The following is a 144179-nucleotide window of genomic DNA, read 5'->3' on the forward strand; positions in this document are numbered from 1 at the left end:
CGTGAGAACAAAGTCTCTTATGCAGACTTTCTCCCGGCTTCTTGCATGGTGTTTTTAATTGGATTTCTGCTTTGTTGCCATAGAAATATTCTCCTAATAGAAGAGAGGAAGTGGAGATATAGACATTCTGCTGAGATATTGGTTTCATCATATTTGAGTTGGAAAGTACTTAAGAGCATAGAGCCGTAACTTTTTATGGGTGAGAATCCATGATGGTGTAACTTGGACAAGAACCTGGGTCTTCTGCCATCGTGTCCATGCGGGCGAAGAGGCAACTGGGCAGGGGATGGCAGGGGTCCTTCTTGCTTGAGTTCCAGGGTCTTGCTAGTTTTCATTGCTCACCTGCCTTTAGTTTATGTCCATGTGGCCTCTCATGGGAAGGCCACTCTGTCCTGGTAGACTGAGTTTCTAATCAGCAAAAAGCTCTGGATCCACTCATATTTCCCAGAGTTTTTCTGCTGTCCTGCTGACACTTTATATAAATGAGGCCTAAGAAACTACTGAATATAAATTCCTTATTGATATCACTTGCCCTCGAGGTCCATAGGAATGGGGTGCTGTCTCAGGCTGTCTAAGGCTAGATCTGAACAAAGATATGGTGATAGGCTGTGCTGCTGGACCCTCCACAGTCAAATGGGATTTCCACCTAGTTTTTAGAATCAGGCAGATGAGTTCAAATCTTGTGTTTACCAGTTATTAGCTTTGTGACCTTGGGGAAGAAACTGTACTTCTTTGTGTCCAATTTTCTTTGTCTGTAAGTAAGTTCAGTAAATATTTTAAGGTTTTTTTTTTATAGAATTGAATGAGCTAATTCCCTCATTTATACCTAAAATACTGATCATGTGGTTCTATGTTGGTGCCTTGGTAGTTGATTACTAAGGAACTCGGCAGTGAGAATGTGGGTGGTGGACCCCTGGAACATAGAGCTTTTATTCCAGGATATGCTAGAAAAAGAATGGATGTGCAGTGGATTTTTAGTAAATATCCATACCTTTCCTAATCCACATTGATTGTTTATATATCTTTACACTAATATATGAACAATTTTTTATTGCAATTTAAATATCTTTTTAGTATTTAAAATATGCAGCTATAACAAAAATACATGAAATAAATAGATTTGACTTTTATTTTCTTTTCAATAAGTAAAACAAATAAAATAGAAAAGAAAAAAAGTTTTGAAGGAGTAGAAATAATTTTATTTCCATGGAATCAATTCCCTATGTTAGGTTTTTTGGTTGTGTTGCTAAACAGCATATAAAATTTATAGGTTGTGACGTATTGGAAATGAGGAAACAGTGGAGACATACTACCTCCAATGAAGTCATTTAGTTACCACGTCAAAGCTAGTTCTGCTTCCTGAATGACAGGCCAGTAAATCAGGAGATGAGGTGTTAGAGCAAGGAATAGTGACTTTATTTGAAAAGCTGGCAGACCCAGAAGATGGCATACTGATATCCTGGAGAACCCTCTTCCCCAAGTCAGAATTCAGTCTCCTTTTTTACTAAAAAGGGGCGGGGGTGTGGTTGGTTGTTGCAAACTTCTTGCTGTACGAATTGATTTCCTTGGAATCCTTTGTTCTTGCAGCTGTCCATGTGGGTCAAATCACGGTGACCCTTTAAAACCTCCAAAAAAAAAAACAACAGGTTATTCTCTATTTTGCAACTTGCCATCTCTACATAAGTGTAGAAGAGCTAACATCCTTAAAGATCAGAGCCCGCAGAATAGGCCCTCCTGGATATTTCAGGCTAAAGGCAACTTTGTTTTACAAAAGGTGCAGAGCTAGCATGTCTGAGCCTAGAAAACAGGGCACAGGTTTAAAGCCAAAGGAACACATCTAACATGAAGTCAAATTTTTTCTTTTCTATTACAATCCCTTTTTCCACCTCATAAATAATTTTAGTAAGGAACATGAACAATTTTTAATTTTTCTTCTCAATAATGGATAAATGAGCCAACTACATTTTTGTGAGCAGGGATGCTGTGCGTGCCTTGGGGTCACAGCAAACTCTTGTTGGGGGTGGTCGACCCTGCAAAATGTCTGATGCCCTGTGAGTGTTGGTTAGGGTCTCCCTAACCTGGGGCTCTCTTCAAGAACCAGCATATGGGCATTGACCTCTGGAGACCTCTTTTTCAGCTGCAGGAAATTTTTTCAGATACTGTGATTGAAAAATCACTCCAACTGGTGATAAGTAGGGAATAAAGGAAGAGGAAAAGGGCTTGGATTAAGTAGAAGAGAAGAACAGAAGATTAGGGAGCCTAGGGGCTTGGAAGCGGGGCTTCGGGAGAGAGACGAGCAGATGTGGGGTGGTGCCCGGCTCTGGAACCAGCTCCTGCACCTGTCCGTGCGCCCAAGCCACACAATTTAATTGGCCCAGGACGCTATCCTGTCTGGATGTCACCCTGGGCAGAACCTTGAGAATCGAAGGTAAGGGGTGGGCAGCACTCAACTAGGGGTCACTGAAGGCTTTAGTCAAGTCCACAGTGCCTTTTATAGTCATGTGTCTTCACTTGCCCTTTATCTTAGGATCTGAGAAGCAGGAGCAAGGAACTCAGGGAGAGATCCAGGAAGACATCTGACTCTGTTAAGAGACGACAGTCACAGCGACACGGGGAGCGAAGACACGTGCAGCAAAGCAAAATGACTTCACAACGATTGCATCAGAGCTGCAGGTGTGAGAGAGCCTAAGCCTGTCTCAGAGTGCAGGGGACAAGTGGAAAGGAATGGTAAAATTTCCACTGACAATTGAAATTTTGTTAAATAGCCTGCTACTCTTAATTGTATCACTTCATTGTATGTAGGTGTATTTCTGTGAGCATTTATAGGTTCACACATCCCCACCAGCACCTCTTGCCCCCATTGGGGATGGGCTTTCTCAAGCACAGTGCACCTCATGCTTGGGTGGGCCATGCTGCGTGTCCTCGCCTGGGGCCGGGTTGCTGCAGGGCACTGAGTCCCCGAGGCACGGGCTGTGAGACACGACAGGAACATCTCAGCTCATGACTGAGGGCCTCCGTTTCCCCCTGCAGTGTAAGAATGCCGGTGACTCAGTTAGAAGCATGCTTCGAAGCTGTCCGTGTCCTTGCCACCCAGAAGCAGAGCCTGGGGGCTACAGAATTTCTCCAGAATGCAGTTTACATTCACCTTGACAAGTGAGTTATGTCCTTTTACAAGTGGAGGAATTGCTGCCGTTTCCCTGGAACTTACTCACCACTAGTGTATATGATTTTCCTTTGCTAGGATTCAGTATAGCCTGCTAAAAATTCTGGAGGCAGATCTTGAAACCCTGATGAAGAGGATTATTTATTTTATTTCTTTATATGATAGTATTTTACTTTCAAAATTCAGAGTTTTCAGTTCATTGAGGAATTTTTTCGGGGGTTGGAGAATCAACGTTTCTCTTACCATCTTTGTGACCTGTTGCTATATGCCTCTCACCTGTCTTCTGTCACTTATGAGGCAGTTCCATTTGTGACCCTGTGCGGGTTGTTCATGTTAAAAAATATAAATTCTGTAAAACTACATTCCCTTTTACTCCGAAGACATTCCACAAGTACTACTTAAATCTGGGTGTGGTTTTTAGAAGACAGAATCATTAGAACATGTACTTGCAGGTTGCTAGTGCAAAATCCCCAAATCAATAGTCTAGCTCAACATCTAAAATCTTTCTAATCTACCTTGGATTTGTATGGATAAGTGAAGCAGTTTGCTAAGAAATCAAGACCAGGTTTAGAATACAGGCTGGTGTAGCTCAGCAGGTCCTCCCATGCTGATGCTCTGCCAGAGGGTGGGGCCAAGGGGAGAGGGCGTGTCCTGCCCTCCCTGAGCTGACAGTTTGATGGCAAAGACCTTCACCAGGTGAAGAACTGGGAATTTCTTCTAAGAAAAGTGGGTTTGAAAAGAGTCCTAAAAGCGCGGGAGTGACACAATCCCATTTGTCTCAAGTAGGGGAGAGTGGCTGTAGGGCCAATTGGGAGACTCGTGAGTCCAGGAGTGCAGTGTTGGTGGCTTCCACTTGAGCGGTGGGACGGTCAGTGTGTTAAAGCGAACAGATTGAAGACATGTTTCGATGGTAAAAAGGAAAGGATGAATGCTGTCTGTGAAGTTAGAATGGAGTAAGGCCCAGGTTTCTGGGTGGATTAATGAGGTATATGATAGTCCTGCTGTGCTGTGATGAGGGAAACCTGCAGAGGGAGTTCTGGGGAAAATCTGATGAGTTCAGCTGTGGGTAAATGAAAGGCTGTTAGATGTGTGGACATGGAGCTCTGGTGAGAGCCAGTAGTGAGTAGGGGGAGGGGAGAGAGTCTTTCAAATCATTTTGTCTTGTGAACATACAAATAAGGATGAGCAATGACACACTTAACACCTCCATATTCTGGATTTAAAACCCAGTAACATTTTGCATTATTGACTGCAGAGGTTCTTAATTTTTTTAAGAGAAATAAAATAAATAGAAACAAAATAGTGGAGTTAATCAACATCTTAGATTTGATGTGTGTCCTTGTGTATATTTTGATACCTCATCTGTTTATAACTATAATCTACAAAAAGTTAACTTGCTTAGCATAAGAGTTAAACAGAGGGACGTGACACACACTGTTAGGGGTGGAAGCTGATCACCTTGGGCAAATTATGTCACCTCTCTGTGCCTTAGTTGCATCTTCTGTGACTGCCCCTGGGCCCCTTATCACAGCTGATTTCCTAGACTTGATGTTGGGAGGGAGGCTGCTGAAGGGATTAAGAAGTGGCAACTGCTAGGGATACTGAAGAGTGAGACAAAAGCAGATTAAAGCCTATAAACTTAGTACAAATACCCTCAAAAGAGAAAGAACCTTGCAGTGTTTTGAGCCACTTAGCGTAAGGAAAACAAAATCACATGGACCCAATTCTCTTGAACATTTGAGTATTGTGGGTGGGAGGGTGTCATCAAAAAAGTGTCAAGAAAAGGCCTTTTGGTTTCCCTTGACGTTTCCAGTAAGGGTGAGTAGCATAAGCAAAACCCCTCCCGGTTCACAGTGGAATGTCCTTTTTGTGCAAAACTGACCAAAGGTTGGAAAACACTCTTCAGCGGTGCTGGCAAATGAAGAGACTTCTGGATTGGGTGGGGCACTTGCTGTGACTTCCAGGTGACCTGCTGGCTGGGGACTGTTAGGCGGGCAGTAGGTTTGCAGGGAGACACGGGTATAATCCCTGGCTCTGAGGCTGCTAGTCTGATTAGTCCCCTGGGTACATGCAGTCCTAATGGGGCAGCCCGGGATGTGGCCTGGGACACCTGCAATGCTGAGGGCGAAAAGAGGGCTTCCCTGATGGGGTGTCCATGCAGAGAGTGGAAACGTCCTCCTGCAGGTGAGGAAGAGCCTCTGAGCAGGGGGAAGGATGCACAGGCAAGACCAGCATGAGCACGGAGTGTTTGGGAAGCCAGAAGTCATACAGTGGCCCGAGCAGCCTTGTTCCTGAGAGACTGGAGGTAAAAGATGCTGAAAAGGCAGGCTAGGTTCAGACCCTGTGGTGTTTTATGAGTGACAGGAAAGGACTGGTCAGGCAGGCATGAGAGAACCCTGTGGGCATCCCAGCTGGGGCGTCACGCCGGAGGGAGGAGCAGAGTTATAGACTTTCCCACTTATTAGCTGTGTGACTTTGAGCAAGATCACCCCAGTTCTCTCTATATATATCTTCAACTGTAAAGTGACACAGTGACAAGCTCGTGTCATCAGAAGGCTTAGTTTAGCTCTGATCCTCTGTGTCCAGTCCTGTCAGTGCTGCCCTGTGAGGTTCTGTAGCGGCTGCTCTTACCCTGAGATGGGAGGGCGTAGAGGGACATTGTAGCACCCGAGGGCAGGATGGGTTTGCTTTAAAAGCAGACATGTTGCCGCCTGCAGCTGCAGACCTGCAGGGAGCTTGGTTGATGGTCGTGGAGAGAACTTTGGAGTCCTTAGCGTCGTCTTAAGACTTGTTTTCACTTAGGGACCAGATATGCCTTTGCAGATTAATGTTGAATATTTGGGCTTCTGGCAAAGCTGTTTTCAGAGATGGGTATATACGTAACATATCATATAAAATAAAATGATTTTCTTAACGTGTGGGACTTTGCAGCTGTTGGGAACATCTCTGTTGCCCTGGTCTCCACAGAGGACACTAGGTGTCAGCAGAGCGTGCGGGAGGGCAGGCAACCCACAGTGCTTTTGCCGGCTGTTCTCCCCAGTAGGGCAGTCTGCTGAGTTGACTCTTCTCTGAGTTTGGTTACCAGATGAGCAGACAGCAAAGTAATGAGTTCTGGTGGGACTGTATAATGACAGGAAGAAAGAGGAACCAGTAATTTTTCAGGACTAGAACACGCTTTTGTTTCCTGATCCAGTGTATTCCATTACAGAAGTGATGAGTTGTGTCTATTCTGGGACTTGATTGAAATAAACGTTCAGCCTAAAATTAAGAGTTGTGTTTCATTTGGCGGGAGGACTCGAGCCGGGATGACAGCCTCTCAGATCACTCTGAGGAACTGCTCCCAAGAGGTATGGGAAGAGCTAGGATATACAGGAGCTTTACAACAAAGACCAGGTAGTTGGAACAATAAAAGATTACTTGTTATCTAAAGAAAGCCAGGTATCTCAAGTTCAAGAATTTAGTGGTTTTCTATGTATGGGGGGAAGGAAACATTTGGACTCACTGAATTCATACTTTAACAAGCACCTAGCTATCTAGGGCAAGTATCCTGTCCTTTCTTATTCTGAGTCTGCTCAGAGGGCACCAATATGAGTGGCTGAGAGGCTGGGTTTCAGGCATGTACTCGCTGGGGTGTGGCAGCGGCTGCTGATGGCTTGGCTTCAGGATTCTTTGTTTACTGACGTGGTTGCAGTATTTTCTTTCACATTGTAGTACTTTCATTCACAGTGCTCCCCCTTGGTCCTAAATTTGACCAATATTTTGAGAGAGGTTTCATGACCAATTTTGTCCCACGGTGCTAGGATGGCTCATTCCTACTTCTGGTGAAGTATCTTCTGAGCTGCCATTCAAGGTGTTAGTTTTTTATCAGACCCTATTGATACTAAAAGTTCTCTGGATCGCCTGTCTTACTAGTCTATTATGATCCAGGAATTGTTTACCCTTCGTTGCTCATTACCATAACTAGAATCGCACTATTACAATTATTTTATACAGGGTTATAAATTTTATCTATTCCTTCAAGATGTTTAGCCATCATCAATCTTGTAGGCCTAGTTACACATTGGGAAATGTAACAGACAACAATTTTATTATATAGACAGGATATAAGTAATTCAGATAGTAACGTTTATAAAGTCATGAGTAAGAATTTAATAGTCGAGAAGTTATATTTTTGGGTTAAAATTTTCCTTGTGTTCCTGATTGAGTTTGAGTGATCTTATGAGAAATTTCATATTTATGGTCAGGGTCAGAGCAGGTATTAATTGGCCAGGTGAAGTCTCCCACCTTGTAAGATCAACAGTGGCCTAAACAGAACTATTATTTTTTTTAGAGTAACGTTTCTGAGGGCTATCTAGTTAGAGCCTTGGAGTAGGGAAACCCACCAAGGTAACACAGAAGTACTAGACATAGGTAATTTACCATAAACTTAACAGTTGGAGTAGTTCATAATCAAAGGTAGGAGAAATTATCAAAGTAATTGGCATACAGGCCTGGTTCGGTGTCTTGGGTCTGCAGTCTTCTTCAGATGTTGTCTTCTTCTCATCCTGACCTGGTAGATTTTTCTCCATTTCGGCATTGTTTTAAGATGAGCAGTGCTCTATAGGCCAGTGCACTGCAGGGGCTGTTTCTGATAGGAAATGAATCTGAAAGTCCGTTTCCTTCAGCTTTGGTGTGTATGGTCTTGTTAAGAGTACCTGATAAAGGGTCCTTCCATTCAGGTTGGAGACAGTTCTTTAAGTCATGCCTGTTCCAGTATTTATAATACCCTGGCTGCTGGTCATGGGGCATTGGAACTTTACCAAGGATAGATTACTGAGCCTCAGAAACAAACCTAGAGTATTCTTTTCATAATTCAATTAACCTTTACAGCAATGTGACATAACAGCAAGGAATGATCTGGGAAATGTCTAAGTAAATATAGACCTCAATCAACAAAACTAGAATTTAATATCCACTAAAATATAATCTTTTTTCTCTCTAAAGTTACCCTCAGTTTTCTCAAATATAGTCAAGTCAAGATTAATTTATTTACAAGCTAAGTCTGATTATTTGATTATATAGGCTTTTTTTAAATTGGCTGTGTTGGAACTTTTAATTAGGAGTCTCAGTGTAGAATGTTAATAAGGTTTTCTTAGGCCCGGAATGCCTCGTCAAGGGCTTGTCATGGATTTCTGCCTTACACATTTAGGTAAATTCTTTTCTCTTTAAAATCCTTAAAATACTTTGAGATTGCTATATCTGTTAGGAGATGATCTTCCTCATTTGTCTGATAGACCCACTTGGGACCTTAGAGATTTTAGTCTCTTGAGGGATCAGATAGAGAGAAAAGATAACTGTTCCAAGTCTGCTTACATAGGTATAACTTATCAAATTTCTGTGAATCATAACTAGCTTAAGGAGAAGAGTTTCTTTATGTCTGGGAAACAGGTTAAAAGCCAGTAATATGTCAGACAAAATCAAAAATTATAACCGTATTCACCAGTTTACTCAGTCCCATCTAACTAATTCTTTTACTCAGAGTTTTCATTAGACCTTTAAAATTTCTTACCCAGTTTAGTTCAGTGCTATAGTTCGAAATTTATTTGAAATCAATAAATCTCCTTGAAGAGAAAGCAATTTGCAAAATCATCAGAAGGAAACAATTAACTGTATATAAATGACAAGTGATTTAAAAGCATGGTTAAACAACGTCACACTATAATCGATAAAGAAAGCTGGTCACTATAACTAGAATTATGACTGGTAACATTTCAGATATACCAGAATTTTAGGGAATCCATATAATTTATAGAATATCTATATTAATAATATTTTCTCATACAATATAACCTAGGAAGATCTATTATTCATTTGACAATACCATGTTATTTAGCATGCCAAATGAAACTTACTACTTTAAAATCTCTCTTTGGGATGTTTCAGGGGCCCTCTGTAGCATCCCAAACTTAACTGGAGATTAAAAGAACTTTAATTAGAAATTGATATTTGGGGATCTTGTTAAAGGTTTTCAGAACACTAGGTCAGATAAACATATAGATCACTGTAAAGTAGTTCTTTTTCATTAACAAGAAAATACGTTAAAGTAAAAGCAGAACAGGTCAGTTATGTGGTATAAGAAGCTTTACAATTTGTTACTGAAAGTGGATTAACATTTTTAGAAAATTTTGTCATCTTAACAGAGAGAAAACCAAATCTATTGTTGTACCAGATTACTTCTAAGATTCATTTACTTTGCCCAAGTTGATTCTAAACTTAGACAATTCCGACAACGTACAAAACTCTTTCCTCAGGGTTCCTCTTCCACAAGCGTTCCACAGCTTTCTATACTCACATTAGTGTGTCCTTTATTTTCTCTTCCATTCAGAAGTAACCAGCTTCAGAAGAAAGTCACTATTTTTTATTAACAAAATATAATTACATTCATATATCTTCCTTTACACATTTATCTTACTTTCCTAGGATACTGAGATTATACCCTTAATAATAGAGATTATTTCAGGGTAGCACCAACCATTTATTAATATTTCTAAACACCTTATTTTCTCTGTAAGGGTAAGTTAAATGTTAAATAATTCATATTTCAATCTTATTTTATCTGAAAGTGTCATAGCTATTTAATAAAATCCTATCATTTAACTTAATTTAGCACAACTCTAGAATTTAAAGATACCAAACATTTAGAGAGTATCTTAACCATACATTTTAAAAATATATTTTAAAAATTTACCCAAAGCTCTCATCTCATTTGCATTTAATTTACTTAAAATTTTACTACACCACATTACTATTTTTTTTCTTGACAATTCTGCAACAGATATAACAGGATCTTATTTGACTTTCATTAAAACTAGGTACAGTAAAGGTATTGTACTTAATATTGATGACTTTAAAGATGTCTATATTAATTAGAACATACTTAAACTAAACAATACCAAGTGTTATCTTAATATTGAATATTTTCCAGTTCACGTGATGCTGAAAGTCAATTTGGTCAGTTTTTATTTTAAAAATACTTAATTTGTAAGCTCTTATTTTTTTTACGTCAATTAAGCAGAGATCTTTGACTTTGATTTTTTTTTCAGCTGTAGAAATATCTCACATCTATAATGTGTATGCAGGCTTATAAACAGACAAAAGCTAGAGATCTCATAGGTTCACTTTAAAACTTACTTATAAGATAGGTATAATAATAGTTGGAGTAAGCTGAATTTGCTTGCTCAAATCACTAAGGCTTACTATTTATGAAACCGACATTTAAGATTTCTTGACAAATGCTGAAGGACGCGTCAGAGTTATGAGTTCTAAAATGCCAAAAATTTCTTCGCCTTAAGTATTATCTCGTTGAGCTAATTAGGCTCAGTCCTAGGTCACTGTTTGCTGTATTTATATTTCTGATCTGCAAGACAAAGACAGAAGCTTCCAGTTCCCCAGAGAACTGCTCTGTCACGCAGGTCTAATTGTATCTCCTTAATTGGCTTTTTTGTATCAGTGAGAAGAGCTGTAAACAAAGAATTCCATGTTTTAAAACTTCAAGATTTACTTTAGCATGTCTTCCAAAGCTTGCATAAGGTATTTAGTGAGGTCTCTTTTCCTTGAGTTATAAGTTAAACCCAGGGTAAACCTCTTATTTTATTGTCTATTAGCCACTGAATATTAGTTTTTAATTTTACGTTATATTGGAAGGCTCACGAAACTCTATTGGTTTCCTTTACTTTGTTCAATTATTATTTTCTAAGGGACAGATATGTGCCCAGCCTTACAATACCAAGAAGGGGAAGCGTTTTTCCATTGAAATATATCTATCCCACAATATAATTAAGCAAAAGTTTTATATAAAGCCCATTTAATATACCAATTTTACAAACTTTTATCTCAATTTTATTAAATCTTGTACAATTAATTTTTATATTTATTAGGTTTAATCAGTAATTCCTATTTCTAGAAGGAGTGTCAGAAGCTTTATTTTTTTTTTTTTTTTGTGCATTGTATCTAATTATATAGAAAAGTCTCTGGGATTCCCAAGTTTCAGCCAAAGAGCTTAGGCCCTTCTCAATTTTCAATTTGATTAATAGGTCTGTTGTCCCAATCATTGATCAAGTATTTCAGTCTATAAATATGTATTTTTTTAGCTCTATAAATACATATATTTTAAACTGTGCTAAAGCGGACTTGTTTGAACTTTAATGTTGGGGGGCAGTAGGTGATCTCTTTGGCCCTTTTTTTTTTACTTTACATAGTGTAGTATCAAAACCTTGTATCTAAATCCAAAAATGTTCATTTTATTTATCTCATTCAAAATAACCATATAAAAATATTTATCCATTTGGGATAAGCCCCTTATCTTTTTTTTTTTTTTTTTTGACATTTTTACAATCCTTTATCCAGTTATTCAGCATAATTAACATTAATTATTCTAAGTATTTATTAGCATCTCTAAAACCATTGATTGGAAAGGAAAAACACAAATGTAGGTTTTCAAACCAGTTTTTTTTTTTAACTAATTTCTTAGGTTAACCATTAGATATATTTTTCTACCTTTAAACTTGATTTTAATAGGTACCAATAAAATGGCTGTTTATAATGAGAGCTCTTTCAACTTTCACCAATTTAAAAGTTTTCCCAAATTAAAGGATCCATCATATGGCCATCAATTTATATATATATATATATAGTGATTTTAAACCAATAAGATGAAGAGGCTTTTCCACATGAGAGTGGGGGTGTTGCTTAAATAAAATTCAAAAGTTTACTTTCCAAAAGCTAAAAGCCTTTGTGGTCCAGGCTGATGCAACAACGGTTAAGATGGCAAAATATATGAAAATTGGTACAATCAAAGGATTTTTGAGAATCCCAATTTATTTGCGTGGCCACAATATGTACACAATACTTGTACCTTTTGTATGACAGAGTCCAAGGTGTCGTTTAAAAAAAAAGAAACACATATATACATACATACACACACATAAAACACCCAGAGAAAGATAAAACATTTACATTTCAAGAAGACACGAAGAGAAATCCAAGTTCCCCCTAAATGAGATTTTGTTCTTATAAGTTCAGAATTCCAAAAAATATTTTATCAGGCCTGGTTAGTTACTTTCAGGGTGAGTTTTTTTTTCTAATTCCTAATTAATATTGTAAGTTTTGTACGTATATAAACCTGGCTAGTGTATTAGTTGGAGGCTGGCAATCTGTCATTACTTTTTCTTTTCTGTTCTGTGTTTTTATTTTTTTTTGAAAGTTCTATTTCCCATTGTAAGTTCGGGTTCTCAGAATAAAATTGCTGGTAAGATTTCCCGCAGGGACAACACTATGGCATGAAGTCTTTGCCTCTACCATCCCTGAAAGTTTCTCCGTCACCCAAGAAAGCTGTTACCAGCCAGGAGGAGGGTCCCATTTTTGGAGTTGAAAGGTTCCTCATAAGAGTTTTACTTTTATTCCGAAAAATTCAATGGAGGTAACCAAATCGAAGACAACATTAGACCAGCCTCTTACCTAAACACTTAGTCCTGAAACCAGTGTCTTTCAACTGGGACCCACTCAGGACGTTTTCACTGGGTGAGTATTTTCCTGGTATGTTTCCACCAGCCCCACTTCAGACGTCTCCTCAAGGTGGGTGTTTCCTGTTATCTTTCAACCAGGCCCCACCCAGTATGTCTCCACTGGGTGGGTTATTCCCCCCCAGTATCTTTCAACTGGAGGGCCAGGTACCTGGATACACCACCAAATAAAACTCAGGATCATCAACCAATATGGGAGATCCGAGAACCAGGAGAGACTCACCCAAATTCACCTGGATTCCCCAAGGAGGCAGATGGGCACAAAGTGCCAATGCTGGTACCAAGGCTCCGGTAACTCGGAGAGTTCAGCTGGAGAGAAGTCTGCTCTGGGTCCCTTCCTGGTGTCCAAAACTTTTGACTGAAATACATGTGCAGCCTAAAAGTTAAGAGTTCTGTTTATTTGGCGGGAGGACTCGAGCCTGGATGACAGCCTCTCAGATCGCTCGGAGGGACTGTTCCCAAGAGGTTGAGGAGGAGCTAGGCTATATAGGAGCTTTACAACAAAGACAAGGTTGTTGGAACAATAAAAGATTGCTTGTTATCTAAAGAAAGCCAGGTATCTCAAGTTCAAGAATTTAGTGCTTTTCCATGTATGGGAGGAAGCAAACATTTTGACTCATGAATTCATTCTTTAGACAAGCACCTAGCTATCTAGGGCAAGTATCCTGTCCTTTCTTATTCTGAGTCTGCTCAGAGGGCACCAATATGAGTGGCTGAGAGGCTGGGCTGCAGGCCTGTCCTCGCTGGGGTGTGACAGTGGCTGCTGATGGCTTGGTTTCAGCATTCTTTGTTTACTGACATGGTTGCAGTATTTTCATTCACACTGTAGTATTTTCGGTCACAGAATGATTATGGATAATCTGCAAACTTGGAAAGCAGCCGAGATGGAATTACTTCAGGTACCTTCTAATTTAATAAGCCGTGTGCAAACATAAACATGGAGGAAGCATACAAAAGGATTTGGTGGTGTAGGGAAGGTGTTCTGCACATTACAGGAGAAGGCAGAATTCCTTTTCTTTGTGGGCAGGGACCTAAGCCCACCTTTCTTTTCTGTAGTGGTTTCTGAGAACAGTTTATGGTAATTAATGAACATTGAGAAACGGTGGAAAACATTGCATTCAAGAGCTGGCCAGCTGCAAACTTGTGTATTGGACAGGTGGATTTCATAGGCAAGTGGTCAAGTGGATGGGAGAGAGATGGAGCCCAGGCCTGGGCCCAGATTCAGGTTTAAATCCCCATTTCCTCACCATGGGGCCTTGGACTAGAATGTAACCTCTCCTAACCTGTTGGTGAATCTGTGAAATGGGCATGATAATATTGGTTTCTACCTGGGATTGTTGTAAGTTGTAAAGAGTATTATAGCACACATGAAGCACTTAACACACTGGCACTTAGCAGCGTTCACTGTGTGTGGACGTTCCGCTTCGCGTGTGTCAGAGCCGTAAAGGCAGCATTTGTCTGTTGAGGATGCACTGGTAGCCCCTTGAATAGGTTGTGAATTTGGTGATTTCCTTTTATCTTGGTAAATCTGTGTGCCATGGGCAGTTATTTTCATGGACAGATGAGGAATCTCAGGGTAAAGAAGACTGTGTAATTTGCCCAAAGTCAGAACATAATTTTGGGTGCAGGGGCCTCAGTTCAGCATGGGCCCCTGGGCCTTCTGCCCTCTCCTTTCAGCACCTGAGCCAGATGTGTGCTCGGCTGTCTCCCAGCCCAGAATATCCAGCAGGGAGCAAGACATACCTGGCCCTGTGCTGCTTGAGCAAAACTCCGGGGTGGAGGCAGTTACAAAAAGGATAAACATAAAAACAGATGACTGCAAACTGTGATCAGCTCTGAGAAGGAAAGGAACAGGCCTCGCCGTGCAGCCCTGGGAGCTTACCCGTCGGGGCTGCTCTGGGGGCGTTCATCTCAGCTAAACAAGCTCTGCTGCTGCACCAAGGCAGGAAGGCAGGGCACGTGTGACCAGGTAGACTGGGCCTCGTTAGTCATACTCATTCCCCATTAAGCGGCAGCTGTCATGGGCACTTACCTAGTAAACAGATGTTGGCCATAATCATCACGCACTTTGCTTGGTAGTTTTATTGGCCCCACCTTTGAGATGAGGTCATTGAAGCTGGGGAGTTTGCTGCATGACCGTGATCACCTTGGAAATACCCCCACTGGTCTTTCAACCTAGACTGGTGTGGCTGTCATGCCCCAGCCCTGTGAATGGCATCGTGTAGCTTCTCCCAACTGGCCCAAATGACTGATATTGATTTTCTTAATTTGTAGGGAATGGTATGTGACAGTAGGAGAAAAAGGTAGTAAGGAATTGTTTGGAAAACTAGAAAAAAATTCAATTCTTCCCAAGCTGGTGGAGCGTAAGCTCTGTCACACACTCCACTCACTGCCTGTCACCTCCTCCCTGCTACTCCGTGTTCAGAAGCCACTCTGAGCCTTTGAAGAACATTTTGCCTCATGACACTGTAGACTAGGACCTTCGACCTCTCTGTCCCTGGTTAACAGTCTATTCAAAGCCATTTAAATTTTATGCAGGCTCCTCCACTCAGATGTAAGAATAGCCTCTTTAAACTTCTTGATGCAGCTCCTTAATGAGGATCTTGTGAAGGAAACCTAGTCAAAACCTGGGATGTATGCACATAGTGACCGTAAACTCAGCACTTTGTGAAGTTCAGAATCAGATGGGTGGGAGACTCAGGAAAGGCTGTTTAATGTAGAAAGGGGAAAGTGAAAGGACGCAAACATCTCGGTCCCAGCCAGCAAGGCACCTGCGTTCAAGATGGTGGGTGGGGAGTGCAGAGTTGTCACAAAGAAAGAAGTGGTGGGATGGGAGGGAGGACAGTTAGGTACTTTACTGGGGAGGGAAATAGTGGGCTGAACATTTCCTGGTTGAACAAGAGGACTGTGACATGATGTGCTTGTATTTTGGAGAGAAGGGTTTTGTGGGGACAGGCCTAGGGAGAACGCTTTGTGGCTGGGGATTCAGCACAACAAAGAAACATAGAGAACCGGGCAGACCCCAGGGCCCCTGCTGGGGGAGAGGCTGCCCACCAATTCGAGCCCTTGGGGCTGCTTCTGTCCCTTAGCCGGGGCCTTAGAGCTCCCTTCACAACCCAGTCCTGTTGATACAAGAAAAAATAAGTGGGGCATGAGAAGGGCTGTGTCCCAGGCTTTGGTTGAGCCACTTGGATGTGCCCTGCCAGATGTGGGTACTTGGCTTCATGCAGGAAAGTATTCAAGCGCAAGCCACTGTTGAGTAAAGGTAGATTTATTCAGAGAGATTCATTGAAAGGCAAGAGAAATTCCACGATGTGTGGGGGTTTCATGCTCAGATTAAAAGTAGGTACACACTCCACCGTGTGTGGGCCTTCTCTGAAGCGGGAGAGAGAGGTGTGACCCCTAGGCGGTGCTGTGTTGCTTGTATTCATGGGCTTGGTGGTTTCATATGCTAATAAGTAGAAGGACCAGCCTAAGGGCAAGGGGCTGGAATTCACATGGAGTTGGCCATTTCCCACCCTTTGACCTTTTTTGGCTAGCCTTGGGACTGCCATGGTGCCTGGGGGTGTGTTATTCACCATGTTACTATTACAATGGGTGTGTAATGAAGCTCAAGATCTGCTAGAACTTAAATCTCTTCATCCTGAGCCTCAAGGCCTATTGGGGGTTGAATCCTTCACCATTTTGATGTTAATTGTTGTGGCCTTCCTTGAATGGCTGTGCTCTGCCACCTTCCATCCTGTCTCACTGTGATGACACAGAGAGAACAAAGGCCCGGCCCTGGCTGTGCTCCTGCATTTAACAGGGGGAGGGGTGGGGTAGGCTGAGGATGACTCTGGGTGGTGAGAAGGATGTTTCAGATTTTCCCACGTGGGACATGGGGACCTGCCAGCTGCCACCGCAGATTTATCTCACGGGCATTATCGCTTGTGTCACTCATTTGTTTCTATTTTTCTTTTTTTTTTTAAGTATTTAATCTAAATTTATTATCAGGTTTTTTAGGAAACAAATTTCTCTTTTTATTTTCTTTGGGGCTCTTTTGGGGGGGGTAGGTAATTAGGTGTATTTATCTGTTAGTGGAGGCCCTGGGGCTTGAACCCAGACCCTGTGTATGCTATACACACGCTCTAACACTGAGCTCTACAACCCGCCCCTTCATCTTTTTCTTTTTGCTTTAGCTGCCAAAAATCTTACAGCTGAATTTCTAGTCGGCCTTTAACACTTACCCTGACTTCATGGCATCCATTTTTATGACTTTACCTCCCCCTGGCTTCATTTAAGTATTGAATCTCCATTTTCTTTTCACTCTCACTTTTGTCTTTTTGTTGTTATGGTTGTTAAGCTGTGTTTAAAAAATTGTTTAAATTCTCTCTTAGCAGGAGACTGAAAGTAAATAAATATGTAAATAAACATCACACTTAAATGCTTTTATACATTCTAAGCTGTTTAGTAGTTACCTAAAAACTGGACTGATATTAAAGTTATAACATTTTTACATTATTTTTTAATTTTTTCTAGAGGTATAGCTGATTTACAATATGATATGTTTCAGGTGTACAATAGTTGCTCCATTTATAGTTATTGTAAAACATTGACTGTATTGCCTATGTTGTAAGATACATCCCTCTAGCGTGTTTACGTTACATGTAGCAGCTTGTATAAGAAAGTTGGGTAACACAGAGTCTGGGGCATTGCTGTGTCTGACTCAGGTTCCAGGTCACCCTGCCTGTCAGACCCCAGGCCCTCACACCTGTCTGCAGGGCAGCGAGTGGAGGCAGCTCTCATCAGCGCTGGTACCAACCTCTGAGTGGCAGTTACAGCAGTGACTGTCTGTGGACGTGCAAAGTGTTGTTCCAGGAGATTTACATGCATTTCTTCATTTATTATTTAAAGCCATCCTGTGACGGATCGTTTTATGTTTTTAATGAATAATACACTTTATTTTTAGTTTAATAGACTTCAAACTTCCGGAAAATTTACAGGAGTAGTACAATGAACACTTAGATACACTTCACCTAAAAGGGCAGTATTTGTCCTTTTGTGTCTGGCTTATTTCAGCATACTTTTTTAAGGTTCATCCATGCTGTAGCCTGAAACAGTAATTTATTCTTTTGGTTTAATAATATCTTTTTTCTTTTTTTTTTTTTTTTTGGTCTATTTAAAAATAGTTTCATTGAAGTCTAGTCAGTTTCTAATGTTGCATCAGTTTCTTGTTTACAGCACAACACTTCAGTTATATAGGAATATGCATGTATTCATTTTCATATTCTTTTTCAACATAAGTTACTATAAGATAATAAACATATTTCCCTGTACTATACAGTATAAACTTGCTGTTTATTCTATACATAATCAGTATCTGCAAACCTTGAACTCGCAAGTTATCCCTTCCCACACCGTCTCCACTCTGGTAACCATAGTTTGGTTTCTATGTCTCTGTGTCTGTTTCTGCTCTGTAGATAAGTTTCTCTTTCTTTGTTTTATTTTTTTTTTTTAAGATTCCACATATGAGCGATCTCATATGGTATTTTTCTTTCTCTTTCTGGCTTACTTCTCTTAGAATGACATTCTCCAGGTCCATTCATGTTACTGCAAATGGCATTATTTTATTATTTTTTATGCCTGAGTAGTAGTCTATGGTATAAATATACTGCAACCTCTTTATCCAGTCATCTGTCAGTGGACATTTAGGTTGTTTCCATGTCTTGGCTATTGTAAATAGTGCTGCTGTGAACATTTGGGGGAAGATGTCTTTTTGAATTAGGGTTACTTCTGGATATATGCCCAGGAGTGGGATTGCTGGGTCATAGGGGAAGTCAATTTTTTGTCTTTTGGTGAATCTCCATACAGTTTTCCACAATGGCTCCACCAAACTGCATTCCCAGCACAGTGTAGGACGGTTCCATTTTCTCCACAGCCTCTCCAGCATTTATTGTTTGTGAACTTCTGAATGATGGCTATTCTGACGGGTGTGAGGTGATACTTGATTGTAGTTTTGATTTGCATTTCTCTGATAATGATATTGAGCATTTTTTCATGTGCCTATTGGCCATTTGTATGTTTTCATTGGAGAAAAGTTTCTTTAGCACTTCTGCCCATTTTTGGATTGAATTGTTTATTTTTCTTTCTTATCAAGTGTAAAAGCTGTTTATATATTCTGGGAATTAACCCCTTGACAGTCTCATTTATTGTAAATATTTTCTCCCATTCCATAGGTTGTCTTTTTGTTTTGCTTACTGTTTCCTTTGCTGTGAAAAAGCTTGTAAGTTTAATTAGACCCCACTTGTATATTTTTGCTTGTATTTCTATTGCTTGAGTAGACTGCTCTAGGAGAACATTGCTGAGATGCATGTCAGATGTTTTGCCTACGTTTCCTTCTAAGAGGTTTGTAGTGTCTTGTCTACATGTTTAAGTCTTTAAGCCATTTTGAATTTATTTTTGTGTGTGCTGTGAGGGAGTAGTCTAACTTCATTGATTTACATGCAGCTGTCCAGTTTTCCCTACACCATTTTCTGAAGGGGCTGTCTTTACTCCATTGTATGTTCTCACCTCCTTTGTCAAAGATTCAATGACCAAAAGTTTTTGGGACTATTTTTGATAATTTTTTTACCCATTCATTGATGGATGGACATTGTTTGTAACTTTTGGCTACTCTGAATGATACTGCCATGAATATTGATGTGCAAATTTTTGTGAGAATATGTTTTCATTCTGTTGGCTGTACAGTTGGCCCGCCATATCTGTAGTTTCCACTTCATGGATCCAGATGGCTGGTTGTAAAGGGACTTGAACATCCTTGGATTATGGAATCCAGGGTGGTGGGTTCCTGAAACCAATCCCCCGAAGATACTGAGGGATGACCCTATATGTAGGAATAGAATTTCTGAGCCGTATGATAACACTAAACTTTTGAGGAAACACCAGGCTTTTCCAAAGAAGCTGCACCATTGCCCCTTTCCAATGGCTGCATATTGAGGGTTCCCATTCCTCTGCCTCCTGACCGACACTTGTTATTGTCCGTGTTTTGATTATAACCATCCTAGTGGGTGTAAAATGCGATCTCATTTTGATTTTGATTTGACTAGTGATGCTGAGCATCTTTTCATATGCTTATTGGCCATTTGTGTATCTATTTAATTCCTTGGTAAATTTAAAAATTGGGTCGATTTTCTTTGTATTGGTCAGCTGTAAGCATTTGTTTTATATCCTGGATACTAGTTTCTTATTAGATATATGCTTTGCAAATTTTTTCTACTATTCTGCAGATTGTCATTCCACTTTACTTTTTTTAAACATTAAGACAGTTTCTTTATAGGGGAGGTAATTGATTTATTCATTTATTTATTTATTTATTTATTTTTTGCCAAGCATGCACTCTATCACTTGAGCTACCCACTTCCCCTTTCATTTCACTTTCTTGATGATGTCTTTTGTAACAAGTGGTTTTAATTTTGATGAAGTCCAGTTTATCTGGTTTTTTTTTTATCACTTCTGCTATTGGTATTGTATCTAGGAAACCATAACCTATCCTAGGACCACAACGATTTATACTATGTCTTCTTTTAGAAAGTTTATAGGTTTAGATTTTACGTTTCTGTCTGTGATCCATTTTCAATTAACTTTTATTTGTTATATACAATAGGGGGTTTCAGATTCTAAATTCATTCTTTTGCCTGCAGATACCCAGCTTTCCCTGCACCATTTGTTGAATAGACTATTCTTTCAATGGAGTGTTGTTGGCGCCCTTGTTGAAAACTGACTGTAAATGTAAGTTTCCCCCCTGGAATTTTTACCGTGTCTCATAGATTTATGTATCCAAACTTACGACAGTACCATAATGACTTCAGTACTATAGATTTGTAGTAACATTTAAAGTGAGTCCTCCCACTTTGCTCTGCTTCTTCAAGATTGCTTTGGCTGTCCTGAGCCCCTTGCACTTCCATATGAATTTTGGGATCAGTTTTTCAATTTTTGCAAAGAAGTCAGCTGGAATTTTGATAGCGATTCCACTGAATTTGTAGATCACTTTGGGGAGTCTTAGCATTTTTAACAATATTGTCTACTATTCCATGAACATGGGATGTCTTCCATATATGTAGATCTTCTAAAATTTTTTCAGTGATACTTCAAATTGTTCAATGTACAAATCTTGTAAATTTTTGTTAAATGTATCTCCCATTTTATTTTTAATGCTGTTGTAAATGGAAAGGCTGAGCTTCTTAAGGGTGGGACTATATATCAATTTGTTTATTTCTAGGATTCCTACACATCAAATACCCTAGGTTTATATTTGCATCATAAATCTATCCACAACTCTTCCCTCCACTGTGTTATAAAAAACCAAGACCCAGGTTAAACTACCTCAACACCTATGTGGAAGTGAGAAATGAGACCCTTGGGTGGGGCTTTGTGCAGATGATACTGAGAACTTATTTTGGATGGCTTCATCTTAATTTCTTTTAAACAATCCTTTCAGTGTATATAGTCAGATACATTAAGAACATGCCCTTTTGATGTACAGAGGAGCTAAGACTATCATTTTCAAATAATTTCTAGTGAGAATGTTGTACTTGAAACCTAATTTGTATCTATCTTTGAAGATTTATGTTTCAGAAGCTTTGACTAAAGAACACCTGTCTTTATTCAATAACGACAACTAAATGCTCAAACAACATGTAAGAGTTTGAGCTGTAACTGAAGGCAGCGCTTACCTCTCTCAATACACTTGTTCTGATCTGCTCAAAGGGGTTCGTCCAACTGTTTGTCAGTAGTCTGTTGGACAAAGCCATAAAACATTGATTTAAGGTTGCTGGAATGCAACATATTCTTATTAATACTAAGTAAGTCCATATTGAGTGCTTACTGTATGTTGGGAATTGTCCCTCAGAGTCACATTAATTTTATTTCTCTGAAAGCCTTACATATTTCCTTGCTATTCCCACTTTACAGATAAGGAGACTGAGGATTAAGTCTTCTCTCTTTTTGGGGGAACTCATTATCAATGACTGGAAGTTGTAAGGGAAAACATATTGATTCATCCTGAGAAAACATTTTTCTGAGAGTCAGCATTGAAGAGGGTGACCACTGAAGAGGGTGATCATTGTTCGAGTGAGACGAGCCCCGTGTTGTACGGAGTCAGCATCCCAGTCCTGGACACGGCACTGTGCTGTGTGGTGGGTGAGGCGGCGTGGCCGTGCAGGGAATGAGGGTGCCAGGCCTTTGGGCTGTGCTCAGGCCTGGTGAAGCTTTCTCTGAAGAGCAGTGGACCGTCATTGACAGATTTTAAGTAGGGGAGTGGGGTGCTCTCTTAGATCACTTTTGTGTTTGTAGAATGCTTGCAAACATTCAGTAGGCTCGGCAGAAAGTGATGTGATGAATCAGAGTAGGGTGGCTGCGAGGTGTAGCAGTGTTCAATTTTCAAGTGGTTTTCTGTCCCATGTTTGTGGCTTAGTAGACGTGTCACTTTGGATGACGCACTCAAGGAAGTGAAACAATTTATCTAATCAATTGAAGCAGTGATGTACCCAATTCCCAGGACTGTTGTGGAGATCCAGTGAGATAACATTCGCACAGTGTGCAGCATGGTCCCCAGCCCAGAGTCAGTGCTGAGGGAGTGCCTGTGAGTACCTGGTAGGTCAGGTGTGGGTGGTGGGGCTCGGTGACTGAGGAAATCTGAGCCCTGAAGGAGGGGTCCAGTCACATCTGTGAGTGATGGGCCTGAGCTGGGAGGGGCAGAGAGACCTTCCCTCCCAACCAGGGGCCCTGGGCAGGACGGCTATGGGAGGAGCACCATGAAGTCAGCTCTTTGCAGGTGGAGTTGGAGTTGCCCTTGAGACATCTAAGTGCAGTGTCACGAGCTCACAGAGGAGGTCTGGGCCCGGGCTGTGCATTTTCCTATAATCTCAATCCCTGAGGACGCCGAGGTATTGATCACTGAACTTGAAGACATACTTTACAGGACAAGTGAATAGTAGTATCATCTCTGTCATCAAAGCTCACGTCTCTTTATTCATCACCCACTTTGTTAATTGGATACTTACAGGGCGGTTCTTCACCGCCCTCCCCTAGGCTCAGGCTCCACAGTAAAGAGCTGGTGAGCCTCCCTCTTTTCCAGAAGAAGACACATTTAGCTGATAGTCTTCTATACCTCGCCAGACTTAGAATTTTAATTTGTTGTTTTAATTCTATTATCTGTTGGTCATCTCCTGACAGGAGAGACGTTTTACCTCATGGTCATGTTTCAATTAGCTGTTACTGAGAATTGCTGATCTGATCCATAGTGTATGTATTATATTAACTTTGTAGAGTACTTATCATTTTTCTTTCTTTGCCCTTAAATTTTGTTTGCCCCTTCAAGTTTCTATCCTATTTTGGGCCTAATTTTTTTTAATTAAAAAATGTGTGTTAGTAGTTAAGAAAACAAAAGCAGAGAAACAATGCACATGATACCTAAATTTAGAAAATATCTATTGTGTTTTCTGTCTCGGCAATGGAGGGTTCTAGAAACTCGTGAAAACGTTCATTACACAAGTTCCTTAAAATGCTGATTAAGAAATAAATCCTTCCTTCCTCATCTTTCATGCTGCACAGCTAATTTTCAAGAAAGTGAGGGGAAATCCTCAGAATCCAAGTCATACCAGAAAGCAGGGATTCTGGGGATACGCGAGCCTTAGAAGCCCTGGGGTGCCGGTTGGCTCCTGAACTGAGTGTTAGTTGCCCTGGCAGGAGGGCGGGATGTGAGCCCCAGGCCTCTCACACTGGGAGTTGGAAGGCTCATCCTATGTAAGGCCAAGCACATCCTGAGAATCCTGTTTAATAAAGGGTGAATTAGAAAGAAAGAAAAATATCAGTTCTCAAGGCAAGAAATTAAGGAAAGTCAATTTTTGGGGAAGCAGGGAAAAATAACAAATCCAAAGTAAGGATTTAGTTTAAAGCTGTTCTGGCATGAGAGTGACCACAATCTCCTGGCAGAAAATCACAGATCCTCCCGGAATGAGAAGTTGTGTTTTGAATGAATCAGTGAACAGCCATTCCGAAAAAGGCCTCCTGAGTCTTCTGGATCAAGGTACTAGACCCAAACAGCTCTCTTCCAAGGTCTCATTTAAATAACCAGAAAGGTTTTAAAGGAAAGAAGCCATAATCATAGTTCTATTTAGTGACATTAGTATATGCTAGGAATTCAGAGGTGACTATGGAGTTGTCTCCTCTTTTATGGACCTTACTTTTTGTTTGACATATTTTGGGAGCTGGGTGGAGGGAGGTTTTAGTCTGTTGCAATTAGCTAGGAAAGGAAATTAAGAAAGCAGTGAAGGGTGGGTGACATTTTTAGCTGAGGACAGTCCTGTTCAGTTGGCTTTTAATTGCAGGCTCGATGAGTTTTCACTGGAGGGAATTGATCTTACAGAAGATGGACTTAACTCAGGCCTCTTCAGAATGGACAAATGAACCTGGAGAAAGACAGTCAAATCTGTGCAGACATTGAAGTTCACGTGAATGTGCTGTATCCCTGAGCCAAAGATCGGACAAGTAGGCAGCACTTCTTGAGGACAGAGGAGTGGTTTTTAAGGTTCTCCAAGAATGAATCCCAGGGAACTGGGATGGCCAGTTGTCAAACTGTGACTTTGCTCTTTGGACGGTGTGCCCACCAAAGGTATTTTCCGTTTATTAGTTTTCATTTCTCTTAAATACATCTCAGGTGATGAGGACGTGGGCACAAGCATTGGACGCCATGTCGAGGTGACTTTGGATACCTGCCTAGAAGCGCGGGCACAGCTGCGGCTGCGTCATACATCTTGCCGCTCACCCCGTTGGCCGGCTCCGTGATCACGGCAGGGTGGTTCCTTGATGACCTGTCCGTCTCCTTTGTGACATTGTAACCCACCAAAGACCGGAGCGTATTAGCTTGGCTTTGTTCTTTTCCATCCTTCTCTTTGAATGGACTGATAGTGGACCCAGTTATGTTAGCAGATGTTTTACAAGTAGGGCTCTCAGAACAAACCTTGTAATCCCCGCTCTGTGATCTAGAGAAGAAAGTTACATTCTTTCCAAATTGTTTTGATGCACTTATGTGGGAAAATGGTGTACGTTTGAATATGTATTTCCTCTCTGAATCATCATGGCTAGAGATGAATGTGGGCAGACATGGAATGTGTTTTCTGTATTTGAACTGTATGGTCCCCTAAATTCTCCCCAGCTTTTTAAAGTCATCACTGGAGTGCTACCTCCAGAGTGTCCCAAAGCATCCACCACTGCCTGTTCTTCAGACACTGTGAGTTTCCAAGTTGGAGAAGGCTGCTAGCTGATGAGGCATTCTCTGGCACATCTCTGGCTGGCTGATGTGGGCTTAGCACCCAAGATTTGGCAGACAGTAACTAACCACGATCACTTCCATTTCTGGGACACTCATGAAGGATTTTAGACGTATGCTAGTGGCATACGTTATTTTCAATTAGTTTTCCCAACAATCATAATTAGATTTTTTCACCTGTATTAATAAGTAAACTGTCAAAGCGAGTGATGTGCAGACTTTGGACTGGAACACGGGTCTTTCTGATCCCTGTCTCTGTTCCCTCCCCGGCCTATCCTTCCAGATGGCCAGGAGACTCTTCCTCAGTCTTGAGTTTCCTGCTGATATTACCACTCTCTTTGTTTCTAGGAGAGGAAAACAAGTCTAAACTTACTTTCCAATTGAAAATGGAATGGAGAGTTAACGTTGGAAGCCGGGAGAGTCTGTCCTGTGATGAAGTGGTCTCCGAGCCACTTCCACTGAGATGTCACGTCACTGTCTGGGCCCCTTGCACAGCCTGTGCACAGGTGACAGCACAGATGTGCCGAGCAGTCCTCCCGGACAGGGCAGTGGGTTGGAAATGAGTTTGGGGATTTGGTTTCATTTCATAGGTTTCTGAGGGCCTTGGCCTGGCACTTCGAGTGGGACCATTCCCTGTCCCACATACTCGTGCTCTGGGCCCGTGCAGACCTGACGTGGCCTCAGCCTGAGGCTCAGGGCCCGTGGTGAAGTGGAGAATTTTAGTCCAGGGTCTGTGGAGGCTCTGACAATTCTGCGTCGTGGGACATTGTCCAGGATGATAATAATTCCTCCCCGAGTTTCAGATTTCCTTGCCTGTGAGATGGGGTAGTAATAGTTTCTGAGATTATTGTAATGATTCAGTAAGGGGCGCAGCGTGTGCTGGCAGGTAGCTGGTGCTTAAGGAGCAGAAATCGCAGTCACTCTGTCAGCCTCTCACTGTGTGCTCTGTGCTTTGAGAAGATGTGTGTTTGGTGAAAGTCCTGCCCAAATACTAGGGTCTAGATGAAACGTTGTTCCTTTACTTTCCCTTTCTTTTGCTCCTTCCTTTCTCTGGGTCTCATGTGTAGGGAGCAGATTCCTCTGTTTCAGGGAATACAGGCCTTTCTAGGAAAAGGACAGGATGAACGTGGATAGGTGGGGCCGGAGGGGGTCTGGAGCATCTGCACAGTGCTGCTTCCCTGCATTTCTGCATCCGGTCCCATCAGTGCACGAAGTCAGCCTTCCTCATCCTTCCTGTGTCATCAGGTCTCTGTTTTATGGGAAAACCCTTTTTACGTGTCTTTTTTCACTTACATGTTTCGTTCAGATGCTTGTTGCTTTTCTCCCTGTGCTTCAGCGTTCCTAGGAGAGAATTCAGCAGTGCAGCATCCTCTCCGAGCTCTATGAGTTGATCGGCTTCCACTGCAAGTCCGTCTTCTTCAAGTGGGTGGCCCCCGTGCAGCGCGTGGCCCCCGGCATCCCGGAGCCTGGCGGGAAGGCCTGCTACCGACTCCTTCTGCAGACGCTTCCTGGCTACAGTCTGTCACTGATTCTGCAGGACTTCAACAAAGGTTTTGGAACTAAAACATTGCTTCAGTCCGATTAACCATGACTTGTTTGGGCCCTGCTCTCCTGTCTCATCAGGGTGAATTGTGATTCGTGTAGAGCAGGACACAGCAGACTTTTTTCTGTCAAGGGATTGGGAGTCAATATTTCAGGATCTGCAAACCTCCTGATCTCTGGTGCAGCTGCTCAGCTCTGCTGTTCAGACGCCAGAGCAGCTGGACAGTCCACATACCCACAGAGCTTTATTCACAGCAGTGGCTGGGGCTGGATTCGGTGTATGAACTGCAGTTTGTCCCCACAGCCTCCTCACTATTGACGCCTGTACCTGAGCGTGCATTTGCGACAATGGGTGAACCTACACTGACACGTCATCATCACCAAGAGCCCATACTTGACACTAGGATTTACACTTGGTGGTGTGCACTCTGTGGGTTTGGGCAGATGTACAATGACACGTTTCTACCATCACAGCATCATACAGAGTAGTCTGTCTTAGTGACCCTAAAAATGCTCCGTGCTGCACCTCATTCATTACTCCTTCCCCTCTAGCCTCTGACAGTAACTGATCTTTTAGTCTCTGTGGTTTTGCCTTTCCCAGAACACCATACAGTTGGAATCAGACAGTTGTAGAACCTTCCCAGATTGGCTTCTTTCACTTAGTAATATGCATTTAAGGTTCCTCCATGTCTTTCCATGCCTTGATAACTCATTTCATTTTAACACCATAAATAGTCCATTTTCTGCCTGGACCACAGTTTATTTATCCATTCACCTACTGAAGAACAGCTTAGTTGTTTCTGAGTTCTGGTGATTATGAATAAAGCTGCTATTAACATCTGTATGCAGATTTGTGTGTGGACGTAATTTTCCATTTTGTTCAGTAAACACCAAGGAGCACAGTTGCCAGATCATATGGTAGGAGTACGTTTAGTTTTGTAAAAAATTGCCAGACCGTCTTCCAAAGTATCTGGGCCATTTTTCATTCCCACCAGCAATGCAAGAGAATTCCTGACGCTCCACATCCTCACCAGCATTTGGTGCTGTCAGTGTTCTGAGTTTTGGCAGTTCTGACTGGTGTGCAGTGATACCTCGCTGTTTCAGTCTGCAGCCCCTTGATGACAGATGCTGTGGAGCATGTTTCCATAGATTTCTTTGGCATCTAGTTTCCATGTTGAGGTGTGTGTTGAGGCATTTTGCTCATTTTTAAAGCAGGTTATTCATTCTTCTTGTTGAGTTTAAAGAGATTTTGGTGTATTCTGGATATCAGCCCTTTATCAATGTGTCCCTGCCCTTCACCTGCAGCACCGGAGTTGTCCTTTGGGTCTCAGTGGAGTGTCAGCTCTTCAAAGAGGTTCCCTGTCTTCCCTCACCTAAATATTGTCCTTGAATTTTTCACTTTCATTGACTCACTTTGTTCTTTTTAAATAGCATTTCCCATAATTTGTAAGTACATTAAAAAAAGGCAATGATTGAACACTGCCTCCCCCACCAGGCTGTGTGCCCTGTGAGAGCAGAGACCCTGTCCCCACTCACCATGTCCCATGACAGCACATGTCACATGTCCATGTAAATGTGTGTAAGGTGGTGCCAAACCTGATGAGCAGCTATGACAACATGTGTTGGCTACCATTCATTGAATAGAGTTTGTTTCTTGATCTTAATTTTAAATCACATGAATGAAACATGTTTCTTTTGAAAAATAAAACAACAAAGCACACCTCCATGTGATTGGTACTTTCTACTTAGCCTTCTGACCCAGGAGGGGACGTTCACCATCATTTTGTGGAGGAGGTTGGGGAGGTAAAGTAGGAGAGTGAGATCAAATAAAGTAAAAATGATAACTATCAGCTGGCTTTATTTTCACTAAGACAAATGTTACTTTAAACCATATCTCAGCTGTTGTTCTGTTGTTTTAAACACTTCTCATGGAATTAAATGGAAGCCCACTAAACCCTGAAAGGGAAATTATGTGCTCAGGTCCTGAAAAGTGTTTATGTCTATTTCTTAAAATGCACATTTTCCCTGCTGGTTACAGAAAGTCATGGCGGGAACACAGCCGTGAGCTGTGTGTGTCTGCCAGCTTCACGGGCTGCTCACTGTCATTTTCATTTTCTTGTGTTGCAGTGTATGAAGGTTTTCCATCAGACTGTTTGCTCAGCCCCTTCCTGAATGAGGGATTGAATTTTCCACAGGAAATCTTATGGAAGAGAGTGACAAGGCACATGGGTTTCCCAAAAAGCAATAGTTGTTGTAATAAACTCTCACATTGGTGAACTTTTTGAATACAAGCGAGTTGAAAATTTTATCACTAGGTCATATGCCACAAATCTGTCTTAAGAATAAAAAGATTCAGATTTTATAGAAGAAGCAGTTTGAATCAAGTATAAATTACAATTTGTACACTAGTTGGTGTTAGAGCTTATACTCACTCTTACCATAATTGCCTGTGGTAGGAACTGGATCATTATTTATTTATTTAAAAAAAATCCTCAAGGTTCTACTTGCCCCATTCTTGATGCGGCAGTGCTGAGGTTAGTTAAGTTGGGACATTTAGAATTCTTGGCTAGGTTTTCAGGACATTGATTTCAGCCTCTTTATCTTTTTTAGAATCTCTTCTTTGTGTCGGTTTTTGGTCTTTTGACAATGTGGAAATACTGCACAGATCTGTCTTTCCCTTTTTTCCTGTCTTTATGGGAAAAGATTTCTGTAAGACACACTACTAGGACATTAAGGATTTTGTGTGGGGTAAGTTTGGTCGGCTCAAAGGATTTCAATTAATACGTATTAATACTTGCTATTCAGCTAATGATAAGAAAATTATAAAATAACTTAAGTATACATCAATAAATATAGTACAATAAGCCCATCACACAGATTAAGGAATTCACAAACATTTCCATATTTCCTTTATTCAGACCTTTGTTCTTTTACTTGTCCTTTGTTGAAGTATTTGACAGCAAATTCAAGAAAACATGTCATTTTACCCTATGTACTCAAGTAGGCATGTCTGAAAAATGAGGGCCATTTCTTTGATCAGGTTTTTCCATTTGACTTATGTGCTCGTTAAGTACCAGCTGTATCAGGCATCTCACTAGGCATTAGGAATCCTTGGGGCAATGAGACAGTCCTGGCTCCCAAGGAAGTTAAGGGCTGATGGAAGAAACCAACACAGGAGCTTAGGTGCCTCACCTAAGGTCCCTGCGGGATGACACCAATTGGAAAAAATTTGTGCACAATACAGTGGGATTCACAGAAGGGACTGGTCAGACTAGTAGGGCAGGCTGTGAGAGAGGCGGTCAGCAGGGCTACAAGAGGAGGAATCATTTGATCAGAATCTGAAATCTTTTCTGCCAACCTTCCTACCAAGCCCCTAGGGCCCATCACACACAACCCTGTGCTGTAACTGTTTTTGATTCCTGTTACCACGTCTCCTTCAGGAAGGATTTTAAGGTGGAAAATATTTAAAATCAGTAATTGTTGCCAGAAGGGACATAGAACAAAGAACATGGAAACAACACAAATGTCCATCAGCACATGACTGGATAAAGACAAGGTGATACATATCTACAATGGAATACTACTCAGCCATAACAGATGCAATTTGCAGCAACATGGATGGACCTGAACACTGTCATTCTAAGTGAAGTGGGGTGAAAAGAGAAAGAAAAATGCCATATGACTTCATTTATGAGGAATCTAAAATTAATAGCAATAATAATAAGACCACAAATGAACTAATTGTTATTTTGATTTCTTGAATATGCTTAAGCACATATGACTGTCCTTTGTGATTGGATTACCATATTCTGTTTATTATTCTTTTGTAGTTGGCTTTATTCCTCTGGTAACTATGTAAGTTTAAAAATCTGAAACTCTAATCTGTTCTTAGAAACAATAATTAGTACATATATGTAACTAAAACAATGCAGTATACTCTGTAAATGTATTTACATGCAATGTGTATGTGGAGTTGAACTGTAATAATTATACCTAATAATACTGAAAAAGGAAAAAAATAAAATAATATATAAAAAAAACTAATCACCCCTCTTTAAATATTAAAACATTCAGTTCTGAGATTCTGTGAAAGACGGCATGGAAGTAGGTTTTTAAGGTTTTCTCCTTGCTCCTCGGTGAGCAGCCTGGGCTGCACAGCTTGGCCGCCACAGGCGCCCAGGACTTGCCGGCTTGCTCCTCACTTGTTGGGAGGAAGATTAGCTGCTTCAGGAATATTTATGCTCTTAGAAGTTGCTGAAAACCCACAGAACTTCTGTTTACATGGAGTGTATCTGTCAATATACCCCATTTTAGAAATTTGAACAGAAAATTTAAACCCAAGAACTGACAAGCACACGCTGCCCCAGCACGTGGTCAAAGCAGTGCTGCCACGGTGGCGTGTGTTGGTTCTAGACAAAATGCACCATACACTCAAGAATGAGGGTGAACCCACAGATCTCATCTCAGCAATGCTATGAAGAGGTGGGACCCAAAGCCCCTAAAACAGTGCTGAAGTCCCCAGATGTCCCAGAACACACAGAGCCATGGGACCAAGAATCCAGTGTCTCATGGATCATCAGCCGTGGAGACCGCGTCCTGGGTCAGGAGAAGCAAAAGTAGGGATACCAGGCACACAGTCCTATTACAGCAAAGCTTTAAAGGTGTTGAATTGACTAAAAGAGTGGCAAAGATTTGCATTTAGAATACTACATTTCCTCTCCTGGAGACGTTAGAATGATAACACTGATTAACAGAGGATGATTGTAATGGATTAACTATGATACTGATGACATGAGCTGCTCACACTAACCCTGCACTCAATGTAGACTAAGCCTTTTATGCACACACTTCATTAGGTCTCCACATCCCTGCAAGGTGGCATTAAGCACTCATACAACCATGAAATCAGTGACTATAAAAGAGTCACAAGGCTTTCTCTGCAGCATGAGGTAGCAAAACCAGCAAGGATTTTCAATGACAAAATCCAAAATCATATATATTTGGGAAAGAAAGCAAACAAAACACAGAAGGACAATAAAACAAAAGAGCAGATGGAATGGAAACTTTTATTGAAGAAAGCAATGATTGATTCAATTACAACAGGTAATATCCCTGGTATAATTGAACCATCAATCCAAATTTTTGGAATAGTGAGTTGTGAAATTACTGTCTCATTTAATATTGGAATTCCTAGTTGGACCAATTTGATATACATCACTGGTGTGATGTTATCTATTTAGGTAAATAACAATATTCATATTTTTTAAGTTAGCAGGAATCATAACACAGGACTCCAGATTTAGAGAATTCAAACAACTACTATCATACTCCATCCAGTAAGGACAAGTGTCCCTGCGTCAACAAAGCAATGAGAATTTGCACACAGAAAACACATTTCTCCAGTTGTGACAAATACAAGACCGTGAACCATGAATTACGAGAAGAAGCAACTGTTTAAATGCCATGGGCAAAATTTATTATCATCTTGAAAACATCACTGATGCACTAAGTAAGAAAAAAAATTGTTTTACTAGCAAATCTAACTGACAAAGGGGATTTTCCAAGTGAGAATGTAATTCCAAAAATTGCAGTAAAATGAGTTAAGATGATCTGTGCAGTGACGGAGCTGATATTAGACTGACCAGCATCATGATTTCCGGTTTTACACTTGCTCTCTTCTTGTCACCTCTTACACAAGAATGCATCATATGATTTTTTTCTTTAGGGAAAAAAAGATAAATAAAAACTAACTAGAAGATGTGGTATGGAAAGCAGTAATGAAGTTGTCTAACCTAATAATGCAGCCAGTGTAATGTAGCACTTATTTGGGCACTAGAATTTTTAAAATCATGATTTATTTTTTATCCTATTTCTATCCTAAAGGAGGCACTTAAAGTTTTCTACTTTATTCAACATATCTTGTGGGGGTTGTGATATATACTGGTATGGCAGTTTTCAGAGATTCAAAATCGCCTCTGTGGTTGTGGTCAGGAAAGGCAAGGCTCCCTCAGAGCTGAGACGGAGAAGGAATCCCCGGAATCAGCCCCCGGGCAGCTTCCGAACCGCATCTGCTTGCACTTGGCACAGGACAACATCAGCAAGTGTAACTCTGACAAGGAGATTTCCCCGGGGACCTGGGAGGTGCTCTAACATTCTGAAGCCACTTGTTTCCCAGTTAGGTAAGGCTTGGAAAAACAGTTTATTAGAAGTGACTCCCTTTGTATGTGCCTTTTGTCCTGAGAGGTCACTAATTAGCATAAATATAAAATACCCCATAATATAAGAATTTAGGTACCCCATTTTTCCATCTACCTGTCCATTTGTTTATCATATTTATACTTAGGTTACACTTTCCATGATGTTCAATTCCGGGCACCAAAAAAGAAAGGTTGCAAAATATTTCTTATAAAAAGCGGGAATGGGTCTAAGGTTTAAAAACCACTACTGCTAACAATAAAAGCCAGATAATATTTTTAACCTCAATTGCATCAGACCTTCCCGAATTCCTCCCTTAAGTTCACTGTTAAAACAGTAATGGAATCTCTGTCCTTCCAAGACTCGGGCCTGATCGCCACCCATCCAGATATCTTTCTGTGGGTCCCTACTTGTCCTCGAGGCCCCCAAACACAACTTACGGGTTGAAATTTCTTCAGTGTTCCTACTGTAGGGGAAACCTGGAAGTCCTAGGCACTGTCCAGGAGTCACACCTACCTGCAAAAATCAAAGTCATGTGACTGAAACGGGACAACCCAGGTTGTGTGGTAGGGCTGAAAGCTTACCAAAAACAGGTTTGGGGGCCTTACCCAAGCCCTCCAGCTCCTAACATGAAGAAGGACAGGGAGGCCAAATTAACCACGAGACTGTGTGGCTTAATTACCCCATGAATAAAGGATTTGTGCCAGTGCCACCTTTAGACAGGGAACCCCAGAACCCAGACTTGGAAGCACCCTGTCCCCTACCCTCTGAACAAATATTCTCTCAAGACACATAGTGAGAGATGGGAGCCCCGGTGAGCTCTGGAATAAGATGCGACCTGAAAGACTGCTGGTAACAAATTGTGTGCAGCTCGGGCAGCACCCAGGACCACCAGCCATTCTGGTACCACTGATGCCCATACTTCCATCCACAACAGTTTCTTCAGGACACTTATGCACATATAACCATCACACAAAAATGATTGCTTAGACATATTTTAAGAGAAATAACATTATGAGAATGCCAAATTCATGACATGTCAGAGTCAAGACCTCAGAGTATTTACTGGATGAGATCTCACGTGTGCCCTGCAGTGAGCTTTAAACCCTTAGGACACAGTCATGGAACAGTAAGCATTTTCTTTCTTTCCTCCAAGTTGGCTTTACTGGAGAACTCCGTAGACACAGGAAGACTCTGTTTCCCACCTCTACTACTTACACAAAGGGCTCATCACGTGGTGAGGGATCAGCGCTTGTGCGACCAGCTCCAATGTGAGCACTCCAGTGCCCAGCTCCTCCAGGAGCAGAGCTCCCCCCACAGGAGCAGAGACCCCCCCAAGAGCAGAGCGCCCCCCATGGGCACTGCAGTGCCTGCAAGAATCAGGAGTCTGATGAGTGAGCCTGGGGCGGGCAAGTCAGGAAGCAAGCACTGCTCCCTCAAGCTCTGCAGGTGATCTCTGTGTCATCTTGAATAAATACAGTCAGCATTAAAGATGTTTGACAAGAGGGTAAAAGGTAAGGCCTCTCCAAATCTCCTCTCATTCCTTTAGTTGGAGACCTGGTAGAACACATGGCGACAAGAGAAGCTGGCTTTTCATGCCCACGTTGGCCTCAGGGATACAGGGGAGGCCACGGTGCTGCCTCCGCCCCACTTCCTGCCTTCGTCCTGCAGACCTCACAGGGACCGCTGACTCGTTTCTCTGACTTTCTCTCCTTGGTTGTGCTGCACTTCCAGCTTTTAGAAGCTCACAAACTCCTCACTGGAAAATCTTTAACAATGAACCCAAGTCAAATGAAATTAACCAAAGAGACACACTGCCTTCTTCATTACTTTATATTTTAGGATGAAATTCTTGAAGACGACTCCCTGACCTGAAGGGGTAGATGGAGGAGAAAAGAAAACAAGACAAGCATTTTGGGGCCCATAACAAATGAGAGGTAACCAGATGGTGTCTAGTCTTCATTGCACCTCTCTGCCTGCCCCAATTTCACATGCCACTCCCAACTGAACTCATCAGAACTCGACTGAAGGAGACGGCTGTGCAAATTTATTGGAAACCAAATAAATCACTACGGAAACAGTCTCACAAACCCAGCGAGAACACTGTAAGCTGACCAGTGCCAGGATCTGAATACATGCAGATCAAAATTCCGACCCCCTCCCTGGTAGGTGTACTTACAGTGGGGGTGTCGCCATGCAGTTTGTCTGCATCCAACATATAAAAATGAAAGGGACTCCAGTTTTCAACATCACAGTCCCTCTGAAACAACTGGTGGTCAATTAGCGTTTGTCTCCAGCAAAACTCGATTTTCTCCCCTGCACATGGAGGTGAACACACAGAAGAGACTGATGATCCCCGCTGCGAGTGTAGCTAAGTGTGTCTAAGCAAGCTGGCTCCATCAGCATCCTGATGAGCAGGGGAGTGTGTGAGCCACGGGGTTCTGCAGACTAATGGCCAGGCAAGGAGGGCGCTTTCTTACATTGGGGAGAAAAAGGCTGGAGCAGCACTCGCTGGAAATAAATTCTAATTAAACCTTCAGGTGCGGTTCCTGCAGCAGAACCCACGCCAATAGATGAGGCTCCCTCCGTGCTGTCCAGTCATGTGAACCAGGCTCATTAATATACCTGTGTGTTTGGTTTAGCAAGTGAATCATGTCTGTTTTCTGGAAATTACATGAGGGTGGAAAACATTCCAAACATGTTCATTTATTTGCTGTGGACTTTGTTTAATCCTCTTAAGAGCATTTAGAATGACAAACTTCTTAAATTAGCATGTTTGCCCGAGTGACCTTTCCAGGCACATGGGCCGAAACCTAGGACAGCCCAGAAGCAAATTCAAAACCGTTTCAGCTGCACAGCACTGCAGAATGTGTCCAGTTTGAGAATAAGGATTTTTTCTCCACACACTTTTCCTCCTCTGCCCAAATTAATCAGCCTCTGCTGCTCTTGTGTAATGAGTATCGTATGACTCATCTTCTCTGCCTGTAAAATGGAAATGGGAAATACTTCTGCCCAATAAAATGACATAGAACTAAGCCCCAAAATTATATATATTTAAAAAAAAACAGGGCTTTACGCTGTCCAGGGATATGAATCACTTATTTAATATATCAATTGTTACTAGAATAATCTTTTCAAAATGTAACCCCTCCTCAGAAAACTTCAACTACTATTCAATAAAAATATCACAGAAAATTTCTGAAAAGAATTTAAAGGAAAATCATTTTTAACTGAATCATATTCTAGGCACACTGAATAAATTCTGTTTAGAGAACTACTTGTTTTTAATAAATGACCTATAAAAATACACCCAGCATTAACCAGTAAATCTTCATTCCTTATTTTAAAATTCTTAAGGCATGCTATATTTCTTAAATCAAATGAGGAGATATTTGCAAGCCAATGGACAACGGAATTACCTAAGAAGACATTATAAAGCAGCAAGAGCAACTAGCACTTTGCCAAGCATTCTGCCTGAGAGTCACTCGTACCATCTTATTTTGACCTGACTGCTTAGAGGTGAGCTCCATCAGCCCATTTAACACATGAAGAAACTGAGGCTATGTGTGGTCATGTTTCCAGTACTTGGTGGAGCCAGGATCCAAACCCGGATATTTGTCTATAGAGCCTGTGCCTTTACCAGATCACACTAAATTTCTCACTCTTCAAATGTACTCAGTCCCCGAGGTAACACACCTTCCTTGCATTTCTAGGAGTTTTAGGAATTACTGAACTACAAGGACTAATCAGACATTTGTGTGAGCTAATTTTATATTTTCTGATTTTCCTGAATCAGTTCAGGCTGAATTCATTCTACTTACGAGAAGTCCTGAGGCAGAGGAGAGAGGGGAATATAAGCCAGACATAAACAATTTCAAGAGATCCACTTCATCAGGGAAGCAAAGTATTAAGTAAGCCATTCTGCAACATGCTTGTCAATAAACCTTGGTGTCTCTGTCTCAGCATGAAGGAGGGTAAGCCCTCCAGCCCATCTGCCTTCCAGCCACATACCCTGGATGACCTTGGTTCCCTCACCGGTGACACATGTGTTCTCCTGGGACTCTTTGTAGAGATTAAATGATAAAACTGTATGCAAAGGGGCTACTTCATTGCCAGAGAGTAGGCACTAAACAAATAATAAAATTATTTTGTTTCATGAAAATGGGAGGCAAGTTTCCCAATTAAACATTCCTGATAGAATCCCAACAAGCACTTTAATTTGTCTACAAGAAATTGTAAAATAGCATTTCTTTTTTGAAGGCTGTATCCATTCTCCCTACTTTTTACCAATCCTGGCTGTTATCCTGAAAATCTATTCCCAGAACGTGGCATCCATCTCCCATATTTAAATCCTTTAAGTTTGAAATTATGATGAAGCTTGGGCACATAAAGATTCACACCATAATTCACAGAATAAACAAAGACCACAGGAACAGGGCCACCTCCAGACCCCATGTGCTCAGGACAGGCTCCAAACTTCACAAAATCAGAAGCATACTGTTTGAAGAGAAAGAAAATTGAATGTGATCAAGGAGGCTGACATAGAGCACTGGCCGGCTCACGAGACGACCCCGTCGCCCCCTCGTCTGACCTAAGTCATCGAACACAGTTATCCGTTGATCTCTAACTAAAACTAGAACACGGGTAGGGTTGGAAAGTAACATTTTTTCCTACAATATATACATATTGTCAACTAAAAATTGGCACTTGTCATCTGCCTCTGATTTGGTTAAGTCATGAGCCACTGCAGCTGCTGACTTTCAACACCCTCTGAAAGTAGTTAAGTGTGGAGATCAGGAATGGGGCGCTCTGTGCTCTGGGAAAATGGGCAGAAGAGTCTTCAGATAGTTAGACATTTTCAGGAAATTTTATGCGCCCAAATTCTTACATCCCCTCCTATCTAGAAAAGCGCTAAAATCATTAACAGAGACACCTGCTTCTTGACTAGCAGCAGCCTCTGCCTAAACTTGTATTGGACCGCACGTCCCCCTTCACTGAAATCTTATATAATTCTGAGCTCCCCCTCCTCTTCAGAGCAGTTCCTCCGAGCTCTCTGAGATGCTGTCACCTGGGATCTGGTCCTTATTTTGCCCCAGATAAACTTTAACCAACAACTCTCACATTTTGTGGTTTATCGACAGTACCACAAAAATTAAGCTTACATACTTGAACTCAGAGTAAACATTCAGTATCAAATATTTCTTGACTTATATTCCTATTTAAATGTAAATAATTATTCCATTTCTTAAATATAACATCTTTAAATATAAATTAACAGATATTTGTGAATCTTCGAAAAATATAGTCTAGAAAAAAATTTTAGCAATTAAAAAAGCTATTGTGTGGAGCTTTAGAATTTCAAAAGTGGAAGAGAATAGTATTGTAACTCAAGTTCTTGTTTTAAATGCAGAGATCCTGAGGCCTCAAAAGACATATCAATTTGCCTGATTTTATACACTGTCCTTTAACAGAAAACCTTGAACTAAGTTCCTGGTCTTTGAGAAACCAAGACTTGCTCTGCTGGTGCAGGGCTGAACTTTATGAAAATGGGTCGTGAGAAAGAACCAGAATGCGGGGACCTGGGCGAGGCAGCGGAGGAAAGGAGGGTCTCACCTTGTCGTGGGTGAGAAATAGGCTCCCGCAGTGCTGGTGTGATGGGCATCCCTCAAGTGCCTGAAAACTACTATTTAGCACACCTGCCACCGAAATGCACACAAGCTGTTTAACTAGAAGGCTGACCAGGAGGCTTTCTCAGTGACACAACAAGCTATTTTCAAGTTAACTCTACAACTACAGGAAGAGAAAGAATAGAAAGCTGGTATTAAGTATTAAAAATTTACACCAAGAACCATGGAAATTCCAGGAGAAATATAAAGACGTTGGAAGTTTCATTATGCAAACTTACTGCCAATTCATTTGTCTTAAAAGCTGTGCTATAAAATATATTGTCCTTTGTTGTTCCAAATCACATTTGAAAGAAATAATGTTTCTTAAGGGTGTTTCTGGAAATTTCTTCTATTTCCTAACACCAAATCTCAGACCCTTAAAGAAATGGAGGGTTGGCATTTCGTCCACTGTTCTCTAGGCAATTTGTTTTTCCTTCAAAGAACAAGGGGGGAATCACACAGAAAAGCATTTGAGCATCAGGCTGCTTACATTTCCTCCGGGAGTCTTGGAAAATAAGGTGGAAATGAACAGTAGGACAGAAACATGGCGGGAGAGTCACTGGCTAGAAGGTGAGAACAAATGTGTTCTCCAACGTGCTCTGGTAGCCACTAGTTTAAATGAACCGAGCAATTGTTCAAGCATACACGCACTTCTATGGGAAAATCTCAACCGTTACCAACCGATCAGTGCAGCCCAAAGCAATGGACGGATTGCGGAGGCCCCCGGCGTCTCATCGTGGTGTCTAACACCATGTGCAGGATGAGCAGTGCCTCCCTGCCCCCTCCCTCCCCTCCCCTCGAGGGAGATGGCTGGTCTTGAGCTGAGCTTACCTCATAGCAAGCTGTCTCTCAGCCCTCTGTCTAAAGCAAGGTAAAAGCAGGAAAGCTACCTGGGACTTTACAGAACCAACCCAAAAGGGAACTGAATCACCTTTCTTCCCTCCTTTCTGCTGCCTGGAATGTGGGCCTGATTTTTGACCCTCAGGCAGACACTTTGGGCCATCAAGTTGACGGGCTGAAAATAAGAGGCATCTGGTTCTCTGACCCTGGGACCTTCATGCAAACCAGCCCTGTGGTACCGATTGCTTGACTTCTTTATGTAAGAGGGAAATACAAGTTTAGCATGTGTAAGCTGCTGCTGTTTTCTGGGGAAGTAGGTGTTGTACATTGCCACGGTAAGTCCTAACAATAAAGTTAAAAGTTCACCAAAAACTATTTACCAAATTGTTAATAAATGATAAAGAGTTCCTGATTTTTGTTTTAATGCTATGAAATGTAAATCAAGTTTCAGCATATGCTAGTAAAACAAGACACTGTGGAGAAAAAGCAAAACAGAGATTATAGAACAGAGACACAAAGCATCCTCTTCTCCAAGGCACAGGAGGACAGCCTTGACTCTACATGCCAAGGTTGGAGTCTCGTGGGCTCCCTGTTTTCCTTGCCTTGGGTTGTCTTTTCTTTCCAGCCTTGGGAAAAATGGATAAGGCTGCTGGTCAAATCATTTCAGGAGCAGCTTCCATCGTGTAGAACCCCTGTCTCTTCCTTTCCTCTGCCTCCTGGAATGTTCTGACACAATTAATCAGTCCAGCCTTCTAAATTGAGCAAATGGAGCTCAATCAATCTGCTTTTAGACAGAGTTAGGAAACAGACATTAAAAAGCATAACTAGGAAATCTTATCTTCCAGAGGTCATTGCACAGATGAAATAGGAGAATATCTGTGAATCACTCTGTAAACACTAAGTACAATACAAACAATATTAGTACTGATTCTATGTCACATTCTTCAAAAAACGAAAACAGAATAGTTTTCTACCAGAAGTAGAAGGTGCTTTGCAATTTTCTGTCACTTTAATTCTTCAAAAGTTTCTATAAAATTGATGTCTTTAAAAAAATCAATGCACATTAGGGACTAAATTTAATTCCTTCATCTTCCCCTGTTTAACAGATATCAAGAATGATACCATTTCTAGACATTTTATCTAGGAAAGCCTTTGGTATACATGAGGCACAGAGCATGACAAATTGTCAGTATCACTCAGGATAGGAAACCCATGTTTGATACCCGAACTTGAAGACATGAAGAAGGTGCCTGGCATGTCCCACTGACCTTTCAAGCAGTTATTTTTGAAACACTTGTTTCTTCTTGGTCCAGAACAGACCCGCATTTGTTGATGTGAGACTCTTTAAGTGAAAAGGTAAACCCATCATTACACTTTAGAGACTGAAACCTTACCCTCCTCATCCATGTGGACATAGCATCCTTACTGATTCCTAACATGAAAAATGACCACCAATGACATCTCAGGATGCTCCAATGCAGAGGTTCTCTGCTGCAGTGAGGAGGAAAGAGCCGTGTGCTTCAAGATGTACTTACTGTCTGTAGCTCACTTGGCAAGACACAGCAACTTGTCTAAGCTAAAGATTAAAAGTGGAAAATAGAGACAACATCCATGGCAAAGGGCATTCGGAGGCTAATTCCTTGGCCCCACTTCATCGCTTCTCAAGAGCCGTGGGCAATACCTTGAGAAAGGCAGCAATACTTTACCCAACTCATCAAAAAGCTGTGCCTCCAACTAATTGACAGTAAAGCAAGTGTCATCTGGCTCAACAGATCTCCCTGTGTCTCTACAGTGGTCGTCTACTTTTTCTTTATTTTCTCGGTTGGGGGACACTCCTTTTTTGAAAATCCTCCTCCCTGCAGTAGAAGTTCTTATTTTCCCAACCAGAATGCAGGCTTGAAGGGGGGCAACAGAGCTGAGAACACATAAATCAGTATTTATTCCTTGATATATTTTTTACACATGGACTAAAAATCATTGGGTCAGTTGGACATCAATATCATATCTAATTTACACTATTGTCAACTTTCATTTTACTACCAGCTCCTGAAACAGTCACGTGGTCACTAGGTTTTTTTTTCCTTCCCTTGACCCATGGGTTCGATGATTTCTAACCAGACACAATAGCTTTTTGAAAAGAAGTCTGTTTCACCTTTTGCTTTTAAACTAAACTTGTGTGCTTGACCCTGATTTCATTCTAACATTCACAAAAATCTATCCAAGGACAACCACATTTAACATCATCTCTAGATGTCTTGAATACAATGGTGAGTGATTCTTCCAGATCATTAAACTATATATGCACATTATGCTGTGGTCCTCTTCAATTTGTGGTGTTTACAGTAATCGTTACCTCTTTGGATACTTTATTACACATTTAGCATTTCTTTATCCAATTCAGTTACATTAATATATAAGATTTCAAAAGATCTGCTTTCTCAAAATGATGATGTTTAACATCTATAGTCTATTTTAAATCAAGTAATTCAATAAAGTTGTCAAGGACAGCAATGAAGGTTGTGTGTGGTGATTGCTGCTTCAGAGTCTCCGGTCCTGTCCCTTGATCTTACAGGTGTTTACGCATCCTTGTCAATGTCATCACATCAGTCTCTTAGGAGCTGAAATTAAACTACCTGGATGCTAATTTTTTTTTTAAAAACAATATACTCAATTTCCCCTTCTAATACTTTATTGTTTCTCATACTGAGGCTTACCAGTTTTCCTAATATATATATTTGGTGGGGAGGGGGGCACAGCCCTGAATGCCTGCAGACAGCACCAACTCTATAAGATTAACCAGAGGTGGCCGTGGATGTTCTGTGACTTCAGCCACTGAGCACGAGCACCTGCTGTCCTTCCAACTGTTCTGCCTCCATTATTGACAGCTCTGAATGTCACTGCCTCTTGTAAAATTCTACAACATTACAGTTCATATATTTTTAAAAGTTATAAATTTGTGAAAGTCGTCTGCTGTTTGTGTAAAAAGAGGGGTACTTCCTTTTGCTCATTTCAGGCTAAACTAAGTCCAGAAGGACACACACACACACACACACACACACACACACACACACACACACAGAGAGACACACGCAGTTCTGAGTGCCCCCAAGGAAAAGTTTGAAAGGCTTCGGGACAGTGGTGGCGCTCAAACCTTTGGAATTTTGAGCTCTATGAAAGCATCACTTATTCAGAAATTAAGCATTATAATTCTAGACAAAGAGAATCAGAATCACCCACAAGATACTTACCAGAATTTTTTTAAAGAAAGTATCTTCCCTAAAATCCAATGATAATTCAAATATCCATGGAAAGAAAATAGATCAGTAATATCAAGCAATAATTTCTACACTATTGCTGATTAGACTTCAGCCCCAACCAAAGAACATAGAAATAAGATACCTGGAGATAAAGAGATGGAAATGAGGTATTAAAAAGCAAGAATATAAAAGAAGTAGCGGCCTTACGGAAACCTGCTCATTTTCTTTGAAATAATTTCTTGGTTACAGGAACTCACTCGTGAGGATCTGGAAATGCATCAAGAGGAAATCTAGCAGGGAAAAGAAGCAGAAGCAGAAGCAGGTCTGTTTTCTCCGAGGCTGATTATAAATGAAAAAACTTTCCTTGGCTTCCAGAATAGACAACCTGCATGGTTCCCTTAGCAGAAGAGTGAGGAGGAGAGAAAACCGAATGTGTTTGCAAATCATCCTTCACCAACCCTGTTGGAACACAGAATTTTGGTGTTAGGGGCACTGCACGACCTATAAATATAAGAGAAGGAACAAGCTCTAATAAGGTTTTTGAGCGAAAAATGCTTTTAGCTTTAAACCTACTCTAGAAATCATGCTGAGAAATCATGGTAAGTGCTTGAGGTGTAGCCTTGCTGTTTACGTTAAATAAAGGAATGCATCCCCACATGTACCATTTTGGGAACGGAATATGGGTTGCAGCCTCCTTCACTTAGGTTTTTGGAAACCCAGAGTTTCTGGCCACGGGGAAATAGGCTAGTTACATATCAAAGGGGAGGCAAAAACTCCAGCGTGCTTTTCCATTGCAAACTGATTTTACTAGAGACCGGCTTTAAGAATCATGCTGAGAAAAGAGAGTAAGTGTTTCTACATGTCACTCTACCTTTTATGACGGATGTAACAAAGCCTCTCCACATGATCACTTCTGACATCTCAATCTGTGTGGAAGCTGTTGTAAAACTAGATTTTTGGGTACACAGAGCTTCTGTCTTAGAGCATCTACACTAATTATATATGTAAAGGGAGGCACAATCTCCAAAACGGTTATCCACAGGAAACGGCTTTAAATTTGAAACCGGCATCAGGAAACATTATGAGAAATCAGAGAATGTGTCTCTAGAAGTCCCCTTGTATTTTATGCTGGATGACAAAATGCTTCTATACATGCTAAATTTTTAGGTCTGTATTAGTATGGAAGCTGCGTTTCCACTGGCTTGTTGGGAAACCAGAGATTTTGGCCAGGGGAAACTACACTGCTTTCATACATATGGCTATGTATTAGGACCAAATCGGTTTTCCAGTGCAAAAAACAATTCTTGGAAACCGGCTTTGAGAAACAAACAGAGAAAACAGAGTGTTTCTGTATTACTTAACTTAAATACTGGATGATAGAACGCCTCAGCACATGGTGAATTCCCATATCAGTATGTGTGCTGGAGAAGACCTTCACATAAATTCTTGGAAAACCAGAGTTACTGGTCTAGAGAAAATACATTACTTACATATCCCAGGGCAAGCACAACTGCAAAAGCATTTTAAAGAGCAAACAAGATTTACATGAAAACCGACCGTTGAATCCTTACAGAGAAATCAGAGAAGGTGTTATTAAAATACACTCTACCTATTAACTGGATACAAGAACGACCCACCACATGATGAAATATGAAAGAAACTCTCTCCACATGCTAAGTTCTGAGAGATAAGTGTGTGTGAAAGCCGACCTTCACCTAGCTTGTTGGGAACACAAAGTTTCCTTTAAGGAGTAAACTACACTCCATACATATATAAGGGGAGCTATTAGCTCCACCTCGATTTCACAGTGAATAATGCAAGAACTTCAAACCGGCACAAGGAAACAGACTGAGAAACCAGAGTAAAAGTTTCTCCTGCAAACCGTTCCATTTGTGCTAGATGAACGAACGTCTCTCCACATGCTCAATTCTGAGACATAAGTGTGTGTGAAAGCCGTCGTTCAACAAGCTTGTTGGGAACACAAAGATTCTTTTCAGTTGCAAATATCATTCCACAAATATATAAGGGGTGGTACCAGTTCCAAATCGGTTTTACAGTGAAAACTGCAGGAACTTCACACCGGCATAGGAAACAGACTGAGAAACCAGAGTAAAAGTTTCTCCTGCAACATGTTCCTTTGTGCTAGATGAACGAACGTCTATCCACAAGCTCAGTTCTTATAGATAAGTGTGTGTGAAAGCCATCCTTCAACTAGATTGTTGGGAACACAAAGATTCTTTTCAGTTGCAAACTCCAATCCATAAATATATATGGGGAGGTACTAGCTCCAACTCGGTTTTACAGTGAAAAATGCAGGAACTTCAAACCGGCACTAGGAAACAGACGGAGAAATCAGAGTAAAACTTTTTCCTGCAACCCGTTCCTTTTGTGCTAGATTAACGAACATCTCTCAACATGCTCATTTTTCAGAGGGAAATGTGTGTTAAAGCCGAATTTCAACTAGCATGTTGGGAACACAAAGTTTCTTTACAGTTGCAAACACCACTCCGTACATATATATGGGGTGGTACAAGCTCCAAATCGGTTTTACAGTGAAAACTGCAGGAACTTCAAAACGGCACTAGGAAAAAGACTGAGAAACCAGAGTAAAAGTTTCTCCTGCCAACCGATCCCTTTGTGCTAGATGAACGAACGTCTCTCCACAAGCTCAGTTCTGAGAGATAAGTGTGTGCGAAAGCCGTCCTTCAGCTAGATTGTTGGGAACACAAAGTTTATTTTCAGTTGCAAACACAACTCCATAAATATATATGGAGAGGTACTATCTCCAAATAGGTTTTACAGTGAAAATTGCAGGAACTTCAAACCGGCACTAGGAAAAAGACTGAGAAACCAGAGTAAAAGTTTCTCCTGCAACCAGTTCCCTTTGTGCTAGTTGAACGAACGTCTCTCCACATGCTCAGTTCTGAGAGATAAGTGAGTGTGAAAGCCGTGGTTCACCTAGCTTGTTGGGAACACAAAGTTCCTTTTCAGTTGCAAACTCCATTCCATACATATATATGGGGTGGTACCAGCTTAAACTCGGTTTTACAGTGAAAACTGCAAGAACTTAAAACAGGCAATAGGAAACAGACTGAGAAACCAGAGTAAAGTTTCACCTGCAACCATTTCCCTTTGTGCTAGATGAACGAACGTCTCTCCACATGCTCAGTTCTGAGAGGTAAGTGTGTGTGAAAGCCGTCCTGCATTTAGTTTGTTGGGAACACAAAGTTTATTTTCAGTTGCAAACTCCACTCCATACATTTATATGGGGAGGTACTAGATCCAACTCGGTTTTACAGTGAAAACTGCAGGAACTTCAAACCGGCACTAGGAAACAGACTGAGAAACCAGAGTAAAATTTCGATCAGCAAACCGTTTCTTTTTGCTAGAAGAACGATCGTCTCTCCACATGCTCAGTTCTGAGTGAAAAGTGTGTGTGAAAGCCGTCCTTCACCTAGCTTGTTGGGAACACAAAGTTTTTTTTCAGTTGCAAACTCCACTCCATATATATATACGGAGAGTTACTAGCTCCAAATCTGTTTTAAAGTGAAAACTGCAGGAACTTCAAACCGGCACTAGGAAACACACTGAGAAACCAGAGTAAAAGTTTCTCCTGCAACCCGTTCCCTTTGTGCTAGTTGAACGAACGTCTCTCCACATGCTTAGTTCTGAGAGATAAGTGAGTGTGAAAGCCGTGGTTCACCTATCATGTTGGGAACACAAAGTTTCTTTTCAGTTGCAAACTCCATTCCATAAAAATATATGGGGTGGTACCCGCTTAAACTCGGTTTTACAGTGAAAACTGCAAGAACTTCAAACAGGCACTAGGAAACAGACTGAGAAACCAGAGTAAAGTTTCCCCTGCAAACATTTCCCTTTGTGCTAGATGAACGAACGTCTCTCCACATGTTCAGTTCTGAGTGTTAAGTGAGTGTGAAAGCCGTCATTCAACTAGCTTGTTGGGGACCCAAGTTTCTTTTCAGTTGCAAACTCCACTCCATACATATTTATGAGGACGTGATAGCTCCAACTCGGTTTTACAGTGAAAACTGCAGGAACTTCAAAACGGCACTAAGAAACAGACTGAGAACCAGAGTAAGTTTTTCCTGCAACCCGTTCCCTTTTTGCGAGAAGAACGAACGTCCCTCCACATGCTCAGTTCTGAGAGATAAGAGTGTGTGAAAGTCGTACTTCACCTAGCTTGTTGGGAACACAAAGTGTCTTTTCATTTGCAAACTCCACTCTATATATATTTATGGGGAGGTACAAGCTCCAACAAGGTTTTAAAGTGAAAACTGCAAGAACTTCAAAACAGCACTAGGAAACAGACTGAGAAACCAGAGTAAAACTTTCTCCTGCAAACTGTTCCCTTTGTGCTAGATGAACGAACTTCTCTCCACATGCTCATTTCTGAGAGTTAATTGTGTGTGAAAGCCGTCCTTCACCTAGCTTGTTGGGAACCCAAGTTTCTTTTCAGTTGCAAACTCCACTCCATACATATATATGGGGACGTAATAGCTCCAACTCAGTTTTACGGTGAAACTGCAGGGACTTCAAACCGGCACGAAGGAACAGACTGAGAAAACAGAGTAAAAGTTTCTACTGCAACCCTTTCCCTTTGGACGAGATGAACGAACGTCTCTCCACATGATAAGTTCAGAGAGTTATATGTGTGTGAAAGCCGTCCTTCACCTAGATTGTTGGGAACACAAGGTTTCTTTTCAGTTGCATACTCCACTCCATACATATATACGGGGAGGTGCTAGCTCCAACTTGGTTTTACACAGAAAACTGCAGGAACTTCAAACCGGCACTAAGAAAAATACTGAGAAACCAGAGTAAATGTATCTCATGCAACCCGTTCCATTTTTGCTAGAAGAACGAAGGTCTCTCCACATGTTCAGTTCTGAGAGATATGTGTGTGTGAAAGCCGTTCTTCACCTAGATTGTTGGGAACAGAAAGTTTCTTTTCAGTTGCAAATTCCACTCCATACATATATATAGGGAGGTACAAGCTCCAACTCGGATTTACAGTGAAAACTGCAGGAAATTCAAAACGGCACTAAGAAACAGACTGAGAATCCAGAGTAAAAGTTTCTCTTGCAACCCGTTCCTTTGTGCTAGAAGAACGAACGTCTGTCCACAAGCTAAATTCTGAGAGATATGTGTGTGTGAAAGCCGTCCTTAAGCTAGCTTTTTGGGAACACAAAATTTCTTTTCAGTTGCAAACTACACTCCATATATATATATGGGGAGGTACAAGATCCAAGTATTTTCTATAGTGAAAACTGCAGGAATATCAAACCTGTACTAGGAAACAGACTGAGAAACCACAGAAAAAATTTCTCCAGCAACCCATTCCCTTGTGCTAGATGAACGAACGTCTCTCCACAAAATCAGTTCTGAGAGATAAGTGTGTGTGAAAGCCGTCCTTCACCTAGCTTGTTGGGAACACAAAGTTTCTTTTAAGTAGCCAACTCCAATCCATACATATATATGTGGAGGTACTTGCTCCAACTCAGTTTTACAGTGAAAACTGCAGGAACTTCAAACCGGCACTAATAAACATACTGAGAATCCAGAGTAAAAGTTTCTCCTGCAACCCGTATTTTTGCTATAATAAAGAATGTCTCTCCACATGCTCAGTTCTAATATAAGTGTGTGTGAAAGACGTCCTTCACCTAGCTTGTTGGGAACACAAAGTTTATTTAAGTTGCAATCTCCACTCCATACAAATATGTGGGGTGGTACAAGCTCCAACTCGGTTTTACAGTGAAAACTTCAGGAACTTCAAACCGACACTAGTAAACATACAGAGAAACCAGAGTAAAATATTCTGCAAACCGTTCAATATTTGCAAGATGAATGAAAGTCTATACACATGGTATGTACTGAGAGAAAAATATGATTGAAATCCGTCCTTCACCTAGCTTGTTGGGAACACAAAGTTTCTTTTCAGTTGCAACCTGCACTCCATTAGTATATATGGGTATGTATTAGCTCCAACTCGGTTTTAAAGTGAAAACTGCAGGAATTTCAAACCGGCATTAGGAAACAGACTGAGAAACCAGAGAAAAAGTTTTCCTGCATATCGTTCCATTTGTGCTAGATGAACGAAAGTCTCTCCACATGCTCAGTTCTGAGAGATAAGTGTATGTGAATGCCGTCCTTCACATAGCTTTTTGGGAACACAAAGTTTCTTTTCAGTTGCAAACTCCACTCCATACATATATATGGGTATGTACTATCTCCAACTCGGTTTTACAGTGAAAACTGTAGGAACTTCAAACCGGCACCAGGAAACAGACTGAGAAACCAGAGTAAAAGTTTCCATTGCAACCCATTACATTTGGGCTTGATAAATGAAAGTCTCTCCACAAGATCACTTCTGAGAGATAATTGTGTGTGAAAGCCGTCCTTCAACTAGCTTGTTGTGAACACAAAGATTCTTTTCAGTTGAAAAACCGCTCCATACATATATATGGGGTGGTACTAGCTCCAACTCGGTTTTACAGTGAAAACTGCAGGAACTTCCAACCAGCACTAGGAAACAGACAGAAACAAAAGTAAAAGTTTCTCCTGCAACCCGTTCCCTTTGTGGAAGATGAACGAACGTCTCTCAACATGCTAAGTTCTGAGAGATAAGTGTGTGTGAAAACCGTCCTTCAACTAGCATGTTTGGAACACAAAGTTTCTTTTCAGTTGCTAACTCCAATCCATGCATATATACGGGGAGTTACTACCTCCAAATCGGTTTTAAAGTGAAAACTGCAGGAACTTCAAACCGGCACTAGGAAATAGACTGAGAAACCAGAGTAAAGATTCTTCTGCAACCCTTTCACTTTGTGCTATATGAACGAACGTCTCTCCACAAGTTCAGATCTGAAAGATAATTGTGTGTGAAAACCGTCCTTAACCTAGCTTTTTGGGAACACAAAGTTTCTTTTCAGTTGCAAACTACACTATATATATATATATGGGGGGTACTAGAACCAAATAGTTCTTAAAAAGAGAAAACTGCAGGAACTTCAAACCGGCACTAGAAAACAGACTGAGAAATCAGAGTAAAAGTTTCAACTGTGACACGTTCACTTTGTGCTAGATGAACGAACGTCTCTCCACATGCTCAGTACTGAGAGATAAGTGTGTGTGAAAGCCGTCCTTCACATAGCTTTTTGGGAACCCAAAGTTTCTTTCAGTTGCAAACTCCACTCCATACATGTATATGGCTATGTACTAGCTCCAACTCGGTTTTACAGTGAAAACTGCAGGAACTTCAAAACGGCACTAGGAAACAGACTGAGAAACCAGAGTAAAAGTTTCCATTGCAACCCATTATATTTGGGCTAGATGAACGAACGTCTCTCAACATGCTAAGTTCTGAGAGATAACTGTGTGTGAAAACCGTCCTTCAACTAGCATGTTTGGAACACAAAGTTTCTTTACAGTAGCTAACTCCAATCCATACATATATACGGGGAGTTACTACCTCCAAATCGGTTTTATAGTGAAAACTGCAGGAACTTCAAACTGGCACTAGGAAATAGACTGAGAAACCAGAGTAAAGATTCTTCTGCAACCCTTTCACTTTGTGCTATATGAACGAACGTCTCCCCACAAGATCAGTTCTGAAAGATAGGTGTGTGTGAAAGCCGTCCTTAAACTAGCTTTTTGGGAACACAAAGTTTCTTTTCAGTTGCAAACTACACTCCATATATAAATATTGGGGGTACTAGAACCAAATAGTTTTTACAGAGAAAACTGCAGGAACTTCAAACCGACACTAAGAAACAGAATGTGAAACCAGAGTAAAAGTTTCCCCTGCAACGCGTTCCCTTTGTGCTAGATGATCAACCGTCTCTCCACATGCTCAATTCTGAGAGATAAGTGTGTGTGAAAGCAGTCCTAAAACTAGCTTGTTGGGAACACAAAATTTCTTTTCAGTTGCAAACTCCAATCCATAAATATATATGGGGAGGTTCTAGCTCCATGTCGGTTTTACAGTGAAAACTGCAGGAATATCATAGAGGCCCTAGGAAACAGGCTGAGAAACAAGAGAAAAGTTTTCCTGCAAACAGTTCCCTTTGTGCTAGATGAACGAAAGTCTCTCCACATGCTCCGTTCTGAGAGATAATTGTGTGTGAAAGCCGTCATTCACCTAGCATTTTGGGAACACAAAGTTTGTTTTCAGTTGTAAAATATAATCCATACATCTATATGGGTTGGTACAAGCTCCAACTCGGTTTTTACAGTGAAAATTGCAGGAACTTCAAACCGGCAATAAGAAAGAGACTGAGAATCCAGAGTAAAATTTTCTCCTGCAACCCGTTCCTTTGTGCTAGAATAACGAACATCTGTCCACATGCTAAGTTCTGAGAGATATGTGTGCGTGAAAGCCGTCCTTAACTTGGCTTTTTGGGAACACAAAATTTCTTTTCATTTGCAAACTACACTCCATATACATATATGGGGAGGTACAAGAACCAAGTATTATTTATAGTGAAAACTGCAGGAACATCAAACTTGTACTAGGAAACAGACTGAGAAACCAGAGTAAAAGTTCCTCCAGCAACCCGTTCCCTTGTGCTAGATGAACGAACGTCTCTCCACATTATCAGTTCTGAGAGATAAGTGTGTGTGAAAACCGTCCTTCACATATGTTGTTGGGAACACAAAGTTTTTTTCAGTTGCAAACTCCACTCCATACATATATATGGGGAGGTACAAGCTCCAACTCGTTTTTACCTTGAAAACTGCAGGAACTTCAAAACGGCACTAGGAAACAGACTGAGAAACCAGAGTAAAAGTTTCTTCTGCAACCCGTTCCCTTTTTGTTAGAGGAACGATAGTCTCTCCACATGCTCAGTTCTGAGAGAAAAATGTGTGTGAAAGCCGTCCTTCACCTAGCTTGTTGGGAACACAAAGTTTCTTTTCAGTTGCAAACTCCAATCCATACATATATATGGGGAGGTACAAGCTCCAACTCGGTTTTAAAGTGAAATCTGCACGAAATTCAAAACGGCACTTTTAAACATACTGAGAAACCAGAGTTAAATTTTTCCTGCAACCCGTTCCCTTTGTGCTAAATGAAAGAACGTATATCCACATGCACAGTATGAGAGATAAGTGTGTGTGAAAGCCGTAATTCACCTAGCTTTGTGGGAACACAAAGTTTCCTTTAAGTTGTAATCTCCTATCCATACATATATATGGAGTGGTGCTAGCTCCAACTCAGTTTACAGTTAAAACTGCAGGAACTACAAACCGGCACTAGGAAACAGACTGAGAATCCAGAGTAAAATATACTGCAACCAGTTCTATTTTTTCTAGATGAACGAAAGTCTATCCACATGGTATGTTCTGAGAGAAAAATGTGTTTAAAAGCCGTCCTTCACCTATCTTGTTGGGAACACAAAGTTTCTTTTAAGATGCCAAATCCAATCCATACATATATATGGGGACTTAATATCTCCAACTTAGTTTTACAGTGAAAACTGCAGGAATTTCAAACCGGCACCAGGAAACAGACTGAAAAACCAGAGTAAAAGTATCTCCTGCAACCCGTTCCCTTTGTGCTAGATGAACGAACGTCTCACCACATGCTCATTTCTGAGAGAAAAGTGTGTGTGAAAGCCGTCCTTCACCTAGCTTGTTGGGAACTCAAAGTTTCTTTCAGTTGCAAACTCCAATCCATACATATATATGGGGATGTACTAGCTCCAACTCGGTTTTACAGTGAAAACTGCAGGAACTTCAAACCGGCACTAGGAAACAGACTGAGAAACCAGAGTAAAAGTTTCCATTGCAACCCATTACATTTGGGCTAGATGAACGAACGTCTCTCCACATGATCACTTCTGAGATATAAGTGTGTGTGAAACAGTCCTAAAACTAGCTTGTTGGGAACACAAAATTTCTTTTCAATTGCAAACTACACTCCATATATAAATATGGGGGGTACTAGAACCAAATAGTTTTTACAGAGAAAACTGCAGGAACTTCAATCCGACACTAAGAAACAGAATGTGAAACCAGAGTAAAAGTTTCCCCTGCAACGCGTTCCCTTTGTGCTAGATGATCAAACGTCTCTCCACATGCTCAATTCTGAGAGATAAGTGTGTGTGAAAGCCGTCCTTCACATAGCTTTTTGGGAACCCAAAGTTTCTTTTCAGTTGCAAACTCCACTCCATACATGTATATGGGTATTTATTAGCTCCAACTCGGTTTTACAGTGAAAACTGCAGGAACTTCAAAACGGCACTAGGAAACAGACTGAGAAACCAGAGTAAAAGTTTCCAATGCAACCCATTTCATTTGGGCTAGATGAACGAACGTCTCTCAACATGATCACTTCTGAGAGATAAGTGTGTGTGAAAGCCGTCCTTCAACCAGCTTGTTGGGAACACAAAGATTGTTTTCAGTTGAAAAACCGCTCCATACATATATATGGGTTGGTACTAGCTCCAACTCGGTTTTACAGTGAAAACTGCAGGAACTTCAAAACGGAACTAGGAAACAGACTGAGAAACCAGAGTAAAAGTTTCCATTGCAACCCATTTCATTTGGGCTAGATGAACGAACGTCTCTCAACATGATCACTTCTGAGAGATAAGTGTGTTTGAAAGCCGTCCTTCAACCAGCTTGTTGGGAACACAAAGATTCTTTTCAGTTGAAAAACCGCTCCATACATATATATGGGTTTGTACTAGCTCCAACTCGGTTTTACAGTGAAAACTGCAGGAACTTCAAACGGGCACTAGGAAATAGACTGAGAAACCAGAGTACAGATTCTTCTGCAACCCTTTCACTTTGTGCTATATGAACGAACGTCTCCCCACAAGATCAGTTCTGAAAGATAGGTGTGAGTGAAATCCGTCCTTAACCTAGCTTTTTGGGAACACAAAGTTTCTTTTCAGTTGCAAACTACACTCCATATATTAATATGGGGGGTACTAGAACCAAATAGTTTTTACAGAGAAAACTGCAGGAACTTCAAACCGACACTAAGAAACAGAATGTGAAACCAGAGTAAAAGTTTCCCCTGCAACGCATTCCCTTTGTGCTAGATGATCAAACGTCTCTCCACATGCTCAATTCTGAGAGATAAGTGTGTGTGAAAGCCGTCCTTCACATAGCTTTTTGGGAACACAAAGTTTCTTTTCAGTTGCAAACTCCACTCCATACATGTATATGGGTATGTACTAGCTCCAGCTCGGTTTTACAGTGAAAACTGCAGGAACTTCAAAACGGCACTAGGAAACAGACTGAGAAACCAGAGTAAAAGTTTCCATTGCAACCCATTTCATTTGGGCTAGATGAACGAACGTCTCTCAACATGGTCACTTCTGAGAGATAAGTGTGTGTGAAAGCCGTCCTTCAACCAGCTTGTTGGGAACACAAAGATTCTTTTCAGTTGAAAAACCGCTCCATACATATATATGGGTTTGTACTAGCTCCAACTCGGTTTTATAGTGAAAACTGCAGGAACTTCAAAACGGCACTAGGAAATAGACTGAGATACCAGAGTAAAGATTCTTCTGCAACCCTTTCACTTTGTGCTATATGAACGAACGTCTCCCCACAAGATCAGTTCTGAAAGATAGGTGTGTGTGAAAGCCGTCATTAACCTAGCCTTTTGGGAACACAAAGTTTCTTTTCAGTTGCAAACTACACTCCATATATAAATATGGGGGGTACTAGAATCAAATAGTTTTTACAGAGAAAACTGCAGGAACTTCAAACCGACACTAAGAAACAGAATGAGAAACCAGAGTTAAAGTTTCTCCTGCAACGCGTTCCCTTTGTGCTAGATGATCAAACGTCTCTCCACATGCTCAATTCTGAGAGATAAGTGTGTGTGAAAGCAGTCCTAAAACTAGCTTGTTGGGAACACAAAATTTCTTTTCAGTTGCAAACTCCAATCCATAAATATATATGGGGAGGTTCTAGCTCCATGTCGGTTTTACAGTGAAAACTGCAGGAATATCATAGAGGCCCTAGGAAACAGGCTGAGAAACAAGAGAAAAGTTTTCCTGCAAACCGTTCCCTTTGTGCTAGATGAACGAAAGTCTCTCCACATGCTCCGTTCTGAGAGATAATTGTGTGTGAAAGCCGTCATTCACCTAGCATTTTGGGAACACAAAGTTTGTTTTCAGTTGTAAAATATAATCCATACATCTATATGGGTTGGTACAAGCTTCAACTCGGTTTTACAGTGAAAATTGCAGGAACTTCAAAGCGGCAATAAGAAAGAGACTGAGAATCCAGAGTAAAATTTTCTTCTGCAACCCGTTCTTTTGTGCTAGAATAACGAACGTCTGTCCACATGCTAAGTTCTGAGAGATATGTGTGCGTGAAAGCCGTCCTTAACCTAGCTTTTTGGGAACACAAAGTTTCCTTTAAGTTGTAATCTCCTATCCATACATATATATGGAGTGGTGCTAGCTCCAACTCAGTTTACAGTTAAAACTGCAGGAACTACAAACCGGCACTAGGAAACAGACTGAGAATCCAGAGTAAAATATACTGCAACCCGTTCTATTTTTTCTAGATGAACGAAAGTCTATCCACATGGTATGTACTGAGAGAAAAATTTGTTTGAAAGCCGTCCTTCACCTATCTTGTTGGGAACACAAAGTTTCTTTTAAGATGCCAAATCCAATCCATACATATATATGGGGACTTAATATCTCCAACTCAGTTTTACAGTGAAAACTGCAGGAATTTCAAACCGGCACCAGGAAACAGACTGAGAAACCAGAGTAAAAGTTTCTCCTGCAAAACGTTCCCTTTGTGCTAGAAGAAAGATCATCTCTCCACATGCTCATTTCTGAGAGAAAAGTGTGTGTGAAAGCCGTCCTTCACCTAGCTTGTTGGGAACTCAAAGTTTCTTTCAGTTGCAAACTCCAATCCATACATATATATGGGGATGTACTAGCTCCAACTCGGTTTTACAGTGAAAACTGCAGGAACTTCAAACCGGCACTAGGAAACAGACTGAGAAACCAGAGTAAAAGTTTCCATTGCAACCCATTACATTTGGGCTAGATGAACGAACGTCTCTCCACATGATCACTTCTGAGATATAAGTGTGTGTGAAACAGTCCTAAAACTAGCTTGTTGGGAAAACAAAATTTCTTTTCAATTGCAAACTACACTCCATATATAAATATGGGGGGTACTAAAACCAAATAGTTTTTACAGAGAAAACTGCAGGAACTTCAAACCGACACTAAGAAACAGAATGTGAAACCAGAGTAAAAGTTTCCCCTGCAACGCGTTCCCTTTGTGCTAGATGATCAACCGTCTCTCCACATGCTCAATTCTGAGAGATAAGTGTGTGTGAAAGCCGTCCTTCACATAGCTTTTTGGGAACACAAAGTTTCTTTTCAGTTGCAAACTCCACTCCATACATGTATATGGGTATGTACTATCTCCAACTCGGTTTTACAGTGAAAACTGCAGGAACTTCAAAACGGCACTAGGAAACAGACTGAGAAACCAGAGTAAAAGTTTCCATTGCAACCCATTTAATTTGGGGTAGATGAACGAACATCTCTCAACATGATCACTTCTGAGAGATAAGTCTGTGTGAAAGCCGTCCTTCAACCAGCTTGTTGGGAACACAAAGATTCTTTTCAGTTGAAAAACCGCTCCATACATATATATGGGGTGGTACTAGCTCCAACTCGGTTTTACAGTGAAAACTGCAGGAACTTCGAACCAGCATTAGGAAACAGACAGAAACCAGAGTAAAAGTTTCCCTGCAACCCGTTCCCTTTGTGCAAGATGAACGAACGTCTCTCAACATGCTAAGTTCTGAGAGATAAGTGTGTGTGAAAACCGTCCTTCAACTAGCATGTTTGGAACACAAAGTTTCTTTTCAGTAGCTAACTCCAATCCATACATATATACGGGTAGTTACTACCTCCAAATCGGTTTTATATTGAAAACTGCAGGAACTTCAAACCGGCACTAGGAAATACACTGAGAAACCAGAGTGAAGATTCTTCTGTAAACCTTTCACTTTGTGCTATATGAACGAACGTCTCCCCACAAGATCAGTTCTGAAAGATAGGTGTGTGTGAAAGCCGTCCTTAACCTAGCTTTTTGGGAACACAAAGTTTCTTTTCAGTTGCAAACTTCACTCCATATATAAATATGGGGGGTACTAGAACCAAATAGTTTTTACAGAGAAAACTGCAGGAACTTCAAACCGACACTAAGAAACAGAATGAGAAACCAGAGTTAAAGTTTCTCCTGCAACGCGTTCCCTTTGTGCTAGATGATCAAACGTCTCTCCACATGCTCAATTCTGAGAGATAAGTGTGTGTGAAAGCAGTCCTAAAACTAGCTTGTTGGGAACACAAAATTTCTTTTCAGTTGCAAACTCCAATCCATAAATATATATGGGGAGGTTGTAGCTCCATGTCGGTTTTACAGTGAAAACTGCAGCAATATCATAGAGGCCCTAGGAAACAGGCTGAGAAACAAGAGAAAAGTTTTCCTGCAAACCGTTCCCTTTGTGCTAGATGAACGAAAGTCTCTCCACATGCTCCGTTCTGAGAGATAATTGTGTGTGAAAGCCGTCATTCACCTAGCATTTTGGGAACACAAAGTTTGTTTTCAGTTGTAAAATATAATCCATACATCTATATGGGTTGGTACAAGCTCCAACTCGGTTTTACAGTGAAAATTGCAGGAACTTCAAAGCGGCAATAAGAAAGAGACTGAGAATCCAGAGTAAAATGTTCTTCTGCAACCCGTTCTTTTGTGCTAGAATAACGAACGTCTGTCCACATGCTAAGTTCTGAGAGATATGTGTGCGTGAAAGCCGTCCTTAACCTAGCTTTTTGGGAACACAAAGTTTCCTTTAAGTTGTAATCTCCTATCCATACATATATATGGAGTGGTGCTAGCTCCAACTCAGTTTACAGTTAAAACTGCAGGAACTACAAACCGGCACTAGGAAACAGACTGAGAATCCAGAGTAAAATATACTGCAACCCGTTCTATTTTTTCTAGATGAACGAAAGTCTATCCACATGGTATGTTCTGAGAGAAAAATGTGTTTGAAAGCCGTCCTTCAACTATCTTGTTGGGAAGACAAAGTTTCTTTTAAGATGCCAAATCCAATCCATACATATATATGGGGACTTGATATCTCCAACTCAGTTTTACAGTGAAAACTGCAGGAATTTCAAACCGGCACCAGAAAACAGACTGAGAAACCAGAGTAAAAGTTTCTCCTGCAAAACGTTCCCTTTGTGCTAGAAGAAAGATCATCTCTCCACATGCTCATTTCTGAGAGAAAAGTGTGTGTGAAAGCCGTCCTTCACCTAGCTTGTTGGGAACTCAAAGTTTCTTTCAGTTGCAAACTCCAATCCATACATATATATGGGGATGTACTAGCTCCAACTCGGTTTTACAGTGAAAACTGCAGGAACTTCAAACCGGCACTAGGAAACAGACTGAGAAACCAGAGTAAAAGTTTCCATTGCAACCCATTACATTTGGGCTAGATGAACGAACGTCTCTCCACATGATCACTTCTGAGATATAAGTGTGTGTGAAACAGTCCTAAAACTAGCTTGTTGGGAACACAAAATTTCTTTTCAATTGCAAACTACACTCCATATATAAATATGGGGGGTACTAGAACCAAATACTTTTTACAGAGAAAACTGCAGGAACTTCAAACCGACACTAAGAAACAGAATGTGAAACCAGAGTAAAAGTTTCCCCTGCAACGCGTTCCCTTTGTGCTAGATGATCAAACGTCTCTCCACATGCTCAATTCTGAGAGATAAGTGTGTGTGAAAGCCGTCCTTCCCATAGCTTTTTGGGAACACAAAGTTTCTTTTCAGTTGCAAACTCCACTCCATACATGTATATGGGTATGTACTATCTCCAACTCGGTTTTACAGTGAAAACTGCAGGAACTTCAAAACGGCACTAGGAAACAGACTGAGAAACCAGAGTAAAAGTTTCCATTGCAACCCATTTAATTTGGGGTAGATGAACGAACATCTCTCAACATGATCACTTCTGAGAGATAAGTCTGTGTGAAAGCCGTCCTTCAACCAGCTTGTTGGGAACACAAAGATTCTTTTCAGTTGAAAAACCGCTCCATACATATATATGGGGTGGTACTAGCTCCAACTCGGTTTTACAGTGAAAACTGCAGGAACTTCGAACCAGCATTAGGAAGCAGACAGAAACCAGAGTAAAAGTTTCCCTGCAACCCGTTCCCTTTGTGCAAGATGAACGAACGTCTCTCAACATGCTAAGTTCTGAGAGATAAGTGTGTGTGAAAACCGTCCTTCAACTAGCATGTTTGGAACACAAAGTTTCTTTTCAGAAGCTAACTCCAATCCATACATATATACGGGTAGTTACTACCTCCAAATCGGTTTTATATTGAAAACTGCAGGAACTTCAAACCGGCACTAGGAAATACACTGAGAAACCAGAGTGAAGATTCTTCTGTAAACCTTTCACTTTGTGCTATATGAACGAACGTCTCCCCACAAGATCAGTTCTGAAAGATAGGTGTGTGTGAAAGCCGTCCTTAACCTAGCTTTTTGGGAACACAAAGTTTCTTTTCAGTTGCAAACTACACTCCATATATAAATATGGGGGGTACTAGAACCAAATAGTTTTTACAGAGAAAACTGCAGGAACTTCAAACCGACACTAAGAAACAGAATGAGAAACCAGAGTTAAAGTTTCTCCTGCAACGCGTTCCCTTTGTGCTAGATGATCAAACGTCTCTCAACATGCTCAATTCTGAGAGATAAGTGTGTGTGAAAGCAGTCCTAAAACTAGCTTGTAGGGAACACAAATTTCTTTTCAGTTGCAAACTCCAATCCATAAATATATATGGGGAGGTTGTAGCTCCATGTCGGTTTTACAGTGAAAACTGCAGCAATATCATAGAGGCCCTAGGAAACAGGCTGAGAAACAAGAGAAAAGTTTTCCTGCAAACCGTTCCCTTTGTGCTAGATGAACGAAAGTCTCTCCACATGCTCCGTTCTGAGAGATAATTGTGTGTGAAAGCCGTCATTCACCTAGCATTTTGGGAACACAAAGTTTGTTTTCAGTTGTAAAATATAATCCATACATCTATATGGGTTGGTACAAGCTCCAACTCGGTTTTACAGTGAAAATTGCAGGAACTTCAAAGCGGCAATAAGAAAGAGACTGAGAATCCAGAGTAAAATGTTCTTCTGCAACCCGTTCTTTTGTGCTAGAATAACGAACGTCTGTCCACATGCTAAGTTCTGAGAGATATGTGTGCGTGAAAGCCGTCCTTAACCTAGCTTTTTGGGAACACAAAGTTTCCTTTAAGTTGTAATCTCCTATCCATACATATATATGGAGTGGTGCTAGCTCCAACTCAGTTTACAGTTAAAACTGCAGGAACTACAAACCGGCACTAGGAAACAGACTGAGAATCCAGAGTAAAATATACTGCAACCCGTTCTATTTTTTCTAGATGAACGAAAGTCTATCCACATGGTATGTTCTGAGAGAAAAATGTGTTTGAAAGCCGTCCTTCAACTATCTTGTTGGGAAGACAAAGTTTCTTTTAAGATGCCAAATCCAATCCATACATATATATGGGGACTTGATATCTCCAACTCAGTTTTACAGTGAAAACTGCAGGAATTTCAAACCGGCACCAGAAAACAGACTGAGAAACCAGAGTAAAAGTTTCTCCTGCAAAACGTTCCCTTTGTGCTAGAAGAAAGATCATCTCTCCACATGCTCATTTCTGAGAGAAAAGTGTGTGTGAAAGCCGTCCTTCACCTAGCTTGTTGGGAACTCAAAGTTTCTTTCAGTTGCAAACTCCAATCCATACATATATATGGGGATGTACTAGCTCCAACTCGGTTTTACAGTGAAAACTGCAGGAACTTCAAACCGGCACTAGGAAACAGACTGAGAAACCAGAGTAAAAGTTTCCATTGCAACCCATTACATTTGGGCTAGATGAACGAACGTCTCTCCACATGATCACTTCTGAGATATAAGTGTGTGTGAAACAGTCCTAAAACTAGCTTGTTGGGAACACAAAATTTCTTTTCAATTGCAAACTACACTCCATATATAAATATGGGGGGTACTAGAACCAAATAGTTTTTACAGAGAAAACTGCAGGAACTTCAAACCGACACTAAGAAACAGAATGTGAAACCAGAGTAAAAGTTTCCCCTGCAACGCGTTCCCTTTGTGCTAGATGATCAAACGTCTCTCCACATGCTCAATTCTGAGAGATAAGTGTGTGTGAAAGCCGTCCTTCACCTAGCTTGTTGGGAACACAAAGTTTCTTTTCAGTTGCAAACTCCAATCCATACATATATATGGGGAGGTACAAGCTCCAACTCGGTTTTAAAGTGAAAACAGCACGAAATTCAAAACGGCACTTTTAAACATACTGAGAAACCAGAGTTAATTTTTCCTGCAACCCGTTCCCTTTGTGCTAAATGAAAGAACGTATATCCACATGCACAGTATGAGAGATAAGTGTGTGTGAAAGCCGTAATTCACCTAGCTTTTTGGGAACACAAAGTTTCCTTTAAGTTGTAATCTCCTATCCATATATATATATGGAGTGGTGCTAGCTCCAACTCAGTTTACAGTTAAAACTGCAGGATCTACAAACCGGCACTAGGAAACAGACTGAGAATCCAGAGTAAAATATACTGCAACCCGTTCTACTTTTTCTAGATGAACGAAAGTCTATCCACATGGTATGTTCTGAGAGAAAAATGTGTTTGAAAGCCGTCCTTCAACTAACTTGTTGGGAACACAAAGTTTCTTTTAAGATGCCAAATCCAATCCATACATATATATGGGGACTTAATATCTCCAACTCAGTTTTACAGTGAAAACTGCAGGAATTTCAAACCGGCACCAGGAAACAGACTGAGAAACCAGAGTAAATGTTTCTCCTGCAAAACGTTCCCTTTGTGCTAGAAGAAAGATCATCTCTCCACATGCTCATTTCTGAGAGAAAAGTGTGTGTGAAAGCCGTCCTTCACCTAGCTTGTTGGGAACTCAAAGTTTCTTTCAGTTGCACACTAAAATCCATACATATATATGGGGATGTACTAGCTCCAACTCGGTTTTACAGTGAAAACTGCAGGAACTTCAAACCGGCACTAGGAAACAGACTGAGAAACCAGAGTAAAAGTTTCCATTGCAACCCATTACATTTGGTCTAGATGAACGAACGTCTCTCCACATGATCACTTCTGAGAGATAAGTCTGTGTGAAAGCCGTCCTTCAACCAGCTTGTTGGGAACACAAAGATTCTTTTCAGTTGAAAAACCGCTCCATACATATATATGGGGTGGTACTAGCTCCAACTCGGTTTTACAGTGAAAACTGCATTAACTTCCAACCAGTACTACGAAACAGACAGAAACCAGAGTAAAAGTTTCTCCTGCAACCCGTTCCTTTGTGCTAGAATAACGAACGTCTGTCCACATGCTAATTTCTGAGAGATATGTGTGCGTGAAAGCCGTCCTTAACCTAGCTTTTTGGGAACACAAAATTTCTTTTCAGTTGCAAACTCCAATCCATAAATATATATGGGGAGGTTCTAGCTCCATGTCGGTTTTACAGTGAAAACTGCAGGAATATCATAGAAGCCCTAGGAAACAGGCTGAGAAACAAGAGAAAAGTATTCCTGCAAACCGTTCCCTTTGTGCTAGATGAACGAAAGTCTCTCCACATGCTCCGTTCTGAGAGATAATTGTTTGTGAAAGCCGTCATTCACCTAGCATTTTGGGAACACAAAGTTTGTTTTCAGTTGTAAAATATAATCCATACATCTATATGGGTTGGTACAAGTTCCAACTCGGTTTTACAGTGAAAATTGCAGGAACTTCAAACCGGCACTAGGAAACAGACTGAGAAACCAGAGTAAAAGTTTCCATTGCAACCCATTACATTTGGGCTAGATGAACGAACGTCTCTCCACATGATCACTTCTGAGATATAAGTGTGTGTGAAAGCAGTCCTAAAACTAGCTTGTTGGGAACACAAAATTTCTTTTCAATTGCAAACTACACTCCATATATAAATATGGGGGGTACTAGAACCAAATAGATTTTACAGAGAAAACTGCAGGAACTTCAAACCGGCACTAAGAAACAGAATGTGAAACCAGAGTAAAAGTTTCCCCTGCAACGCGTTCCCTTTGTGCTAGATGATCAAACGTCTCTCCACATGCTCAATTCTGAGAGATAAGTGTGTGTGAAAGCAGTCCTAAAACTAGCTTGTTGGGAACAAAAAATTTCTTTTCAATTGCCAACTACACTCCATATATAAATATGGGGGGTACTAGGACCAAATAGTTTTTACAGAGAAAACTGCAGGAACTTCAAACCGGCACTAAGAAACAGAATGTGAAACCAGAGTAAAAGTTTCCCCTGCAACGCGTTCCCTTTGTGCTAGATGATCAAACGTCTCTCCACATGCTCAATTCTGAGAGATAAGTGTGTGTGAAAGCAGTCCTAAAACTAGCTTGTTGGGAACACAAAATTTCTTTTCAGTTGCTAACTCCAATGTATAAATATATATGGGGAGGTTCTAGCTCCAAGTCGGTTTTACAGTGAAAACTGCAGGAATTTCATAGAGGCCCTATTAAACAGGCTGAGAAAAAAGAGAAAATTTTTCCTGCAAACCGTTCCATTTGGGCTAGATGAACGAAAGTCTCTCCACATGCTCCGTTCTGAGAGATAATTGTGTGTGAAAGCCGCCATTCACCTAGCATTTTGGGAACACAAAGTTTGTTTTAAGTTTAAAATATAATCCATACATCTATAAGGGTAGGTACAAGCTCCAACTCGGTTTTACAGTGAAAACTGCAGGAACTTCAAACCGGCACTAAGAAACAGACTGAGAATCCAGAGTAAAATTTTTTCCTGCAACCCGTTCCTTTGTGCTAGAATAGCGAAAGTCTGTCCACATGCTAAATTCTGAGAGATATGTGTGTGTGAAAGCCGTCCTTAACCTAGCTTTTTGGGAACACAAAGTTTCTTTTCAGTTGCAAACTACACTCCATATACATATATGGGGAGGTACTAGAACCAAGTATTATTTTTAGAGAAAACTGCAGGAACATAAAACCTGTACTAGGAAACAGACTGAGAAACCAGAGAAAAAGTTACTCCAGCAACCCGTTCAATGTGCTAGATGAACGAACGTCTCTCCACATTATCAGTTCTGAGAGATAAGTGTGTTTGAAAGCCGTACTTCACATATCTTGCTGGGAACACAAAGTTTCTTTTCAGTTGCCAACTCCACTCCATACATATATAAGGGGAGGTACTAGCTCCAACTCGGTTTTACAGTTAAAAATGCAAAAACTTCCAAATGGCACTAAGAAACAGAATGAGAATCCAGAGTAAAAGTTTCTCCAGCAACACGTTCCCTTTTTGCTAGAAGAACGATCGTCTCTCCACATGCTCAGTTCAGAGAGATAAGTGTGCGTGAAAGCGGTCTTTAACCTAGCTTGTTGGGAACACAAAGTTTCTTTTCAGTTGCAAACTCCACTCCATACATATATATGGGGAGGTACAAGCTCCAACTCGTTTTTACAGTGAAAACTGCAGGAACTTCAAACCGGCACTTTTAAACATAATGAGAAACCAGAGTTAAATTTTTCCTGCAACCCGTTCCCTTTGTGCAAGATGAAAAAACGTATATCCACATGCACAGTATGAGAGATAAGTGTGTGTGAAAGCCGTCCTTCACCTAGCTTGTTGGGAACTCAAAGTTTCTTTCAGTTGCAAACTCCAATCCATTCATATATATGGGGATGTACTAGCTCCAACTCGGTTTTACAGTGAAAACTGCAGGAACTTGAAACCGGCACTAGGAAACAGACTGAGAAAACAGAGTAAAAGTTTCCATTGCAACCCATTACATTTGGGCTAGATGAACGAACGTCTCTCCACATGATCACTTCTGAGATATAAGTGTGTGTGAAAGCAGTCCTAAAACTAGCTTGTTGGGAACACAAAATTTCTTTTCAATTGCAAACTACACTCCATATATAAATATGGGGGGTACTAGAACCAAATAGATTTTACAGAGAAAACTGCAGGAACTTCAAACCGGCACTAAGAAACAGAATGTGAAACCAGAGTAAAAGTTTCCCCTGCAACGCGTTCCCTTTGTGCTAGATGATCAAACTTCTCTCCACATGCTCAATTCTGAGAGATAAGTGTGTGTGAAAGCAGTCCTAAAACTAGCTTGTTGGGAACAAAAAATTTCTTTTCAATTGCCAACTACACTCCATATATAAATATGGGGGGTACTAGAACCAAATAGTTTTTACAGAGAAAACTGCAGGAACTTCAAACCGGCACTAAGAAACAGAAAGTGAAACCAGAGTAAAAGTTTCCCCTGCAACGCGTTCCCTTTGTGCTAGATGATCAAACGTCTCTCCACATGCTCAATTCTGAGAGATAAGTGTGTGTGAAAGCAGTCCTAAAACTAGCTTGTTGGGAACACAAAATTTCTTTTCAGTTGCTAACTCCAATTTATAAATATATATGGGGAGGTTCTAGCTCCAAGTCGGTTTTACAGTGAAAACTGCAGGAATTTCATAGAGGCCCTATTAAACAGGCTGAGAAAAAAGAGAAAATTTTTCCTGCAAACCGTTCCATTTGGGCTAGATGAACGAAAGTCTCTCCACATGCTCCGTTCTGAGAGATAATTGTGTGTGAAAGCCGCCATTCACCTAGCATTTTGGGAACACAAAGTTTGTTTTAAGTTTAAAATATAATCCATACATCTATATGGGTAGGTACAAGCTCCAACTCGGTTTTACAGTGAAAACTGCAGGAACTTCAAACCGGCACTAAGAAACAGACTGAGAATCCAGAGTAAAATTTTTTCCTGCAACCCGTTCCTTTGTGCTAGAATAGCGAAAGTCTGTCCACATGCTAAGTTCTGAGAGATATGTGTGTGTGAAAGCCGTCCTTAACCTAGCTTTTTGGGAACACAAAGTTTCTTTTCAGTTGCAAACTACACTCCATATACATATATGGGGAGGTACTAGAACCAAGTATTATTTTTAGAGAAAACTGCAGGAACATTAAAACTGTACTAGGAAACAGACTGAGAAACCAGAGAAAAAGTTACTCCAGCAACCCGTTCAATGTGCTAGATGAACGAACGTCTCTCCACATTATCAGTTCTGAGAGATAAGTGTGTGTGAAAGCCGTCCTTCACATATCTTGTTGGGAACACAAAGTTTCTTTTCAGTTGCCAACTCCACTCCATACATATATAAGGGGAGGTACTAGCTCCAAATCGGTTTTACAGTTAAAAATGCAAAAACTTCCAAATGGCACTAAGAAACAGAATGAGAATTCAGAGTAAAAGTTTCTCCAGCAACCCGTTCCCTTTTTGCTAGAAGAACGATCGTCTCTCCACATGCTCAGTTCAGAGATTAAGTGTGTGTGAAAGCGGTCTTTAACCTAGCTTGTTGGGAACACAAAGTTTCTTTTCAGTTGCAAACTCCACTCCATACATATATATGGGGAGGTACAAGCTCCAACTCGTTTTTACAGTGAAAACTGCAGGAACTTCAAACCGGCACTTTTAAACATAATGAGAAACCAGAGTTAAATTTTTCCTGCAACCCGTTCCCTTTGTGCTAGATGAAAGAACGTATATCCACATGCACAGTATGAGAGATAAGTGTGTGTGAAAGCCGTAATTCACCTAGCTTTTTGGGAACACAAAGTTTCCTTTAAGTTGTAATCTCCTATCCATACATATATATGGAGTGGTGCTAGCTCCAACTCAGTTTGCAGTTAAAACTGCAGGAACTACAAACCGGCACTAGGAAACAGACTGAGAATCCAGAGTAAAATATACTGCAACCCGTTCTATTTTTTCTAGATGAACGAAAGTCTATCCACATGGTATGTTCTGAGAGAAAAATGTGTTTGAAAGCCGTCCTTCAACTATCTTGTTGGGAACACAAAGTTTCTTTTAAGATGCCAAATCCAATCCATACATATATATGGGGACTTAATATCTCCAACTCAGTTTTACAGTGAAAACTGCAGGAATTTCAAACCGGCACCAGGAAACAGACTGAGAAACAAGAGTAAAAGTTTCTCCTGCAAAACTTTCCCTTTGTGCTAGAAGAAAGATCATCTCTCCACATGCTCATTTCTGAGAGAAAAGTGTGTGTGAAAGCCGTCCTTCACCTAGCTTGTTGGGAACTCAAAGTTTCTTTCAGTTGCAAACTCCAATCCATACATATATATGGGGATGTACTAGCTCCAACTCGGTTTTACAGTGAAAACTGCAGGAACTTCAAACCGGCACTAGGAAACAGACTGAGAAACCAGAGTAAAAGTTTCCATTGCAACCCATTACATTTGGGCTAGATGAACGAACGTCTCTCCACATGATCACTTCTGAGATATAAGTGTGTGTGAAAGCAGTCCTAAAACTAGCTTGTTGGGAACACAAAATTTCTTTTCAATTGCAAACTACACTCCATATATAAATATGGGGGGTACTAGAACCAAATAGATTTTACAGAGAAAACTGCAGGAACTTCAAACCGGCACTAAGAAACAGAATGTGAAACCAGAGTAAAAGTTTCCCCTGCAACGCGTTCCCTTTGTGCTAGATGATCAAACGTCTCTCCACATGCTCAATTCTGAGAGATAAGTGTGTGTGAAAGCAGTCCTAAAACTAGCTTGTTGGGAACAAAAAATTTCTTTTCAATTGCCAACTACACTCCATATATAAATATGGGGGGTACTAGATCCAAATAGTTTTTACAGAGAAAACTGCAGGAACTTCAAACCGGCACTAAGAAACAGAATGTGAAACCAGAGTAAAAGTTTCCCCTGCAACGCGTTCCCTTTGTGCTAGATGATCAAACGTCTCTCCACATGCTCAATTCTGAGAGATAAGTGTGTGTGAAAGCAGTCCTAAAACTAGCTTGTTGGGAACACAAAATTTCTTTTCAGTTGCTAACTCCAATTTATAAATATATATGGGGAGGTTCTAGCTCCAAGTCGGTTTTACAGTGAAAACTGCAGGAATTTCATAGAGGCCCTAGGAAACAGGCTGAGAAAAAAGAGAAAATTTTTGCTGCAAACCGTTCCATTTGGGCTAGATGAACGAAAGTCTCTCCACATGCTCCGTTCTGAGAGATAATTGTGTGTGAAAGCCGCCATTCACCTAGCATTTTGGGAACACAAAGTTTGTTTTAAGTTTAAAATATAATCCATACATCTATATGGGTAGGTACAAGCTCCAACTCGGTTTTACAGTGAAAACTGCAGGAACATCAAACCGGCACTAAGAAACTGACTGAGAATCCAGAGTAAAATTTTTTCCTGCAACCCGTTCCTTTGTGCTAAAATAGCGAAAGTCTGTCCACATGCTAAGTTCTGAGAGATATTTGTGTGTGAAAGCCGTACTTAACCTAGCTTTTTGGGAACACAAAGTTTCTTTTCAGTTGCAAACTACACTCCATATACATATATGGAGATGTACTAGAACCAAGTATTATTTTTAGAGAAAACTGCAGGAACATTAAACCTGTACTAGGAAACAGACTGAGAAACCAGAGAAAAAGTTACTCCAGCAACCCGTTCAATGTGCTAGATGAACGAACGTCTCTCCACATTATCAGTTCTGAGAGATAAGTGTGTGTGAAAGCCGTCCTTCACATATCTTGTTGGGAACACAAAGTTTCTTTTCAGTTGCCAACTCCACTCCATACATATATAAGGGGAGGTACTAGCTCCAACTCGGTTTTACAGTTTAAAATGCAAAAACTTCCAAATGGCACTAAGAAACAGAATGAGAATCCAGAATAAAAGTTTCTCCAGCAACCCGTTCCCTTTTTGCTAGAAGAACGATCGTCTCTCCACATGCTCAGTTCAGAGATTAAGTGTGCGTGAAAGCGGTCTTTAACCTAGCTTGTTGGGAACACAAATTGTCTTTTCAGTTGCAAACTCCACTCCATATATATATATGGGGACGTAATAGCTCCAACTCAGTTTTACAGTGAAAACTGCAGGAAAATCAAACCGGCACTAGGAAACATACTGAGAAACCAGAGTAAAATTTTCTCCTGCAACCCGTTCCTTTTGTGCTAGATGAACGAACGTCTATCCACTTGCTCAGTCTGAGAGATAATTGTGTCTGAAAGCCGTCCTTCAGCTAGCTTGTTGGGAACAAAAAGTTTCTTTTCAGTTGCAAACTCCACTCCATAAATATATACGGGGAGTTACTAGCTCCAACACTGTTTTAAAGTGAAAACTGCAGGAAATTCAAACCGGCACTAGGAAACAGACTGAGAAACAAGAGTAAAATTTTTCCTACTGCCCGTTCCCTTTGTGCTAGTTGAACGAAAGTTTCTCCACATTCTCAGTCCTCAGATATAAGTGTGTGTGAATTCCGTCCTTCACCTAGCTTGTTCGGAACCCAAGTTACTTTCCAGTTGCAAACTCCACTCCATACATATATATGGGGATATACTAGCTCCAACTCGGTTTTACAGTGAAAATTGCTGGAATTCAAACCTGCACTAGGAAACACACTGAGAAAGCAGAGTAAAAGTTTCTACTGCAACCCGTTCCCTTTGTTTTAGATGAACGAAAGTCTCTCCACATGCTCATTTCTGTGAGATAATTGTGTGTGAAAGCCGTCATTCACCTAGCTTGTTGGGAACTCAAAGTTTCTTTTCGTTTGCAAACTGCGATCCATACATATATATGGGGTTGTACTAGCTCCAACTCGGTTTTACAGTGAAAAATGCAGTAACTTCCAACCGGCACTAGAAAACTGACTGAGAATTCAGAGAAATAGTTTCACCTGTAACACGTTCCCTTTGTGCTAGATGAACGAACGTATCTCCACATGCTCAGTTCTGAGAGAAAAGTGTGAGTGAAAGCCGTCCTTCACATAGCATTTTGGGAACACAAAGTTTCTTTTCATTTGCAAACACCACTCCATACATATATACGGGTATGTACTAGCTCCAACTCCGTTTTACAGTGAAAACTGCAGGAACTTCAAACCGGAACTAGGAAACAGACTGAGAAACCAGAGTAGAAGTTTCCATTGCAACCCATTACATTTGGTCTAGATGAACGAACGTCTCTCCACATGATCACTTCTGAGAGATAATTGTGTGTGAAATCCGTCCTTCACCTAGGTTGTTGGGAACACAAAGATTCTTTTCAGTTGAAAAACAGCTCCATACATATATATGGAGTGGTACTAGCTCCAACTCGGTTTTACAGTGAAAACTGCAGTAACTTCCAACCAGCACTAGGAAACAGACAGAAAACATAGTAAAAGTTTCTCCTGCAAACCGTTCCCATTGTGCTAGATGAACGAACGTCTCTCAACATGCTAAGTTCTGAGAGATAAGTGTGTGTGAAAACCGTCCTTCAATTAACATGTTTGGAACACAAAGTTCCTTTTCAGTTGCTAACTTCAATCCATACATATATACGGTGATTTACTACCTCCAAATCAGTTTTAAAGTGAAAACTGCAGGAACTTCAAACCGGCTCTAAGAAACAGAATGAGAAACCAGAGTAAAAGTTTCTCCTGCAATGCGTTCCCTTAGTGCTAGATGATCAAACGTCTCTCCACATGCTCATTTCTGAGAGATAAGTGTGTGTGAAAGCAGTCCTACAACTAGCTTGTTGGGAACACAAAATTTCTTTTCAGTTGCAATCTCCACTCCATAAATATATATGGGGAGGTTCTAGCTCCAAGTCAGTTTTACAGCGAAAACTGCAGGAATTTCATAGAGTCCCTAGGAAACAGGCTGAGAAACAAGAGAAAACTTCTCCTGCAAACCGTTCCATTTGTGCTAGATGAACGAACGTCTCTCCACATGCTCCGTTCTGAGAGATATTTGTGTGTGAAAGCCGTCATTCATCTAGCACTTTGGGAACAGAAAGCTTCTATTCAGTTGTAAAATATAATCCATACATCTATATGGGTAGGTACAAGCTCCAACTCGGTTTTACAGTGAAAACTGCAGGAACTTCAAACCGGCACTAAGAAACAGGCTGAGAAACAAGAGAAAAGTTCTCCTGCAAACCGTTCCCTTTGTGCTAGATGAACGAACGTCTCTCCACATGCTCCGTTCTGAGAGATAATTGTGTGTGAAAGCCGTCCTTAACCTAGCTTTTTGGGAACACAAATTTTCTTTTCAGTTGCAAACTCCATTCCATACATATATACGGCGATGTACTAGCTCCAACTCGGTTTTACAGTGAAAACTGCAGGAAACTCCAACCGGCACTAGGAAACAGACTGAGAAACCAGAGTAGAAGTTTCCATTGCAACCCATTACATTTGGTCTAGATGAACGAACGTCTCTCCACATGATCACTTCTGAGAGATAAGTGTGTGTGAAAGCCATCCTTCACCTAGCTTGTTGGGAACACAAAGATTCTTTTCAGTTTAAAAACCACTCCATACATATATATGGAGTGGTACTAGCTCCAACTCGGTTTTACAGTGAAAACTGCAGGAACTTCCAACCAGCACTAGGAAACAGACAGAAAACATAGTAAAACTTTTTCCTGCAACCCGTTCCATTTGTGCTAGATGAACGAACGCCTCTCAACATGCTAATTTCTGAGAGATAAGTGTGTGTGAATACCGTCCTTCAACTAACATGTTTGGAACACAAAGTTTCTTTTCAGTTGCTAACTCCAATCCATACATATATACGGGGAGTTACTACCTCCAAATCAGTTTTAAAGTGAAAACTACAGGAACTTCAAACCGGCTCTAAGAAACAGAATGAGAAACCAGAGTAAAAGTTTCTCCTGCAACGCGTTCCCTTTGTGCTGGATGATCAAACGTCTCTCCACATGCTCAATTCTGAGAGATAATTGTGTGTGAAAGCAGTCCTACAACTAGCTTGTTGGGAACACAAAATTTCTTTTCAGTTGTAAACTCCACTCCATAAATATATATGGGGAGGTTCTAGCTCCAATTCGGTTTTACAGTGAAAACTGCAGGAATTTCATAGAGGCCCAAGAAACAGGCTGAGAAACAAGAGAAAAGTTCTCCTGCAAACCGTTCCCTTTGTGCTAGATGAACGAACGTCTCTCCACATGCTCCGTTCTGAGAGATAATTGTGTGTGAAAGCCGTCCTTAACCTAGCTTTTTGGGAACACAAATTTTCTTTTCAGTTGCAAACTCCATTCCATACATATATACGGCGATGTACTAGCTCCAACTCGGTTTTACAGTGAAAACTGCAGGAAACTCCAACCGGCACTAGGAAACAGACTGAGAAACCAGAGTAGAAGTTTCCATTGCAACCCATTACATTTGGTCTAGATGAACGAACGTCTCTCCACATGATCACTTCTGAGAGATAAGTGTGTGTGAAAGCCATCCTTCACCTAGCTTGTTGGGAACACAAAGATTCTTTTCAGTTTAAAAACCACTCCATACATATATATGGAGTGGTACTAGCTCCAACTCGGTTTTACAGTGAAAACTGCAGGAACTTCCAACCAGCACTAGGAAACAGACAGAAAACATAGTAAAAGTTTTTCCTGCAACCCGTTGCATTTGTGCTAGATGAACGAACGCCTCTCAACATGCTAATTTCTGAGAGATAAGTGTGTGTGAATACCGTCCTTCAACTAACATGTTTGGAACACAAAGTTTCTTTTCAGTTGCTATCTCCAATCCATACATATATACGGGGAGTTTCTACCTCCAAATCAGTTTTAAAGTGAAAACTACAGGAACTTCAAACCGGCTCTAAGAAACAGAATGAGAAACCAGAGTAAAAGTTTCTCCTGCAACGCGTTCCCTTTGTGCTGGATGATCAAACGTCTCTCCACATGCTCAATTCTGAGAGATAATTGTGTGTGAAAGCAGTCCTACAACTAGCTTGTTGGGAACACAAAATTTCTTTTCAGTTGTAAACTCCACTCCATAAATATATATGGGGAGGTTCTAGCTCCAATTCGGTTTTAAAGTGAAAACTGCAGGAATTTCATAGAGGCCCAAGAAACAGGCTGAGAAACAAGAGAAAAGTTCTCCTGCAAACCGTTCCCTTTGTGCTAGATGAACGAACGTCTCTCCACATGCTCCGTTCTGAGAGATAATTGTGTGTGAAAGCCGTCCTTAACCTAGCTTTTTGGGAACACAAAGTTTCTTTTCAGTTGCAAACTACACTCCATATACATATATGTGGTGGTAGTAGAACCAAGTATTTTTTATAGTGAAAACTGCAGGAACATCAAATCAGTACGAGGAAACAGACTAAGAAACCAGAGAAAAAGTTTTTCCATCAACCCGTTCCCTTGTGCTAGATGAACGAATGTCTCTCCACATTATCAGTTCTGAGAGATAAGTGTGTGTGAAAGCCGTCCTTAAACTAGCTTGTTGGGAACAAAATATTTCTTTTCAATTGCCAACTACACTCCATATATAAATATGGGTGTACTAGAACCAAATAGTTTTTACAGAGAAAACTGCAGGAACTTCAAACCAGCACTAAGAAACAGAATGTGTAACCAGAGTAAAAGTTTCCCCTGCAACGCGTTCCCTTTGTGCTAGATGATCAAACGTCTCTCCACATGCTCAATTCTGAGAGATAAGTGTGTGTGAAAGCAGTCCTAAAACTAGCTTGTTGGGAACACAAAATTTCTTTTCAGTTGCTAACTCCAATTTATAAATATATATGGGGAGGTTCTAGCTCCAAGTCGGTTTTAAAGTGAAAACTGCAGGAATTTCATAGAGGCCCTATTAAACAGGCTGAGAAAAAAGAGAAAATTTTTCCTGCAAACCGTTCCATTTGGGCTAGATGAACGAAAGTCTCTCCACATGCTCCGTTCTGAGATATAATTGTGTGTGAAAGCCGCCATTCACCTAGCATTTTGGGAACACAAAATTTGTTTTAAGTTTAAAATATAATCCATACATCTATATGGGTAGGTACAAGCTCCAACTCGGTTTTACAGTGAAAACTGCAGGAACTTCAAACCGGCACTAAGAAACAGACTGAGAATCCAGAGTAAAATTTTTTCCTGCAACCCGTTCCTTTGTGATAGAATAGCGAAAGTCTGTCCACATGCTAAGTTCTGAGAGATATGTGTGCGTGAAAGCCGTCCTTAACCTAGCTTTTTGGGAACACAAAGTTTCTTTTCAGTTGCAAACTACACTCCATATACATATATGGGGAGGTACTAGAACCAAGTATTATTTTTAGAGAAAACTGCAGGAACATTAAACCTGTACTAGGAAACAGACTGAGAAACCAGAGAAAAAGTTACTCCAGCAACCCGTTCAATGTGCTAGATGAACGAACGTCTCTCCACATTATCAGTTCTGAGAGATAAGTGTGTTTGAAAGCCGTACTTCACATATCTTGCTGGGAACACAAAGTTTCTTTTCAGTTGCCAACTCCACTCCATACATATATAAGGGGAGGTACTAGCTCCAACTCGGTTTTACAGTTAAAAATGCAAAAACTTCCAAATGGCACTAAGAAACAGAATGAGAATCCAGAGTAAAAGTTTCTCCAGCAACCCGTTCCCTTTTTGCTAGAAGAACGATCGTCTCTCCACATGCTCAGTTCAGAGAGATAAGTGTGCGTGAAAGCGGTCTTTAACCTAGCTTGTTGGGAACACAAAGTTTCTTTTCAGTTGCAAACTCCACTCCATACATATATATGGGGAGGTACAAGCTCCAACTCGTTTTTACAGTGAAAACTGCAGGAACTTCAAACCGGCACTTTTAAACATAATGAGAAACCAGAGTTAAATTTTTCCTGCAACCCGTTCCCTTTGTGCTAGATGAAAAAACGTATATCCACATGCACAGTATGAGAGATAAGTGTGTGTGAAAGCCGTCCTTCACCTAGCTTGTTGGGAACTCAAAGTTTCTTTCAGTTGCAAACTCCAATCCATTCATATATATGGGGATGTACTAGCTCCAACTCGGTTTTACAGTGAAAACTGCAGGAACTTCAAACCGGCACTAGGAAACAGACTGAGAAAACAGAGTAAAAGTTTCCATTGCAACCCATTACATTTGGGCTAGATGAACGAACGTCTCTCCACATGATCACTTCTGAGATATAAGTGTGTGTGAAAGCAGTCCTAAAACTAGCTTGTTGGGAACACAAAATTTCTTTTCAATTGCAAACTACACTCCATATATAAATATGGGGGGTACTAGAACCAAATAGATTTTACAGAGAAAACTGCAGGAACTTCAAACCGGCACTAAGAAACAGAATGTGAAACCAGAGTAAAAGTTTCCCCTGCAACGCGTTCCCTTTGTGCTAGATGATCAAACTTCTCTCCACATGCTCAATTCTGAGAGATAAGTGTGTGTGAAAGCAGTCCTAAAACTAGCTTGTTGGGAACAAAAAATTTCTTTTCAATTGCCAACTACACTCCATATATAAATATGGGGGGTACTAGAACCAAATAGTTTTTACAGAGAAAACTGCAGGAACTTCAAACCGGCACTAAGAAACAGAATGTGAAACCAGAGTAAAAGTTTCCCCTGCAACGCGTTCCCTTTGTGCTAGATGATCAAACGTCTCTCCACATGCTCAATTCTGAGAGATAAGTGTGTGTGAAAGCAGTCCTAAAACTAGCTTGTTGGGAACACAAAATTTCTTTTCAGTTGCTAACTCCAATTTATAAATATATATGGGGAGGTTCTAGCTCCAAGTCGGTTTTACAGTGAAAACTGCAGGAATTTCATAGAGGCCCTATTAAACAGGCTGAGAAAAAAGAGAAAATTTTTCCTGCAAACCGTTCCATTTGGGCTAGATGAACGAAAGTCTCTCCACATGCTCCGTTCTGAGAGATAATTGTGTGTGAAAGCCGCCATTCACCTAGCATTTTGGGAACACAAAGTTTGTTTTAAGTTTAAAATATAATCCATACATCTATATGGGTAGGTACAAGCTCCAACTCGGTTTTACAGTGAAAACTGCAGGAACTTCAAACCGGCACTAAGAAACAGACTGAGAATCCAGAGTAAAATTTTTTCCTGCAACCCGTTCCTTTGTGCTAGAATAGCGAAAGTCTGTCCACATGCTAAGTTCTGAGAGATATGTGTGTGTGAAAGCCGTCCTTAACCTAGCTTTTTGGGAACACAAAGTTTCTTTTCAGTTGCAAACTACACTCCATATACATATATGGGGAGGTACTAGAACCAAGTATTATTTTTAGAGAAAACTGCAGGAACATTAAAACTGTACTAGGAAACAGACTGAGAAACCAGAGAAAAAGTTACTCCAGCAACCCGTTCAATGTGCTAGATGAACGAACGTCTCTCCACATTATCAGTTCTGAGAGATAAGTGTGTGTGAAAGCCGTCCTTCACATATCTTGTTGGGAACACAAAGTTTCTTTTCAGTTGCCAACTCCACTCCATACATATATAAGGGGAGGTACTAGCTCCAAATCGGTTTTACAGTTAAAAATGCAAAAACTTCCAAATGGCACTAAGAAACAGAATGAGAATTCAGAGTAAAAGTTTCTCCAGCAACCCGTTCCCTTTTTGCTAGAAGAACGATCGTCTCTCCACATGCTCAGTTCAGAGATTAAGTGTGTGTGAAAGCGGTCTTTAACCTAGCTTGTTGGGAACACAAAGTTTCTTTTCAGTTGCAAACTCCACTCCATACATATATATGGGGAGGTACAAGCTCCAACTCGTTTTTACAGTGAAAACTGCAGGAACTTCTAACCGGCACTTTTAAACATAATGAGAAACCAGAGTTAAATTTTTCCTGCAACCCGTTCCCTTTGTGCTAGATGAAAGAACGTATATCCACATGCACAGTATGAGAGATAAGTGTGTGTGAAAGCCGTAATTCACCTAGCTTTTTGGGAACACAAAGTTTCCTTTAAGTTGTAATCTCCTATCCATACATATATATGGAGTGGTGCTAGCTCCAACTCAGTTTGCAGTTAAAACTGCAGGAACTACAAACCGGCACTAGGAAACAGACTGAGAATCCAGAGTAAAATATACTGCAACCCGTTCTATTTTTTCTAGATGAACGAAAGTCTATCCACATGGTATGTTCTGAGAGAAAAATGTGTTTGAAAGCCGTCCTTCAACTATCTTGTTGGGAACACAAAGTTTCTTTTAAGATGCCAAATCCAATCCATACATATATATGGGGACTTAATATCTCCAACTCAGTTTTACAGTGAAAACTGCAGGAATTTCAAACCGGCACCAGGAAACAGACTGAGAAACAAGAGTAAAAGTTTCTCCTGCAAAACTTTCCCTTTGTGCTAGAAGAAAGATCATCTCTCCACATGCTCATTTCTGAGAGAAAAGTGTGTGTGAAAGCCGTCCTTCACCTAGCTTGTTGGGAACTCAAAGTTTCTTTCAGTTGCAAACTCCAATCCATACATATATATGGGGATGTACTAGCTCCAACTCGGTTTTACAGTGAAAACTGCAGGAACTTCAAACCGGCACTAGGAAACAGACTGAGAAACCAGAGTAAAAGTTTCCATTGCAACCCATTACATTTGGGCTAGATGAACGAACGTCTCTCCACATGATCACTTCTGAGATATAAGTGTGTGTGAAAGCAGTCCTAAAACTAGCTTGTTGGGAACACAAAATTTCTTTTCAATTGCAAACTACACTCCATATACAAATATGGGGGGTACTAGAACCAAATAGATTTTACAGAGAAAACTGCAGGAACTTCAAACCGGCACTAAGAAACAGAATGTGAAACCAGAGTAAAAGTTTCCCCTGCAACGCGTTCCCTTTGTGCTAGATGATCAAACGTCTCTCCACATGCTCAATTCTGAGAGATAAGTGTGTGTGAAAGCAGTCCTAAAACTAGCTTGTTGGGAACACAAAATTTCTTTTCAGTTGCTAACTCCAATGTATAAATATATATGGGGAGGTTCTAGGTCCAAGTCAGTTTTACAGTGAAAACTGCAGGATTTTCATAGAGGCCCTATTAAACAGGCTGAGAAAAAAGAGAAAATTTTTCCTGCAAACCGTTCCATTTGGGCTAGATGAACGAAAGTCTCTCCACATGCTCCGTTCTGAGAGATAATTGTGTGTGAAAGCCGCCATTCACCTAGCATTTTGGGAACACAAAGTTTGTTTTAAGTTTAAAATATAATCCATACATCTATAAGGGTAGGTACAAGCTCCAACTCGGTTTTACAGTGAAAACTGCAGGAACTTCAAACCGGCACTAAGAAACAGACTGAGAATCCAGAGTAAAATTTTTTCCTGCAACCCGTTCCTTTGTGCTAGAATAGCGAAAGTCTGTCCACATGCTAAATTCTGAGAGATATGTGTGTGTGAAAGCCGTCCTTAACCTAGCTTTTTGGGAACACAAAGTTTCTTTTCAGTTGCAAACTACACTCCATATACATATATGGGGAGGTACTAGAACCAAGTATTATTTTTAGAGAAAACTGCAGGAACATAAAACCTGTACTAGGAAACAGACTGAGAAACCAGAGAAAAAGTTACTCCAGCAACCCGTTCAATGTGCTAGATGAACGAACGTCTCTCCACATTATCAGTTCTGAGAGATAAGTGAGTGTGAAAGCCGTCCTTCACATATCTTGTTGGGAACACAAAGTTTCTTTTCAGTTGCCAACTCCACTCCATACATATATAAGGGGAGGTACTAGCTCCAACTCGGTTTTACAGTTTAAAATGCAAAAACTTCCAAATGGCACTAAGAAACAGAATGAGAATCCAGAATAAAAGTTTCTCCAGCAACCCGTTCCCTTTTTGCTAGAAGAACGATCATCTCTCCACATGATCAGTTGAGAGATTAAGTGTGCGTGAAAGCGGCCTTTACCCTAGCTTGTTGGGAACACAAAGTTTCTTTTCAGTTGCAAACTCCAATCCATTCATATATATGGGGATGTACTTGCTCCAACTCGGTTTTACAGTGAAAACTGCAGGAATTTCAAACCGGCACCAGGAAACAGACTGAGAAATCAGAGTAAAGTTTCTCCTGCAAAACTTTCCCTTTGTGCTAGAAGAAAGATCATCTCTCCACATGCTCATTTCCGAGAGAAAAGTGTGTGTGAAAGCCTTCCTTCACCTAGCTTGTTGGGAACTCAAAGTTTCTTTCAGTTGCAAACTCCAATCCATACATATATATGGGGATGTACTAGCTCCAACTCGGTTTTACAGTGAAAACTGCAGGAACTTCAAACCGGCACTAGTAAACAGACTGAGAAACCAGAGTAAAAGTTTCCATTGTAACCCATTACATTTGGGCTAGATGAACGAACGTCTCTCCACATGATCACTTCTGAGATATAAGTGTGTGTGAAAGCAGTCCTAAAACTAGCTTGTTGGGAACACAAAATTTCTTTTCAATTGCAAACTACACTCCATATATAAATATGGGGGGTACTAGAACCAAATAGATTTTACAGAGAAAACTACAGGAACTTCAAACCGACACTAAGAAACAGAATGTGAAACCAGAGTAAAAGTTTCCCCTGCAACGCGTTCCCTTTGTGCTAGATGATCAAACGTCTCTCCACATGCTCAATTCTGAGAGATAAGTGTGTGTGAAAGCAGTCCTTAAACTAGCTTGTTGGGAACAAAATATTTCTTTTCAATTGCCAACTACACTCCATATATAAATATGGGTGTACTAGAACCAAATAGTTTTTACAGAGAAAACTGCAGGAACTTCAAACCAGCACTAAGAAACAGAATGTGTAACCAGAGTAAAAGTTTCCCCTGCAACGCGTTCCCTTTGTGCTAGATGATCAAACGTCTCTCCACATGCTCAATTCTGAGAGATAAGTGTGTGTGAAAGCAGTCCCAAAACTAGCTTGTTGGGAACACAAAATTTCTTTTCAGTTGCTAACTCCAATTTATAAATATATATGGGGAGGTTCTAGCTCCAAGTCGGTTTTAAAGTGAAAACTGCAGGAATTTCATAGAGGCCCTATTAAACAGGCTGAGAAAAAAGAGAAAATTTTTCCTGCAAACCGTTGCATTTGGGCTAGATGAACGAAAGTCTCTCCACATGCTCCGTTCTGAGATATAATTGTGTGTGAAAGCCGCCATTCACCTAGCATTTTGGGAACACAAAATTTGTTTTAAGTTTAAAATATAATCCATACATCTATATGGGTAGGTACAAGCTCCAACTCGGTTTTACAGTGAAAACTGCAGGAACTTCAAACCGGCACTAAGAAACAGACTGAGAATCCAGAGTAAAATTTTTTCCTGCAACCCGTTCCTTTGTGCTAGAATAGCGAAAGTCTGTCCACATGCTAAGTTCTGAGAGATATGTGTGTGTGAAAGCCGTCCTTAACCTAGCTTTTTGGGAACACAAAGTTTCTTTTCAGTTGCAAACTACACTCCATATACATATATGGGGAGGTACTAGAACCAAGTATTATTTTTAGAGAAAACTGCAGGAACATTAAACCTGTACTAGGAAACAGACTGAGAAACCAGAGAAAAAGTTACTCCAGCAACCCGTTCAATGTGCTAGATGAACGAACGTCTCTCCACATTATCAGTTCTGAGAGATAAGTGTGTTTGAAAGCCGTACTTCACATATCTTGCTGGGAACACAAAGTTTCTTTTCAGTTGCCAACTCCACTCCATACATATATAAGGGGAGGTACTATCTCCAACTCGGTTTTACAGTTAAAAATGCAAAAACTTCCAAATGGCACTAAGAAACAGAATGAGAATCCAGAGTAAAAGTTTCTCCAGCAACCCGTTCCCTTTTTGCTAGAAGAACGATCGTCTCTCCACATGCTCAGTTCAGAGAGATAAGTGTGCGTGAAAGCGGTCTTTAACCTAGCTTGTTGGGAACACAAAGTTTCTTTTCAGTTGCAAACTCCACTCCATACATATATATGGGGAGGTACAAGCTCCAACTCGTTTTTACAGTGAAAACTGCAGGAACTTCAAACCGGCACTTTTAAACATAATGAGAAACCAGAGTTAAATTTTTCCTGCAACCCGTTCCCTTTGTGCTAGATGAAAAAACGTATATCCACATGCACAGTATGAGAGATAAGTGTGTGTGAAAGCCGTCCTTCACCTAGCTTGTTGGGAACTCAAAGTTTCTTTCAGTTGCAAACTCCAATCCATTCATATATATGGGGATGTACTAGCTCCAACTCGGTTTTACAGTGAAAACTGCAGGAACTTGAAACCGGCACTAGGAAACAGACTGAGAAAACAGAGTAAAAGTTTCCATTGCAACCCATTACATTTGGGCTAGATGAACGAACGTCTCTCCACATGATCACTTCTGAGATATAAGTGTGTGTGAAAGCAGTCCTAAAACTAGCTTGTTGGGAACACAAAATTTCTTTTCAATTGCAAACTACACTCCATATATAAATATGGGGGGTACTAGAACCAAATAGATTTTACAGAGAAAACTGCAGGAACTTCAAACCGGCACTAAGAAACAGAATGTGAAACCAGAGTAAAAGTTTCCCCTGCAACGCGTTCCCTTTGTGCTAGATGATCAAACTTCTCTCCACATGCTCAATTCTGAGAGATAAGTGTGTGTGAAAGCAGTCCTAAAACTAGCTTGTTGGGAACAAAAAATTTCTTTTCAATTGCCAACTACACTCCATATATAAATATGGGGGGTACTAGAACCAAATAGTTTTTACAGAGAAAACTGCAGGAACTTCAAACCGGCACTAAGAAACAGAATGTGAAACCAGAGTAAAAGTTTCCCCTGCAACGCGTTCCCTTTGTGCTAGATGATCAAACGTCTCTCCACATGCTCAATTCTGAGAGATAAGTGTGTGTGAAAGCAGTCCTAAAACTAGCTTGTTGGGAACACAAAATTTCTTTTCAGTTGCTAACTCCAATTTATAAATATATATGGGGAGGTTCTAGCTCCAAGTCGGTTTTACAGTGAAAACTGCAGGAATTTCATAGAGGCCCTATTAAACAGGCTGAGAAAAAAGAGAAAATTTTTCCTGCAAACCGTTCCATTTGGGCTAGATGAACGAAAGTCTCTCCACATGCTCCGTTCTGAGAGATAATTGTGTGTGAAAGCCGCCATTCACCTAGCATTTTGGGAACACAAAGTTTGTTTTAAGTTTAAAATATAATCCATACATCTATATGGGTAGGTACAAGCTCCAACTCGGTTTTACAGTGAAAACTGCAGGAACTTCAAACCGGCACTAAGAAACAGACTGAGAATCCAGAGTAAAATTTTTTCCTGCAACCCGTTCCTTTGTGCTAGAATAGCGAAAGTCTGTCCACATGCTAAGTTCTGAGAGATATGTGTGTGTGAAAGCCGTCCTTAACCTAGCTTTTTGGGAACACAAAGTTTCTTTTCAGTTGCAAACTACACTCCATATACATATATGGGGAGGTACTAGAACCAAGTATTATTTTTAGAGAAAACTGCAGGAACATTAAAACTGTACTAGGAAACAGACTGAGAAACCAGAGAAAAAGTTACTCCAGCAACCCGTTCAATGTGCTAGATGAACGAACGTCTCTCCACATTATCAGTTCTGAGAGATAAGTGTGTGTGAAAGCCGTCCTTCACATATCTTGTTGGGAACACAAAGTTTCTTTTCAGTTGCCAACTCCACTCCATACATATATAAGGGGAGGTACTAGCTCCAAATCGGTTTTACAGTTAAAAATGCAAAAACTTCCAAATGGCACTAAGAAACAGAATGAGAATTCAGAGTAAAAGTTTCTCCAGCAACCCGTTCCCTTTTTGCTAGAAGAACGATCGTCTCTCCACATGCTCAGTTCAGAGATTAAGTGTGTGTGAAAGCGGTCTTTAACCTAGCTTGTTGGGAACACAAAGTTTCTTTTCAGTTGCAAACTCCACTCCATACATATATATGGGGAGGTACAAGCTCCAACTCGTTTTTACAGTGAAAACTGCAGGAACTTCAAACCGGCACTTTTAAACATAATGAGAAACCAGAGTTAAATTTTTCCTGCAACCCGTTCCCTTTGTGCTAGATGAAAGAACGTATATCCACATGCACAGTATGAGAGATAAGTGTGTGTGAAAGCCGTAATTCACCTAGCTTTTTGGGAACACAAAGTTTCCTTTAAGTTGTAATCTCCTATCCATACATATATATGGAGTGGTGCTAGCTCCAACTCAGTTTGCAGTTAAAACTGCAGGAACTACAAACCGGCACTAGGAAACAGACTGAGAATCCAGAGTAAAATATACTGCAACCCGTTCTATTTTTTCTAGATGAACGAAAGTCTATCCACATGGTATGTTCTGAGAGAAAAATGTGTTTGAAAGCCGTCCTTCAACTATCTTGTTGGGAACACAAAGTTTCTTTTAAGATGCCAAATCCAATCCATACATATATATGGGGACTTAATATCTCCAACTCAGTTTTACAGTGAAAACTGCAGGAATTTCAAACCGGCACCAGGAAACAGACTGAGAAACAAGAGTAAAAGTTTCTCCTGCAAAACTTTCCCTTTGTGCTAGAAGAAAGATCATCTCTCCACATGCTCATTTCTGAGAGAAAAGTGTGTGTGAAAGCCGTCCTTCACCTAGCTTGTTGGGAACTCAAAGTTTCTTTCAGTTGCAAACTCCAATCCATACATATATATGGGGATGTACTAGCTCCAACTCGGTTTTACAGTGAAAACTGCAGGAACTTCAAACCGGCACTAGGAAACAGACTGAGAAACCAGAGTAAAAGTTTCCATTGCAACCCATTACATTTGGGCTAGATGAACGAACGTCTCTCCACATGATCACTTCTGAGATATAAGTGTGTGTGAAAGCAGTCCTAAAACTAGCTTGTTGGGAACACAAAATTTCTTTTCAATTGCAAACTACACTCCATATATAAATATGGGGGGTACTAGAACCAAATAGATTTTACAGAGAAAACTGCAGGAACTTCAAACCGGCACTAAGAAACAGAATGTGAAACCAGAGTAAAAGTTTCCCCTGCAACGCGTTCCCTTTGTGCTAGATGATCAAACGTCTCTCCACATGCTCAATTCTGAGAGATAAGTGTGTGTGAAAGCAGTCCTAAAACTAGCTTGTTGGGAACAAAAAATTTCTTTTCAATTGCCAACTACACTCCATATATAAATATGGGGGGTACTAGATCCAAATAGTTTTTACAGAGAAAACTGCAGGAACTTCAAACCGGCACTAAGAAACAGAATGTGAAACCAGAGTAAAAGTTTCCCCTGCAACGCGTTCCCTTTGTGCTAGATGATCAAACGTCTCTCCACATGCTCAATTCTGAGAGATAAGTGTGTGTGAAAGCAGTCCTAAAACTAGCTTGTTGGGAACACAAAATTTCTTTTCAGTTGCTAACTCCAATTTATAAATATATATGGGGAGGTTCTAGCTCCAAGTCGGTTTTACAGTGAAAACTGCAGGAATTTCATAGAGGCCCTAGGAAACAGGCTGAGAAAAAAGAGAAAATTTTTGCTGCAAACCGTTCCATTTGGGCTAGATGAACGAAAGTCTCTCCACATGCTCCGTTCTGAGAGATAATTGTGTGTGAAAGCCGCCATTCACCTAGCATTTTGGGAACACAAAGTTTGTTTTAAGTTTAAAATATAATCCATACATCTATATGGGTAGGTACAAGCTCCAACTCGGTTTTACAGTGAAAACTGCAGGAACATCAAACCGGCACTAAGAAACAGACTGAGAATCCAGAGTAAAATTTTTTCCTGCAACCCGTTCCTTTGTGCTAAAATAGCGAAAGTCTGTCCACATGCTAAGTTCTGAGAGATATTTGTGTGTGAAAGCCGTACTTAACCTAGCTTTTTGGGAACACAAAGTTTCTTTTCAGTTGCAAACTACACTCCATATACATATATGGAGATGTACTAGAACCAAGTATTATTTTTAGAGAAAACTGCAGGAACATTAAACCTGTACTAGGAAACAGACTGAGAAACCAGAGAAAAAGTTACTCCAGCAACCCGTTCAATGTGCTAGATGAACGAACGTCTCTCCACATTATCAGTTCTGAGAGATAAGTGTGTGTGAAAGCCGTCCTTCACATATCTTGTTGGGAACACAAAGTTTCTTTTCAGTTGCCAACTCCACTCCATACATATATAAGGGGAGGTACTAGCTCCAACTCGGTTTTACAGTTTAAAATGCAAAAACTTCCAAATGGCACTAAGAAACAGAATGAGAATCCAGAATAAAAGTTTCTCCAGCAACCCGTTCCCTTTTTGCTAGAAGAACGATCGTCTCTCCACATGCTCAGTTCAGAGATTAAGTGTGCGTGAAAGCGGTCTTTAACCTAGCTTGTTGGGAACACAAATTGTCTTTTCAGTTGCAAACTCCACTCCATATATATATATGGGGACGTAATAGCTCCAACTCAGTTTTACAGTGAAAACTGCAGGAAAATCAAACCGGCACTAGGAAACATACTGAGAAACCAGAGTAAAATTTTCTCCTGCAACCCGTTCCTTTTGTGCTAGATGAACGAACGTCTATCCACTTGCTCAGTCTGAGAGATAATTGTGTCTGAAAGCCGTCCTTCAGCTAGCTTGTTGGGAACAAAAAGTTTCTTTTCAGTTGCAAACTCCACTCCATAAATATATACGGGGAGTTACTAGCTCCAACTCTGTTTTAAAGTGAAAACTGCAGGAAATTCAAACCGGCACTAGGAAACAGACTGAGAAACAAGAGTAAAATTTTTCCTACTGCCCGTTCCCTTTGTGCTAGTTGAACGAAAGTTTCTCCACATTCTCAGTCCTCAGATATAAGTGTGTGTGAATTCCGTCCTTCACCTAGCTTGTTCGGAACCCAAGTTACTTTCCAGTTGCAAACTCCACTCCATACATATATATGGGGATATACTAGCTCCAACTCGGTTTTACAGTGAAAATTGCTGGAATTCAAACCTGCACTAGGAAACACACTGAGAAAGCAGAGTAAAAGTTTCTACTGCAACCCGTTCCCTTTGTTTTAGATGAACGAAAGTCTCTCCACATGCTCATTTCTGTGAGATAATTGTGTGTGAAAGCCGTCATTCACCTAGCTTGTTGGGAACTCAAAGTTTCTTTTCGTTTGCAAACTGCGATCCATACATATATATGGGGTTGTACTAGCTCCAACTCGGTTTTACAGTGAAAAATGCAGTAACTTCCAACCGGCACTAGAAAACTGACTGAGAATTCAGAGAAATAGTTTCACCTGTAACACGTTCCCTTTGTGCTAGATGAACGAACGTATCTCCACATGCTCAGTTCTGAGAGAAAAGTGTGAGTGAAAGCCGTCCTTCACATAGCATTTTGGGAACACAAAGTTTCTTTTCATTTGCAAACACCACTCCATACATATATACGGGTATGTACTAGCCCCAACTCCGTTTTACAGTGAAAACTGCAGGAACTTCAAACCGGAACTAGGAAACAGACTGAGAAACCAGAGTAGAAGTTTCCATTGCAACCCATTACATTTGGTCTAGATGAACGAACGTCTCTCCACATGATCACTTCTGAGAGATAATTGTGTGTGAAATCCGTCCTTCACCTAGGTTGTTGGGAACACAAAGATTCTTTTCAGTTGAAAAACAGCTCCATACATATATATGGAGTGGTACTAGCTCCAACTCGGTTTTACAGTGAAAACTGCAGTAACTTCCAACCAGCACTAGGAAACAGACAGAAAACATAGTAAAAGTTTCTCCTGCAAACCGTTCCCATTGTGCTAGATGAACGAACGTCTCTCAACATGCTAAGTTCTGAGAGATAAGTGTGTGTGAAAACCGTCCTTCAACTAACATGTTTGGAACACAAAGTTCCTTTTCAGTTGCTAACTTCAATCCATACATATATACGGTGATTTACTACCTCCAAATCAGTTTTAAAGTGAAAACTGCAGGAACTTCAAACCGGCTCTAAGAAACAGAATGAGAAACCAGAGTAAAAGTTTCTCCTGCAATGCGTTCCCTTAGTGCTAGATGATCAAACGTCTCTCCACATGCTCATTTCTGAGAGATAAGTGTGTGTGAAAGCAGTCCTACAACTAGCTTGTTGGGAACACAAAATTTCTTTTCAGTTGCAATCTCCACTCCATAAATATATATGGGGAGGTTCTAGCTCCAAGTCAGTTTTACAGCGAAAACTGCAGGAATTTCATAGAGTCCCTAGGAAACAGGCTGAGAAACAAGAGAAAACTTCTCCTGCAAACCGTTCCATTTGTGCTAGATGAACGAACGTCTCTCCACATGCTCCGTTCTGAGAGATATTTGTGTGTGAAAGCCGTCATTCATCTAGCACTTTGGGAACAGAAAGCTTCTATTCAGTTGTAAAATATAATCCATACATCTATATGGGTAGGTACAAGCTCCAACTCGGTTTTACAGTGAAAACTGCAGGAACTTCAAACCGGCACTAAGAAACAGACTGAGAATCCAGAGTAAAATTTCTCCAGCAACCCGTTCCTTTGAGCTAGATGAACGAACGTCTCTCCACATGCTCCGTTCTGAGAGATAATAGAGTTTGAAAGCCGTCCTTAACCTAGTTTTTGGGAACACAAATTTTCTTTTCAGTTGCAAACTCCATTCCATACATATATACGGCGATGTACTAGCTTCAACTCGGTTTTACAGTGAAAACCGCAGGAAATTCCAACCGGCACTAGGAAACAGACTGAGAAACCAGAGTAGAAGTTTCCATTGCATCCCATTACATTTGGTCTAGATGAACGAACGTCTCTCCACATGATCACTTCTGAGAGATAAGTGTGTGTGAAAGCCATCCTTCACCTAGCTTGTTGGGAACACAAAGATTCTTTTCAGTTTAAAAACCACTCCATACATATATATGGAGTGGTACTAGCTCCAACTCGGTTTTACAGTGAAAACTGCAGGAACTTCCAACCAGCACTAGGAAACAGACAGAAAACATAGTAAAAGTTTTTCCTGCAACCCGTTCCATTTGTGCTAGATGAACGAACGCCTCTTAACATGCTAATTTCTGAGAGATAAGTGTGTGTGAATACCGTCCTTCAACTAACATGTTTGGAACACAAAGTTTCTTTTCAGTTGCTAACTCCAATCCATACATATATACGAGGAGTTACTACCTCCAAATCAGTTTTAAAGTGAAAACTACAGGAACTTCAAACCGGCTCTAAGAAACAGAATGAGAAACCAGAGTAAAAGTTTCTCCTGCAACGCGTTCCCTTTGTGCTGGATGATCAAACGTCTCTCCACATGCTCAATTCTGAGAGATAATTGTGTGTGAAAGCAGTCCTACAACTAGCTTGTTGGGAACACAAAATATCTTTTCAGTTGTAAACTCCACTCCATAAATATATATGGGGAGGTTCTAGCTCCAATTCGGTTTTACAGTGAAAACTGCAGGAATTTCAAAGAGGCCCAAGAAACAGGCTGAGAAACAAGAGAAAAGTTCTCCTGCAAACCGTTCCCTTTGTGCTAGATGAACGAACGTCTCTCCACATGCTCCGTTCTGAGAGATAATTGTGTGTGAAAGCCGTCCTTAACCTAGCTTTTTGGGAACACAAATTTTCTTTTCAGTTGCAAACTCCATTCCATACATATATACGGCGATGTACTAGCTCCAACTCGGTTTTACAGTGAAAACTGCAGGAAACTCCAACCGGCACTAGGAAACAGACTGAGAAACCAGAGTAGAAGTTTCCATTGCAACCCATTACATTTGGTCTAGATGAACGAACGTCTCTCCACATGATCACTTCTGAGAGATAAGTGTGTGTGAAAGCCATCCTTCACCTAGCTTGTTGGGAACACAAAGATTCTTTTCAGTTTAAAAACCACTCCATACATATATATGGAGTGGTACTAGCTCCAACTCGGTTTTACAGTGAAAACTGCAGGAACTTCCAACCAGCACTAGGAAACAGACAGAAAACATAGTAAAAGTTTTTCCTGCAACCCGTTCCATTTGTGCTAGATGAACGAACGCCTCTCAACATGCTAATTTCTGAGAGATAAGTGTGTGTGAATACCGTCCTTCAACTAACATGTTTGGAACACAAAGTTTCTTTTCAGTTGCTAACTCCAATCCATACATATATACGGGGAGTTACTACCTCCAAATCAGTTTTAAAGTGAAAACTACAGGAACTTCAAACCGGCTCTAAGAAACAGAATGAGAAACCAGAGTAAAAGTTTCTCCTGCAACGCGTTCCCTTTGTGCTGGATGATCAAACGTCTCTCCACATGCTCAATTCTGAGAGATAATTGTGTGTGAAAGCAGTCCTACAACTAGCTTGTTGGGAACACAAAATTTCTTTTCAGTTGTAAACTCCACTCCATAAATATATATGGGGAGGTTCTAGCTCCAATTCGGTTTTACAGTGAAAACTGCAGGAATTTCATTGAGGCCCAAGAAACAGGCTGAGAAACAAGAGAAAAGTTCTCCTGCAAACCGTTCCCTTTGTGCTAGATGAACGAACGTCTCTCCACATGCTCCGTTCTGAGAGATAATTGTGTGTGAAAGCCGTCCTTAACCTAGCTTTTTGGGAACACAAATTTTCTTTTCAGTTGCAAACTCCATTCCATACATATATACGGCGATGTACTAGCTCCAACTCGGTTTTACAGTGAAAACTGCAGGAAACTCCAACCGGCACTAGGAAACAGACTGAGAAACCAGAGTAGAAGTTTCCATTGCAACCCATTACATTTGGTCTAGATGAACGAACGTCTCTCCACATGATCACTTCTGAGAGATAAGTGTGTGTGAAAGCCATCCTTCACCTAGCTTGTTGGGAACACAAAGATTCTTTTCAGTTTAAAAACCACTCCATACATATATATGGAGTGGTACTAGCTCCAACTCGGTTTTACAGTGAAAACTGCAGGAACTTCCAACCAGCACTAGGAAACAGACAGAAAACATAGTAAAAGTTTTTCCTGCAACCCGTTCCATTTGTGCTAGATGAACGAACGCCTCTCAACATGCTAATTTCTGAGAGATAAGTGTGTGTGAATACCGTCCTTCAACTAACATGTTTGGAACACAAAGTTTCTTTTCAGTTGCTAACTCCAATCCATACATATATACGGGGAGTTACTACCTCCAAATCAGTTTTAAAGTGAAAACTACAGGAACTTCAAACCGGCTCTAAGAAACAGAATGAGAAACCAGAGTAAAAGTTTCTCCTGCAACGCGTTCCCTTTGTGCTGGATGATCAAACGTCTCTCCACATGCTCAATTCTGAGAGATAATTGTGTGTGAAAGCAGTCCTACAACTAGCTTGTTGGGAACACAAAATTTCTTTTCAGTTGTAAACTCCACTCCATAAATATATATGGGGAGGTTCTAGCTCCAATTCGGTTTTAAAGTGAAAACTGCAGGAATTTCATAGAGGCCCAAGAAACAGGCTGAGAAACAAGAGAAAAGTTCTCCTGCAAACCGTTCCCTTTGTGCTAGATGAACGAACGTCTCTCCACATGCTCCGTTCTGAGAGATAATTGTGTTTGAAAGCCGTCCTTAACCTAGCTTTTTGGGAACACAAAGTTTCTTTTCAGTTGCAAACTACACTCCATATACATATATGTGGTGGTAGTAGAACCAAGTATTTTTTATAGTGAAAACTGCAGGAACATCAAATCAGTACGAGGAAACAGACTAAGAAACCAGAGAAAAAGTTTTTCCATCAACCCGTTCCCTTGTGCTAGATGAACGAATGTCTCTCCACATTATCAGTTCTGAGAGATAAGTGTGTGTGAAAGCCGTCCTTCACATACCTTGTTGGGAACACAAAGTTTCTTTTCAGTTGCAAACTCTAATCCATACATATATACGGGGAGGTACTAGCTCCAACTCGGTTTTACAGTGAAAACTGCAGGAACTTCCAACCGGCACTAGGAAACAGACTGAGAAACCAGAGTAAACGTTTGTCCTGAAAACCGCTCCTTTTGTGCTAGATAAACGAATGTCTCTCCGCATGCTAGGTTCTGAGAGATAAGCGTGTGTGAAAGCCGTCCTTCAACTAGCTTGTTGGGAACACAAAGTTTCTTTTCAGTTGCAAATTCCAATCCATACTTATATATGGGGAGGTAATTGCTCAAACTCTGTTTACAGGGAAAACTGCAGGAACTTAAAACATGCACTAGGAAACAGACTGAGAAACCAGACTAAATGTTTTCCTGCAAATCGTTCCATTTGTGCTAGATGAACGAAAGTTTCTCCACATGCTCAGTTCTGAGGGATAAGTTTGTGTGAAAGCCGTCCTTCACCTAGCTTGTTGGGAACAGAAAGTTTCTTTTAAGTTGCCAACTAAAATGCATACATATTTATGTGGAGGTACTAGCTCCAACTCAGTTTTACAGTGAAAACTGCAGGAACTTCAAAACGGCACTAATAAACATATTGAGAATCCAGAGTAAATGTTTCTCCTGCAACCTGTAACTTTTGCTAGAATAAAGAATGTCTCTTCACATGCTCAGTTGTGAGAGATAAGTGTGTGTGAAAGCCGTACTTCACCTAGCTTGTTGGGAACACAAAGTTTCTTTTCAGTTGCAAACTCCACTCCATACATATATATGGGGTGGTACAAGCTCCAACTCGGTTTTTCAGTGAAAACTGCAGGAACTACAAACCGGGACTAGTAAATATACAGAGAAACCAGAGTAAAATATTCTGCAACCCATTCTATTTTTGCTAGATGATCGAAAGTCTATCCAAATGGTATGTTCTGAGAGAAAAATGTGTTTGAATGCCGTCCTTCACCTAGCTTGTTGGGAGCACAAAGATTCTTTTCAGTTGCAACCTGCATTCCATACATATATATGGGTATGTACTAGCTCCAACAAGGTTTTAAAGTGAAAACTGCAGGAACTTAAAACCGGCACTAGGAATTAGACAGAAACCAGAGTAAAGTTTCTTCTGCAACCCTTTCACTTTGTGCTATATGAACGAACATCTCTCCACAAGCTCAGTTCTGAAAGATAGGTGTGTGTGAAAACCGTTCTTAACCTTGTTTTTGGGAACACAAAGTTTCTTTTCAGTTGCAAACTTCACTCTACATATATATATGGGGGGTACTAGAACCAAATAGTTTTTACAGAAAAAACTGCAGGAACTTCAAACCGGCACTAAGAAACAGAATAAGAAACCAGAGTAAAAGTTTCTCCTGCAACGCGTTAAATTTGTGCTAGATGATCAAACGTTTCTCCACATGCTCAATTCTGAGAGATAAGTGTGTGTGAATGCCGTCCTACAACTAGCTTGTTGGGAACACAAAGTTTCTTTTCAGTTGCAAACTCCACTCCATAAATATATATGGGGAAGTTCTAGCTCCATTTCGGTTTTACAGTGAAAACTTCAGGAATTTCAAACCGGAACTAGGAAACAGACTGAGAAATCATAGTAAAACTTTCTCCTGCAACCCGTTCCCTTTTTGCTAGAAGAACGAACGTCTCTCCACATGCTCAGTTCTGAGAGATAAGTGTGTGTGAAAGTCGTACTTCACTTAACTTGTTGGGAACACAAAGTGTCTTTTCAGTTGCAAACTCCACTCCATACATATATATGGGGATGTAAAAGCTCCAACTCAGTTTTACAGTGAAAACTGCAGGAAATTCAAACCGGCACTAGGAAACATACGGAGAAACCAGAGTAAAATTTTCTCATGCAACCCGTTCCTTTTGTGCTAGATGAATGAACGTCTACACACTTGCTCAGTCTGAGAGATAAGTGTGTCTGAAAGCCGTCCTTCAGCTAGCTTGTTGGGAACACAAATATTATTTTCAGTTGCAAACTCCAATCCATACATATATACGGGGAGTTACTAGCTCCAAATCTGTTTTAAAGTGAAAAATGTAGGAACATCAAACTGGCACTAGGAAACAGACTGAGAAACAAGAGTAAAATTTTCCTGCTGCCCGTTCCCTCTGTGCTAGATGAACGAAAGTTTCTCCACATTCTCAGTTCTGAGAGAAAAGTGTGTGTGAATTCCGCACTTCACATAGCTGTTGGGAACCCAAGTTTCTTTTAAGTTGCCAACTCCACTCCATACATATAAATGGGTAAGTGCTAGCTCCTACTCGGTTTTACAGTGAAAACTGCAGGAAATTCAAACCGGCAATAAGGAAAATTCTGAGAAAACAGAGAAAAAGTATGTCCTGCAACCCGTTCCATTTTGCTAGAAGAACGAACGTCTCTCCACATGCTCAGTTCTGAGAAATATGTGTGTGTGAAAGCCGTACTTCACCTAGCTTGTTTGGAACAGGAAGTTTCTTTTCAGATGCAAACACCACTCCATAAATATATATGGGGAGGTACTAGCTCCAAATCGGTTTTACAGTGAAAACTGCAGGAATTTCAAACGGGCACTAGGAAACAGACTGAGTAACCAGAGTAAAAGTTTCTCCTGCAACCCGTTCCCTTTGTGCTAGATGAAAGTACGTCTCTCCTCATGCTCAGTTCTGAGAGATATTTGTGTGTGAAAGCCGTCCTTCACCTAGCTTGTTGGGAACACAAAGTTTCTTTTCAGTTGCCAACTCCAATCCACACATATATATGGGAAGGTACTATCTCCAACTCGTTTTTACAGTGAAAACTGCAGGAACTTGAAACCAACACTAGGAAACAGACTGAGAATCCAGAGTTATTGATTCTCCTTCAACCCGCTCCGTTTGTGCTAGAAGAACGAACTAATCTCCACATGCTCATTTCTGAGAGATAATTGTGTGTGAAAGCCGTCCTTCAGCTATTTTGTTGGGAAAACAAAGTTTCTTTTCAGGTGTAAACTCCACTCCATAAATATATATGGGGAAGTACTAGCACGAAATCAGTTTTACAGCGATAACTTCAGGAACTTCAAACCGGCTCTAGGAAACAGAATGAGAATCCAGAGTAAAAGTTTCTCCTGCAATCCGTTCTCTTTGTGCTAGATGAACGAACTTCTCTCCACATGCTCAGTTTTGAGAGATAATTGTGGGTGAAACCGTCCTTCACCTAGCTTGTTGGGAACACAAATTTTCTTTTCAGTAGCAAACTCAAGTCCACACATAAATATGGGGAGGTAATAGCTCCCACTGTTTTTACAGTGAAAACTGCAGGAACTTGAAACCAACACTAGGAAACAGACTGAGAAACCATATTTATTGATTCCACTTCAACACGTTCCGTTTGTGCTAGAAGATGGAACTTCTATCCACATGCTCAGATCTGAGAGATAAGTGTGTGTGAAAGCCGTCCTTCAGATTTCTTGTTGGGAAAAAAAGTTTCTTTCAGTTGCAAACACCACTCCATACATATATATGCGGTGGTACTAGCTCCAACTCTGTTTTACTGTGAAAACTGCAGGAAATTCAACCCGGCACTAGGAACAGACTGAGAAACCAGACTAAAATTTTCTCCTGCAAAACGTTCCCTTTGTGTTCGATGAACGAACACATCTCTACATGCTCAGTTCTTAGAGATAAGTGTGTGTGAAAGCCATCCTTCACCTAGCTTTTTGGGGACACAAAGTTTCTTTTCAGTTGCGAACCCCACTCCATACATATATATGGGGAGGTAGTAGCTCAGATCGGTTTTACATTGAAAATTGCAGGAACTTCAAACGGGCACTTGGAAACAGTCTGAAAAACCTGAGTAAAATTTTCTCGTGCAGCCCGTTCATTTGTGCTAGATGAACAAACGTCTCTCCACATGCTCAGTTTTGATAGAAAAGTGAATGTGAAAGCCGTCCTTCACGTAGCTTGTTGGGAACACAAAGAATCCATTCAGTTGCCAACTCCACTCAATACATATATATGGGGAGGTAGAAGATCCAACTCGATTTTACAGTGTAAACTGCAGGAACTTCAAACCGGCACTAGGAAACAGACTGAGAAACCAGAGTATAAGTTCACCTACAAACCGTTCCCTTTGTGCTAGATGAACGAACGTCTCTCCACATGCTCAGTTTTGAGAGATAATTGTGTGTGAAAGCCGTCCTTCAGATATCTTGTTGGGAAAACAAAGTTTCTTTTCAGTTGAAACTCCACTCCATACATATATATGGGGAGGTACTTGCCCGACATCGGTTTTACAGCGAAAACTGCAGGAACTAAAAACCAGCACTAGGAAGCAGACTGAGAACCCAGATTAAAACTTTCTCCTGCAACCCTTTCACTTTGTGCTAGATGAACGAACGTCTCTCCACATGCACAGTTCTGAGATATAATTGTGTGTGAAAGCCGTCCTTCACCTAGCTTGTTGGGAACACAGTTTCTTTTCAGTTACGAGCACCACTCCATAAATATATATGGGGAGGTACTAGCTCCAAATCTGTTTTACAGTGAAAACTGCAAGAACTTCAACCCGGCACTAGGAAATAGACTGAGTATCCAGAGTAAAATTTCCCCTGCAATCAGTTCCCTTTGTGCTAGATGAACGAACGTCTCTCCACATGCTCATTTCTGAGAGATAAGTGTGTGTGAAAGCCGTCCTTCACGTATCTTGTTGCGAACACAAAGTTTCTTTTCAGTTGCTAACTTCAATCCATACATATATATGGGGAGGTAAAAGCTCCAAATCGATTTTACAGTGAAAACTGCAGGAACTTCAAATCGGCACAGGTAATCAGACTGAGAAATCAGAGTAAAAGATTCTTTTGCAACCCTTTCACTTTGTGCTATATGAACGAAAGTCTCTCCACATGCTCAGATTTGAGAGATAGGTGTGTGTGAAAACCGTACTTCACCTAGCTTGTTGGGAACAAAGTTTCTTTTCAGTTGCAATCTACATTCCATATATGTATATATGGGGAGTTACTAGAACCAACTAGTTTTACAGTGAAAAGTGCAGGAAATTCAAACCGGCACAAGGAAACAGACTGAGAATCCAGAGTAAAAATTCTTCTGCAAAACTTTCACATTTTGATATATGAACGAACGTCTCTCCACATGCTCATTTCTGAGAGAAAAGTGTGTGTGAAAGCCGTCGTTCAAATAGCTTGAAGGGAACACAAAGTTTCTTTTCAGTTGAAAACTGCACTCCATACATATATATTGGGTGGTACTAGCTCCAACTCGGGTTTACTGTGAAAAATGCAGGAACTTCAAAACGGCACTAGGAAACTGACTGAGGAACCCGAGTAAAAGTTTCTCCTGCAACCCGTTCCCTTGGTGCTAGATAAACGAACGTCTCTCCACATTCTCAGTTCTGAGCGACAAGTGTGTGTGAAAGCCGTCCTTCACCTAGCTTGCTGGGAACACAATTTCTTTTCAGTTACGAACTCCACTCGATAAATATATATGGGGAGGTACTAGCTCCAAATCTGTTTTACAGTTAAAATTGCAGGAACTTCAAACCTGCACTAGGAAACAGAATGAGAAACCAGAGTAAAAGTTTTCTGGCAAACGTTTCCCTTTGTGTTAAATGAAAGAACGTCTCTCCAAGTGCTCATGACTGGGAGATAAGTGTGTGTGAAAGGAGTACTTCAGATAAATTGTTGGGAAAACAAAGATTATTTTCAGGTGCAAACTCCACTCAATACAAATATATGGGGAGGTACTAGCCCGACATCGTTTTTACAGCGAAAATGCAGGAACTACAAACGAGCACTAGGAAGCAGACTGAGAACCCAGAGAAAAACTTTCTCCTGCAACCCTTTCCCATTGTGCAAGATGAACGAACGTCTCTCCAAATGCTAAGTTCGGAGAGATAATTGTGTGTGAAAGCCGTCCTTCACTTAGCTTCTAGGGAAAAAAAGTTTCTTTCAGTTGCAAACACCAATCCATACATATATATGCGGTGGTACTAGCTCCAACTCTGTTTTACAGTGTAAACTGCAGGAAATTCAAACAGGCACTAGGAAACAGACTGAGAAACCAGACTAAAATTTCCCCTGCAACACGTTCCCTTTGCGTTAGATGAACGAACCCATCTCTACATGCTCAGTTCTGAGAGATAAGTGTGTGTGAAAGCCATACTTCACCTAGCTTGTTGGGATCACAAAGTTTCTTTTTAGTTGCGAACCCAACTCCATATATATATATGGGGGAGTAGTAGCTCAACTCGATTTTACAGTGAAAACTACAGGAATTTCAAACCGGCACTAGGAAACAGTCTGAGAAACCAGAGTAAAAGTTTCTCCTGCAACCCGTTCCATTGTGCTAGATGAAAGAACGTCTCTCCACATGCTCAGTTCTGAGAGATAAGTGAATGTGAAAGCCGTCCTTCAACTCGCTTGTTTGGAACACAAAGTTTCTTTTCACTTGCAAACTCCAATCCATACATATATATGGGGAGGTTCTAGCTCCAACTCGGTTTTACAGTGAAAACTGCAGGAAGTTCAAACAGGCACTAGGAAACAGACTGAGAAACCAGAGTAAAAATATCTCCTGCAAAGCGTTCCATTTGTTCTAGATGAACGCACGTCTCTCCTCATGTTCAGTTCTGAGAGATAAGTGTGTTTGAAAGCCGTCCTTCACCTAGCTTGTTGGGAACACAAAGTTTCTTTTCACTTGCAAACTCCACTCCATACATATATATGGGGAGGTACCAGCTCCAACTCCGTTTTACAGTGAAAACTGCCGGAAATTCAAACCGGCACTAGGAAACAGACTGAGAAACCAGAGTAAAAGTTGCCCCTGCAATGCGTTCCCTTGTGCTAGATTTAAGAACGTCTCTCCAAATGCTCAGTACTGAGAGATAAGTGTGTGTGAATGCCGTCCTTCAAGTATCTTGATGGGAACACAGAGGTTCTTTTCAGTTACGAACTCCAATCCATAAATATATATGGGGAGGTACCAGCACAAAATCTGTTTTACAGTGAAAACTGCAGGAACTTAAAACCGGCACTAGGAAACAGACTGAGAATCCAGAGTAAAAGTTTCTCCTGCAACCCGTTCCCTTTGTGCTAGATGAACGAACGTCTCTCCACATGCTCATTTCTGAGAGATAAGTGTGTGTGAAAGCCGTCCTTCACAAATCTTTTTGGGAACACATAGTTTCTTTTCAGGTGCAAACTCCAATCCATAAATATATATGGGAAGGTAATAGCTCCAAATCGATTTTACAGTGAAAACTGCAGGAACTTCAAACCAGCACTTGGAAACAGACTGAGAAAGCAGAGCAAAAGATTCTTCTGCAAACCATTCACTTTGTGCTATATGAATGAACGTCTCTCCACATGCTCAGTTCTGAGAGATAAGTGTGTGTGAAAGCCGTCCTTCACCTGGCTTGTTGGGAACACAAAGTTTCTTTTAAATTGCAAACTCCACTCCATACATATTATGGGGTGGTACAAGCTCCAACTCTGTTTTAAAGTGAAAACTGCAGGAACTTCAAACCGGCACTAGGAAACAGACTGAGAAACCAGAGTAAAATTTACTCCTGCAACCCGTACCCTTTGTGCTTGATGAACGAAAGTCTATCGACATGCTCAGTTCTGAGGAATAAGTTTGTGTTAAAGCCGTCCTTCTCCTAGCTTGTTGGGAACACAAAGTTTCTTTCAGGTGCAAACTCCACTCCATACATATATATGGGGAGGTACAAGCTCCAACTCCGTCTTACAGTGAAAACTGCAGGAACTTCCAACCGGCACTAGGAATCATACTGAGAAACCAGAGTAAAATTTCTCCTGCAACCCGTTCCTTTTGTGCTAGATAAACGAACGTCTCTCCTCATGCTCAGTTCTGAGAGATAATTGTGTGTGAATGCCGTCCTTCACATAGCTTGTTGGGAACACAAAATATCTTTTAAGTTGACAACTCCAATCCACACATATATATGTGGAGGTACTAGCTCTAAATCGTTTTTACTGTGAAAACTGCAAGAACTTCAAACCAGCACTAGGAAACAGAATGAGAAACCAGAGTAAAAGTTTCTCCTGCAACCTGTTCCCTTTGTGCTGGATAAAAGAACGCCTCTCCACATGCTCAGTTCTGAGAAATAATTGTGTGTGAAAGCCATTCTTCACCTAGCTTGTTGGGAACACACAGTTTCTTTTCAGATGCGAACTCCACTCCATATATATATATGGGGAAGTTGTAGCTCAAGTCGTTTTTACAGTGAAAACTGAAGGAACTACAAACCGGCACTAGGAAAACGAGTGAGAAACCAGAGTAAAAGTTTCCCTGCAACCCTTGCCCTTTGTGCTAGATGAACGAACGTCTCTCCACATGCTCACTTTTGATAGAAAAGAGAATGTGAAAGCCGTCCTTCATCTAGCTTGTTGGGAACACAAAGTTTCTTTTCAGGTGCAAACTCCACTCCATAAATATATATGGGTAAGTACTAGCTCCAACTCGGTTTTACAGTGAAAACTGCAGGAAATTCAAACTGGCTCTAGGAAACAGAATGAGAAACCAGAGTAAAAGTTTCTCCTGCAAACCGTTCCCATTGTGCTAGATGAACGAACTTCTCTCCACATGCTCAGTTTTGAGAGGTAATTGTGGGTGAAACCGCCCTTCACCTAGCTTGTTGGGAACACAAATTTTCTTTTCAGTAGCAAACACCAATCCACACATATATATGGGGAGGTAATAGCTCCCACCCGTTTTTACAGTGAAAACTGCAGGAACTTGAAACCAACACTAGGAAACAGACTGAGAAACCATAGTTATTGATTCTCCTTCAACCCGTTCCGTTTGTGCTAGAAGATCGAACTTCTATCCACATGCTCAGATCTGAGAGATAAGTGTGTGTGAAAGCCGTCCTTCAGATTTCTTGTTGGGAAAACAAAGTTTCTTTCAGTTGCAAACACCACTCCATACATATATATGCGGTGGTACTAGCTCCAACTCTGTTTTACTGTGAAAACTGCAGGATATTCAATCAGGCACAAGAACAGAATGAGAAACCAGACTAATATTTTCTCCTGCAACACGTTCCCATTGTGTTAGATGAACGAACACATATCTACATGCACAGTTCTGAGAGATAATTGTGTGTGAAAGCCATCCTTCTTCTAGATTGTTTGGAACACAAAGTCCTTTTCTTTGGGAACTCCACTCCATACATATATATGGGGAGGTAGTAGCTCAAGTCGGTTATACAGTGAAAACTGCAGGAACTTCAAACCAGCACTAGGAAACAGAGTGAGAAACATGAGTAAAGGTTTCCCTGCAACACGTTCCCTTTGTGCAAGATGTACGAACGTCTCTCCACATGCTCAGTTCTGAGAGATAATTGTGTGTGAAAGCCGTACTTCAGATATCTTGTTGGGAAAACAAAGTTTCTTTTCAGGTGCAAACCTCACTCCATACATATATATGGGGAGGTACTTGTCCGACATTGATTTTGCAGCGAAATCTGCAGGAACTACAAACCAGCACTAGGAAGCAGACTGAGAACCCAGAGTAAAACTTTCTCCTGCAAACCTTTCCCTTTGTGCTAGATGAACGAACGTCTCTCCACATGCACAGTTCTGAGAGATAATTGTGTGTGAAAGCCGTCCTTCACTTAGCTTGTTGGGAAAAAATGTTTCTTTCAGTTGCAAACACCAATCCATACATATATATGCGGTGGTACTAGCTCCAGCTCTGTTTTAGAGTGTTAACTGCAGGAAATTCAAACCGGCACTAGGAAACAGAATGAGAAACCACACTAAAAGTTTCTCCTGCAACACGTTCAATTTGCGTTAGATGAACGAACACATACCTACGTGCTCAGTTCTGAGAGATAATTGTGTGTGAAAGCCATTCTTCACCTAGCTTGTTGGGAACACAAAGTTTCTATTCATTTGCGAAATCCACTCCACATATATATATGGAGAGGTTGTAGCTCAATTTCTTTTTACAGTGAAAAATACAGGAACTTTAAACCGGCTCTAGGAAATAGTCTGAGAAACCAGAGTAAAGTTTTCTCCTGCAACCAGTTCCATTGTGCTAGATGAACAAACGTCTCTCCACATGCTCTGTTCTGAGAGATAAGTGAATGTGAAAGCCTTCCTTTAACTAGCTTGTTGGGAACACAAAGACTCCATTAATTTGCCAACTCCACTCAATACATATATATGTGTAGGTAGTATATCCAACGCGATTTTACAGTGAAAACTTCAGGAACATCAAACGGGCACTAGGAAACAGACTGAGAAAACAGAGTAAAAGTTTCCCTGCAACCCGTTCCCTTTGTGCTAGATGAACGAACGTCTCTCCATATGCTCAGTTCTGAGAGATAATTGTGTGTGAAAGCCATTCTTCACCTAGCTTGTTGGAAACACACAGTTTCTTTTCAGATGCGAAGTCCACTCCATACATATATATGGGGAGGTAGTAGCTCAAGTCGGTTTTACAGTGAAAACTGCAGGAACTACAAAACGGGACTAGGAAACAGACTGACAAACCAGAGTAAAATTTTCCCTGCAACCCTTTCCGCTTGTGCTAGATGAAAAAACGTCTCTCCACATGCTAAGTTCTGAGAGATAATTGTGTGTGAAAGCCGTCCTTCAGATTTCTTTTCGGGAAAACAAATTTTGTTTTCAGGTGCAAACTCCACTCCATACATATATATGGGGAAGTACTTGCACGACATCGTTTTTACAGCGAAAACTGCAGGAACTACAAACCAGCACTAGGAAGCAGACTGAGAACCCAGAGTAAAACTTTCTCCTGCAAAACTTTCCCTTTGTGCTAGATGAATGAACGACTCTCCACATGCACAGTTCTGAGAGATAATTGTGTGTGAAAGCGGTCCTTCACTTAGCTTGTTGGGAAAAAAAGTTTCTTTAAGTTGCAAACACCAATCCATACATATATATGCGGTGGTACTAGTTCCCACTCTGTTTTACAGTGTAAACTGCAGGAAATTCAAACCGGCACTAGGAAACAGACTGAGAAACCAGAAAAAAGTTTCTCCTGCAACAAGTTCCATTTGCGTTAGATGAACGAACACATATCTACATGCTCAGTTCTGAGAGATAAGTGTGTGTGAAAGCCATCCTTCAACTAGCTTGTTTGGAACACAAAGTTTCTTTTCAGTTGCGAAATCCACTCCATATATATATATGGGGAGGTAGTAGCTCAAGTCGGTTTTACAGTGAAAACTACAGGAACTTCAAACCGGCACTAGGAAACAGAGAAACCAGAGTAAAAGTTTCTCCTGCAAACGGTTCCCTTTGTGCTAGATGAACGAACGTCTCTCCAAATGCTCAGTTCTGAGAGGTAAGTGAATGTGAAAGCCGTCCTTCACCTAGCTTGTTGGGAACACAAAGATTCCATTCAGTTGCCAAATCCACTCAATACATTTATATGTGTAGGTAGTATATCCAACTCGTTTTTACAGTGAAAACTACAGGAACATCCAACCGGCACTAGGAAACAGACTGAGAAAACAGAATAAAAGATTCCCTGCAACCCGTTCCCTTTGTGCTAGATGAACGAACGTCTCTCCGTATGCTCAGTTCTGAGAGATAAGTGTGTGTGAAAGCCGTACTTCACCTAGCTTGTTGGGAACAAAGAGTTTCATTTCAGATGCAAACTCCACTCCATACATATATACAGTGAGGTACTAGATCCAACTCAGTTTTACAGTGAAAACTGCAGGAAATTCAAACCGGAACTAGGAAACAGACTGAGATACTAGAGTAAAAGTTTCTCCTGCAACCAGGTCCCAATGTGTTAGATGAAAGAACACATCTCTACATGCTCATTTCTGAGGGATAATTGTGTGTGAAAGCCATCCTTCTTCTAGCTTGTTGGGAACACAAAGTCCTTTTCAGTTGGGAGCTCCACTCCATACATATATATGGGGAGGTAGTAGCTCAAGTCGGTTTTACAGTGAAAACAGCAGGAACTTAAAACCGGCACTTGGAAACAGACTGAGAAACCAGAGTAAAATTTCTCCTGCAACCCGTTCCATTGTGTTAGATGAACAAACGTCTCTCCACATGCTCACTTTTGATAGAAAAGAGAATGTGAAAGCCGTCCTTCACCTAGCTTGTTAGGAACACAAAGAATCCATTAAGTTGCCAACTCCACTCAATACATATATATGGGTAGGTATATGATCCAACTCGATTTTACAGTGAAAACTGCAGGAACTTCAAACCGGCACTAGGAATCAGAGTGAGAAACCTGAGTAAAAGTTTCCCTGCAACCCGTTCCCTTTGTGCTACATGAACGAACGTCTCTCCACATGCTCAGTTATGAGAGATAATTGTGTGTGAAAGCCGTACTTCAGATATCTTGTTGGGAAAACAAAGTTTCTTTTCAGGTGCAAACCCCACTCCATAAATATATATGGGGAGGTACTTGCCCGATATCGATTTTACAGCGAAATCTGCAGGAACTACAAACCAGCACTAGGAAGCAGACTGAGAACCCAGAGTAAAACTTTCTCCTGCAACCCTTTCCCTTTGTGCTAGATGAACGAACGTCTCTCCACATGCACAGTTCTGAGAGATTATTGTGTGTGAAAGCCGTCCTTCACTTAGCTTGTTGGGAAAAAATTTTCTTTCAGTTGCAAACACCAATCCATACATATATATGCGGTGGTACTAGCTCCAACTCGGTTTTACAGTGTAAACTGCAGGAAATTCAAACCGGCACTAGGAATCAGACTGAGAAACCAGACTAAAAGTTTCTCCTGCAACACGTTTAATTTGCGTTAGATGAACGAACACATACATACATGCTCAGTTCTGAGAGATAATTGTGTGTGAAAGCCATCCTTCACCAAGCTTGTTGGGAACACAAAGTTTCTTTTCAGTTGCGAACTCCACTCCACATATATATATGGAGAGGTAGTAGCTCAATTCGGTTTTACAGTGAAAACTACAGGAACTTTAAACCGGCACTAGGAAATAGTCTGAGAAACCAGAGTAAAATTTTCTCCTGCAACCCGTTCCATTGTGCTAGATGAACAAACGTCTCTCCACATGCTCAGTTCTGAGAGATAAGTGAATGTGAAAGCCGTCCTTTAACTAGCTTGTTTGGAACACAAAGAATCCATTAATTTGCCAACTCCACTCAATACATATATATGTGTAGGTAGTATATCCAACTCGATTTTACAGTGAAAACTTCAGGAACATCAAACCGGCACTAGGAAACAGACTGAGAAAACAGAGTAAAAGTTTCCCTGCAACCCGTTCCCTTTGTGCTAGATGAACGAACGTCTCTCCATATGATCAGTTCTGAGATAAAAGTGTGTGTGAATGCCGTCCTTCACCTAGCTTTTTGGGAACAAAGAGTTTCTTTTCAGATGCAAACTCCACACCATACATATATATAGTGAGGTACTAGCTCCAACACAGTTTTACAGTGAAAACTGCAGGAAATTCAAACCGGAACTAGGAAACAGACTGAGATACTAGAGAAAAAGTTTCTCCTGCAACCAGTTCCCTTTGTGCTAGATGAACGAAGGTCTCTCCACATGCTCAGTTCTGAGAGACAAGTGTGTGTGAAAGCCGTACTTCACCTAGCTTGTTGGGAACACAAAGAATCTTTTCAGTTACGATTTCCACTCCATAAATATATATGGGGAGGTACTAGCTCCAAATCTGTTTTACAGTGAAAACTGCAGGAAATTCAAACCGGCACTAGGAAACAGACTGAGAATCCAGAGTAAAAGTTTCCCCTGCAATCCGTTACCTTTGTGCTAGATGAACGAACGTCTCTCCACATGCTCATTTCTGAGAAATAAGTGTGTGTGAAAGCCGTTCTTCACCTATCTTGTTGGGAACACAAAGTTTCTTTACAAGTGCAAACTCCAATCCATACATATATATGGGGAGGTTATAGCTTCAAATATATTTTACAGTGAAAACTGCAGGAACTTCAACAAGGCACTAGGAAACAGACTGAGAACCCAGAGTAAAAGATTCTTTTGCAACCATTTCAAATTGTGCTATATGAACAAATGTGTCTCAACATGCACAGTACTGAGTGATAAGTGTGAGTGAAACAGCCCTTCACCTGGATATTTGGGAACACAAAGTTCCTTTTCAGTTGCAAACTACATTCCATATATATATATATGCGGAGGTAAAAGAACCAACTAATTTTACAGTGAAAACTGCAGGAACATCAAACCGGCACAAGGAAACAGACTGAGAAACCAGAGTAAAATTCTTCTGCAAACTTTTCAGTTTGTGCTATATGAACGAACGTCTCTCCACATGCTCAGTTCTGAGAGATAAGTGTGTGTGAAAGTCGTCGTTCCAATAGCTTGAAGGGAACACTAAGTTTCTTTTCAGTTGCAAACTCCACTCCATACATATTATGGGGGGGTACATGCTCCATCTCGCTTTTAAAGTGAAAACTGCAGGAACTTCAAACCGGCACTAGGAAACAGACTGAGAAACCACAGTAAAAGTTTCACCTGCAAGCCGTTCCCTTTGTGCTAGATGAGTGAAAGTCTCTCCACATGCTCAGTTCTGAGAGATAAGTGTGTGTGAAAGCCGTCCTTCACCTATCGTGTTGGGAACACAAAGTTTCTTTTCAGGTGCAAACACCAATCCATACATATATATGGGGAGGTAATAGCTCCAACTCGATTTTACAGTGAAAACTGCAGGAAACTCAAACCGACACTAGGAAACAGACTCAGAATCGAGAGTAAAGTTTCTCCTGCAACCCGTTCCCTTTGTGCTAGATGAACGAACGTCTCTCCACATGGTCAGCTCGGAGAGATAATTGTGTGTCAAAACCGTCCTTCACCTAGCTTGTTGGGAACACAAAGAATACATTCAGTTGCCTACTCCACTCAATACATATATATGTGTAGGTAGTATATCCAACTCGATTTTACAGTGAAAACTGCAGGAACATCAAAACGGCACTAGGAAACAGACTGAGAAAACAGAGTAAAAGTTTCCCTGCAACCCGTTCCCTTTGTGCTAGATGAACGAACGTCTCTCCATATGCTCAGTTCTGAGAGATAAGTGTGTGTGAAAGCCGTACTTCACCTAGCTTGTTGGGAACAAAGAGTTTCATTTCAGATGCAAACTCCACTCCATACATATATATAGTGAGGTACTATCTCCAACTCAGTTTTACAGTGAAAACTGCAGGAAACTCAAACCGGAACTAGGAAACAGACTGAGATACTAGAGTAAAAGTTTCTCCTGCAACCAGTTCCCATTTTGTTAGATGAACGAACACATCTCTACATGTTAGGTTCTGAGGGATAATTGTGTGTGAAAGCCATCCTTCTTCTAGCTTGTTGGGAACACAAAGTCCTTTTCAGTTGGGAGCTCCACTCCATACATATATATGGGGAGGTAGTAGCTCAAGTCGGTTTTACAGTGAAAACTGCAGGAACTTAAAACCGGCACTTGGAAACAGTCTGAAAACCAGAGTAAAATTCCTCCTGCAAACCGTTCCATTGTGTTAGATGAACAAACGTCTCTACACATGCTCACTTTTGATAGAAAAGAGAATGTGAAAGCCGTCCTTCACCTAGCTTGTTAGGAACACAAAGAATCCATTAAGTTGCCAACTCCACTCAATACATATATATGGGTAGGTAGAAGATCCAACTCGATTTTACAGTGAAAACTGCAGGAACTTCAAACCGGCACTAGGAATCAGAGTGAGAAACCTGAGTAAAAGTTTCCCTGCAACCCGTTCCCTTTGTGCTACATGAACGAACGTCTCTCCACATGCTCAGTTATGAGAGATAATTGTGTGTGAAAGCCGTACTTCAGATATCTTGTTGGGAAAACAAAGTTTCTTTTCAGGTGCAAACCCCACTCCATAAATATATATGTGGAGGTACTTGCCCGATATCGATTTTACAGTGAAAACTGCAGGAACTACAAACCAGCACTAGGAAGCAGACTGAGAACCCAGAGTAAAACTTTCTCCTGCAACCCTTTCCCTTTGTGCTAGATGAAAGAACGTCTCTCCACATGCACAGATCTGAGAGATTATTGTGTGTGAAAGCCGTCCTTCACTTAGCTTGTTGGGAAAAAATTTTCTTTCAGTTGCAAACACCAATCCATACATATATATGCGGTGGTACTAGCTCCAACTCGGTTTTACAGTGTAAACTGCAGGGAATTCAAACCGGCACTAGGAATCAGACTGAGAAACCAGACTAAAATTTTCTCCTGCAACACGTTTAATTTGCGTTAGATGAACGAACACATACATACATGCTCAGTTCTGAGAGATAATTGTGTGTGAAAGCCATCCTTCACCAAGCTTGTTGGGAACACAAAGTTTCTTTTCAGTTGCGAACTCCACTCCACATATATATATGGAGAGGTAGTAGCTCAATTCGCTTTTACAGTGAAAACTACAGGAACTTTAAACCGGCACTAGGAAATAGTCTGAGAAACCAGAGTAAAATTTTCTCCTGCAACCCGTTCCATTGTGCTAGATGAACAAACGTCTCTCCACATACTCAGTTCTGAGAGATAAGTGAATGTGAAAGGCGTCCTTTAACAAGCTTGTTTGGAACACAAAGAATCCATTAATTTGCCAACTCCACTCAATACATATATATGTGTAGGTAGTATATCCAACTCGATTTTACAGTGAAAACTTCAGGAACATCAAACCGGCACTAGGAAACAGACTGAGAAAACAGAGTAAAAGTTTCCCTGCAACCCGTTCCCTTTGTGCTAGATGAACGAACGTCTCTCCATATGCTCAGTTCTGAGAGATAAGTGTGTGTGAATGCCGTCCTTCACCTAGCTTTTTGGGAACAAAGAGTTTCTTTTCAGATGCAAACTCCATACCATACATATATATAGTGAGGTACTAGCTCCAACTCAGTTTTACAGTGAAAACTGCAGGAAATTCAAACCGGAACTAGGAAACAGACTGTGATACTAGAGAAAAAGCTTCTCCTGCAACCAGTTCCCTTTGTGCTAGATGAACGAAGGTCTCTCCACATGCTCAGTTCTGAGAGACAAGTGTGTGTGAAAGCCGTACTTCACCTAGCTTGTTGGGAACACAAAGAATCTTTTCAGTTACGATTTCCACTCCATAAATATATATGGGGAGGTACTAGCTCCAAATCTGTTTTACAGTGAAAACTGCAGGAAATACAAACCGGCACTAGGAAACAGACTGAGAATCCAGAGTAAAAATTTCCCCTGCAATCCGTTCCCTTTGTGCTAGATGAACGAACGTCTCTCCACATGCTCATTTCTGAGAAATAAGTGTGTTTGAAAGCCGTTCTTCACCTATCTTGTTAGGAACACAAAGTTTCTTTACAAGTGCAAACTCCAATCCATACATATATATGGGGAGATAATAGCTTCAAATCGATTTTACAGTGAAAACTGCAGGAACTTCAACACGGCACTAGGAAACAGACTGAGAACCCAGAGTAAAAGATTCTTTTGCAACCATTTCAAATTGTGCTATATGAACAAATGTGTCTCCACATGCACAGTACTGAGTGATAAGTGTGTGTGAAACCGCTCTTCACCTGGATTTTTGGGAACAAAAAGTTCCTTTTCAGTTGCAAACTACATTCCATATACATATATATGCGGAGGTAAAAGAACCAACTAATTTTACAGTGAAAACTGCAGGAACATCAAACCGGCACAAGGAAACAGACTGAGAAACCAGAGTAAAATTCTTCTGCAAACTTTTCAGTTTGTGCTATATGAACGAACGTCTCTCCACATGCTCAGTTCTGAGAGATAAGTGTGTGTGAAAGTCGTCGTTCCAATAGCTTGAAGGGAACACTAAGTTTCTTTTCAGTTGCAAACTCCACTCCATACATATTATGGGGAGGTACATGCTCCATCTCGCTTTTAAAGTGAAAACTGCAGGAACTTCAAACCGGCACTAGGAAACAGACTGAGAAACCACAGTAAAAGTTTCACCTGCAAGCCGTTCCATTTGTGCTAGATGAGTGAAAGTCTCTCCACATGCTCAGTTCTGAGAGATAAGTGTGTGTGAAAGCCGTCCTTCACCTATCTTGTTGGGAACACAAAGTTTCTTTTCAGGTGCAAACACCAATCCATACATATATATGGGGAGGTAGTAGCTCAAGTCGGTTTTATAGTGAAAACTGCAGGAACTTAATACCGGCACTTCTAAACAGTCTGAAAAACCAGAGTAAAATTTCTCCTGCAACCCGTTCCATTGTGTTAGATGAACAAACGTCTCTCCACATGCTCACTTTTGATAGAAAAGAGAATGTGAAAGCCGTCCTTCACCTAGCTTGTTGGGAACACAAAGAATCCATTAAGTTGCCAAATCCACTCAATACATATATATGGGTAGGTAGAAGATCCAACTCGATTTTACATTGAAAACTGCAGGAACTTCAAAACGGCACTAGGAATCAGAGTGAGAAACCTGAGTAAAAGTTTCCCTGCAAACCGTTCCCTTTGTGCTAGATGAACGAACGTCTCTCCACATGCTCAGTTATGAGAGATAATTGTGTGTGAAAGCCGTACTTCAGATATCTTATTGGGAAAACAAATTTTGTTTTCAGGTGCAAACCCCACTCCATAAATATATATGGGATGTTCTTGCCCGATATCGATTTTACAGCGAAAACTGCAGGAACTACAAACCAGCACTAGGAAGCAGACTGAGAACCCAGAGTAAAACTTTCTCCTGCAACCCTTTACCTTTGTGCTAGACGAACGAAAGTCTCTCCACATGCACAGATCTGAGAGATTATTGTGTGTGAAAGCCGTCCTTCACTTAGATTGTTGGGAACAAAGAGTTTCTTTTCAGATGCAAACTCCACTCCATACATATATATAGTGAGGTACTAGCTCCAACTCAGTTTTACAGTGAAAACTGCAGGAAATTCACACCGGCATTAGGAAACAGACTGAGAAACCACAGTAAAATATTCATCTGCAGGCCGTTCCCTTTGTGCTAGATGAACGAATGTTTCTTCACATTCTCAGTTCTGAGAGATAAGTGTGTGTGAAATCCATCCTTCACCTAGCTTCTTGGGAACACAAAGACTCCATTCAGTTGCCAACTCCACTCAATACATATATATGGGTAGGTAGTATATCCAACTCGATTTAACAGTGAAAACTGCAGGAACTTCAAACCGGCATTAGGAAACAGACTGAGAAATCAGAGTAAAAATTTCCCTGCAACCCGTTCAATTTTTGCTAGATGAACGACAATCTCTCCATATGCTCAGTTCTGAGAGATAAGTGTGTGTGAAAGCCGTCCTTCACATATCTTGTTGGGAACAAAGAGTTTCTTTTCAGATGCCAACTCCAATTCATAAATATATATAGTGAGATACAAGCTCCAACTCTGTTTTACAGTGAAAACTACAGGAAATTCAAACAGGAACTAGGAAACAGACTGAGAAACTAGAGAAAAAGTTTCTACTGCAACCCGTTCCATTTGAGCTAGATGAACGAACGTCTCTCCACATACTCAGTTCTTAGAATTAATTGTGTGTGAAAACAGTCCTTCACATAATTTGTTGGGAACACGATGTTTCTTTTCAGTTGCAAATTCCTCTCCATAAAGATATATGGGGAGGTAATAGCCTCAAATCGTTTTTACAGTGAAAACTGCAGGAAATTCAAGCCGGCTCTAGGAAACAGACTGAGAAACCAGAGTAAAAGTTTCTCGTGCAACCCGTTCCCTTTGTCCTAGATGAAAGAAAGTCTCTCCAAATGCTCAGTTCTTAGAGATAATTGTGTGTGAAAGCCGACCTTCACCTAGCTTGTTGAGAACACAAAGTTTCTTTTCAGTTGCAAACTTCAATCCACTCATGTATATGGGGAGGTACTAGCCCCAAATCGTTTTTACAGTGAAAAATGCAGGAACTTCAAACCGGCACTAGGAAACAGACTGAGAAACCAGAGTAAAAGTTTCCCTGCAACCCGCTCCCTTTGTGCTAGATGAACGAAAGTCTCTCCACATGCTCACTTCTGAGAGATAATTGTGTGTGAAAGCCGTCCTTCAGATGTCTTGTTGGGAAAACAAAGTTTCTTTTCAGGTGCAAACTCCACTCCATACATACATATGGGTAGGTACTTGCACTACATCGGTTTTACAGCGAAAACTGCAGGAATTACAAACCAGCACAAGGAAGCAGACTGAGAACCCAGAGTAAAACTTTCACCTGCAAACCTTTCCCTTTGTGCTAGATGAACGAACTTTTCTCCACATTCACAGTTCTGAGAGATAATTGTGTGTGAAAACCGTCCTTCACTTAGCTTGTTGGGAAAAAAAGTTTCTTTCAGTTGCAAACACCAATCCATACATATATATGCGGTTTTACTAGGTCCAACACAGTTTTACAGTGTAAACTGCAGGAAATTCAAACTGGTACTAGGGAACAGACTGAGAAATCAGTCTAAAAGTTTCTCCTGCAACAAGTTCCGTTTGCGTTAGATGAACGAACACATATCTACATGCTCAGTTCTGAGAGATAAGTGTGTGTGAATGCCATTCTTCAACTAGCTTGTTGGGAACACAAATTTTCTTTTCAGTTGCGAACTCCACTCCATATATATATATGGGGAGGTAGTAGCTCAAGTCGGTTTTACAGTGAAAACTACAGGAACTTCAAACCGGCACTAGGAAACAATCTGAGAATCCAGAGTAAAAGTTTTTCCTGCAACCCGTTCCATTGTGCTAGATGAACAAACGTCTCTCCTCATGCTCAGTTCTGAGAGATAAGTGAATGTGAAAGCCGTCCTTCACCTAGCTTGTTGGGAAAAAAAATTCCATTCAGTTGCCAACTCCACTCAGTACATATATATGTGTAGGTAGTATATCCAACTCGATTTTACAGTGAAAACTGCAGGAACATCAAACCGTCACTAGGAAACAGACAAAGAAAACAGAGTAAAAGTTTCCCTGCAACCCGTTCCCTTTTTGCTAGATGAACGAACGTCTCTCCATATGCTCAGTTCTGAGAGATAATTGTGTGTGAAAGCCGTACTTCACCTAGCTTGTTGGGAACAAAGAGTTTCATTTCAGATGAAACTCCACTCCATACATATATATAGTGAGGTACTTGCTCCAAATCTGTTTTATAGTGAAAACTGCAGGAACTTCAAACCGGCACTAGGAAACAGACTGAGAATCCAGAGTAAAAGTTTCCCCTGCAATCCGTTCCCTTTGTGCTAGATGAACGAACGTCTCTACACATGCTCATTTCTGAGAGATAAGTTTGTGTGAAAGCCGTTCTTCACCTATCTTGTTGGGAACACAAATTTTCTTTTCAGGTGCTAACTCCAATCCATACATATATATTGGGAGGTAATAGCCCCAAATCGATTTTACAGTGAAAACTGCAGGAACATCAATCCGGCACTAGGAAGCAGACTGAGAAACCAGAGTAAAATATTCTTTTGCAATCCTTTCAATTTGTGCTATATGAACGAATGTCTCTCTTCATGCACAGTTCTGAGAGATAAGTGTGTGTGAAAACCGTCCTTCACCAAGATATTTGGGAACACAAAGTTTCTTTTCAGTTGTAAACTACATTCCATATATATATATATATATGCGGAGGTAAAAGAACCAACTATTTTTACAGTGAAAACTTCAGGAAATTCATACCGGCACAAGGAAACAGACTGAGAAACCAGAGTAAAATTTCTTCTGCAAACCTTTCACTTTGTGCTATATGAACAAACGTCTCTCCACATGCTGAGTTCTGAGGATAAGTGTGTGTGAAAGCCGTCGTTCAAATAGCTTGAAGGGAACACAAAGTTTCTTTTCAGTTGCAAACTCCACTCCATACATCTTATGGGGAGGTACAAGCTCCAACTCGGTTTTAAACTGAAAACTGCAGGAACTTCAAACCGGCACTAGGAAACAGACTGAGAAACCAGAGAAAAATTTACTCCTGCAACCCGTTCCCTTTGTGCTAGATGAACGAAAGTCTATCAACATGCTCAGTTCTGAGGGATAAATGTGTGTTAAAGCCGTCCTTCACCTAGCTTGTTGGGAACACAAAGTTTCCTTTCAGGTGCAAACTCCACTCCATACTTATATATGGGGAGGTTCTAGCTCCAACTCCGTTTTACTTTGAAAACTGCAGGAACTTCAAACCGGCACTAGGAAACATACTGAGAAACCAGAGTAAAAGTTTCTATTGGAACCCGTTCCCTTTGTGTTAGATAAACGAACGTCTCTCCTCATGCTCAGTTCTGAGAGATAATTGTGTGTGAATGCCGTCCTTCACCTAGCTTGTTGGGAACACAAAGTTTCTTTTCAGTTGCAAACTTCAATCCACTCATGTATATGGGGAGGTACTAGCCCCAAATCGTTTTTACAGTGAAAAATGCAGGAACTTCAAACCGGCACTAGGAAACAGACTGAGAAACCAGAGTAAAAGTTTCCCTGCAACCCGCTCCCTTTGTGCTAGATGAACGAAAGTCTCTCCACATGCTCACTTCTGAGAGATAATTGTGTGTGAAAGCCGTCCTTCAGATGTCTTGTTGGGAAAACAAAGTTTCTTTTCAGGTGCAAACTCCACTCCATACATATATATGGGTAGGTACTTGCACTACATCGGTTTTACAGCGAAAACTGCAGGAATTACAAACCAGCACAAGGAAGCAGACTGAGAACCCAGAGTAAAACTTTCACCTGCAAACCTTTCCCTTTGTGCTAGATGAACGAACTTTTCTCCACATTCACAGTTCTGAGAGATAATTGTGTGTGAAAACCGTCCTTCACTTAGCTTGTTGGGAAAAAAAGTTTCTTTCAGTTGCAAACACCAATCCATACATATATATGCGGTTTTACTAGGTCCAACACAGTTTTACAGTGTAAACTGCAGGAAATTCAAACTGGTACTAGGGAACAGACTGAGAAATCAGTCTAAAAGTTTCTCCTGCAACAAGTTCCGTTTGCGTTAGATGAACGAACACATATCTACATGCTCAGTTCTGAGAGATAAGTGTGTGTGAATGCCATTCTTCAACTAGCTTGTTGGGAACACAAATTTTCTTTTCAGTTGCGAACTCCACTCCATATATATATATGGGGAGGTAGTAGCTCAAGTCGGTTTTACAGTGAAAACTACAGGAACTTCAAACCGGCACTAGGAAACAATCTGAGAATCCAGAGTAAAAGTTTTTCCTGCAACCCGTTCCATTGTGCTAGATGAACAAACGTCTCTCCTCATGCTCAGTTCTGAGAGATAAGTGAATGTGAAAGCCGTCCTTCACCTAGCTTGTTGGGAAAAAAAATTCCATTCAGTTGCCAACTCCACTCAGTACATATATATGTGTAGGTAGTATATCCAACTCGATTTTACAGTGAAAACTGCAGGAACATCAAACCGTCACTAGGAAACAGACAAAGAAAACAGAGTAAAAGTTTCCCTGCAACCCGTTCCCTTTTTGCTAGATGAACGAACGTCTCTCCATATGCTCAGTTCTGAGAGATAATTGTGTGTGAAAGCCGTACTTCACCTAGCTTGTTGGGAACAAAGAGTTTCATTTCAGATGAAACTCCACTCCATACATATATATAGTGAGGTACTTGCTCCAAATCTGTTTTATAGTGAAAACTGCAGGAACTTCAAACCGGCACTAGGAAACAGACTGAGAATCCAGAGTAAAAGTTTCCCCTGCAATCCGTTCCCTTTGTGCTAGATGAACGAACGTCTCTACACATGCTCATTTCTGAGAGATAAGTTTGTGTGAAAGCCGTTCTTCACCTATCTTGTTGGGAACACAAATTTTCTTTTCAGGTGCTAACTCCAATCCATACATATATATTGGGAGGTAATAGCCCCAAATCGATTTTACAGTGAAAACTGCAGGAACATCAATCCGGCACTAGGAAGCAGACTGAGAAACCAGAGTAAAATATTCTTTTGCAATCCTTTCAATTTGTGCTATATGAACGAATGTCTCTCCTCATGCACAGTTCTGAGAGATAAGTGTGTGTGAAAACCGTCCTTCACCAAGATATTTGGGAACACAAAGTTTCTTTTCAGTTGTAAACTACATTCCATATATATATATATATATGCGGAGGTAAAAGAACCAACTATTTTTACAGTGAAAACTTCAGGAAATTCATACCGGCACAAGGAAACAGACTGAGAAACCAGAGTAAAATTTCTTCTGCAAACCTTTCACTTTGTGCTATATGAACAAACGTCTCTCCACATGCTGAGTTCTGAGGATAAGTGTGTGTGAAAGCCGTCGTTCAAATAGCTTGAAGGGAACACAAAGTTTCTTTTCAGTTGCAAACTCCACTCCATACATCTTATGGGGAGGTACAAGCTCCAACTCGGTTTTAAACTGAAAACTGCAGGAACTTCAAACCGGCACTAGGAAACAGACTGAGAAACCAGAGAAAAATTTACTCCTGCAACCCGTTCCCTTTGTGCTAGATGAACGAAAGTCTATCAACATGCTCAGTTCTGAGGGATAAATGTGTGTTAAAGCCGTCCTTCACCTAGCTTGTTGGGAACACAAAGTTTCCTTTCAGGTGCAAACTCCACTCCATACTTATATATGGGGAGGTTCTAGCTCCAACTCCGTTTTACTTTGAAAACTGCAGGAACTTCAAACCGGCACTAGGAAACATACTGAGAAACCAGAGTAAAAGTTTCTATTGGAACCCGTTCCCTTTGTGTTAGATAAACGAACGTCTCTCCTCATGCTCAGTTCTGAGAGATAATTGTGTGTGAATGCCGTCCTTCACCTAGCTTGTTGGGAACACAAAGTTTCTTTTCAGTTGCAAACTTCAATCCACTCATGTATATGGGGAGGTACTAGCCCCAAATCGTTTTTACAGTGAAAAATGCAGGAACTTCAAACCGGCACTAGGAAACAGACTGAGAAACCAGAGTAAAAGTTTCCCTGCAACCCGCTCCCTTTGTGCTAGATGAACGAAAGTCTCTCCACATGCTCACTTCTGAGAGATAATTGTGTGTGAAAGCCGTCCTTCAGATGTCTTGTTGGGAAAACAAAGTTTCTTTTCAGGTGCAAACTCCACTCCATACATATATATGGGTAGGTACTTGCACTACATCGGTTTTACAGCGAAAACTGCAGGAATTACAAACCAGCACAAGGAAGCAGACTGAGAACCCAGAGTAAAACTTTCACCTGCAAACCTTTCCCTTTGTGCTAGATGAACGAACTTTTCTCCACATTCACAGTTCTGAGAGATAATTGTGTGTGAAAACCGTCCTTCACTTAGCTTGTTGGGAAAAAAAGTTTCTTTCAGTTGCAAACACCAATCCATACATATATATGCGGTTTTACTAGGTCCAACACAGTTTTACAGTGTAAACTGCAGGAAATTCAAACTGGTACTAGGGAACAGACTGAGAAATCAGTCTAAAAGTTTCTCCTGCAACAAGTTCCGTTTGCGTTAGATGAACGAACACATATCTACATGCTCAGTTCTGAGAGATAAGTGTGTGTGAATGCCATTCTTCAACTAGCTTGTTGGGAACACAAATTTTCTTTTCAGTTGCGAACTCCACTCCATATATATATATGGGGAGGTAGTAGCTCAAGTCGGTTTTACAGTGAAAACTACAGGAACTTCAAACCGGCACTAGGAAACAATCTGAGAATCCAGAGTAAAAGTTTTTCCTGCAACCCGTTCCATTGTGCTAGATGAACAAACGTCTCTCCTCATGCTCAGTTCTGAGAGATAAGTGAATGTGAAAGCCGTCCTTCACCTAGCTTGTTGGGAAAAAAAATTCCATTCAGTTGCCAACTCCACTCAGTACATATATATGTGTAGGTAGTATATCCAACTCGATTTTACAGTGAAAACTGCAGGAACATCAAACCGTCACTAGGAAACAGACAAAGAAAACAGAGTAAAAGTTTCCCTGCAACCCGTTCCCTTTTTGCTAGATGAACGAACGTCTCTCCATATGCTCAGTTCTGAGAGATAATTGTGTGTGAAAGCCGTACTTCACCTAGCTTGTTGGGAACAAAGAGTTTCATTTCAGATGAAACTCCACTCCATACATATATATAGTGAGGTACTTGCTCCAAATCTGTTTTATAGTGAAAACTGCAGGAACTTCAAACCGGCACTAGGAAACAGACTGAGAATCCAGAGTAAAAGTTTCCCCTGCAATCCGTTCCCTTTGTGCTAGATGAACGAACGTCTCTACACATGCTCATTTCTGAGAGATAAGTTTGTGTGAAAGCCGTTCTTCACCTATCTTGTTGGGAACACAAATTTTCTTTTCAGGTGCTAACTCCAATCCATACATATATATTGGGAGGTAATAGCCCCAAATCGATTTTACAGTGAAAACTGCAGGAACATCAATCCGGCACTAGGAAGCAGACTGAGAAACCAGAGTAAAATATTCTTTTGCAATCCTTTCAATTTGTGCTATATGAACGAATGTCTCTCCTCATGCACAGTTCTGAGAGATAAGTGTGTGTGAAAACCGTCCTTCACCAAGATATTTGGGAACACAAAGTTTCTTTTCAGTTGTAAACTACATTCCATATATATATATATATATATGCGGAGGTAAAAGAACCAACTATTTTTACAGTGAAAACTTCAGGAAATTCATACCGGCACAAGGAAACAGACTGAGAAACCAGAGTAAAATTTCTTCTGCAAACCTTTCACTTTGTGCTATATGAACAAACGTCTCTCCACATGCTGAGTTCTGAGGATAAGTGTGTGTGAAAGCCGTCGTTCAAATAGCTTGAAGGGAACACAAAGTTTCTTTTCAGTTGCAAACTCCACTCCATACATCTTATGGGGAGGTACAAGCTCCAACTCGGTTTTAAACTGAAAACTGCAGGAACTTCAAACCGGCACTAGGAAACAGACTGAGAAACCAGAGAAAAATTTACTCCTGCAACCCGTTCCCTTTGTGCTAGATGAACGAAAGTCTATCAACATGCTCAGTTCTGAGGGATAAATGTGTGTTAAAGCCGTCCTTCACCTAGCTTGTTGGGAACACAAAGTTTCCTTTCAGGTGCAAACTCCACTCCATACTTATATATGGGGAGGTTCTAGCTCCAACTCCGTTTTACTTTGAAAACTGCAGGAACTTCAAACCGGCACTAGGAAACATACTGAGAAACCAGAGTAAAAGTTTCTATTGGAACCCGTTCCCTTTGTGTTAGATAAACGAACGTCTCTCCTCATGCTCAGTTCTGAGAGATAATTGTGTGTGAATGCCGTCCTTCACCTAGCTTGTTGGGAACACAAAGTTTCTTTTCAGTTGACAACGCCAATCCACACATATATATGGGAAGGTTCTATCTCCAACTCGTTTTTACTGTGAAATTTGCAGGAACTTCAAACCGGCACTAGGAAACAGAATGAGAAACCAGAGTAAAATTTCTCCGGCATACCTTTCCTTTGTGCTAGTTGAAAGAACGTCTCCCCACATGCTCAGGTCTGGGAGATAATTGTGTTTGAAATCCGTCCTTCACGTAGCTTGTTGGGAACACAAAGTTTCTTTTCAGGTGCAAACCCCACTCCATACATATATAAGGGGAAGTACTAGCTCCAACTCGGTTTTACAGTGAAAATTGCAGGAACTTCAAACCTGCACTAGGAAACAGCCTGAGAATTCAGAGTAAAAGTTTCTCCTGCAACACGTTACTTTTGTGCTAGATGAACGAACGTCTCTCCACAAGCTCAGTTCTGAGAGATAATTGTGTGTGGAAACAGTAATTCACATTTTTTGCTGGGAACACGAAGTTTCTTTTCAGTTGCAAATTCCTCTCCATACCGATATATGGGGAGGTAATAGCTCCAAGTCGTTTTTACAGTGAAAACTGCAGGAACTTCAAACCGGCTCTAGGAAACAGACTGAGGAACCAGAGTAAAAGTTTCTCCTGCAACCCGTTCCGTTTGTGCTAGATGAACGAAATCTCTCCAAATGCTCAGTTCTGAGAGATAAGTGTGTGTGAAAGCCGTCCTTCACCTAGCTTGTTGGGAACAAAGAGTTTCTTTTCAGATGCCAACTCCAATTCATAAATATATATAGTGAGGTACTAGCTCCAAATCTGTTTTACAGTGAAAACTGCAGGAAATTCAAACCGGAACTAGGAAACAGACTGAGAAACTAGAGAAAAAGTTTCTTCTGCAACCCGTTCCATTTGAGCTAGATGAACGAACGTCTCTCCACACACTCAGTTCTGAGAGTTAATTGTGTGTGAAAACAGTCCTTCACATAATTTGTTGGGAACACGATGTTTCTTTTCATTTGCAAATTCCTCTCCATACAGATATATGGGGAGGTAATAGCTTCAAATCGTTTTTACAGTGAAAACTGCAGGAAATTCAAGCCGGCTCTAGGAAACAAACTGAGAAACCAGAGTAAAATTTTCTCGTGCAACCCGTTCCCTTTGTCCTAGATGAAAGAAAGTCTCTCCAAATGCTCAGTTCTTAGAGATAATTGTGTGTGAAAGCCGACCTTCACCTAGCTTGTTGAGAACACAAAGTTTCTTTTCAGTTGCAAACTACAATCCACTCATGTATATGGGGAGGTAATAGCCCCAAATCATTTTTACAGTGAAAAATGCAGGAACTTCAAACCGGCACTAGGTAACAGACTGAGAAACGAGAGTAAAAGTTTATCCTCAAACCCGTTCCATTGTGCTAGATGAACGAACGTCTCTCCACATGTTCAGTTCTCAGAGATAAGTGGGTGTGAAGCTTTCCTTCACCTAACTTGTTGGGAACACAAAGATTCTTTTCAGTTGCAAACTCCACTCCATACAAATATATGGGGAGGTTCTATATCCTACTCGGTTTTACAGTGTAACCTGCAGGAACTACAAAACGGCACTAGGAAACAGAATGAGAAACCAGAGTAAAATTTTCTCCGGCATACATTTCCTTTGTGCTACTTGAAAGAACGTCTTCCCACATGCTCAGGTCTGGGAGATAATTGTGTGTGAAATCCGTCCTTCACGTAGCTTGTTGGGAACACAAAGTTTCTTTTCAGGTGCAAACCCCACTCCATACATATATAAGGGGAGGTACTAGCTCCAACTCGGTTTTACAGTGGAAATTGCAGGAAATTCAAACCTGCACTAGGAAACAGCCTGAGAATTCAGAGTAAAAGTTTCTCCTGCAAAACGTTCCTTTTGTGCTTGATGAACGAACGTCTCTCCACATGCCCAGTTCTGAGAGTTAATTGTGTGTCGAAACAGTAATTCACTTTGTTTGCTGGGAACACGAAGTTTCTTTTCAGTTGCAAATTCCTCTCCATACCGATATATGGGGAGGTAATAGTCCCAAGTCGTTTTTACATTGAAAACTGCAGGAATTTCAAACCGGCTCTAGGAAACAGACTGAGGAACCAGAGTAAAAGTTTCTCCTGCAACCCTTTCCCTTTGTGCTAGATGAACGAAAGTCTCTCCACATGCTCAGTTCTTAGAGATAATTGTGTATGACAGCCGTCCTTCACCTTGCTTGTTGAGAATACAATGTTTCTTTTCAGTTGCAAACTCCCATCCACTCAGGTATATGGGGAGACACTAGCCCCAAATCGATTTTACAGTGTAAACTGCAGGAACTTCAAACCGGCGCTAGGAAACAGATTGAGAATCCAGAGATATAGATTCTCCTTCAACCCGTTTCCTTGGTGCTAGATGAACGAAAGTCTCTCTACATGCTCAGTTCTGAGAGATAAGTGAGTGTGAAAGCCGTCTTTCACCTAGCTTGTTGGGAACACAAAGTCGCCTTTCAGTTGCCAACTAAGTTCCATACATATATATGGGGAGGTACTAGCTCCAAATCTGTTTTAAATTGAAAACTGCAGGAACTTCAAACCGGCACTAGGAAACAGACTGAGAAACCAGAGTAAAAGTTTCTCCTGCAACCCGTTCCATTGTGCTAGATGAACAAACGTCTCTTCACATGATCAGTTCCCAGAGATAAGTGGGTGTGAAGCTGTCCTTCACCTAGCTTGTTGGGAAAACATAGATTCTTTTCAGTTGCAAACTCCACTCCATACATATATATGGGGAGGTTCTATATCCTACTCGGTTTTAAAGTGAAAACTGCAGGAACTTCAAACCGGCACTAGGAAACAGACTGAGAAACCAGAGTAAAACTTTCTCCTGCAACACGTTCCATTGTGCTAGATGAACGAACGTCTCTCCACATGCTCAGTTCTGAGAGATAAGTGTGTGTGAAAGCCATACTTTACCTAGCTTGTTGGGAACACACAGTTTCTTTTCAGATGCAAACTCCAATCCATACAGATATATGGGGAGGTAGTAGCTCAAGTCGATTTTACAGTGAAATCTGCAGGAACTACAAACCGGCACTAGGAAACAGACTGAGAAACCAGAGTAAAATTTTCCCTGCAACCATTTCAATTTGTGCTAGATGAAAGAACGTCTCTCCACATGCTCAGTTCTGAGAGATAAGTGTGTGTGAAAGCCGTCCTTCAGATATCATGTTGGGATAACAAAGTTTCTTTTCAGGTGCAAACTCCACTCCATACATATATATGGGGAGGTACTTGCCCGACATCGGTTTTACAGCGAAAACTGCAGGAAATACAAACCAGCACTAGGAAGCAGACTGAGAACGCAGAGTAAAACTTTCTCCTGCAACTCATTCCCTTTGTGCTAGATGAACGAACGTCTCTCCACATGCATATTTCTGAGAGATAATTGTGTGTGAAAGCCGTCCTTCACTTAGTTTGTTGAAAAAAAAGTTTCTTTCAGTTGCAAACACCAATCCATACATATATATGCGGTGGTACTAGCTCCAACTCTGTTTTACAGTGTAAACTGCAGGAAATTCAAACCGGCACTAGGAAACAAACTGAGAATCCAGACTAAAAGTTTCTCCTGCAACACGTTCCCTTTGCGTTAGATGAACGAACACATATCTACATGCTCAGTTCTGAGAGATCAGTGTGTGTGAAAACCGTCCTTCACCTAGATTTTTGGGAACACATAGTTTCTTTTCAGATGACAACTCCAATCCACACATATATATGGGGAGGTACTAGCTCCAACTCGTTTTTACTGTGAAAACTGCAGGAAATTCAAACCGGCACAAGGAATCAGAGTGAAGAACCAGAGTAAATATTCTTCTGCCAACCTTTCACTTTGTGCTATATGAACGAACGTTTCTCCACATGCTCAGGTCTGAGAGATAAGTGTGTGTGAAAGCAGTCCTTCAACTTTCTTGTTGGTAACACAAAGTTTCTTTTCAGTGGCAAACTCCATTCCATACATATATATGGGGTGTTACTATCTCCAACTCGGGTTTACTGTGAAAACTGCAGGAACTTCAAAACGGCACTAGGAAACAGACTGAGAAACCCGAGTAAAATTTACCCCTGCAACCCGTTCCCTTTGTGCTAGATAAACGAAAGTCTCTCCTCATGCTCAGTTCTGAGAGATAATTGTGTGTGAATGCCGTCCTTCACCTACCTTGTTGGGAACACAAAGTTTCTTTTCAGTTGACAACGCCAATCCACACATATATATGGGAAGGTTCTATCTCCAACTCGTTTTTACTGTGAAATTTGCAGGAACTTCAAGCCGGCAGTAGGAAACAGAATGAGAAACCAGAGTAAAAGTTTCTCCGGCATACCATTCCTTTGTGCTAGTTGAAAGAACTTCTCCCCACATGCTCAGGTCTGGGAGATAATTGTGTTTGAAATCCGTCCTTCACGTAGCTTGTTGGGAACACAAAGTTTCTTTTCAGGTGCAAACCCCACTCCATACATATATAAGGGGAAGTACTAGCTCCAACTCGGTTTTACAGTGAAAATTGCAGGAACTTCAAACCTGCACTAGGAAACAGCCTGAGAATTCAGAGTAAAAGTTTCTCCTGCAACACGTTACTTTTGTGCTAGATGAACGAACGTCTCTCCACAAGCTCAGTTCTGAGAGATAATTGTGTGTGGAAACAGTAATTCACATTTTTTGCTGGGAACACGAAGTTTCTTTTCAGTTGCAAATTCCTCTCCATACCGATATATGGGGAGGTAATAGCTCCAAGTCGTTTTTACAGTGAAAACTGCAGGAACTTCAAACCGGCTCTAGGAAACAGACTGAGGAACCAGAGTAAAAGTTTCTCCTGCAACCCGTTCCGTTTGTGCTAGATGAACGAAATCTCTCCAAATGCTCAGTTCTGAGAGATAAGTGTGTGTGAAAGCCGTCCTTCACCTAGCTTGTTGGGAACAAAGAGTTTCTTTTCAGATGCCAACTCCAATTCATAAATATATATAGTGAGGTACTAGCTCCAAATCTGTTTTACAGTGAAAACTGCAGGAAATTCAAACCGGAACTAGGAAACAGACTGAGAAACTAGAGAAAAAGTTTCTTCTGCAACCCGTTCCATTTGAGCTAGATGAACGAACGTCTCTCCACACACTCAGTTCTGAGAGTTAATTGTGTGTGAAAACAGTCCTTCACATAATTTGTTGGGAACACGATGTTTCTTTTCATTTGCAAATTCCTCTCCATACAGATATATGGGGAGGTAATAGCTTCAAATCGTTTTTACAGTGAAAACTGCAGGAAATTCAAGCCGGCTCTAGGAAACAAACTGAGAAACCAGAGTAAAAGTTTCTCGTGCAACCCGTTCCCTTTGTCCTAGACGAAAGAAAGTCTCTCCAAATGCTCAGTTCTTAGAGATAATTGTGTGTGAAAGCCGACCTTCACCTAGCTTGTTGAGAACACAAAGTTTCTTTTCAGTTGCAAACTACAATCCACTCATGTATATGGGGAGGTAATAGCCCCAAATCATTTTTACAGTGAAAAATGCAGGAACTTCAAACCGGCACTAGGTAACAGACTGAGAAACGAGAGTAAAAGTTTATCCTCAAACCCGTTCCATTGTGCTAGATGAACGAACGTCTCTCCACATGTTCAGTTCTCAGAGATAAGTGGGTGTGAAGCTTTCCTTCACCTAACTTGTTGGGAACACAAAGATTCTTTTCAGTTGCAAACTCCACTCCATACAAATATATGGGGAGGTTCTATATCCTACTCGGTTTTACAGTGTAACCTGCAGGAACTACAAAACGGCACTAGGAAACAGAATGAGAAACCAGAGTAAAATTTTCTCCGGCATACATTTCCTTTGTGCTACTTGAAAGAACGTCTTCCCACATGCTCAGGTCTGGGAGATAATTGTGTGTGAAATCCGTCCTTCACGTAGCTTGTTGGGAACACAAAGTTTCTTTTCAGGTGCAAACCCCACTCCATACATATATAAGGGGAGGTACTAGCTCCAACTCGGTTTTACAGTGGAAATTGCAGGAAATTCAAACCTGCACTAGGAAACAGCCTGAGAATTCAGAGTAAAAGTTTCTCCTGCAAAACGTTCCTTTTGTGCTTGATGAACGAACGTCTCTCCACATGCCCAGTTCTGAGAGTTAATTGTGTGTCGAAACAGTAATTCACTTTGTTTGCTGGGAACACGAAGTTTCTTTTCAGTTGCAAATTCCTCTCCATACCGATATATGGGGAGGTAATAGTCCCAAGTCGTTTTTACATTGAAAACTGCAGGAATTTCAAACCGGCTCTAGGAAACAGACTGAGGAACCAGAGTAAAAGTTTCTCCTGCAACCCTTTCCCTTTGTGCTAGATGAACGAAAGTCTCTCCACATGCTCAGTTCTTAGAGATAATTGTGTATGACAGCCGTCCTTCACCTTGCTTGTTGAGAATACAATGTTTCTTTTCAGTTGCAAACTCCCATCCACTCAGGTATATGGGGAGACACTAGCCCCAAATCGATTTTACAGTGTAAACTGCAGGAACTTCAAACCGGCGCTAGGAAACAGATTGAGAATCCAGAGATATAGATTCTCCTTCAACCCGTTTCCTTGGTGCTAGATGAACGAAAGTCTCTCTACATGCTCAGTTCTGAGAGATAAGTGAGTGTGAAAGCCGTCTTTCACCTAGCTTGTTGGGAACACAAAGTCGCCTTTCAGTTGCCAACTAAGTTCCATACATATATATGGGGAGGTACTAGCTCCAAATCTGTTTTAAATTGAAAACTGCAGGAACTTCAAACCGGCACTAGGAAACAGACTGAGAAACCAGAGTAAAAGTTTCTCCTGCAACCCGTTCCATTGTGCTAGATGAACAAACGTCTCTTCACATGATCAGTTCCCAGAGATAAGTGGGTGTGAAGCTGTCCTTCACCTAGCTTGTTGGGAAAACATAGATTCTTTTCAGTTGCAAACTCCACTCCATACATATATATGGGGAGGTTCTATATCCTACTCGGTTTTAAAGTGAAAACTGCAGGAACTTCAAACCGGCACTAGGAAACAGACTGAGAAACCAGAGTAAAACTTTCTCCTGCAACACGTTCCATTGTGCTAGATGAACGAACGTCTCTCCACATGCTCAGTTCTGAGAGATAAGTGTGTGTGAAAGCCATACTTTACCTAGCTTGTTGGGAACACACAGTTTCTTTTCAGATGCAAACTCCAATCCATACAGATATATGGGGAGGTAGTAGCTCAAGTCGATTTTACAGTGAAATCTGCAGGAACTACAAACCGGCACTAGGAAACAGACTGAGAAACCAGAGTAAAATTTTCCCTGCAACCATTTCAATTTGTGCTAGATGAAAGAACGTCTCTCCACATGCTCAGTTCTGAGAGATAAGTGTGTGTGAAAGCCGTCCTTCAGATATCATGTTGGGATAACAAAGTTTCTTTTCAGGTGCAAACTCCACTCCATACATATATATGGGGAGGTACTTGCCCGACATCGGTTTTACAGCGAAAACTGCAGGAAATACAAACCAGCACTAGGAAGCAGACTGAGAACGCAGAGTAAAACTTTCTCCTGCAACTCATTCCCTTTGTGCTAGATGAACGAACGTCTCTCCACATGCATATTTCTGAGAGATAATTGTGTGTGAAAGCCGTCCTTCACTTAGTTTGTTGAAAAAAAAGTTTCTTTCAGTTGCAAACACCAATCCATACATATATATGCGGTGGTACTAGCTCCAACTCTGTTTTACAGTGTAAACTGCAGGAAATTCAAACCGGCACTAGGAAACAAACTGAGAATCCAGACTAAAAGTTTCTCCTGCAACACGTTCCCTTTGCGTTAGATGAACGAACACATATCTACATGCTCAGTTCTGAGAGATCAGTGTGTGTGAAAACCGTACTTCACCTAGATTTTTGGGAACACATAGTTTCCTTTCAGATGACAACTCCAATCCACACATATATATGGGGAGGTACTAGCTCCAACTCGTTTTTACTGTGAAAACTGCAGGAAATTCAAACCGGCACAAGGAATCAGAGTGAAGAACCAGAGTAAATATTCTTCTGCCAACCTTTCACTTTGTGCTATATGAACGAACGTTTCTCCACATGCTCAGGTCTGAGAGATAAGTGTGTGTGAAAGCAGTTCTTCACCTTTCTTGTTGGTAACACAAAGTTTCTTTTCAGTGGCAAACTCCATTCCATACATATATATGGGGTGTTACTATCTCCAACTCGGGTTTACTGTGAAAACTGCAGGAACTTCAAAACGGCACTAGGAAACAGACTGAGAAACCCGAGTAAAATTTACCCCTGCAACCCGTTCCCTTTGTGCTAGATAAAAGAAAGTCTCTCCTCATGCTCAGTTCTGAGAGATAATTGTGTGTGAATGCCGTCCTTCACCTAGCTTGTTGGGAAGACAAAGTTTCTTTTCAGTTGACAACTCCAATCCACACATATATATGGGGAGGTACTAGCTCCAACTGGTTTTTACTGTGAAAACGGCAGGAACTTCAAACCGGCACTAGGAAACATAATGAGAAACCAGATTAAAATTTTCTCTGGCATACATTTACTTTGTGCTAGATGAAAGAACGTCTCCCCACATGCTCAGGTCTGGGAGATAATAGTGTGTGAAAGCAGTCCTTCACTTAGCTTGTTGGGAACACAAAGTTCCTTTTCAGGTGCAAACCCCACTCCATACATATATAAGGGGAGGTACTAGTTCCACCTCGGTTTTACAGTGAAAACTGCAGGAACTTCAAACTGGCACTAGGAAACAGACTGAGAAACCAGAGTAAAAGTTTCTCCTGCAACACGTTCCATTGTGATAGATGAACGAACATCTCTCCACATGCTCATTTCTGAGAGATAAGTGTGTGTGAAAGCCGTCCTTCACCTTTCTTGTTGGGAACACAAAGTTTCTTTTCAGGTGCAAACACCAATCCATACATATATATGGGGAGGTAATAGCTCCAACTCGTATTTACAGTGAAAACTGCAGGAAACTCAAACCGACACTAGGAAACAGACTCTGAATCGAGAATAAAGTTTCCCCTGCAACCCGTTCCCTTTGTGCTAGATGAACGAACGTCTCTCCACATGGTCAGTTCTGAGAGATATTTGTGTGTCAAAGCCGTCCTTCAACTAGCTTGTTGTGAAAAAATTTTTTTTTTCAGTTGCAAACCCCAATCCATACATATATAAGGGGAGGTACTAGCTCCAACTGTGTATTACAGTGTAAACTGCAGGAACTTCAAACTGGCACTATGAAACAGACTGAGAAACCCGAATAAAAGTTTCTCCTGCAACCTATTCCCTTTGTGCTAGATAAACGAACGATTCTCCACATGCTCTGTTCTGAGAAATAAGTGTGTGTGAAAGCCATTCTTCACCTAGGTTGTTGGGAACATACAGTTTCTTTTAAGAGGCGAACTCCACTCCATACATATATATGGGGAGGTAGTAGCTCAAGTAGGTTTTACAGTGAAAACTGCAGGAACTACAAACCGGCACTAGGAAACAGACTGAGAAACCAGAGTAAAATTTCCCTGCAAACCTTTCCCTTTGTGCTAAATGAAAGAACGTCTCTAATCATTCTCAGTTCTGAGAGATAAGTGTGTGTGAAAGTCGTCCTTCACCTAAGTTGTTGGGAACAAAGAGTTCCTATTCAGATGCAAATTCCACTCCATATATATGTATGGGGAGTTACTAGCTCCAACTGTGTTTTACAGTGAAAAATGCAGGAACTTCAAACCGGCACTAGGGAACAGACTGAGAAACCAGAGTAAAAGTTACTCCTGCAACCCATTCCCTTTGTGCTAGATGAACGAACGTCACTCCACATGCTCAGTTCTGAGAGATAATTGTGTGTGAAAGCCGTCCTTCACTTAACTTGTTGGGAAAAAAGAGTTTCTTTCAGTTGCAATCACCACTACTTACATATATATGCGGTGGTACTAGCTCCAACTCTGTTTTACTGTGAAAACTGCAGGAAATTTAACCTGGCACAAAGAACAGACTGAGAAACCAGACTAAAATTTTCTCCTGCAACACGTTCCTTTTTGTTCGATGAACGAACACATCTCTACATGCTCAGTTATGAGAGATATGTGTGTGTGAAATCCATCCTTCACCTAGCTTGTTGGGAACACAAAGTTTCTTTCCAGTTGCGAACTCCACTCCATACATATATATGGGGAGGTAGTAGCTCAAGTCGGTTTTACAGTGAAAACTGCAGGAACTTCGAACCGGCATTTGGAAACAGTCTGAAAAACCAGAGTAAAAGTTTCTCCTGCAACACGTTCCATTGTGCTAGATGAACAAACGTCTCTCAACATGCTCAGTTTTGATACAAAAATGAATGTGAAAGCCGTCCTTCACCTAGTTTGTTGGGAACACAAAGAATCCATTCAGTTGCCAACTCCACTCAATAAATATATATGGGTAGGTAGAAGTTCCAACTCGAATTTACAGTGAAAACTGCAGGAACTTCAAACCGGCACTAGGAAACAGACTGAGAAACCAGAGTAAAAGTTTCCCTGCAAACCGTTCCCTTTGTGCTAGATGAACGAACGTCTCTCCACATGCTCAGTTCTGAGAGATAATTGTGTGTGAAAGCCGTGCTTCAGATATCTTGTTGGGAAAACAAAGTTTCTTTTCAGGTTCAAACTCCACTCCATACATATATATGGGGAGGTACTTGCCCGACATCGGTTTTACAGCGAAAACTGCAGGAACTACAAACCAGCACTAGGAAGCCGACTGAGAACCCAGAGTAAAACTTTTTCCTGCAACCCTTTCCCTTTGTGCTAGATGAACGAACGTCTCACCACATGCTCAGTTCTTAGAGATAATTGTGTGTGAAAGCCGTCCTTCACTTAGCTTGTTGGGAAAAAAAGTTTCTTTCAGTTGCAAACACCAATCCATACATATATATGCGGTGGTACTAGCTCCAACTCTGTTTTACAGTGTAAACAGTAGGAAATTCAAACTGGCACTAGGAAACACACTGAGAAACCACACTAAAAGTTTCTCCTGCAACAAGTTCCCTTTGCGTTAGATGAACGAACACATATCTACATGCTCAGTTCTGAGAAATAAGTTTGTGTGAAAGCCATTCTTCACCTAGCTTGTTGGGAACACAAAGTTTCTTTTAAGTTGCGAACTCCACTCCATATATATATATGGGGTGGTAGTAGCTCAAGTCGGTTTTACAGTGAAAACTACAGGAACTTCAAACCGGCACTAGAAAACAGTCTGAGAAACCAGAGTAAAAGTTTCTCTTGCAACACGTTCCATTGTGCTAGATGAAGAAACGTCTCTCCACATGCTCAGTTCTGAGAGATAACTGTGTGTGAAAGCCGTCCTTCTCTTAGCTTGTTGGGAAAAAAGAGTTTCTTACAGTTGCAAACACCAATCCATACATATATATGCGGTGGTACTAGCTCCAACTCTGTTTTACTGTGAAAACTGCAGGAAATTCAACCCGGCACAAGGAACAGACTGAGAGACCATACAAAAATTTTCTCCTGCAACACGTTCCCTTTGTGTTTGATGAACGAACACATAACTACATGCTCAGTTCTGAGAGATAAGTGTGTGTGAAAGCCATTCTTCACATAGCTTTTTGGGAACACAAAGTTTCTTTTCACTTGCGAACTCCACTCCATACATATATATGGGGAGGTAGTAGCTCAAGTCGTTTTTACAGTGAAAACTGCAGGAATTTCAAACCGGCACTTGGAAACAGTCTGAGAAACCAGAGTGAAAATTTCTCCTGCAATACGTTCAATTGTGCTAGATGAAAAAACGTCTCTCAACATGCTCAGTTTTGATAGAAAAGTGAATGTGAAAGCCGTCCTTCACCTAGCTTGTTGGGAACACAAAGAATCCATTCAGTTGCCAACTCCACTCAATACATATATATGTGTAGGTATTATATCCAACTCGATTATACAGTCAAAACTGCAGGAACATCAAACCGGCACTAGGAAACAGACTGAGAAACCAGAGTAAAAGTTTCCCTGCAACCCGTTCCCATTGTGCTAGATGAACGAACGACTCTCCATATACTCAGTTCTGAGAGATAATTGTGTGTGAAAGCCGTCCTTCACCTAGGTTTTTGGGAACATAGAGTTTCTTTTCAGATGCAAACTCAACTCCATACATATATATAGTGAGGTATTAGCTCCAACTCAGGTTTACAGTGATAACTGCAGGAAATTCAAACCGGAACTAGGAAACTTACTGAGAATATAGAGTAAATGTTTCCCCTGCAATCCGTTCCCTTTGTGCAAGATGAACGAACGTCTCTCCACATGCTCATTTCTGAGAGATAAGTGTGTGTGAAAGCCGTACTTCACCTACCTTTTTGGGAACACAAAGTTTCTTTTCAGGTGCAAACTCCAATCCATACATATATATGGGGATGTAATAGCTCCAAATCGATTTTACAGTGAAAACGGCAGGAACTTCAAAACGGCACTTGGAAACAGACTGAGAAATCAGAGTAAAAGATTCTTTTACAACCCTTTCACTTTGTGCTATATGAACGAACGTCTCTCCACATGCTCATTTCTGAGAGATAAGTGTGTGTGAAAGCCGTCGTTCAAATAGCTTGAAGGGAACACAAATTTCTTTTCAGTTGCAAACTCCACTCCATACATATATATAGGTTGGTACTAGCACCAACTCGGGTTTACTGTGAAAACTGCAGGAACTTCAAAACGGCACTAGGAAACTGACTGAGGAACCCGAGTAAAAGTTTCTTCTGCAACCCGTTCCCTTGGTGCTAGATGAACGAACGTCTCTCCACATGCTCAGTTCTGAGAGAAAAATGTGTGTTAAAGCCGTCCTTCACCTAGCTTGTTCGGAACACAAAGATTCTTTTCAGGTGCAATCTCCACTCCATAAGTATATATGTGGAGGTACTAGCTCCAACTCCTTTTTACAGTGAAAACTTCAAGAAATTCATACCATCTCTAGGAAAGAGACTGAGAAACCAGAGTAAAAGTTTCTCCTGCAACCCGTTCCCTTTGTGCTAGATAAACGAACGCCTCTCCTCATGCTCATTTCTGAGAGATAATTGTTTGTGAAAGCCGTCCTTCACCTAGCTTGTTGGGAAGACGGATTCTTTTCAGTTGACAACTCCAATCCACACATCTATATGGGGAGGTACTAGCTCCAAATCCTTTTTACTGTGAAAACTGCAGGAACTTCAAACCTGCACTTGGAAACAGACTGAGAAACCAGAGTAAAAGATTCTTTTGCAACCCATTAAATTTGTGCTATATGAACGAACGTCTCTCCAAATGCTCAGTTCTGAGAGATAAGTGTGTGTGAAAACCGACCTTCACCGAACTTTTTGGGAACACAAAGTTTCTTTTCACTTGCAAACTACATTCAATATATATATATATATGCGGAGGTAAAAGAACCAACTGGTTTTACAGTGAAAACTGCAGGAACTTCAAAACGGCACTAGGAAGCAGACTGAGAAACCAGAGTAAAAGTTTCTCCTGCAACACTTTCCATTGTGCTAGATGAACGAACGTCTCTCCACATGCTCATTTCTGAGAGATAAGTGTGTGTGAAAGCCGTCCTTCATCTTTCTTGTTGGGAACACAAAGTTTCTTTTCAGGTGCAAACACCAATCCATACATATATATGGGGAGGTAATAGCTCCATATCGAATTTACAGTGAAAACTGCAGGAAACTCAAACCGACACTAGGAAACAGACTCAGAATCGAGAGTAAAGTTTCTCCAGCAACCCGTTCCATTTGTGCTACATGAACGATCGTCTCTCCACATGGTCAGTTCTAAGAGATAATTGTGTGTCAAAGCCGTTCTTCAAATAGCTTGTTGGGAAAAAAATTTTTTTTTTTCAGTTGCAAACTCCAATCCATACATATATATGGGGAGATACAAGCTCCAACTCAATATTACAGTGTAAACTGCAGGAACTTCAAACAGGCACTATGAAACAGACTGAGAAACCCGAATAAAAGTTTCTCCTGCAACCTGTTCCCTTTGTGCTAGATGAAAGAACGTCTCTCCACATTCTCAGTTCTGAGAAATAAGAGTGTGTGAAAGCCATCCTTCACCTATCTTGTTGGGAACACAAATTTTCTTTTCAGTTGAGAACCCAACTCCATATATATATATGGGGAGGTATTAGCTCAAGTCGGTTTTACAGTGAAAACTTCAGGAAATTCAAACCGGCACAAGGAAACAGACTGAGAAACCAGAGTAAAAGTTTCTCCTGCAACACGTTCCATTGTGCTAGATGAACAAACGTCTCTCCATATGCTCAGTTCTGAGAGATAAGTGAATGTGAAAGCCATCCTTCACCTAGCTTGTTTGGGAAAAAAAGAATCCAATCAGTTGTTAACACCATTCAATACATATATATGGGAAGGTAGTATATCCACCTCGATTTTACAGTGAAATGTGCAGGATTTTGAAACCGGCTCTAGGAAACCGACTGAGAAACCAGAGTAAAAGATTCTCCTGCAACCCGTTCCATTTGTGCTTGATAAACGAACGTCTCTCCTCATGCTCAGTTCTGAGAGATAATTTTGTGTGAATGCCGTCAGTCAACTAGCTTGTTGGGAACACAAATTTTCTTTTAAGTTACGAACTCCAATCCATAAATATATATGGGGAGGTACCAGCACCAAATCTGTTTTACAGTGAAAACTGCAGGAACTTCAAACCGGCACAAGGAAACAGACTGAGAATCCAGAGTAAAAGTTTCTCCTGCAACCCGTTCCTTTGTGCTAGATGAACGAAAGTCTCTCCACATGCTCATTTCTGAGAGATAAGTGTGTGTGAAAGCCGTACTTCACCTAACTTGTTGGGAACACATAGTTTCTTTTCAGGAGCAAACTCCAATCCATAGATATATATGGGGAGGTAATAGCTCCAACACGGTTTTACAGTGAAAACTGCAGGAACTTCAAACCGGCACTAGGAAACAGACTGTGAAACCAGAGTAAAAGTTTCTGCTGCAAACCGTTCCCTTTGTGCTAGATGAACGTACGTCTCTCCACATGCTCAGTTCTGAGGGATAATTGTGTGTGAAAGCCGTCCTTCACTTAACTTGTTGGGAAAAAAGAGATTTTTCCAGTGGCAAACACCACTCCATACATATATATGCGGCGGTACTAGCTCCAACTCTGTTTTACTGTGAAAACTGCAGGATATTCAACAAGGCACAAGGAACAGACTGAGAAACCAGACAAATATTTTCTCCTGCAACACGTTCCCTTTGTGTTCGATGAACGAACACATCTCTAAATGCTCAGTTCTGAGAGATAATTGTGTGTGAAAGCCATTCTTCACCTAGCTTTTTCGGAACACAAAGTTTCTTTTAAGTTGCGAAGTGCACTCCATACATATATATGGGGAGGTAGTAGCTCAAGTCGGTTTTACAGTGAAAACTGCAGGAAATTCAACCCGGCACTTAGAAACACTCTGAGAAACCAGAGTAAAAGTTTCTCCTGCAACCCGTTCCATTGTGCTAGATGAACAAACGTCTCTCAACATGCTCAGTTTTGATAGAAAAGTGAATGTGATAGCCGTCCTTCACCTAGCTTGTTGGGAACACAAAGAATCCATTCAGTGGCCAAATCCACTCAATACATATATATGTGTAGGTAGTATATCCAACTCGATTATACAGTGAAAAATGCAGGAACATCAAACCGGCACTAGGAAACAGACTGAGAAACCAGAGTAAAAGTTTCCCTGCAACACGTTCCCTTTGTTCTAGATGAACGAACGTCTCTCAATATACTCAGTTCTGAGAGATAAGTGTGTGTGAAAGCCGTCCTTCACTTAACTTGTTGGGAAAAAAGAGATTTTTTCAGTTGCAAACACCACTCCATACATATATATGCGGTGGTACTAGCTCCAACTCTGTTTTACTGTGAAAACTGCAGGATATTCAACCCGGCACAAGGAACATACTGAGAATCCAGACTAATATTTTCTCCTGCAACACGTTCCCTTTGTGTTCGATGAACGAACACATCTCTAAATGCTCAGTTCTGAGAGATAATTGTGTGTGAAAGCCATTCTTCACCTAGCTTTTTCAGAACACAAAGTTTCTTTTAAGTTGCGAAGTCCACTCCATACATATATATGGGGAGGTAGTAGCTCAAGTCGGTTTTACAGTGAAAACTGCAGGAACTTCAACCCGGCACTTGGAAACACTCTGAGAAACCAGAGTAAAAGTTTCTCCTGCAACCCGTTCAATTGTGCTAGATGAAAAAAAGTCTCTCAACATGCTCAGTTTTGATAGAAAAGTGAATGAGATAGCCATCCTTCACCTAGCTTGTTGGGAACACAAAGAATCCATTCAGTTGCCAAATCCACTCAATACATATATATGTTTAGGTACTATATCCAACTCGATTATACAGTGAAAACTGCAGGAACATCAAACCGGCACTAGGAAATAGACTGAGAAACCAGAGTAAAAGTTTCCCTGCTACACGTTCCCTTTGTGCTAGATGAACGAACGTCTCTCCATATACTCAGTTCTGAGAGATAAGTGTGTGTGAAAGCCGTCCTTCACCTAGGTTGTTGGGAACATAGAGTTTCTTTTCAGATGCAAACTCAAATCCATACATATATATAGTGAGGTACTAGCTCAAACTCAGTTTTATAGTGATAACTGCAGGAAATTCAAACAGGAACTAGGAAACTTACTGAGAATCCAGAGTAAAAGTTTCCCCCGCAATCCGTTCCCTTTGTGCTAGATGAACGAACGTCTCTCCACATGTTCATTTCTGAGAGATAAGTGTGTGTGAAAGCCGTTCTTCACCTGTCTTGTTGGGAACACAAAGTTTCTTTTCAGGTGCAAACTCCAATCTATACATATATATGGGGATGTAATAGCTCCAAATCTATTTTACAGTGAAAACTGCAGGAACTTCAAACAGGCACTTGGAAACAGACTGAGAAATCAGAGTAAAAGATTCTTTTACAACCCTTTCACTTTGTGCTATATGAACGAACGTCTCTCCACATGCTCAGTTCTGAGAGATAGGTGTGTGTGAAAACCGTCCTTCACCTATATTTTGGCAACACAAAGTTTCTTTTCAGTTGCAAAATACATTTCATAAATATATATATGGGGAGGTACTAGAACCAACTAGTTTTACAGTGAAAACTGCAGGAATTTCAAACCGACACAATGAAACAGACTGAGAAACCAGAGTAAAAGATTCTTCTGCAAACCTTTCCCTTTGTGCTAGATGAACGAAAGTCTCTCCACATGCTCATTTCTGAGAGATAAGTGTGTGTGAAAGCCGTCATTCACCTAGCTTGTTGGGAACACAAAATTTCCTTTCACGTGCAAACTCCACTCCATACATATATATGGGTAGGTAAAAACCCAAGTCAGTTTTACTGTGAAAAATGCAGGAAATTCAAACCGGCACTAGGAAACAGACTGAGAAACCACAGTAAAAGATTCTCCTGCAAGCCGTTCCCTTTGCGCTAGATGAACGAACGTCTCTCCACATGCTCATTTCTGAGAGATAATTGTGTGTGAAAGTCGTCCTTCACTTAGCTATTTGGGAAAAAAAGTTTCTTTCAGTTGCAAACACCAATCCATAAGTATATATGCGGTGGTACTAGCTCCAACTCTGTTTTACAGTGTAAACTGCAGGAAATTCAAACCCGTTCTAGGAAACAGACTGAGAAACAAGAGTAGAAGTTTCTCCGGCAAACATTTCCTTTTGTGCTAGATGAAAGAACGTCTCTCCACATGCACAGTTCTGAGAGATAAGTGTGTGTGAAAGCCGTTCTTCACCTAGCTTGTTGGGAACTCAAAGTTTCTTTTCATTTGCGAACTCCACTCCATATATATATATGGGGAGGTAGTAGCTCAAGTCGGTTTTACAGTGAAAACTACAGGAAGTTCAAACCGGCACTAGAAAACAGTCTGAGAAATCAGAGTAAAAGTTTCTCCTGCAACCCGTTCCATTGTGCTAGATGAAGAAACGTCTCTCCACATGATCAGTTCTGAGAGATAATTGTGTGTGAAAGCCGTCCTTCACATAACTTGTTGGGAAAAAAGAGTTTCTTTCAGTTGCAAACACCACTCCATACATATATATGCGGTCGTACTAGCTCCAAATCAGTTTTACTGTGAAAACTGCAGGAAATTCAACACGGCACAAGGAACAGACTGCGAAACCAGACTAAAATTTTCTCCTGCAACCCGTTCCCTTTGTGTTCGATGAACGAACACATCTCTAAATGCTCATTTCTGAGAGATAAGTGTGTGTGAAAGCCATTCTTCACCTAGCTTTTTGGGAACACAAATTTTCTTTTCAGTTGCGAACTTCAATCCATACATATATATGGGGAGGTAGTAGCTCAAGTCGGTTTTACAGTGAAAACTGCAGGAACTTCAAACCGGCACTAGGAAACAGACTGAGAAACCAGAGTAAAAGTTTCCCTGCAAACCGTTCCATTTGTGCTAGATGAACGAACGTCTCTCCACATGCTCTGTTCTGAGAGATAATTGTGTGTGAAAGCCGACCTTCAGATATCTTGTTGGGAAAACAAAGTTTCTTTTCAGTTGCAAACTCCACTCCAGACATATATATGGGGAGGTACTTGCCCGACATCGGTTTTACAGCGAAAACTGCAGGAACTACAAACCAGCACTAGGAAGCAGACTGAGAACCCATGGTAAAACTTTTCCTGCAACCCTTTCCCTTTGTGCTAGATGAACGAACGTCTCTCCACATGCACAGTTCTGAGAGATAATTGTGTGTGAAAGTCGTCCTTCACTTAGATTGTTGGGAAAAAAAGTTTCTTTCAGTTGCAAACACCAATCCATACATATATATGCGGTGGTACTATCTCCAACTCTGTTTTACTGTGAAAACTGCAGGAAATTCAACCCGGCACAAGGAACAGACTGAGAAACCAGACTAAAATTTTTTCCTGCAACACGTTCCCTTTGTGTTCGATGAACGAACACATATCTACATGCTCAGTTCTGAGAGATAAGTGTATGTGAAAGCCATTCTTCACCTAGCTTGTTGGGAAAACAAAGTTTCTTTTCAGTTGCGAACTCCACTCCATATATATATATGGGGAGGGAGTGGCTCAAGTCGGTTTTACAGTGAAAACTACAGGAAGTTCAAACCGGCACTAGAAATCAGTCTGAGAAACCAGAGTAAAAGTTTCTCCTGCAACCCGTTCCATTGTGCTAGATGAAGAAACGTCTCTCAACATGCTCAGTTTTGATAGAAATGTGAATGAGATAGCCGTCCTTCACCTAGCTTGTTGGGAACACAAAGAATCCATTCAGTTGCCAAATCCACTCAATACATATATATGTGTAGGAAGTATATCCAACTCGATTATACAGTGAAAACTGCAGGAACATCAAACCGGCACTAGGAAAAGACTGAGAAACCAGAATAAAAGTTTCCCTGCAACACGTTCCCTTTTTGCTAGATGAACGAATGTCTCTCCATATACACAGTCTGAGAGATAAGTGTGTGTGAAAGCCGTCCTTCAACTAAGTTGTTGGCAACATAGAGTTTCTTTTCAGATGCAAACTCAAATTCATACATATATATAGTGAGGTACTAGCTCCAACTCAGTTTTACAGTGATAACTGCAGGAAATTCAAACCGGAACTAGGAAACTTACTGAGAATAAAGGAGTAAAAGTTTCCCCTGCAATCCGTTCCCTTTGTGCTAGATGAACGAACGTCTCTCCACATGCTCATTTCTGAGAGATAAGTGTGTGTGAAAGCCGTTCTTCACCTATCTTGTTGGGAACACAAATTTTCTTTTCAGGTGCAAACTCCAGTCCATACATATATATGGGGATGTAATAGCTCCAAATCGATTTTACAGTGAAAACTGCAGGAACTTCAAACTGGCACTTGGAAACAGACTGAGAAATCAGAGTAAAAGATTCTTTTACAAACCTTTCACTTTGTGCTATATGAACGAACGTCTCTCCACATGCTCAGTTCTGAGAGATATGTGTGTGTGAAAACCGTCCTTCACCTAGCATTTTGGGAACACAAAGTTTCTTTTCAGTTGCAAAATACATTCCAAAATATATATATGGGGAGGTACTAGAACCAACTAGTTTTACAGTGAAAACTGCAGGAATTTCAAACCGCCACAATGAAACAGACTGAGAAACCAGAGTAAAAATTCTTCTGCAAACCTTTCACATTGTGATATATGAACGAACGTCTCTCCACATGCTCATTTCTGAGATATAAGTGTGTGTGAAAGCCTTCGTTCAAATAGCTTGAAGGGAACACAAATTTCTTTTCAGTTGCATACTCCACTGCATACATATATATAGGGTGGTAATAGCTCCAACTCGGGTTTACTGAGAAAACTGCAGGAACTTCAAAACGGCACTAGGAAACTGACTGAGGAACCCGAGTAAAAGTTTCTTCTGCAACCCGTTCCCTTGGTGCTAGATGAACGAACGTCTCTCCACATGATCAGTTCTGAGATAAAAGTGTGTGTTAAAGCCGTCTTTCACCTAACTTGTTGGGAACACAAAGATTCTTTTCAGGTGCAATCTCCACTCCATACGTATATATGGGGAGGTACTAGCTCCAAATCCGTTTTACAGTGAAAACTGCAAGATATTCATACCATCACTAGGAAAGAGACTGAGAACCAGAGTAAAAGTTTCTCCTGCAACCCGTTCCATTTGTGCTAGATAAAGGAACGTCTCTCCTCATGCTCATTTCTGAGAGATAATTGTGTGTGAAAGCCGTCCTTCATTTAGCTTGTAGGGAAAAAAATGTTTCTTTCAGTTGCAAACACCAATCCATACTTATAAATGCGGTGGTACTAGCTCCAACTCTGTTTTACAGTGTAAACTGCAGGAAATTCAAACCGGCACTAGGAAACAGACTGAGAAACCAGAATAAAAGTTTCTCCTGCAAAACGTTCCCTTTGCGTTAGATGAACGAACACATCTCAACATGCTCAGTTCAGAGAGGTAAGTGTGTGTGAATGCCATCCTTCACCTAGCTTGTTGGGAACACAAAGTTTCTTTTCAGTTGAGAACCCAACTCCATATATATATATGGGGAAGTATTAGCTCAAGTCGGTTTTACAGTGAAAACTACAGGAACTTCAAACCAGCACTAGGAATCATTCTGAGAAACCAGAGTAAAAGTATCTCCTGCAACACGTTCCATTGTGCTAGATGAACAAACGTCTCTCCACATGCTCAGTTCTGAAAGATAAGTGAATGTGAAAGCCGTCCTTCACCCAGCTTGTTTGGAAAACAAAGACAACAATCATTTGTTAACTCCATTCAATACATATATATGGGAAGGTAGTATATCCACCTCGATTTTACAGTGAAATATGCAGGATTTTCAAACCGGCTGTAGGAAACAGACTGAGAAACCAGAGTAAAAGTTTCTCCTGCAACCCGTTCCCTTTGTGCCAGATAAACGAACGTCTCTCCTCATGCTCAGTTCTGAGAGATAATTGTGTGTGAATGCCGTCCTTCAACTAGCTTGTTGGGAACAAAAAGTTTCTTTTCAGTTACGAACTCCAATCCATAAATATATATGGGGAGGTACCAGCTCCAAATCTGTTTTACAGTGAATACTGCACGAACTTCAAAACGGCACTAGGAAACAGACTGAGAATCCAGAGTAAATGTTTCTCTTGCAACCCGTTCCCTTTGTGCTAGATGAACGAACGTCTCTCCACATACTCATTTCTGAGAGATAAGTGTGTGTGAAAGCCGTACTTCACATATCTTGTTGGGAACACATAGTTTCTATTCAGGTGCAAACTCCAATCCATACATATATATGGGGTGGTAATAGCTCCAAATCAATTTTACAGTGAAAACTGCAGGAACTTCAAACCGGCTCTTGGAAACAGACTGAGAAACCAGAGAAAAACATTCATTTGCAACCCATTAAATTTGTGCTATATGAACGAAAGTCTCTCCAATTGCTCAGTTCTGAGAGATAAGTGTGTGTGAAAACAGTCCTTCACCTAGATTTTTGGGAACACAAAGTTTCTTTTCATTTTCAAACTACATTCAATATATATATATATGCGGAGGTACAAGAACCAACTAGTTTTACAGTGAAAACTGCAGGAACTTCAAACCGGCACAAGGAAACAGACTGAGAAACCAGAGTAAAAGTTTCTCCTGCAACACGTTCCTTTGTACTAGATGAACGAACGTCTCTCCACATGCTCAGTTCGGAGAGTTAATTGTGTGTGAAAACAGTCCTTCATTTAGATTGTTGGGAACACAAAGTTTCTTTTCAGTTGCTATCTCCACTCCATACCTATATATGGGGAATTAATAGCTCCAACTCGGTTTTACAGGGAAAAGTGCAGGAACTTCAAACCGGTTCTAGGAAACAGACTGAGAAACCAGAGTAAAATTTACTCCTGTATCCCGTTCCCTTTGTGCTTGATGAACGAAAGTCTATCGACATGCTCGGTTCTGAGAAATAAGTGTGTGTTAAAGCCGTCCTTCACCTAGCTTGTTGGGAACACAAAGTTTCTTTTCAGGTGCAAACTCCACTCCATACTTATATATGGGTATGTACTATGTCCAACTCCGTTTTACAGTGAAAACTGCAGGAATTTAAAACCGGCACTTGGAAACATACTGAGAAACCAGAGAAAAAGTTTCTCCTGCAAACCGTTCCCTTTGTGCTAGATAAACGAACGTCTCTCCTCATGCTCAGTTCTGAGAGATAATTGTGTGTGAATGCCGTCCTTCACATAGCTTGTTGGGAAGACAAAGTTTCTTTTAAGTTGACAACTCCAATCCACACATTTATATGGGGAGGTTTTAGCTCCAACTCGTTTTTACTGTGAAAACTGCAGGAACTTCAAACCGGCACTAGGAAATAGAATGAGAAACCAGAGTAAAATTTTCTCCGGCAAACATTTCCCTTTGTGCTAGATGAAAGAACGTGTCTCCACATGCACAGGTCTGGGAGATAATTGTGTGAAAGCCGTCCTTCACCTAGCTTGTTGGGAACACAAAATTACCTTTCAGGTGCAAACTCCACTCCATACATATATATGGGTAGGTACATAACCAAATCGTTTTTACAGTGAAAAGTGCAGGAAATTCAAACCGGCACAAGGAAACAGACTGAGAAACCAGAGTAAAAGATTCTCCTGCAAGCCGTTCCATTTGTGCTAGATGAGCGAAAGTCTCTCCACATGCTCAGTTCTGAGAGATAATTGTGTGTGAAAGCTGTCCTTCCATTATCTTGTTGGGAACACAAAGTTTCTTTTCAGGTGCAAACCCCACTCCATACATATATAAGGGGAGGTACTAGCTCCAACTCGGTTTTACAGTGAAAATTGCAGGAATTTCAAACCTGCACTAGGAAACATCCTGAGAAATCAGAGTAAAAGTTTCTCCTGCAACACGTACCATTGTACTAGATGAACGAACGTCTCTCCACATGCTCAGTTCGGAGATACAATTGTGTGTGAAAACAGTCCTTCACTTAGCTTGTTGGGAACACAAAGTTTCTTTTCAGTAGCTATCTCCACTCCATAACTCTATATGGGGAATTAATAGATCCAAATCGGTTTTACAGGGAAAACTGCAGGAACTTCAAACCGGTTCTAGGAAACAGACTGAGAAACCAGAGTAGAAGTTTCTCCGGCAAACATTTCCCTTTGTGCTAGATGAAAGAACGTCTCTCCACATGCTCAGTTCTGAGAGATAAGTGTGTGTGAAAGCCGTTCTTCACCTAGCTTGTTGGGAACTCAAAGTTTCTTTTCATTTGCGAACTCCACTCCATATATATATATGGGGAGGTAGAAGCTCAAGTCGGTTTTACAGTGAAAACTACAGGAAGTTCAAACCAGCACTAGAAAACAGTCTGAGAAACCAGAGTAAAAGTTTCTCCTGCAACCCGTTCCATTGTGCTAGATGAAGAAACGTCTCTCCACATGCTCAGTTCTGAGAGATAATTGTGTGTGAAAGCCGTCCTTCACTTAACTTGTTGGAAAAAAGAGTTTCTTTCAGTTGCAAACACCACTCCATACATATATATGCGGTGGTACTAGCTCCAAATCTGTTTTACTGTGAAAACTGCAGGAAATTCAACCCGGCACAAGGAACAGACTGAGAAACCAGACTAATATTTTCTCCTGCAACACGTTCCCTTTGTGTTCGATGAACGAACACATCTCTAAATGCTCAGTTCTGAGAGATAAGTGTGTGTGAAAGCCATTCTTCACCTAGCTTTTTGGGAACACAAAGTTTCTTTTCAGTTGCGAACTCCAATCCATACATATATATGGGGAGGTAGTAGCTCAAGTCGGTTTTACAGTGAAAACTGCAGGAACTTCAAACCGGCAATTGGAAACAGTCTGAGAAACCAGAGTAAAATTTGCTCCTGCAACAAGTTCCATTGTGCTAGATGAACAAAGGTCTCTCAACATGCTCAGTTTTGATAGAAATGTGAATGAGATAGCCGTCCTTCACCTAGCTTGTTGGGAACACAAAGAATCCATTCAGTTGCCAAATCCACTCAATACATATATATGTGTAGGAAGTATATCCAACTCGATTATACAGTGAAAACTGCAGGAACATCAAACCGGCACTAGGAAAAGACTGAGAAACCAGAGTAAAAGTTTCCCTGCAATCCGTTCCCTTTGTGCTAGATGAACGAACGTCTCTCCACATGCTCATTTCTGAGAGATAGGTGTGTGTGAAAGCCGTTCTTCGCCTATCTTGTTGGGAACACAAAGTTTCTTTTCAGGTGCAAACTCCAATCCATACATATATATGGGGATGTAATAGCTCCAAATCGATTTTACAGTGAAAACTGCAGGAACTTCAAACTGGCACTTGGAAACAGACTGAGAAATCAGAGTAAAAGATTCTTTTACAAACCTTTCACTTTGTGCTATATGAACGAACGTCTCTCCACATGCTCAGTTCTGAGAGATATGTGTGTGTGAAAACCGTCCTTCACCTAGCATTTTGGGAACACAAAGTTTCTTTTCAGTTGCAAAATACATTCCATAAATATATATATGGGGAGGTACTAGAACCAACTAGTTTTACAGTGAAAACTGCAGGAATTTCAAACCGCCACAATGAAACAGACTGAGAAACCAGAGTAAAAGATTCTTCTGCAAACTTTTCACATTGTGATATATGAACGAACGTCTCTCCACATGCTCATTTCTGAGATATAAGTGTGTGTGAAGCCGTCGTTCAAATAGCTTGAAGGGAACACAAAATTCTTTTCAGTTGCAAACTCCACTCCATACATATATATAGGGTGGTAATAGCTCCAACTCGGGTTTACTGAGAAAACTGCAGGAACTTCAAAACGGCACTAGGAAATTGACTGAGGAACCCGAGTAAAAGTTTCTTCTGCAACCCGTTCCCTTGGTGCTAGATGAACGAACGTCTCTCCACATGCTGAGTTCTGAGATAAAAGTGTGTGTTAAAGCCGTCTTTCACCTAACTTGTTGGGAACACAAAGATTCTTTTCAGGTGCAATCTCCACTCCATACGTATATAAGGGGAGGTACTAGCTCTAAATCCGTTTTACAGTGAAAACTGCAAGATATTCATACCATCACTAGGAAAGAGACTGAGAAACCAGAGTAAAAGTTTCTCCTGCAACCCGTTCCCTTTGTGCTAGATAAAGGAACTTCTCTCCTCATGCTCATTTCTGAGAGATAATTGTGTGTGAAAGCCGTCCTTCATTTAGCTTGTAGGGAAAAAAATATTTCTTTCAGTTGCAAACACCAGTCCATACATATAAATGCGGTGGTACTAGCTCCAACTCTGTTATACAGTGTAAACTGCAGGAAATTCAAACCGGCACTAGGAAACAGACTGAGAAACCAGAATAAAAGTTTCTCCTGCAAAACGTTCCCTTTGCGTTAGATGAACGAACACATCTCAACATGCTCAGTTCAGAGAGGTAAGTGTGTGTGAATGCCATCCTTCACCTAGCTTGTTGGGAACACAAAGTTTCTTTTCAGTTGAGAACCCAACTCCATATATATATATGGGGAAGTATTAGCTCAAGTCGGTTTTACAGTGAAAACTACAGGAAATTCAAACCGGCACTAGGAATCATTCTGAGAAACCAGAGTAAAAGTTTCTCCTGCAACACGTTCCATTGTGCTAGATGAACAAACGTCTCTCCACATGCTCAGTTCTGAGAGATAAGTGAATGTGAAAGCCGTCCTTCAGCTAGCTTGTTTGGAAAACAAAGACAACAATCATTTGTTAACTCCATTCAATACATATATATGGGAAGGTAGTATATCCACTTCGATTTTACAGTGAAATATGCAGGATTTTCAAACCGGCTGTAGGAAACAGACTGAGAAACCAGAGTAAAAGTTTCTCCTGCAACCCGTTCCCTTTGTGCCAGATAAACGAACGTCTCTCTTCATGCTCAGTTCTGAGAGATAATTGTGTGTGAATGCCGTCCTTCAACTAGCTTGTTGGGAACAAAAAGTTTCTTTTCAGTTACGAACTCCAATCCATAAATATATATGGGGAGGTACCAGCTCCAAATCTGTTTTA

At 40.9% G+C, this 144179-nt stretch overlaps 1 long non-coding RNA gene across 1 annotated transcript in view; it reads left to right on the top strand.

Annotated features, from left to right (window-relative positions):
- LOC135323022 (uncharacterized) overlaps nt 1–4871 on the top strand; it is an 8707-nt gene extending 3836 nt beyond the window's left edge. The window contains exons 2-3 of the long non-coding RNA XR_010384100.1: nt 2528–2727; nt 3031–4871. This is a non-coding gene — a long non-coding RNA (uncharacterized LOC135323022). The remainder of the gene's footprint in view (nt 1–2527; nt 2728–3030) is intronic.
- Nucleotides 4872–144179: the final 139308 nt, after the last annotated feature.

Source organism: Camelus dromedarius, chromosome 15 (genome assembly GCF_036321535.1).
Source record: "Camelus dromedarius isolate mCamDro1 chromosome 15, mCamDro1.pat, whole genome shotgun sequence".
NCBI classification, from domain to species: domain Eukaryota; kingdom Metazoa; phylum Chordata; class Mammalia; order Artiodactyla; family Camelidae; genus Camelus; species Camelus dromedarius.